At 40.6% G+C, this 127500-nt stretch overlaps 3 protein-coding genes across 7 annotated transcripts in view; 1 reads left to right on the top strand and 2 right to left on the bottom strand.

The window, feature by feature from the left end:
* Positions 1-1311: 1311 nt before the first annotated feature.
* LOC143034386 (uncharacterized) lies at positions 1312-35746 on the bottom strand. Its single transcript, XM_076200355.1, has 7 exons — positions 35592-35746; positions 27821-28071; positions 17857-18071; positions 16703-16824; positions 9480-11157; positions 8365-8565; positions 1312-5565 (listed from the first exon to the last, which is right to left on the bottom strand). The coding sequence occupies exons 1-7, from the start codon at positions 35675-35677 to the stop codon at positions 5473-5475; spliced, it is 2646 nt and encodes an 881-aa protein (XP_076056470.1). The 5' UTR covers positions 35678-35746; the 3' UTR covers positions 1312-5472.
* Positions 35747-35930: 184 nt separating this feature from the next.
* Positions 35931-73375, top strand: RYBP (ring and YY1 binding protein). Its single transcript, XM_076200356.1, has 4 exons — positions 35931-36019; positions 38620-38739; positions 51483-51611; positions 72577-73375. The coding sequence occupies exons 1-4, from the start codon at positions 35994-35996 to the stop codon at positions 72827-72829; spliced, it is 528 nt and encodes a 175-aa protein (XP_076056471.1). The 5' UTR covers positions 35931-35993; the 3' UTR covers positions 72830-73375.
* A 34227-nt stretch (positions 73376-107602) lies between these two features.
* The window catches only part of IP3K1 (inositol-trisphosphate 3-kinase-like protein), a 359562-nt gene continuing 339664 nt past the window's right edge, over positions 107603-127500 (bottom strand). For 3 of the 5 annotated variants that reach the window (XM_076200359.1, XM_076200360.1, XM_076200358.1), the window contains exons 2-9: positions 112955-113327; positions 112529-112698; positions 112149-112380; positions 111677-111807; positions 111346-111480; positions 110687-110860; positions 110342-110515; positions 107603-110126 (exon numbers count right to left, since the gene is read on the bottom strand). In XM_076200359.1, coding sequence (XP_076056474.1) covers positions 110067-110126; positions 110342-110515; positions 110687-110860; positions 111346-111480; positions 111677-111807; positions 112149-112380; positions 112529-112698; positions 112955-113327 — 1449 coding nt within the window. In that variant the 3' untranslated portion in view covers positions 107603-110066. Of the gene's footprint in view, positions 110127-110341; positions 110516-110686; positions 110861-111345; positions 111481-111676; positions 111808-112148; positions 112381-112528; positions 112699-112954; positions 113328-120457; positions 121290-127500 lie in introns of those variants that run through there. The other 2 variants (XM_076200357.1, XM_076200361.1) reach the window with 2 other exon arrangements.

A 127500-nucleotide genomic window follows, 5' to 3' on the forward strand; every position in this document is an offset into this window, starting at 1 on the left:
ATAAAGGGAATTAAGTAAGCAAGCATTTCATGTATAGGTTCTTAATGTTTTCAATAATTTAAGTGAATAACACTTTAATGAGTGTCTTTTAGTTACATACACATAATCTTCAAATTAATGCAATTGATTTGGTTCAACATCACAAACTCTCCCTCTCAGAGGAGGCTAGGATGGTGCCTCTTTGCAGAAGATTTTTTGAAGCAAGGACATGCATTGATAAACATACCAGTTTCAACTCCTCAATTGTTTCAAGTACAGCTAAACCTATACCAGTTCATAATTTGACTTTAATTTTTTATTCTTCTTAATGAGCACCTAATTCCTTACTCCTCCATATTCACATATATATTTAATTAAAAATTTGTGCATACAAGTTCCTGTGGATGTGAATATTACTGATATCATGTTTATTTCATTTCTGGACAGCCTGCACCAGGCCCTTATGACCACAGTGTAGATGACCGGGAGCATACAGTGGATCAGTGGAAAGAACTTATCTACAAGGAGGTCATGGACTATGAGATGGTGCACAACAGTCCTGGGGGGCCTGCATCCCTTCCCCCAGCCCCTCGCTCCTCCTCCATTGCTTCACCCCCAACTCCAAATTCAACAGCAGACGGTGAACCAGAGTTGGATAAACACCGCCCCAATCACAGATAGGGTCATCCTGGGCGCTAGACTCAGCAGCAAAAGAAACTACAATTACTCCTGACCTACCCTACCCCTCACTGCCTCCCTCCCGCCCCCTCCGGCTGTACACCCGCCCACCTCACCCACCTGGCCATGTAGCAAATGTAATAATAATAATTAATAATAATAATAATATTAATAATAATTATATTAATAATGGTCAAGCCAGTATTTCAAGCAGCAAGTGGACAGTGGATCCTTCCATGCGCATACCGGCTCCTCGTGTGATTCTCTTTTAGGGAAATTCACACACACCTTCATCCTTAAGCAATTCTCTAAGTAGTGTGGTGTACATGGGTGGCTACAGAAAATATATACTCTATATCCGTAGCAAAAGGATTTCTCTGTCCTGACTTTGGTGAGGGTAAAAGCGCCCACACAAGTCTTTCATGGGGACTCTACAGGACTTGAGAACCCTCTGATAGGGAGTGGAAAGTGACGGGGGATGCAGATGCCAGCCAGCCAGCCAGCAGGTCCGAATGGTAGATTAAAAAGCCAGGAACCAGTAGAAGTAGACTCATGAGGAAGTAGCTCCTCATCAGGTCTCCAGGTGTCAAGAGGAGATGTCCCTAATTGTAGTCCATGCCATCTTTTGTGTCCATTGTGTGACCGAGTGCAAAGGTACGTGTGACAGATGTTGCTGCTCCAGAGTGAAAAGCTTATGCAAGATTAGGTAAGATTTAGATACATTTTTGCTTTTTAATCCAGTTTACATCCATGAAGACTCGAGTATTTTTCGTGTTACTGATAGTCTATGAAAAACTTCATTGCAAATATGCAATGAAATAAAAGAGGGCAGTGATATGAGCACAGCATTGGTCTGGCTTGCTTATTCAAAGTACATTTAATAGCATTAGAGCCGCAGAAACGTAGCCATCCACCCCACTGTGCCACCAAGCCAATAGTACTCTGTGTTTTTTGAAGAGCTGTGCAGCTGTTGGTGGTAGGTGGGGCACTGCTGTTGGCATCAAGAAAGTGTGGCATATCAATGGTTTATTTAGCTCAGGAAAATGTCGATGGACTCTGATGCTTTGTCTTCATGTGGCAAGAAGAATGGATTGTGTGAAGGTCTTATCATTTATGTGGCACATCATGTTGATTGTAACTTTTTTCAGTAATAGTATTCTAAATTATTATTCAGTGTGATAAAGGGATATATATTTTTTTTTATACCTGTTCTTCCATGATCATCTGAGGCAGAAGAAAACCTGGACAAATGTACAGTGGTGTGGTGATGCATGAATGTTGTTGTGTCACCCTGTATCCTAAAACTAAAGGTACAAGGCAGCTCAACTTATGGATATAATATGGACTCTATATACCATTTTGCCGCAAGACTCTGAATAATGACGTCCCAACAAACACAGCTTACTACTTCACTGTGTACGCTACCTAAGAGACTAGAATGGCACTCTTAGGTGGGGGAGGGGAGAGCAGGGGCTGGTAAGAGGCCGGGCTTCACATTCCCTTTACTTTTAGAAATAATGGGAGGGACTTGGCATTCAGCGTGATGGCGCTCATTTGAATTCATCTGCAGCAAAATGAAAATTAGTATAATAGAATGTTATATGCACTCTATTTTTATAAAGAATTTCATGATGGAGCTCCTCCTCTTGCCGGCCTTGGTCTACTCCGTCCAAACCTCAGCTTATTTTTTTCTTGGACGATATTAGGTTCCCTACACCTATCTGTAATGGAACCGCCCCTTCCCAGGATCATAAACACCTGTTACTCTCATTACCTTAAATGAGAGAGCCTGTCACTGTTGTCAGCCTTCAGTCGTTCTGTTTTTATGAAAATATTTTAGGTACTTTCGTCATTACCATATAGTGGTTTCTATTCACTTTTGTTTGTGTGTCTAAAGGCATATTGAGATGAACCAGCCTTGCCAGACTGACAGTGGTGGCAGCAACTGCTAATATATGTATGATGCATATATATATATACATATATAAATACATATATACATGTATATATAAAAAATGTGTGTATACATATGCATGTATAAATATATATATATATATATGTATATATATATATAAGAATATATTTACATATACATGTATATATATATATATATACGTGTGTGTGTGTGTTTGTGTATGTGTATATATATGTGTGTGTGTGCATGTGTGTTTTCTTTTCTTTTTTTCTTTTGCAAGCTCACACAGACATTTAGCCTTTTCTGGTTTTTCACCTGCTACTGTTACCCAGGAAATTGTGAAGAATAGGAAGAAATAAAAGGGATTTTCCGTTGATCTGTGAACTACTTCATTGTAGTTGAAAAGTGCTGCAGCAGTTGAAATGTATTACAATTACAGCAGCTGATAAAGGAATGAATTGTATCTTTTTTAGTGCTGTAATATCCCACTTAATTTTTTTTTTCCTCATGAGAAAGATAAGTGGCTGGATACTTAAGTTGTGCATCCTAATATGCATATTAAGTTTAGTATTTTCTAAGTATTGAATTATAAATGAAAGGTTGTGCATGTACTTCATATTTAAAGTTCTATGATAGCCTTAAATGGGACACAAAATTGGTATTATTTCACTTTAGAGTTTCCTGAAAATGGTAAAAGTGAAAATAATTTCAACATAATTTAACTATGAAATGTGGATCAGAGAAGGAAAACAGTCATGTGAACTTCCCTTAATTTTCTTTGAGGATGACTGTCCATGAACAAATTGTAGTTGCACAGAAACCCAAGGGAAAATTATTTTTCGAAGTATAGTAGTCTATTGACTAAGCTTGTGTGAAAAATAGGGATGTTTTGAGTTGTTGCTACCATCACTTTCACCGTGACATAAAGCTGTAGTGAATAGTGTAGGGAAGATGGACTTTTCTTGTTAATTTTAATCTCGTGTCTTTCATGTGTTAAATCCTTTACTTTTTAAAGTGTGGATGGAAGGAGCACTTTGGCAGACTTAGGGGCAGGACTGAGGTACTTTGTGGAATAGTATCTACTCAAGTACTGATGGGAGCTTCCCCTAGGATGTACCAAACTAGGTTGTTACAGGCTTTCTCCAATTTTAGACCCTACCCTGTGTCAACTGTATGACTTTTTCTGAAATAGTAGGATGTATGTACAGTGTTGTAGCCTCATGCATCAGTAAAGGCTCTTGCCGGGGGAACTTCCGTGGCATCAGGAACATTCCAAGCTGTGTGTGTAGTGGTGTTTGGAGGGACCTTGCATTTTCTCCCAAACTATGCCACCCCTTACCTAGTGAGATTGCCAACTATGTCCATCTTGACTTGCTTCTTTGTCTTGTTTTTGTTACTGTTAAGCCTAGGTCAATCTGTTTTTGAGCAATTGTGCATTTAGGGGGACACCATGTGTTGACTTCTTTCTGTTGTGATCATAACTTAATACAGAAAATGTATTTCCAAATCTCCTGAATGCCACTAACCACTTAGAATGAGGTAGTGGTCATGGAACAACTCTCGAGGATTTTGGATTGACGAGTTAAATATGTTGACTTGATCAGGTGATTAATTAGCAGATTGCAATTGTTCTGCCTTCCCTGGCCAAGAGTTGACGGTCCAGCTGAACTTTGACTTCCTTCTATTACTATGTGGGTGTTGGTGGGTGGGGTGGTGGTGGAAGAGGCTCAGTCTTGTAAAGAGTAGTTCATAATATTAATGCTACTACTTCTATAACAATAATTTTTTTTTTTTTTTTTTTATAATTTTGACCACAAGAGCACCACTAGGAATACATACATAGTTTGTATTTGCACGTGGTTGTATGCAGTATGTAAATGTGTGCATTCACTACAGAACAGGTGGACCAAGCAGAAAGCTCAGGTTTATTTATTATTGGTGTCATTGTTAATTTGTTCGGTTCAGACTACTTTGAAATAGCTGAGCAAGCTGCTGAGCTGCTTCCTGAACCTTAAATTTTGCATGGCAGGTAAATGTTCCAAGGATTTGTTTACGTTTAGCCATGAACTGCTGTGCTGTCATGTTGCTGTACTGCCATGTAACACATTGCAGCTTGTGCTCAAAATGCCAAGTTGGTGGTCCAGCAAACTTTGTTCTTGTGTGGAGTGTACCACGTGGTGTGTTCAGTGTCCAGGGCAGGAAAGTTAGCGGTGCTCTTGTCAGCCAGTGCCAGTGTTTTGTGCTGGGTTGTAAACACATTGTACAAGGGATACATTCAACCTCAAAGTCACCCTCTGGGTATGTTCAGCTTTTATCCTTTTCCAGAGTAATAAAGTGAAAACGGAAGTTATTCATTTTAGCATCACTGATCCCTTTACAGCCAGTTATGGCTAGGGTTGACTAAGTTGCAAAAGGAAAAAAAAAAATCTAAGTCAAATGGCACTCTTACATTCTTTGGAAAAAAACAATAAGACATTTGAGGCTGACAATATTGCTCATTATGGTAACTTCATTACGATGGTGGATTTAGTGTTAATAAGTAATGTCAGCCTTAAAGTTATTGTGAGTCTACATTGTCTCCATAATGTATGTATGCCACAAACATCGTTGGTTCCAGAAAAAAAACCACCCCACTCGCCACATCATTTTTCTCTTGAACATTGTGCTTGGTCTGGACAAATCATCATAACCTTTTGTATATAAAAGCAACCCCAGTAGTGCAAACAAAATAAAAATTTATCAAAGGTCATTCTTTTATTAACCACATCTGATTCTTGTCTACATATAGATTGTACGAATGAGATTTTCAAGTTGCAATACAGGATATTTTCACAAAATATCACATGATGCGTATGGATGCTAAAAACTGAGAATTTAAAATATTATTACAGCTACCCGCTCTAGACACCTTCAGTCACATTTTCATTATGGGTGTTGCTTTCCCATCCATACAACAGAGCTCTGATAGATCGAAGTCCTTGTAGATTGTTAGCCTGAAAAAGGTAAAAAGTCACAATTAGAAAATGTATCTCCATTTTCTCACATGAAAAAATAAATCTGAAGCATGGAATATTAACTCCTTTACAAATTTTATTTTGGCTAATACCAATTCTGTTCAGATTATAGGATGTGATTGTGGTAACACAGTAAAGACTATCTCAATATCTTTACAATAATGTGCTCTACGCCCTATCTTCTAGCCAACATCACTTCGATTACTTACAGTAAATACAAGAAACCTGGAACATAAGAGAGGAGGATTTTGATTGAGTGAGATGAAATACCTTAGAAGTATGGTAGGGGCTAGGTTGGATAATGAAAAATGAGGCGAGGTCAAAAGCAAGGGTGGAAAGGGAGTTGGGAGACAGTTGAAATAGTATTGGGATGTGTGCAGGAGGAATTTGTGGTAGTAGTGGGAGGCACTAAGAAAATGTCTGATGGGAGAGGAAAATGGAGAAAAAACATTAGTGGGAGCAATTGGTGAGAAACAGTGTGGATTTAGGAAAGGGGTTGCATGGATCAGATTTTTGTAGTAAGGCAGGTATGTGAGAAAACTTTAACAAAAGATAAGGATATTTTTTGGGCCTTTATGGATTTGAAAAAGGCTTAAGACAGGGTGGACAGAAAGGCACTGTGGGAGGTATTGCAAATATATGGGACTGGAGAAAACATGTTATGGGCAGTCAAGACTTTTTATGAGAATAGTAGAGCCTCTGTTAGAATTAGAAATGGACAGGAAGACATTGTGGGAGGTATTGCAAATATATGGGACTGGGGAAAAGCCGTTATGGGCAGTCAAGAATTCTTATGAGAATAGTAGAGCCTGTGTTAGAATTGGAAATGGAGAGAGTGAGAGGTTTAAGGTAAGAGGTGGGACTGTGTCAAGGTTGTGTCATGTCACCATGGCTGTTCAATGTGTATGTGAATGGAATGGTGCAAGGGATGGTTAAAGAAAATGGAGAGAAGTGGGAGATGAACCAGTTGTTTGCTGACAACACTGTTTGTGGCAGGGTCAGAGAGGGGATTAAGGCCATTAGTGATGGAGTTTGGAAGGGTATGCCTTAAGAGAAATTTCAAGGTAAATGTGGGTAAAAGTAGGTGATAAGATGTACAAGGGGAGTGGTTGGCAGAGTTGGAGGTAAGTCTTAAAGGAGAGAGGCTGGAAGAAGTGGATAGTTTTGGTTGCTTGGAGTTGCATGTGGCAGGAAAGAGAAGAGTGGAGGTAAATTGTAAACTGAGAGAAGCAATTAAATGCCTTGGTAAATTAAAAAGTGTCATGAGAAATGGGCATCTAGGAACATGCAGAGAGATTATATGAAGGGATGATTGTAATGTACAAAGCAGACTTGGAATTTAAGAGAGGCAAGAGACAAAAAGTTTAAATGTGTTTGAGATGAAATGTCTATGAAGTATGGTAGGGGTTACAAGATTGGATAAAGAAACGAGGTGAGAACAGACATGGAGGAAGGAAAGAAAGAAAGAAAAAAAAAAAAAGAGAGATACAGAGATAGCTGAAAGGGCTGATGAAAGAGTATTGGGATGGTTTAGACATATGGAAAGAATGAGTGAAGAAAGATTAGTAAAAGAAATGTGGAAGGCAGAGGTGGATAGAGTGAACTTTAGGGGACGATTGAGGATAAAATGGACAGATGGGGATGAAAGGGGCATTGTGCATAAGGGGAATGTCTGTTGAGCAGGGAAAGTAGAAGGCAGGGGATAGGGGTGGCTGGAGAATGGCTGTGTATTTATAATACTGTGATACAAGGAAGGAGGGGGTAGGGGGTGGGGGAGTACGGAGTGGTTATGTCAGAATAATAATTTGATGCAGCCTGAAGGGTTTTCTCCCCATCTTCTCTTTTTCTGCATGAGGGGATGGAGAGGAATGGGATGCCAATTAAGTGAAGCAGCCTTGCTCTGGATGCACTGTGTCTTACTGCACTGCTGACCCAGGGCAGTGGGTGAGATACAAGGATAAGGGGAGGAAAGGGTGGTGGATGGGAGTGGATACATGCCTTTTGACTTGGTTACTTTCCCTGTAATGGGGGAAAAAGCCCTTGGTATATAGATACAGAATTATGATTACAATTACTACTATGAATGGATAGTATAATACCTGTCATAATAACTTGCATTGAGTTTCAGTAACTGGAAATCCACAGCCCTACAATAGTTGGCATTGGTCCCCAAGCTCTCTCACAGACCCTCTATGCAAAGCAACTTTGGACTGACATACAAGTCCCACAGAGAAAAGGCTCCCACAACAGACAAGAATCACACTAACACACCTGCACTCTGGACACCATCTATCATTAAGACAATACCAATAGAGAATAGGCCTGGCCAGATTCAAACTGCCTCAGATCCAACCCACACACAGAATTCCTCACACTACTATGCCCTACACTAACAGTAGATTTATGTGATTTATGGTCCCGACCAGAGGCTATTGCCAGTTTCCTAGAGGCTGTGGGTCTTCTGCAAGTGACACTAAGGGCAACCAACTGACTGACTGATTGTCACTGGCTGAAAGTAGAATGTGGTGGGGGAAAGCTCCCTATTGTTTGCACTCCTTATGTGAAAAGGAGGATATAAAAAGTAGAGAAGGGTTTTGGGCCTAGCCTGGGGACAAAGCATCAGGTTTTTTTAACTGAACCTCCTGATGGAGTTAATGTGTTGAACATGGGCAGCAGGAATACAAGTTTCTGCTGTCCATCTTCCAGGACAACTACTACCAGATACCTGTCACTGGTCCCACAAAAACATACTTATTTCATTATATATAATGTACTCACATATTTCACACTAGAACCCCACTGTACATCTTTTGTCAGCACAGCCTCTTTAAGTTGTTGAATTACAAAGCTGTAGCCAACTATGCCTTCTTTGCTCTTCTGCTCTTCAGTCTCATCTGACAACTCTTCAGGTGAACAGACAGTGACCCAAGAACACCAGTACCGATGCTCCTTCAGAGGTTGCAAGTACACGCACTTCACCTGGAAAAAAGATACATTTGGGGATGGATGCTAAGAGGAAATTGTACGAAGCAGTGATTGTGATGACAGCACTGTGTGGGGCAGAAACATGGAACATGAAGAGATGAAATGCCTGAGAAGTATGGTAGAGGTTACTAGGCTGGAGAGAGCAAGAAACGAGGAAGAGAGTGGGGGTGGAAAGGGAGTTGGGAGAAAGGGTTGATGAAAGAATATTGGGATGGTTTGGACACATGGAAAGAATGAGTGAAGAAAGACTAGTAAAAGAGGTGTGGAAGGCAAAGGTGGAGGGAGTGAACATGAGGGGGCAACCAAGGATGAGAAAAATTTAGTAGTGTTCATAAAAAAAATCACCTGTTCCCTGCCAGACATACCAGATTTACAGAAAATTAAGTCAATTTTCACTATATAGATGAAAAGATTATGAAAAAATTCATTGAAACCCTCCACTCTCCAAGACTAGAATATGCATCAATCATACGGTCCTCACACAGAACTAAGGATATAAGCAAGATCAAGATAAAGGGCAGCAACCAAACTTACCCAGCCTGACAGATAAAACATACAAGGAGAGACTAAAAACACTGGCTCTGCCAAATTTGAAAGAACAAAGAGAAAGAGGTTACATGATTACAATATTCAGGTTGTTAAATGGGATGGAAATTCTACTTTAATGATGTGTGGCTCTAGTCCATATGGGTGCCTAAAAACAGTCCCTAAAGCATTGGCTGGATGCTACGATGCCATTTATACTGCATCATAACATGCAGTCAATACTTTAGTATGGGGGTATTGCAAACCTATTTGTTGATAACACAAAATATCATGAAGAGGATGTGAAGCATATGTGGCCCAATCTGGATACAAGAGGAATTAGAATACACACTTCCTACAGTAAATGAATATCCAGTACTCACCTGCTGCACGTCTGTTGATGGTGAGGATCCTATCAGTAATACTGGACTTTGTGAATTTTTTGCACTAGATTTTTTGTTATCTGACTCTAGGTGGGGAATATTGTCTCCATTCTTGCCTGACTTAGTTCCTGGGGTCTTCAGTTCCTCCACCATGGGTTGAGTTCTGGGTGAATCCTTTTGCATACTACTTGATCTTTCAGCTCCCTTTCCATCAGAGAAAGCCTTAGTCCTACTGTCTTCACCTGATTCAGGTTGATTTGTACCTTCCATTATTCCTGTCATAATTAATTTACCAGTCTCACCACCTTTAAAACCTCCAAAAACTTGATTCTCAAGTTTTTTTATTTGAGAACACTTGCTTCTGTCTACCTCTGTTTCCTCTTTCATATCAATAGTTTTATCTACTTCCATTTTATCACTCTTGTCACTGGATCTTTCCAGCTCAGCCTTGGCTACTACATTTTCATCCTTGGCCAAACCTGGCTTAGGTATGTCTTGCTTATTCTTATGAAACACAGCCTTGTTCCCTTCACAAACCTCAGATTCAGTCCCACTACTTTTCTCACCACATTTTTCATACAAAGTCTTGGCCTGGCACTCAACACTTTGTTTAGATTCTGTCTTGGTCTCCTTTCCTTCATGTTTGTCCAATACTGACATGGATACATTTCGGTCACTCCTGAGCTCTGTCTTAGCCTTAACCCCTCCACTTTTATCACTGGTAACATTTTGTTCCACTTCAGTACCTTCATTTGTCTTAGATTCCTTATTCAATTCATCTTTACATTCTTTACCTGCTGAAATACTTTTATCAGTCTTGTCTTCACTTTTGTCTACCTTTCGTTTATCCACATCTTTTTCATGAATGTTTGAATCATTTAGTTTTTCTTCTGTTTTGGTTAACATCCTCTCCTCTTGATTTTTCTTTTCCATAGATACCTTTTCATCTATCTCCTGATTTTTTTCCTGATCTTTGCTTGATTTACATGTGGGCATATTATGTCTCATCTTATTTGCCTCCTCAGTGTTTGTTATTTGTGGAGTCTCAGTCACATCTTCACCAATTTGAACTTCATGCGATTTGACCCCATCTAATTCACTAATACTTTCATCCACATCTGTCTTAATCCTACTGCTCATGCATGAAGTGGGAATGGTTTCTTGTTCATTCTTCTTAGACTGTGTGTCTGATGATACACAGTTTTCATCTTTCTTGGACTCTTCTGAATGGCCTTTTTTATACAACTCATTTGTTCTTATACTATCACTCTTATCATTTTTTGCTTCTTGAATGGTATTTTCTTTTTCATCGCATTCCACAAGAGTACCCTCATTTTTTCCTGAAGTAGTGTTTAAAGTGTTTTCTTCTGTTCTATATTCAAAGTCTTCAACATCATCAATATCCATCTCCTCATCGCTTTCTTTACCACTTGACTCTGAAGAAAAAGAATATATTCTGTCATCTGTGTCGTCTCTACATAATCTTTTGCAAACTTGAGAATCATCCCCAATAACATTGGTCTTCTCTGGCTCTGGGCTGCTTAAATGATCCTCTTGCAATTTGCGTTTCCCAGAGCAAGGCAAACTGTCTTGTTTCTCTTGTTGTTGAAGATTCCTTGCATGCCCTGCTCTTGTTACAAAAGCCCAAAGACCAAGAGATCTTTGGCATATATTACACCTGCAAGAAAAAAGTAAACAAATAAATGAATAAATAAAATATTTCATTCATATTTTGTTAAAGCTGGATTCACTTACCAATTCTTGCTACATTGTTTCTGACCCACAATAGAGGACAGAATAAAGGGATGATCCACAAGGAGCTAAGATGAAACAGAGGAAAGGTGGTGGATAGGGGTAGAATAGGTGTAAGTAGGTATGTACCTTTTGACTTGCCTACCTCCATGGTAAGGGCAAAATGCCCTTGGCATACAGAATAGAATATAGTACATACATCACATACATATACCAAAGGCTTTTTCCCCCTTACATGGGAGGTAGCCAAAAGACAAAGGCATAGAAACCACTCCCACCCATTCCATTCCCTACATACTCCACTCCCCTCTACCCTCTCTCTTATCTTGGCACCTCCTGGATGATGGGTCATCCATGCATCTTGTCCACTGCCCTAGGTCAGAAGCAGTGTCGCAAGACACAGCACGTCCACAGCAAGGCTGCTTCATTAATTTGGCAACCCCCCTCTCCGTCCCCTCATGCAGAAAAGGAGAAGACGGGGAGAAATCCCTTCAGGCTGCGTCAATTTATTTCTCGTACATACTCCCTCACCCACTCCCCCCAAATGCATCACAGCATCATCCATACACAACCCTTCTCCATTCACTCCTATCTTCTGTCCTCTCCCGTCCTTCCTCAACAGACATTCCCCTCTTTCCCAATGCCCCTTTTACCCCATCCATCCATCTCATTCTAGGACATCCCCTCATGTTCACTCCTTCCACACCTCTTTTACTAATCTTTCTTCACTCATTCTTTCCATGTGTCCAAACCATCCTAATACTCTTTCATCAACCTATCTCCCAACTCCCTTACCACCCACGTTCTCCTCCTCACTTCTCATTCTATCCAGCCTAGTAACCCCTATCATACTTCTCAGGTACTTCATCTCAAACACATTCAAACTCCTTCCCTCTTATGTATCATGTTTCTGCCCCGTACAGTGCTGTCAGCACAATCACTCCTTCATACAATCTCCTCCTAGCATCCATTCCCAAATGTCTATCTTTCATTACACTTTTTAATCCCCCAAGGCATTTACTTGCTTATCTCTATCTACATTCTACCTCCACTCCTCCCTTTCCTGCCACATTCACACCCAAGTATCTAAAACTATTCACTTCCTCCAGTCTCTTTCCCCTAATACTCACTTCCAGCCTGCTGCCACTCTCTCCCCTTGTACATCTCATCACCTTACTTTTGCCCACATATATCTTCAACTTCCTTCTTTCACCCACCTTCCCAAACTCTGTCACTAACTTCCTCAATCCTGCTACAAGTGCTGTGTCATCAGCAAACAACAACTGGCTTATCTCCCACTTTTCTCCATTTTCTTTAACCATCTCCAATCCCCGACCCACTACCCTTTCATTCACCTCTCACACCACCCCATCCATATATAAATTGAACAGCCATGGTGACATAACACATCCCTGATGAAATCCCACCTTTTCCTCAAACCACTCACTCTCTCCATTTCTAATCCTAACATAGGGAGGGTCTACTATTCTCATAAAAACTCTTGACTGCTCTCCCAGCATGCTACTGTACAGTTACTACTGCACAATAACTTGCAGACATTCCAGTTTGGGGTATTCCTAGCAAATATTTCCTGTATTTTCAGAGCCATACATGTTAAAACTATGTATAAGGGACATTTGTATATTTTTCTCCAATTCTATTACTTGAACATTTTTGCTGAATTATTATATTCTTCCCATATATGCGATAGGAGGGAAGAATATAGTAATTCAGCAAAAATGTTCAAGTAATAGAATTGGAGAAAAATATACAAATGTCCCTAAACATACATGGTTTTAACATGTATGGCTCTGAAAATACAGGGATTATAGCTATGAATACCCCATACTGGAGTATTGGCTGCAAGTTATTGTGCAGCAGTAGTTGCACAGTTGCATGCTGGGAGAAGACTGGGGATAGGTGGTTGTGTATGGATGATATTCTGACACAGCCCAAAAGAATTTCTCCCCGTTTTCTCCATTTACCACTTGTGGAGACAAGGAGGGAGCATAGCCATGTAAATGAAGGAATACTGCTGTGGATGTACTATGTTTTGCTGCATTGCTTCTGACCCTGGCAATGGGCAGGAGACCATGATGACCCTTCATATATGAGGAGCTTATATGAGAGGGAAACAATGGATGGTGAATAGGAGTGGAATGGTTGGGAGTGGGTGCCTTGACTTGCTACCTTCTTTATGAGGAGGAGGAGCCCTCAGTATATAGATAAACATGCTGCAGCTTATCTAACGGGGGAGGCTATGACTAACCTCACGTTGAAAATATTCCATGCCACTGAAAATAACAGGGCTGAAGTTGATACACAGGGAAACCAGCTCACTCCTTTTGACACATTTGTGAACAAAGGTTGTATATTGAACATGGTTAATTTTTTCTCCAATTACATCCATATCCCTCTTATGCCTTTACTTTTTTAGTAATGTCCCCTGTGGGGCTACAGGGAGAAGGATGCCTAGTCCTAATCCCCATCCCGTTTTTATCTCCTCTTTACGATTCAAGTGGGAATATTTGGTGGCAGTATTCTATCCCCCCACAACAGGGTAGGTGAAAAAGGGAAATGAATATTCAGAGAAATGGTACAGGACAGTAACAAGGGGTTGGGGTACAGCATAATGGAAGGTGTCGCAGTATAATAAGTGTCATCATTTCTCTGTGAACAGGGTCCTCCTCTATCATAAACAAAATGATGTATGGCTCTGGTCCGTAGGAGCACCCCATATAGACCCTAAAGTATCAACTACATGCTACTTTGTCACAATAACATGCAGCCAATACCCCAGCCGGAGTACCTCCCTTATAAGGGGGAAAAAAGCCTTTGGTATATGTATGTATGTACATCCATATCAGTTTCTTCTTTTGATATGGAATATATGATACTGTGTGTTGCTACATAGCTTCTGACCCAGGGCAGTGGACAAGATATACAGTCATCCAAGAGGAGCTAAGATGAAAGGGAGGAAAGTGTGGTGGATGGAAGTGGAATGGGTAGGAATGAAATAGGTGGGAGTGGGTATGTGCCTTATGATTTGGCTATCTCCCTTGTAAGGGGAAAAGTCATTGGTATATAGATTGATAGGTAGCTTCATATCATTAAATATGTCTAGTAAAACAGACAAGTTTTTTGTGTGTGCATTACCGATACAAATGTGGGTAAAAGTAAGGTGATGAGATGTACAAGGGGAGAGTGGCAGCAGACTGGAAGGGAGTATTAAGGGAGAGGGACTAGAGGAAGTAGATAGTTTTAGATACTTGGGTGCAAATGTGGTGGGAAAGGGAGGAGTGGAGGTGGAGGTAGAATGTAGATTAAGAGAAGCACATAAATGCTTTAGGGGATTAAAAAGTGTAATGAGAAATAGACATTTGGAAATGGATGCTAAAAGGAGATTGTATGAAGGAGTGATTATGCTGACATCACTGTATGGGGCAGAAAGATGGAACATAAGAGAGGAAGAGAGGAGTTTGAACATTTTTGAGATGAGGTGCCTGATAAGTATGATACAAGTTACTAGGCTGGACAGAGAGAGAAACAAGGAGGTGAGGAGAAGAACCAGGGTGGAAAGGGAGCTGGGAAATAGGGTTGATGAAAGAGTATTGGGATGGGATGGACACATGGAAAGAACTAGTGAAGAAAGATTAGTAAAAGAGGTGTGGAAGGCAGAGGTAGAAGGAGTGACATGAGGGGGCAATCAAGGATGAGATGGATGGTTAGGGTAAAAGGGGCATTGGGAAAGAGGGGAATGTTTATTGTGGGAGAAAACAGAAGATAGGGGTGAATGGAGATTAATTGTGTATGGATGATGCTGTGATGCATGAAAGGGAGTGGATGGGGGATGTGGGGTGAGGGAGTATGTGAAGAGTAGAACAGAGGTGGAAAGGGAGTTGGGAGATAGGGTTGATGAAAGAGTATTGGGATGATTTGGACACATGGAAAGAATGAGTGAAGAAAGACTAGTAATAGATATGGAAGACAGAGGTGGAAGGAGTGAACATGAGGGGGCGACCTAGGATGAGATGGATGGGGTAAAAGGGACATTGGGAAGAGGGGAATGTCTGTTGAGGAAGGACAGGAGAGGATGAATGAGGTGAATGAAGAATGGTTGTGTATGGATGATGCTGTGATGCGTGAGGGGGAGTGGGTGGGTAAGGGAGTATGTATGAGAAATATATTGATACAGCCCGAAGGGATTTCTCCCCCATCTTCACCTTTTCTGCATAAAGGGATGGAGAGGGGAGGAGGGGGGGGTCACTGATTTAAAGAAGCGGCCTTACTGTGGATGTGCTGTGTCTTGTGACACTCCTTCTGACCCAGGGCAATGGAAAAGATGCAGGGATGACCTGTCACCCAGGAGGTGCCAAGATAAGAGGGAGGGAAGAGGGTAGTGGAAAGTGGAGTATGATTGGGATGAAATGGGTGGGAGTGGTTTCTATGCCTTTGTTTTTTGGCTACCTCCCTTATGAGGAGAAAAAAAAAAAAAAAAAAAAAACTTTGGCATATGTATGTATGTACTATCTATATACCAAGGACCTTTTCACCCTCACAAGGGAGGCAGACAAGTCAAATATATACATACATAGTCTCTATATACTAAGTTTTTTTCCTCCTTACAAGGGAGGTAGCCAAGTCAAAAGGGAAGTACCCACTCACACCCACCACCCTTTCTTCCTTCTTATCTTAGCTCCTTATGGATGACATGTCATCCCTGTATTCCACAAACTGCCCTGGGTCAGAAGCAATGCAGCAAGATATAGCACATCCACAGCATGGCCACTTCACTTAACTGGTGACCCCCTTCTCTGCCCCCTCATGCAGGAAAAGAGAAGACAGGGTGAAATACTTCAGGCTGTGTCAATATATCATACATAACCACTCCCCCCATCCCCTCCCTTCCTTGCATCACAGTGTCATCTATACACAGTCATTTTCCACTCACCCAATCTCCCTTACTTGCTCAATACCCCTTTCACCCCATCCATCCATCTCATCCTGAGTCATTCCCTCAAGTTCACTCTCCTCACCTTTGCCTTCCCAACATCTTTTAGTAATTTTTCTTCACTCTTGAAGAAGGAACTTCTCCCCATCTTCTTCATTTCTGCATGAGGTGATGGAGAGGGGGGGTGGGGGTTGCTGATTTAATGAAATGACCTTGTTGTGTCTTGTGACACTGCTTCTGATCCACGGCAGTGGGTGAGATGCAGGGATGACCCATCATCCAAGAGGAGCCAAGATAAGAGGGAGGGAGGGGGGTGGATGGGAATGGATTTTATGCCTTTGTTTTTTGGTTACCTCGCTTGTAAGGGGGAAAAGCCTTTGGTATATCTATGTATGCATGTCTTCACTCATTCTTTACAATGTCCAAACCATCCCATGGGATGGGATGAATGTATATACAAATAAATATATACACAACACAGAAAACAAACATGCAGTTTTACTTTAGCTGTTCTGAATACCTTAATGTTGATCCATGCCCTTTACTCCATCCACATAGGGCTAGGAGTGCAGCAGTTATTTTGGTTTCATCCATCACCTGTGATGAGCCAAGAAATTCCAGTATTACCTCATTTCCAATATCCTGAAAAACAATGAAAAAATAACTAAATGAACTTATAACTTATACATAAATATATATATACTATATACACGCACAATTAATCAAATCTAGAAATTGCACTGCTTTGACCTCAGGTCCTGTTGGTCACCACACTGCCATCCAAAGATGGACTTGATTATTTGAAAGACATAGCTACAATTAGTGATTTATTCAATGTGCATATATATATATATATATATATATATATATATATATATATATATATATATTTTATGCCTTTCCTTTTGTGAAAAAGCCTTGGTATATGTATGTATGTATGTATGTATGTATGTATATATATATATATATATATATATATATATATATATATACACACACAATGTATATATACATACATATATACACATACTGTATTCTATTAGAAAAGTTTTTGACCAACAGTGGTACCAGCATGTTTTCAATGCATCAGGCTTGAACAGCTAACAGCTAAATAAGTAAATATTGAGAAACATTGTCTAATAACTTTAAACAATAGTATGATAAATGTATAAGAAAAATTCTACTAGTAAAACAGAAAGAGTGTCTGGATACAAGTCTTGTTGCCAATCAGATTTTATAGTAATACTGTACTAACATCCCTCTGGGGTTAACAAAGATCTACAAAAAACCTAACCTCTATAATCAAGGCAAATACAGTACATTGGTGCGACTAGTGATCTATTCCATAATAGTTACAACACCAAAGTGCATGAAAGCTTCATTGCTGCTACGCTTACCTCTAATCAACCTGTACTTCACATCTTCATAAACCTATCAACTATTTTATATATATATATATATATATATATATATATATATATATATATATAAATTAAATGAAATAAAATAAATAAAAATGTAATGTCTTTGAGTGAATATCTGATCTACATAACCCTTTCCTTTATAAAAACTAGTTGCTCTTCTTTCAACTCCTGCTTCTTTCATCATTCTCAGTATTATAATTCTCTCGTACATCCCTGTGCAAAGCCCACATAAGACAACACAATGACTTACTAATTCCACCATCAATTCTGCATTATTTATGTATGGTAGTGCTGAGTTGAGTGCAGCAATGGAGTGCACTGTGTTGCGTAGATTGTGCAAATCTTCTTTGGTGTCCAGAATAGCTGGCAAGGTATAAGTATGAGGGCTTGGATGCTTCCGCCAACCACAGCAATCACTATGACCTTCATGAATTCTAGATTTCAGAATATTCAGGAATTTTCTGTCTGTAAAATTAATTAATCATTTAAATGTATGAATCTTGGGAAAATAGCAAATACAATATACTTTTTTTTTTAATAAAATTTATACAAAGAAGACAATCTTCATCCTGTTACTTCAGGCTTGCTCTATTGGCACTGGCAATAAAAATAAAAATAAACAAATTGATGTAAAGAAAATATCAAGGATACAAGAGATCTAAAAGATAAACAGAATAAAAAGGAAACCTGAAAATATAAACTTTATATACTACAGAAAATTACAAATGTAGTATCTTTCATCATAATACACTCACTATCCGAGTTACGACCTGTGCGACTTACGTCCACCCATACTTACGACCACATTCAGCAGATGCCTACATGCACATATTATGAGTTTACTGGTTTACTGTACATTTGCACGTGGTGTCCAGCATCCCGTACGACAGTTACAGCAGCACAGCATCTCACCAAGGTTGCGCTGTCTGCCATAATTATGGTATTTCTACCATAATTTAGTGTGTGTCTACCATCTACCATACGATGTCTACCATATACCATAATTCTACTGAAATTTATATTATACCGTATTTCTATTCCCAGTTCCCACCGATAATCAGGGCAGGTGGGAATGGTCAGAAAGAGCAGTTTTGCCAGATCGGTGATACATGCTTCCCCCGAAAGCCAAGACAGAGAGTCGGTTTACAGTAGTCCTGCATTCGTACTTTTCATTCTGGTTCGAGTTCTCTATTGGTCGAAAGTCGAAAGCTGTAGTGTACGAACATGGATACAAATAGCTTTAACCCAAGTCTATGATATTCCTGGAGTTCTGAAGTATAATATCTTATATTCAATAAAACAATATATCTCACTGTACTATTCCATGCATAAAATATTTATTTGATGAAATAACGTTATTCTATGATTATCGTTCTTTTCTTACAAAGAGAGACCGAACATTTTCACATGGGAGGCGATGATTGAGCCCAGTGCATAGAAGCGAATCTTGTACTTGTTTTCATGTACATTTGAGGGAATTATTTTAAATGTTATTAAGCCTTTATTACTTCAACCTCTTTTTATTAATTATGCCTCGACCAGTGGATACCAATGGATCCCCCATGGTGCCTCGCCAGACCTACTGCCTGATCTTTCCCTCGACCGTACACACGAAGAAAGTGTAGATGACGTGCAACCAAAAAGTGGATTTTAATTTTTTTTTTACATGCATATTTTCTATTTTTTATATTTTGTATCTTTGTGTTAATTTGTATTTTCTGTCTCTAATAAGAATCCTGTGTAATATATTTTCTTTCTTTACCCTATCCTATTAATTTGTTATTATTAATTTATTATTTAGTATGACAATCAAAGAGTATTGGATATTTTGCATACACTGAGAATGTTCTACAATGAGGCCACAAACGAAACATTTGAGCTGGATTTACTCTCTACATCATATGTCCTTGAGTATACACCTCGAATGTATACGGTCCGAGTTACGACCGTTTCGACTTACGATCAGTCGGTCAGAACCGATCTAGGTCGTAACTCGGATAGTGAGTGTACCTGAGTGCAAACAGAAAAAGGCATGTGTGTGTGGGGGGGTTGTAACTCCCCACCCTGATTCACAGGATCATATATGAATGAGGCATGCTACTTATACAGGAAAAAATATTAGAAAACTATAATAGCCTTCCTACCAAAGATGAGATGGATGGATGGGGTAAAAGGGGCATTGGGAAAGAGTTGAGGAAGGAAGGTAGAAAACAGAAGATAGGGGTGAATGGAGAATGGTTGTGTATGGATGATGCTGTGATGCATGGATGGGTGTGGGTAGGGGATGGGGGTGAGGGTGTATGTGTGAATGATATTTTGAGGCAGCCCAAAGGGATTTCTCCCCATTTTATCTTTTTCTGCATGAGAAGACAGAGGGGGGTTGCCAATTAAATGAAGCGGCCTTGCTGTGGATGTGCTGTGTCTTGCTATATTGCTTCTGACCCAGGGCAGTGGGCAAGAAGCAAGGATGACCAGTCATCCAGGAGGAGTCAAGAAAAGAGGGAGGGAGGGATGGTGAATTGGTGTGGAGTATGTTAGGGATGGAATGGGCGGGAGTGGATTTATGCCTTTGACTTTGGCTACCTCCCTTGTATGTATAATAGCCTTTCATGCAAGATGAACATCAGAGTCATTTCCTTCCTGCCCATCTTCAACTTTTTCACCTTGATTTGTAGGTGCAGCCTAGAGGGGCTGGTATGCTGTTTTTAGACTGGGTTCAGGAACTCTTTGTCAGTGTCATCTGCATTTCCTTCATCTATAAACACCCTGCACTGGGGTGTTGACTGTATGTTATCCTGCAGTAATGATTGCATAGTAGCACACAACCAATGTGGGACTGTTTTGGGGTGCCCCTAAACACTGGAGCCATAAATAATATTGTTTACATTATAATAAAATCTCTACTCATAGATAAATGATGCTAATTCTTGTACTATGGCAACCCCTCCATCATGCCTTAAAAAAGCCCTTTACCACTTTTTGATTATACATTTTCTTATTATCTACAAAGAATTCTGCCACATGCGAGCCATAAAAGATAACAAAGTAGTAAGACTAGGGATCCTGCTTTCTGTATTTTCATTGCACGAGGGGGTCTGGGAGAACTCCAACCAGAACCCAAAGATATGGGTCATGAAATGAGAGAGGTTAGCACAGATGACAGTAAAGGGGAAGAGATTGGCAGCTTGTGATAAAGAAAATATTATTGCTCCAATCCCTGGCAGCTTGTGATAAAGAAGATATTATTGCTCCAATCCCTCTAAGTGCTAATTTTAATCACCCAAGTGGTTCTGCGTCTATGGTATCTATCCATAATGTGACCCCATGACCTCAGAATCTGACAAACTCTACATTGTACCCAACTCTCCTAAATCACATCAGAATGAATAAAGTTTAAAAATGATGTTCAGTCTTCCTGTGATGATCCCACATCTGCTCCCGTTACCTAGAAATGGTCACCCATGTGTCATGGTCTCCTGACCTTATGGATGGCATCAAATCTGAGCATAAAATATATACAACTGTGTCTATACTGTGTCAGAGTTTGGGAGAGTATGTGATAGAAGAAAGCTAAAGATAAATGTGGGTAAAAGTAAGGTGATGAGATGTACAAGGGGTGAAAGTGGCAGTAGACTGGAAGTGAACATTAAGGGAGAGCGACTGGAGGAAGTGGATAGTTTTAGATACTTGGGTGCAAGTGTAGCAGGAAAAGGTGGAGTGAAGGTGGAGGTAGAATGTAGATTGAGAGAAGCGAGTAAATGCCTTGGTGGATTAAAGAGTGTAATGAGGAATAGACATTTGGGAATGGATGCGAAGAGGAGACTGTATGAAGAAGTGATTGTGCCAACAGCACTGTATGGGGCAGAAACGTGGAACATAAGAGAAGAAGAGAGAAGGAGTTTGAATGTGTTTGAGATGAGGTGTCTGAGAAGTATGGTGGGGGTTACTAGGCTGGATAGAGTGAGAAATGAGGAGGTGAGGAGGAGAACAGGGGTGAAAAAGGATTTGGGAGATAGGGTTGATGAAAGAATATTAGGATGGTTTGGACACATGGAAAGAATGAGTGAAGAAAGACTAGTAAAAGAGGTATGGAAGGCAGATGTGGAGGGAGTGAACATGAGGGGACGTCCTAGGATGAGGTGGATGGATGGGGTGAAGGGGGCTTTGGGGAAGAGGGGAATGTCTGTTGAGGAAGGAAGGGAGAGGACGGAAGACAGAGGTGAGTGGAGAATGGTTGTATATGGATGATATTGTGATTGCATGAGGAGGAATGGGCAGGGGGGTGGGGGGGTAGTATGTGTGAGTAAATTTTGACGCAGCCCGAAGGGATTTCTCCCCGTCCTCTCCTTATATGCAAGGGGGGACGGAGAGGGGGGGTCGCCGATTAAATGAAGCGGCCTTGCTGTGGATGTGCTGTGTCTTGCGACACTGCTTCTGACCCAGGGCGGTGGGCAGGGTGCAGGGATGACCCGTCATCCAGGAGGTGCTCATATGAGAGGGAGGGTGGGAGGGGTGTGGAGTGTATTTAGGGATGAAATGGGTGGGAGTGTTTGTATGCCTTTCCCTTTTTGGCTACCTCCCTTGGAAGGGGGAAAAAGTCTTGGTATATGTATGTATGTATGTATGTGTCTATACTCTTAACTAGATTTATGGGTCATATTACATAAAATATGAGCACTCTTATATGAGCTGTACAATCCAGTTAGAAGGTCACATGAGGGGACGGGTGTCACTGATTAAGTGAAGCGGCTTTGCTGTGGATGTACTGTGTCTGGCTACACTGCCTGTGACTCAGGGCAATGGGAAGGATTGAGGGATGACCTGTCATCCATGAGGAGCTAAGGTATGATGGAGTAAAGGGTAGTGGATGGGAGTAGATATGTGCCTTTTGGCTTTGCTACCTCCCTTTTAAGAGGGAAAAAGACCTTGGTATAAGGATTACAAAGGCGGAGCATGCCGACAGGAGACCTTTTGGTCCATATCTAGGTTGGATGCAAAAAAAAAAAAAAATCATAATAATAATAAAATAATAAATAAAAACTATAATAATGTAAATAACAAATAAAATAAATAAATGCATAGGTAGTTAAATAATAAACAAACAGGTAAATAGTAAATAATAATAAATTGACATATAATAATAAATGAAAATCAAACAGACAAATGATAACAAAACAAAAACAAATAATATAAAATAAATTATAATCATTACAGCATCTTGTTTAGGTGATTCTTAAAACTTCGAACTGAACTACATTGCACTACCTGTGCAGGAAGTTTATTACATTCATTAACTACACAGTTGGCAAAGTTGTTTCTACCTACTTCCAAATTGAATCTATTTCCGGACAGTTTGAGACCATTGTTTCTTGTCTGATTCTCATTCAATGTGAAAATTTGGTCACTTTTGATGTTGTCAATTCCCTTTAAAATCTTAAAGACCTGTATCAAGTCACCTCTGAGTCTACGCTTTTTTAGGGAAAACAGATTCATATGCTTTAGTCGATTTTCGTATGATTTATTTTTGATATTTGGAATCAGTTTTGTGGCTCACCGTTGTACTTTTTCCATACAGAAACAGCATATTCCAAATGTGGACGAACTGATGATTTATACAGCTTGTTAATGAGTGATGGACTTTTGAAATCAAAAGATCGCGCAATCTGTCCTAGAATCTTATTTGCTTTCTCAGAGGCTGAAATACACTGCTTGGATGATTTGAGGTCGTTACTGATAATTACGCCGAGATCTTTTTCACTATCCACTTTGGTTAACGAATTTCCAAATAACTTGTAATCATACTTACCGTTATTTTTACCTATGTGCATTACCTTGCATTTACTTGTGTTAAATTTCATTAGCCACTTTTCAGACCATTGCTGTAATTTATCTAAATCTTCTTGAATATCTAATTGGTTTAAGTGATCATTTGCCATTCCACACAGTTTTGTATCATCAGCAATTTGGAAACAGTAGATTTTAGTCCATGGTCTATATCATTTATATATACTATGAATAGAAGTGGCCTAAGAATGGAACCCTGAGGAACTTCACTTGTAACATTTTTCCATCTAGAAGCTTTTCCATTTAAAACAACTCTCTGTTTTCGACCATTCAACCAATTACTAGTCCAACTTAATAGGCTACCACTTACTCCGTGTAAAGCTAATTTAGTAAGTAGTCTTTCGTGTGGGACGGTATCAAAAGCTTTTGCAAAGTCTAGATATATTAGATCTATATTGTTTCTTTTGTCGTAATTCGAGATAACTGTGTTGTAGAATTTGAGTAAGTTAGTCACGCAAGAACATTTCTGTCTGAAACCATGCTGGCTATCATTTATCAAACGGTTACTTTCTAAATAATGTTCAATAGCATCTCTGATGATAGTTTCCATTATTTTTCCTACGATTGAAGTCAAACTTATAGGCCTATACTAGGGGTGATCAGAAAGTAATGACAGTCGGACTCGTAGCTGAGAGACTATAAGTGTTGGGGGGGGGAGCAAGTGGCAGCAAGTGTTGCCTGTTGTTACATGTTTGAGCTTGTCACTGTTTGTCTAGCTTACATTTTATCGTTGCGCTGTGCGATTGCGTCATTGTTGGTTTGCCTCTCTAACCGGAAACATGGATTTTTCGAAAGAAGGCTGCAGATTCTACACCTTCACAAGGTGGAAACTCGGGAAAAAAGCAACGGAGATCAGAGAGGAATTGTTGCAAGTTTTTCCCGAGTCTACTCCATCACTGGAAACTGTTTCCCGCTGAATTCGAGCTTTCGCAGCCGGAAAATTGCAGCTAGAAGATGATCATCGTCCTGGCCGCCCTCGGACATCCGTGACCAAAGCAACGACAGTCCGTGCGCGGGCCATCATTGACGAAGATCCAACTGTTACTCTTCGATTCTTATCCTTGGAGCTCGGTGTCAGTTATGGGAGTGCACATGACATCATGCATGAACACTTAGGGCTGAGGAAGAAGTGTGCTCGATGGATACCTCATTTGCTTACGGAAGAGCAGAAGAGCGAACGGGTGCGGATTTGTCGTCTATGGCTGGCTGAATTTGAGCCAAATGGTCCGAAACGGTTCTCAGATGTAGCTACTGGAGATGAGTGTTGGATTTCTTTCTTCACCACCAGAGACAAGCAGTCTAACATGGTGTGGTTGAGTGATGAAGAACCTCGACCTCAGATTCTGAAGGAAGGATTTCGCAGCAGGAAGCGCCTTTTCACCATCTTCTTCAATTCACAAGGACCAATGTGTGTGGATGTAATGCCTCAACAGTGTACTATCACAGCCCAGTACTACACTGATCACGTCCTTCCTCGAGTCCTGGAATATCAGGCCAAGACTGCACCAACCCGTCACCGATCGCGCCTTTTGCTGCACCATGACAATGCTGCCCCCCACAAAGCTCGCCTCACTGTGCAGTTCCTGGAGCAGCAGGGGATCACACTTCTCCCCCACCCACCCTACTCGCCTGACCTTGCTCCCTGTGATTTTTGGTTGTTTCCAAAGATCAAGGGTGCGATCGCAGGGAAGCTGTTTCATCGCATCCAAGATCTGGCGCGAGCAGTCAATTCAGAGCTACGAGGTATATCGGCTTCTGAGTACCGTGAGTACTTCATGAAGTGGCGAAAGAGGATGGAACGTTGCATAGAGGCAGGAGGGGAGTACTTTGAAGGAATGTAGGCCACTATTTGGATTTACCTCTGTACCGTGAAAATATATGGTATCACTGTCATTACTTTTTGATCACCCCTCGTAGTTATTTGGCTTCTTTTTGTCACCTTTTTTGAATATGGGAGTAACGTTAGCTAGCTTCCATTCTCTTGGGACATCTCCGGTTATGATGGATTTCTTGAAAATAATTTCTAATGGAACAACAATCTCATTTTTCATTTCCTTTAAGATTCTTGGATGCCAACCGTCAGGCCCTGGTGTTTTATTAACTTTGAGTTTATCTATACACCTTTTAATTTTTTCTTTAGTTATATTTACCGTAGTTAGTTTACCCTAGACTTTTCACAGGTTTCAGTTTGGAGTTCACTTTGAGGTGTTTCGTTTACGAATACCGAGCTAAAATAATTGTTTAAGATATTACACATTCCTTCATTTGAATATTCAAGTTGACCGTCAGCAGATAATAGTGGACCAATGTGATTCCTAACATTAAAAAGTGTGCTTGAACACAAATAATCATGGTACAAATTTGTAATTATTTACAATGATACATAATACAAGTTTCATAGCCACAAAAGTTTTCTATAATACTAAAATGACTTGTGACATCCTTCATTTTTGTGAACAAAATACAAAGATAAATACAGGCACTCCTCGTTTAACGACCTACTCGGTTAACGACAACTCGGGATCGGTGCCATCTGCGTAGAGCTGATGGCCAGGGGTAGATGCTGCTGTTTGGCCCCCAAAGACCTTTATTACACACAGATACTCTCTTCTCTTCCTCCACAACCACCAAATACCAGCCTCCGGAAACATATTCATAATCATATCACTCATCGCTCCATTAACACACTGAAAGACAACACACTGCTGCATGCCAGACCCCCTGATATCCACCCTTCTGAATCCTCTCTCCCACGTAAGGACAGAGTCCACTTGGCCAGACTGCGATGCGGTCACCACCCAGCACTTCTAAGCTACCAGAAGAGGCTGGACGACCGTGTTGTGAACAGCTGCCCAGGATGTAACACTTCACCCCATACCATACAACACATAATGGAAGACTGCATTATACACAATCATGCACGCAAACAACACAACATACACTCTATAAAGGATTTGTGGGAAAACCCAGTTTCGGCTGTGGCCTTCCTTGGGGAGACGGGACTGCTCGGACAGACAGTCTAGGGAACGACAACAACAACAACAACGACAACTCGGAGTAACGACGGGCTTTATGACAGACCAATATTCGTTTAACGTAAATCTCCCGAGGTTACGACGTCGTGTACGATAATTAAGTTGGCTGAGACAAATTTGTATGATGTTATAAATGAACTTGTACGGTGGATATTAGCTGTGAAGTAAAGTGTTCTGAAGCTTAGGTCTACATTACCATCCTGCAAGCTGGAAAAACTACCTGGGGTACAATATATACCGGTAGTGGTAAATTTTTAGTTTCGACCAAGGCCGCAATATAGCAATAGAAAATTAATTATTAATTTTGTAAATTATAATGTATCAACGTAATATGCAATTTTGTGAGCGGAAATAAAAAAAAGGTGCTAAAACAAATTTCGTAAGTAACGAAGTCATGTCGGACGAATGGTACATCATCTTTGTTATGATAGATGCCGATGTCGAGGAAATGAAAGGATGATAAATTCGCCTAGCCTAAACTAACCTAACCTAACCTGCGTTTGATAAATCATTACCTGCAAATTAAATGTCATCCGGCTCGTCGTCGTCGTGAGAGACATTGGCAGATGACAAGATGGCGTCCCGATCCTATGCTACCGACTTCGTTCAATAGCATATTTTCTTGTAGCATGGTATTTTTTGCTTTCATTTCCGCCCACAAAATTGCATATTACGTTGATACATTTTAATTTACAAAATTAATAATTAATTTTCTATTGCTATATTGTGCAGGGATGACCCATCATCCAGGAGGTGCTCAGATGAGAGGGAGGGTGGGAGGGGTGTGGAGTGTATTTAGGGATGAAATGGGTGGGAGTGTTTTTATGCCTTTCCCTTTTTGGCTACCTCCCTTGGAAGGGGGAAAAAGCCTTGGTATATGTATGTATGTATATTGCGCCCATGGTCGAAACTAAAAAAATACCCCGGTATTCAATATGGAATGTCAGCATACACGGATTTGGTCATATACGGTAATTTCGGGTTCACCGTAAATATACAGTAAATAAAGCTTTAATGTACTGTATAAAAGAGGGAAATACACGAAAATAAAGATACATGTATTGCTGGACATTGTACATACAGTACATGTACATATATGTATACACTTTCACTTAACGACCAATTCGGTTAATGACGGCGCGCTGGTCCCAATTGTCGTCGTTAAACAAGGAGTGGTTGTGTGTGTGTGTATATATATATATATATATATACACATATGTATGTATGGTTTTGATCTATTATTATGTGGAGTCTTATAGAGACAGGAGGTACATATGGTTATGTGGCCTGCTGACCAAGAAAATTATAATAGAGAGAGATAATGTATGTACTTACAAGCATCCTGGTCCCGTATGGATGGCAGTGCTGCATAAACAACTCGTTTACAAGTCACACACTGTAAAACATCTTCTTCAACAACCATCCAGCCCCAGCGAGCACACTCCAGGGGTGAGGGATTACTACACCCACTCCATCGTCCTGGGCCATATGTCTTGAGTCGCTCAATATATGCAGTATGGTTCAGTGGTTGTGTCCTTTGAGGAGAGGGCTTTGGAGAAACTCTTGATTCACTCTCAGTACTGTCACTATAAAAAATAAATAAACAACATAAATAAATAAAAACAATATACATACACATACCAAGGCTTTTTCCCCCTTACAAGGGAGGTAGCCAAAAAGAAAAAGGCATAAAAACCATTCCCACCCATTCCATCCCGAAATACACTCCACCCTCCTTCTTATCTTGGCACCTCCTGGATGACGGGTCATCCCTGCACCTTGTCCACTGCCCTGGGTCAGAGGCAGTGTCGTAAGACACAGCACATCCACAGAAAGGCCGCTTCATTGAATTGGCAACCCCCTCTCCGTCTCTGACATGCAGAAAAGGAGATGGGGAGAAATCCCTTCAGGCTGCGTCAAATTTTCCTCACACATACTACCTCACCCCCCCACCCATTCCACCTCATGCATCATAACATCATCCATATACAACTATTCTCCATTCACCCATGTCTTCTGTCCTCTCCCGTCCCTCCTCAACAGACATTCCCCTCTTCCCCAAAGCCCCCTTCACCCCATCCATCCATCTCATCCAAGGATGCCCCCTCATGTTCACTCCCTCCACATCTGCCTTCCATACCTCTTTTACTAGTCTTTCTTCACTCATTCTTTCCATGTGTTCAAACCATCCTAATACTCTTTCATCAACCCTATCTCCCAAATCCCTTACCACCCCTGTTCTCCTCCTCATTTCTCATTCTATCTAGCCTAGTAACCCCCATCATACTTCTCAGACACCTCCTCTCAAACTCCTCTCTTATGTTCCATGTTTCTGCCCCATACAGTGCTGTTGACACAATCACTCCTTCATACAGTCTTCTCTTAGCCTCCATTCCCAAACGTCTATTCCTCATTACACTTTTTAATCCACCAAGGCATTTACTCGCTTCTCTCAATCTACATTCTACCTCCACCTGCACTCCACCCTTTCCTGCCACATTTGCACTCAAGTACCTAAAACTATCCACTTCCTCCAGTCACTCTCCCTAATGCTCACTTCCAGTCTACTGCCACTTTCACCCCTTGTACATCTCATCACTTTACTTTTACCCACACTTATCTTCAACTTTCTTCTTTTACACACTCCCAAACTCCAACTTCCTCAATCCCTTCTCTGATCCTGCTATAAGTGCAGTGTCGTCCGCAAACAACAGCTGGCTCACCTCCCACTTTTCTCAATTTTCTTTAAACATCTCCAATCCCTGTCCCACCACCCTTGCATTTACCTCTCACACCACCCCCTCCATGTACAAGTTGAACAGCCAGGGCAACATAACATTCCTGACAAAGTCCCACCTTTACCTCGAACCACTCACTCTCTCCATTTCTAATCCTGGCACATGCTCTACTACTCTCATAAAAACTCTTGACAGCTCCTAGAAGCTTTCCTCCTATCCCATATATCTGCAAAACCTCACACAGTGCTTCCTGTCTACCCTGGCATAAGCCTTTTCCAGATCCATAAAAGCCCCAAAAAACATCCTTACCTTTTCCTATAGCTTTCTCACATAACTGTCTTACCACAAAAATCTGATCTACACAACCTCTACCTGTTATAAATCCCCACTGTTCCTCTCCTAAACCTTCCCGACTACACCTAACAAGCTAATCCCTCTGAAACTACTACATTCACACTTGTCCCCTTTTCCCTTGTAAAGTGGAACTATAAAGGCACTCCTCCAGTCCTCCGGCACTCTACCCTCTATCCAGCAAACATTAAATAACCTCACCAGCCAGTCCATTATCACTGTACCTCCTTTTTAGACATTCTGCATGGCATCCATCCAACCCAGGTGCCTTACCTGCTCTCATCATCTTAACAACTGCCTTCACTTCATCTTTCCTTATTTTTCCTCACTCATCACGGTCATTTTCTTAGCATTTCCCACTGCAACTACCTTTCCCTCCCTATCCTCCTTCACATTTAGCATACATGCATATACCATACATATACCAAGGCTTTTCCCCTCTTACAAGGCACATTTAGCAACTCCCTAAAATACTCCGCCCACATTCCTCTCACTGCATTCTCTTCCATTATCTCTCCATTTGCACCTTTTACCTTTTCTTCTCTACTTGATTTGCCTCATCTTCCTCTCTTAATTTCTTTCCAAAACATCTTTTTATTACTGTTAAAGTTTTCTATCATACTCTTACCCCATTTCACATCTGCTCTCCTCTTTGCCTCCTTTACCTTGTGCTTTACTTCTCTTTTCTTTGTACCTCTCATATGACTCCCTTGTCCTATTTTGTAACCAATTTGTGAAAGCTCGCTTCTCTTCTACAACCTTCTTTGTTTCCTCATCCCACCATTCACTACCCTTCCTTCTATTTCCTCCTTGTTCCACACACCATATTTGCACACTTTGTGACTCCCTGCTTGAACCATCCCCATTCCTCCTCCACTCCTTCCAACTCTTCTCTCAGCTTCTTTTACCCCTTCTCCTTTTCATTTAAAGAGTTCACTCTATGCACCTCCCTACCTTTTGTCCCTTTCCCCATCTATCCTCAACTCTCAACTTACCTTCCACCAAAAAATTATCTGATATTCCCCCACCCTCTCCCCTTAGAACATGTACATCCTTAACTCTTCCTATTATACTCCTATCTACCACTACATAGTCCATTAATGCTTTATCTACCACCACCCTCTCCCATGTGTACTTATGCTTGACTTTCTTCCAAAACACTGTATTTGCTATCATCAACTCTCTAGACACATCTCCACCATCAACTCTCCTCTACAATTCTTTTCTGGAGCTCCACATTTCCCAACCATTCCTTTAATTGGTTCATTTCCTATCCTAGCATTAAGGTCTCCCAATACTACTACATTGACATTCCTCCCTAATCCCTCTATGCACTCATTCAAATCTATCCAAAAAGCCTCCCTTTCTTCTACACTATTCTCACTACCAGGCCCATATGCACTTACAAAAACCCACATCTTCTTCCCCAGTTTCACCTTCATCCACATTATCCATGAGAAAACCTCCTTCCACTCCACATTTACCTATCTCTTCACTTACTAGTATAGCCACCACTTCTCTCCCTCTCTTCACTCCTGAAAGCCTCCCAATTAAACTCCCAAACTCACACTCGCCCTTCCCTCTCAATTTAGTTTCACTCAAAGCCAACACATCCATCTTTCGTCTCATGAACATACTACCTATCTCTTCCCATTTACTCTCATCTGTACCACATCCACACACATTAACCCTCTAAGGACTGAATTATTTTTTGTTTAGATTTTTATTAAATTCATATTTATTATCTTAAATGTTATAAACGTTTGCTGCGTAAGGTCTTGCAGAATGAATCATACACTAGTTTGTGGCATACTTGATTTTTGCCATCCTGTATTTGTTTTAGTGTTAATGGCATATACAGACGCTCCTCTACTTAAATTCATTCGTTTTACGTTTTTTTTATTTTACGTTTGAACTGACTAAAAAAAATTGTAAAAAAAAAAAATGTTTTTGAGTGAATTTTTTAGTTTAGCGTGCTCTCCTTAGCTCAAACGATACTTATGCATGACGCTGCGTCCATTGTTTACATGACACAAACGACAGAATGAACGTGCCTTGCCTCCTCCTCCACCATCTCAATTTATGTTGCTTGAATTTAATCTATTTGAAATTAATGTTATTATTTTACAATGTTATGTTTATAATTAATGATTTAGGGGTGTTATATAAGATACGGTAATAGAATTTATGGATGTATAGTACAGTAACAACTTACGTTCATTTTTACATTACGTTCGGAACCTAACTAAAACGTACGTTGAGGAGCGTCTGTATACAAAAGCTTTTTTTGTGAGACCATATGGTCATGCTAGTCTTTCAAGGGTTAAAAGACCCAAACCTTAGGGCGCTGGTTGGAAAACTCCTAGACCCTCTTATGCCTTTACTTTTTTTTAGGAATGTCCCCTGTGGGGCTACAGGGAGAAGGATGCCTGGTCCCAATCCCCGTCCCGTTTTTCTTGCCTCTTATGATCCAAGTGGAAGTACTTGGTGGCAGTATTCTTTTCCTCCAACCACAGGGTAGGCAAAACAAGGAAATGAAATTCAGAGAAATGGTCGCATCCAACCTAGATATGGACCAAAAGGTCTCCTGTCAGCATGCTCCGCCTTTGTAATCCTTTGTACAGTACAGCAACAAGGGGTTGGGGGACAGAATAAAGGGACAGTAGCAGTATAATAAAAGTTTCATCATTTCTCTGTGAGCAAAGTCTATCACAGACAAAATGATGTGTGGCTCTGGTCCATAGGGCCGCCCCATATAGACCCTAAAGTATCAACTGCATGCTACTTTGCCATAACAACATGCAGCCAATACCCCAGACAGGGATAATATAAAGACCAAATATAATACATTACCAAAACAAATATAAAAACGAAAAAATAACTCAAAATGACCAATGCTTGTTTGTTTTTTTAAAGAAAAATAGATATTTCTTTAGAAGTGCACATCTATGCAATATAGCATTAGAAAATTAAATATTGATTTTGTAAATTACAATACATCAACATAATATACTTTTTCTTGGCAGAAATCAACAACAGAAACCATTGCTAAAAGCTATACACATACAGATGAAGTTGCATAGACACCTTTAAATGCCATCTTTGTTTTGATAGAGGTTGAAGACAACAATGATCCTGATGACCTCTAGAATTATAGATACTGCATTACTAAATGCAGGTTGGGTTAGGTTAGATTAGATGAATTTATCATGCTTTAATTCCTTTGACCTCCACATTTACCAAAACAAAGATAATGTCTTAAACAGCCAAGGCGGCTAAATTTCTGTATAACTTTTAGCAACATTTTTCTGTTACTGATTTCTGCCAAGAAAAATGTATATTATGTTGGTGTATTATAATTTAGAAAATTAAAATTTAACTTTTTATTGCTATATCGTGTAAGTTTGCATTTCTAAAAATTTACTGAAAATTATTTCTGCTACAATATATATGAAAGTTACTATCACTAAAGAATAAGGGTATCATTTTAGTTGTGCACACATACACGATATATCATTAGAAAATTAAATACTGTATTAATTTTGTAAATTATAATACATGAACATAATGTGATTTTCTTAGTGGAAATAACAAAAAACCTTGCTACAAGCAAATCTACTAATGAATGAAGCCAATAGGATACAGTCCAGACGCCATGTTGTCATCTGTCCAGTCCAGTAACTGAATTAGACGATGGCTTTCACATTGTGGACTGGGTGTTCTACAACTCCAGGTGACGTTAATAAGTGCTGTTACAAAGACAATAGGGTTTCCTTGGTTTTTGAGAACACAAGGTTCTACTGTTGTTTGTTAATTACCCGAGGTATAATAATAATTAGGTTGTCAGCATCCATGATGACAATGACAACCTTGATGATCTTTAAAATTTGAGGTATCAAATTACTAAATATAGGTTAGGTTAGACTAGACTGATTTATCATCCTTTCATTCCTTTGACCTCAGCATCTATCAAAAACATGGTACAGACGCTCCTCTACTTACGTTCATTCGTTTTACGTTTGAACTGACTAAAAAAAAAAATTGTAAAAAAAAAATTTGAGCGAATATTTTAGTTTAGCGCGCTCTCCGTAGTTCAAACGATACTTGCGCACGACGCTGCGTCTATTGTTTACATTGCACAAATGACAAACTGAACATACCTTGCCTCATCCTCCTCCCCCACCATCTCAATTTATGTTGCTTGAATTTAATCTATTTGAAATTAATGTTATTATTTTACAATGTTATGTGTATAATTAATGATTTAGGGGTGTTTTTATAAGATACGGTAATAAAATTTATGGATGTATAGTACAGTAACAACTTGCGTTCATTTTCAACTTGCGTTCGGAACGTAACTAAAATGTAAGTTGAGGAGCGTCTGTATATCATTCAACCGTCGTGACTCCATCCGTTAATAATTTAGTTTTAGCAGCTTTTTTATTTATTGATTTCTGCCAAGAAAATTGCATTACATTCATGTGTACTTCTAAAAATTTACTGAAACAAGTTTCTCTCTGCCAACAAGTAAACCCTATGCGTAAATGCCGACAAGTGACCCATACCACTCAATAACAACACACATAAGTGATTATTTGGTATACTTTAAAATGTTTTGTGGTCCTCTACCAACAATTGTGTATCATCTAAAGTATTTAGAGATTATGTCCTAATCTGTCTAAATTTGGGCCCGAGATTTTTGCTGACAGTTGCTAGCATGTGCCTCTCACATTGAATGTACTATAAAAAAAAGCTATGCACACCTCTGCAATATAGCATTAGAAAATTAAATGTTAATTTTGTCAATTATAATACATACGTATGAGATTTTCTTGGCAGAAATAAAAAAACAAAAAACCTTGCTACAAGCAAATTTACTAACAAATGAAGCCGCTAGGATACGGTCCAGATGTCATGCCTGTCCAGTCACTATCAGATGAATGCTTTCACATTGTGGACTGGGTGTTCTCCAGCTCCAGGTATTGTTAATAAGCAAGTGTTACAAAGACAATAGGGCTTCCTTGGACTTTATGAGAGAACACAGGGTTCTGCCATCGTCTATTAATTGCCTGAGGTAAAACAATAATCAGGCCATGAGAATCCATGATGACGAGAACCCAGATGATCTTTGGAATTTGAGGTACCGAATTACTAAACATTGGATAGGTTATAGAAGTAGGTTAGGTTAGGTTAGAATAGACTAATTTTTCATCTTTTCATTTCTTTGACCTTGGCACCTATCAAAACAAACATGGCATATCATTCAACCGCTGCAACTCCATTCGTTAGAAAATAGGTTTTAGCCACTTTTTGTTATTTTCACCAAAGAAAATCACATATTACATTTATCTATTAATTATAATTTACAAAATTAATAATTAATCTTTTATTGCTATATTGCGTGGGTGTACACAACTATAATTTTACAAAAAAACTAAAAAGCTACGATGAAATAATACAATACATGATCTAAGTAGAGCAGGTAGAAATAATCCAGCAATGACATCTAATGATCTACTACTACTTATTAGTCTATTTAGTACTTAGGCAGGTCAAACAGTTTTCACTGACACTATCTCCCAAATTAGTAACAGACTAGGTCACCTGACAAAGTAATGGATTGTGTTGATGTGATAAATTTATCAGATTAGGTAACCTTTGCACTAACAAAATATGATGATATTAGATATAGACTGTTGATGTACGATACATCATACATGATACACGACTAAGTCACTAACACTTGTCAGATTTAGCAGCTTGAAGGGAAGCGGTGGCCCTTGTCCTGGACAGAATAATGGAATGATGAGGTGTGTTGCTACTTTAAACAGCCCTGGCTAACTAAACCAAGACGTTAAATATAAGATAATGCTCCATGTCAGCGTGATTGTTCACAAGAAGAGTTGCGGTTAAGAAAACACTATTTAACATTGGGCTGATTAAATACATATATTTTACCTACTCTTTCGGCTGCAGTGTGTTTACCCTTTTTCCTACAATTTTCATTTATCACTTACCCGTCAACACTTTTAGGTTTGACTATGAAGGAATCGAGGAAATCACTTATTTGACTCAATGCTTTAGTAGCACCTTCCCCGTCCATGGCGGGAAAGACATTAATGTTTACATCGTGAATTATGGGAGATCACGTGACCAATCAGCATTGGCTTGAATTTTCAATCAACTTCTTAAGTTTTTATAAAAAACATATTCTACTTTTAGCTGGAAAGGAAAAATAATAATCATGTAATTATAATAATAAAATGTAATTTATATTTATTTAGATACCTATATATTGATAAAATACGATAATTTGTGTAATTTTAATGAAAAAAATAGTACAAAATTACTGGAACACTGACTGTTTTGTCTAGCGCTGGGGAGGTGCTGGTCAACTATCTGCTGGTTAACAGCACGATATGGACCATAAGAAGAGTCCTAGCAGGTAAATCCTTCAACTGATTAAGAATGCAGTTAATCACATCACTTTCCATGGTAGTGGAGTGGGGAAATATGGGTGAAAAGCCTAGTATTATGACAAGAAAGGTTAGGTGTCTTCGATGGGATTGACAAAGGGGACTGACCCAGCACTGCTTTTTGTACCTGCTATTGCCGATTGGCAAGGTTGCTGTCGTAATTTGAACCTTTGAATTGGATAAACAGTTTATAGTGATAGCAGGAGCGTAAAGCCAGAAGTGTTTACATGTTCAGACTTCCCTGTAAGACAGCTCGTTTTACATATTAAATTTCACTTTGTCTTCGTACTTTACCTGAATCTGAATGAGACGTAATCCAAACATGGCAAACCGTTCAACACGTCACAAGAAGATCGACAGGATTAAAGCTCTAGTTTTGCTGTTTGTCAGCAAGCGTAACTCGTTTAGCTGAAATGAACGTAGCTGGTACATTTTAACTTAGTTATGATATGCTAGTGGGTTTGAAGATAATTTTGTTGATTATTTGACCCTTGTATACCTACACTAAGTAGAATTCAGAGTAATTTTATTACATACCCATGAAATCAGAAGTGACAAGACAGTACATCTAGCATATAATCCCAGGTCTTTGAATAAAAGATTAGTTCTAATTTTATTTTGAGAACTATGTACTATATATGAAATTTTCTTTGCGTAATATCATATATGCACTTGTTCTTTATTGAGATTAAGAAATTTGTGTATACTCTAGCATAGTGATTTTTTTTTTCCTTTCAATTAGTTGAGCACATATATAGTTTAAACTACAAATGTACCCTGGGAGAAATCCACATGAGCCAATGTTACAAGAGAAGTAAGGAGTTTCTGGAAGAGGTCCTTCTCAATACTTTGGTTAAGTCGTGGTCTATGCTCTGGATTGTTTCCGTTTTCACATTTTGAATTGTATAATCATGTATATCCTTTTAAGAAAATAAAACTGAACATTTTACAGACTGCATTGTCCATCAAAATATAAATAAAGAAATTTTACTTTAGAAAGGTTTACATACCACGCACTACATGAACCCCTCTCTAAGGCTGCATTCTTTAACTCCAACTGTTTAACTTACGTACTGCATAGTGGTAAGTGATCTGAATGCATATCACTGTCTGATTTAATACACAAATAGTATACTAAAGAGGACCCAGAATATTAGAACAACTCCTCAACCTAAACATTACCAACAAGGAACAAAACCATAAAGAACAAGATATACATGCATTGAAATAACCTGTCAGTAAAATTAAATAGTCAAATCCTTCCATTGGAAAAGACCCCTAAAATTCAAGGCCTCACATTTAACACTAGTATGACTTTCAGCAACATATAAGACATGTCAGCAAAAATCAACAAGAAAATAAATAACTTTAATCCATCACAAGCACTAACTTTGGACAATAGAAACTAATAACCATCTACAAGTAATTAATTCATAAGATCCACCCTCAACTATGCCTCCACAGCATGGTTCTCAACAATCGCCAAGGTGAACACAGTTTATGAACACTACAGATTGGAGTACTTGAAAGTAATAATGGGATACACCAAAACCGTCTAAATTGGACACCTGCAGAAACCAAAATCATCCCTATAGAACACCACATGAAAATGAGAGGAACATAATTCTATACCAGAACCATATGCCCCACCAACGTAACAGAGGTGACATATTGATTGGTTGATAATCGACAAGAACAGAGGTGACATTGATTGGTTGATAATCGACAAGAATGGAGGTGACATATTGATTGGTTGATAATCGACAAGCAATGTCCTGTAACATAATGTGCTCACCCTCCCTTAAAACTATAAAAAAAAACCATACATAACCTCCCCATAGACCACTTCCTCATTAAGGTTACCAAAGAACTAGAAGAGACAATGCAGCCTTTACACAAGCAAATATTTATTAACCAAAAAGAGGAAATTGGTGAGACTACATAAATTATTAAAAGAAAATAGACATTTAACATGGGCAAGTTCTAGTGTATAGATCAGTAGATGAAATAGGAGTGACCATTCAGAAGGCCAGCAAAAGACACATTACAAGAGGCTACAAGAAAAATGCAACCCCCGTGTACACACAAGAGATAGAAATTGTAATCAACAATTAATGAATTACTGTTTTATCTTTAGTGTAATGATATGTACATGTAGATAGTAGTCCTACAAGATGAATGTCTTAAGAGAATTGTATCCCAGTCACCCATCTTCAGAATCTTTTAATACTCTCACCAGCATTTGGAAGTACAGCTCCATCAATCTATCTAGTCTTTGGATCAAGCCAAAGATCTATATCAACTTTAGCTATTACTTCCCACACTTTTCACATAGAAAGCACCTACTTACTACTATGACCCAATAACAAAGTGCTCCACACTTTTACAACACACAACAGCCCAAAGTTCTTCCAAGAGAAGTCAGGAGGAGGGGCAAAGGGTGAGTGCCAGCTACAATGGTGCTGCAAGTTTTCACTTGGTGAAACTGGAGGCAACTTTTGTTACTGTATTTTTTTTTTTATCATTTTGGGTTGGTTTAGAGATAAAAAACGAATTTTCTTTTATACAGGCGCCTGAAGCGCTCCAACAAGGAGGACAATACATGGGACTGCAGTGTTTGCACCTATAGGAACAGTGCTGAGGCATTCAAGTGCCTCATGTGTGATGTGCGAAAAGGAACCTCAACAAGGTTTGCTACTTGCTATTTTCCTGTTTCTCATTTAGGAGGTTATCTTGTCATTTTTTCAGTTCAGAAGGATGCTGTATTAATTTTTATCATTGTATTGCATGTTTGCATTATCATATAAAAATAAAATTGAAATGCATTTCATTTTAAGAGGGGCGACCAATCAAGAATCAGCAAAAATGGGAATAATCCTGGAGAAACTCATTATGAATCATGATTGGCATTTGGCTGTCTCTGTTTGGAGTGTTCCATAAAAAAGTGCTTTAATTTTGTAGTTGAGAGTAATTTGTATACCCACCCAGCAATGCTTCTCAGTGAGTGAACCAAAGGGACCTACCCTGAAATTTGAGAACAATCTACAATGTTAACACCAGAGCAACTACCCACAGTTGTCGTTATTTTCACCAGAGACCTTACCAGTCAATAACTACATCAAATTTGAATTTGAAAAGCTGGAAGACTACTTTGCTTACATTATTTGGAACTTCTATATGGACAATTCAACAATGTGTCTAATGTTTGTATAGGTTTAACATGTCTTAGTTCATCATTACAGCTTTACAGTAAATGACTCGTTGGTGATATGACATTTGGAGATTCAAAAGATAGAATATTGTAAAATACGTCGTTGCTATTCAAATGAATTCCCTTGTCGCGTATGTGTGATGGGGTCCAGAGAGAGATTGCATTCCCAAGCCAACACAGCCCAGCCAACCAGTTTGACCCGTACCAAAACAAAGTAGGCCCTGGCATAGAGTATCCAAGATTGTTGGTTCTGAAGTCAACCAATAGTGAAATAATGAAAAAGAAGTGCCCCATGAGTGTATACCATGTATTCGAAGACCAGTGAAAAATATCCTGACTTGTGGTTCCAAGGAGACACTTTGATAAGAATCAAGAGCTCAGAATGAAAATCAAAACATAACCTCTTCAATACGCGTCAATTTCTCGTGCACAGCATCTAATGCCTAATGTACGATGCATCACACTACTTATTTCATAAAATATAAAGTCACTGCTATATTACTTGTTCTCTTTCACTCTTGAGTAATAATTTTAAACACAGAAAACGTGATCAAATCAGTTAACAGAATTCGGGGGTCACTCAGCTACAACTACAAAATAAATATAATCAAGACACAGATGCTGGCATCCTTGTATACCCACTCACGCCTCATGACACCTATGTAGGCGTCATCGTATCAAAAAGGTTAATGATGACAGACACCCAAATTCAAATAATGCCACATAAGACGTTTACCACCAATATGGCGGTAGTCCAAATTCCACCTGTATAGCCACACAGAAGAAGAAATAATGGAAACAGTAGTGAAATGATAAAAAGTAATTAAAGTATAGAGTTCAAAAAACTATAAATGATGTAAGGATGAACACCCCAGTACTAATAGTTACCTCATGTTTTGGGAAACAGCCATTCTGTGATGACTGCTTAGTTCCCTTTACGGTACAACACTTTTAGTAGTATTCCAGTCTGCTGGACCTGGAAGAGTAATACTTCTGTTGTTGTGGTGAGGGTGGAATATTCTGCATCTCACAGATACTTGGAAAGAAGGCACTTTCCCTATGATATCAGGTGCTTGTATTTGTAATGAAGGCTGGCTTTATACATTCAAGTTTCAGGCACTTTTTTTTTGTTTTTACCATACCAATTTATATATATGTGTGTGTGTGCGTGTGTTTACCTAGTTTTACTACACGGGAAGGGAGATATGCTTGTGGTGACGCATCCTTGTATCTTTCAGCATAATTTCTCTCTCTCTCTTCTGTAATTATCTTTTTCGAGTTTCTTTTCATGTCCTCTTGTTTATCCGTTGCCCCATATCAATAAATCATTCTTATCTAAGATTTCCATTCCTTTCATAATTCTATAGATAGTAGGTCTCCTCTTTCCCTTCTTTGTTCCAGAGTTGGTCATTCTAATTTGTGCAGTCTTTGTTCATATGTCATTTTGGAAAGAGTTTGTGCCAGTTTTGTTGTTGCCCTTTGTATTATTTCTAAAAAAAATTATATTATTTTTGGCACTGGGTGTCCATAGTGTTGCTGTGTACTCGAGTTTTGGTCTTATTAGTGTAGTTAAATTTTTTATAATTTCCTCATCCAAATAGACAAATGCCACTTTTATTGACCTCAAAAAATTGTAGGTTTCTCCGACTATTTTATTAATATGTTTGTCCGGTGTCATGTCTTTGCTGATCATCACTCCAAGGTCTTTTTCCGAGTTTACTTTTTTGACCTCTTCTTCACCAATTTTATAATGTCTTGATATTCTGTTTTTACTTTTTTCAAATTCCATTATACAGTAAAAGCCCTCGTATCCGGCACTTCAAATAACCGGCATATTTTTCACGAAAACCGAAAAATTGTGATAAAGGTAGACGTATACATAAAATAGATAGATTTAAAATTCCCGCGTAATAAATAACGCATGGATGGACTCAGAAACATTCATGAATTGGCTCTAGCATGTGTTTGTCCCATCAGTGAAAGGAAATTTGAAAAAGAAAAGACTTCTAGAGGACAGTAAATTTATTCTCCTACTCGACAACAGTAAAGCACATCCACCAGCTGAGGAACTGAGTAGTGGAAACATTTCTGTTGTGTATTTACCGCCGAACGTAACGAGTGTGATCCAGCCCATGGATCAAGGAGTGATTCAAAACTTTAAAATGAATTATCGGAAAAGTTCTATGCGCAAAGTAGTTTATTTTGAGGACGGTAGCATTTCCGAATTCCAACGTGGGCTTAATGTTAAGACGCTATTTTTATGGAATCGCTAGCTTGGGAGGATGAAAAACAACAAACTTTAATGCGATGTTGGAGAAAATCATATCCAAAAATAATGTTTAAAGATCAGGAAGGGAATAAGAAATTTGAGGGTTTTCCATCGCCAAGAGAGAATCGATGGAGAAAGAATTGAAAGATGGGTTGTCGAGCTAAACTTTGCATTAGTGACGAAGTGATACAAGCGTGTGTAGATATGGACAGTGACCGAGCAGCAACATTCTCACTTAGTGATGATGAAATTTTACAATCACTTCCCGATGAACACGCGAAAACGACAGAGGCAGATAGTGAAGAAGACGACCCTGAGATGAAAGTGTCGTGAAATGATGCAGCGAAGGGTCTAGCAGTGTTTATGGAATTTGCAGAACAGTCCACAAACAAAGAGGAAAAAATTCTAAGCAGAGACATTATACATTTTATGAAAGTTGGATTAAAAAGTTTAGTGAAAGAAAATTCGAGTGTAGAGGTGAACGCACCCTCTCAGCCATCAACACTGAACGCGGCCATTCACAACTCTGTCATAAAATTATCAGATGATGAATTAGACAACTGGTGATCCTGTGATGATTATAACTGATGTATATTGATTGGATTTACTCTATACTGATAGAATTTACAATATATAGATATGTGGATGTGTTTATTATTAAAGTGAATTAAGGTATATTAATAAGTAAAAGAACAATGTAAATAAATGTATTTTTCAAATATCCCTTCCCGTATCCGGCATTTTCTCGTATCCGGTACGTCTTCGGTCCCATTGGTGCTGGATACAAGGGCTTTTACTGTACTACATGAGTGCATAGAGGGTTTAGGAAGAAATGTCAATGTAATAGTACTGGGAGACCTTAATGCTAGGGTGGGAAATGGTCCAATCGATGGAGTGGTTGGGAAGTGTGGAGTTCCAGGAAAGAATCGTAGTGGAGAGTTGATGGTGGAAATGTGTCTAGAAAGAGAGTTGATGATAGCAAATACAGTGTTTCAGAAGAAAGTCAAGCATAAGTACACATGGGAGAGGGTGGTGGAGGGAAGGGTGGTAGATAGAGCACTAATGGATTATGTAGTGGTAAATAGGATTATGATAGGAAGAGTTAAGGATGTACATGTGCTAAGGGGAGAGGGTGGGGGAATATCAGATCATTTTTTGGTGGAAGGTAAGCTGAGAGTGGAGGATAGATGGAGAAGGAGGAAAGGGACAAAAGGTAGGGAGGTTCTTAGAGTGAACTCCTTGAATGAAAAGGAAAAGGAGAAGGAGTACGAAAAGAAGCTGAAGGAGGAGTGGGAGGGAGTAAAGGATAGAGCAGAGATGGGTGTGGAGGAGGAATGGGGATGGTTCAAGGAGGGAGTCTTAAAGTGTGCAAGGATGGTGTGTGGAACAAGAAGGACAGGGGGAAATAGAAGAAAGGGTAGTGAATGGTGGGATGAGGAAACAAAGAAGGTTGTAGAAGAGAAGAAGCGAGCATTCACAGATTGGTTACAAAAGATGACAGGGGAGTCATATGAGAGGTACAAAGAAAAGAAAAGAGAAGTAAAGCAAAAGGTAAAGGAGGCAAAGAGGAGAGCAAATGTGAAATGGGGTAGGAGTATGACAGAAAATTTTGAAAGTAATAAAAAGATGTTTTGGAAAGAAATTAAGAGAGGAAGAGGAGGCGAATCAAGTAGGGAAGAAAAGGTAAAAGGTACAGATGGAGAGTTGATAATGGAAGAGATGGCAGTGAGGGGAAGATGGGCAGAATATTTTAGGGAGTTGCTGAATGTGAAGGAGGATAGGGAAGGAAAGATAGCTGCAGTGGGAAATGCAAAGAAAATGAGAGTGATGAGTGAGGAGAATGGAGGAGAAATAAGGATGGATGAGGTGAAGGCAGTTGTAAAGATGATGAAAGCAGGTAAGGCACCTGGTCTGGATGGATGTCATGCAGAATGTCTGAAAAAGGGAGGTTCAGTGATGGTGGACTGGTTGGTGAGGTTATTTAATGTTTGCTGGAGAGAGGGTAGAGTACCGGAGGACTGGAGTAGTGCCTGTATAGTTCCTCTTTACAAGGGAAAAGGGGACAAGTGTGAATGTAGTAATTTCAGAGGGATTAGCCTATTGAGTGTAGTAGGGAAGGCTTATGGGAGGATCTTAATTGAGAGGATTAGGAGAGGAACAGAAGGAGTAATTGGTGAGGAACAGTGTGGATTTAGGACGGGTAGAGGTTGTGTAGATCAGATCTTTGTGGTAAGACAGATATGTGAGAAAGCTATAGGAAAGGGGAAGGATGTTTTTTGGGCTTTTATGGATCTGGAAAAGGCTTATGATAGGGTAGACAGAAAGGCACTGTGGGAGGTTATGCAGATTTATGGGATAGGAGGAAAGCTTTTGGGAGCTGTTAAGAGTTTTTATGAGAGTAGTAGAGCATGTGTTAGGATTAGAAATGGAGAGAGTGAGTGGTTTGAAGTAAAGGTGGGACTTCGTCAAGGATGCGTTATGTCACCCTGGCTGTTCAACTTATACATGGATGGGGTGGTGCGAGAGGTGAATGCTAGGGTAGTGAGTCAGGGATTGGAGATGGTTAAAGAAAATGGAGAAAAGTGGGAGGTGAGCCAGCTGTTGTTTGCGGACGACACTGCGGTTGTGGCAGGGTCAGAGGAGGGATTGAGGAAGCTGGTGGCAGAGTTTGGGAGAGTATGTGATAGAAGAAAGCTAAAGATAAATGTGGGTAAAAGTAAGGTGATGAAATGTACAAGGGGTGAAAGTGGCAGTAGACTGGAAGTGAACATTAAGGGAGAGCGACTGGAGGAAGTGGATAGTTTTAGATACTTGGGTGCAAGTGTAGCAGGAAAAGGTGGAGTGAAGGTGGAGGTAGAATGTAGATTGAGAGAAGCGAGTAAATGCCTTGGTGGTTTAAAGAGTGTAATGAGGAATAGACATTTGGGAATGGATGCGAAGAGGAGACTGTATGAAGGAGTGATTGTGCCAACAGCACTGTATGGGGCAGAAACGTGGAACATAAGAGAAGAAGAGAGAAGGAGTTTGAATGTGTTTGAGATGAGGTGTCTGAGAAGTATGGTGGGGGTTACTAGGCTGGATAGAGTGAGAAATGAGGAGGTGAGGAGGAGAACAGGGGTGAAAAAGGATTTGGGAGATAGGGTTGATGAAAGAATATTAGGATGGTTTGGACACATGGAAAGAATGAGTGAAGAAAGACTAGTAAAAGAGGTATGGAAGGCAGATGTGGAGGGAGTGAACATGAGGGGACGTCCTAGGATGAGGTGGATGGATGGGGTGAGTGGAGAATGGTTGTATATGGATGATGTTGTGACTGCATGAGGAGGAATGGGCGGGGGGGTGGGGTAGTATGTGTGAGTAAATTTTGACGGAGAGGGGGGGTCGCCGATTAAATGAAGCGGCCTTGCTGTGGATGTACTGTGTCTTGCGACACTGCTTCTGACCCAGGGCGGTGGGCAGGGTGCAGGGATGACCCGTCATCCAGGAGGTGCTCAGATGAGAGGAAGGGCGGGAGGGGTGTGGAGTGTATTTAGGGATGAAATGGGTGGGAGTGTTTTTATGCCTTTCCCTTTTTGGCTACCTCCCTTGGAAGGGGGAAAAAGCCTTGGTATATGTATGTATGTACATTTCTTGATATTGAATTTCACTTCCCACTTTTGAGTCCATTTCCAGATCTTGTCCAAGTCTATTTGTGATGAGTTGCAATCCTCTTCCCAATTTGAGAATTTATCCCTAATTACTACTCTCATTTTCCTCCCAGTCAGGAAGTCTTTCATCCATTCCAATGATATTCCTCTGATGCCACCTATTGACTCTATTTTCTTTATTAGTTTCTTGTGTGGTACCTTATCAAATGCCTTTTGTAGGTCCAGAAAGGCACAGTCTACCCAAACATCTCTCTTATATTATATCTATTAATCTCAAGTAGAAGCAGATTAAGTTTGTTGTACATAGTCTTCCTTGTCTGAATCCAAATGTTTAACCTATCTATTTTTGCTGACCTTTTCACAAATTTTTGCTACAGTGCTTGTCAGGGAGACCAGTCTGTAATTTGATGGATCTTTCTTGTTTCCTCCCTTATAAATTGGTACAGTATTTGCATTCTTCCAGTCCTGTGGCACCTTTCCTTCTTGAAGTGAGAATTTAATTATATTGTATATTTTATCTGTTAATTCCTTCATGCATTCTTTCAGTATCCAGTTTGCAATTCTGTCTGGACCATGTGATTTTCTGACATCAAGGGTTTTGATTTGGTTGCTGATTTTCTTCTGTGTTACAATTATTTCTTTCATTGAGGGTGATCTCTATTTCCTCACAGGTGAGTTTTCTATTGTGAATATTAATTTGAAGTGGTTCATAATTTCAGCCATTTCCAGTTCTTTGGTACGTATTTACTGTGCAGCTTTTCTATTTCTTGTTTATTCTTCAGTTTAGGTTCTTCCTTGCATTTTTCTATCATTTATTATTATTTTCGTAGTTTCTCTTTTCGTCTCGATGTATTTTTACGTAGCCATTTGCTTGTTTTCTTGTCTTTTTCCATTTCTTCCAAGCTTTGTCTCTTTTATCCTTAGCCTCGCTACATTTTTGTACCAGCTTTTTATGTATGTTCTTTCCTTTTTTTGTTGTGGTACATATTTATTCACTCCCTCATTATAAATTTCTTTTAGTATATACCATTTCTCTTCCCTGTTTCTTTATTTAGGAATTTTTCCCAGTTCGCATTGCGAAAGAATTTTTTTTTTTTAGTTTCTCAAAATTTGTTATGTACATTAGTCTTCCTATTCAATGTTTTTCATTTCTACTTTGATCCATTTGCTCTTTCAACTCAAATTCTATTAGTACATGGTCACTCTTTCCTATCGGAGTTTGGTAATAAATTTTGTCAACAATTTCAGGCTCTATTGTAAGTATTAAATCCAGCCTTGATGGTTCTTCACTACCTCTGTATCTGGCTTGTATTGTTTTTCTTTAGAGTATCTGCTCATACTGTAAGTCTCCTCAATTTCCCTATCTAAACCCTGTTCTTCCACTTGTAATTCTTTCAGAATTTCCTTAGTGATCACTTTCTCCTTTTCCCTCTGATATTTAGGAACATCATGCTTCTCTTTAATGCCATAGTTTTAAGTCATCTATCTCCCTATTATTCTCCTCATTGGCTTTCCTTAGCATAGCTACTTCTTTGTACATTATTTTATACTCACTTTTGAGCTCTATTAATTCATCCAACATGTCATTAATATCTGTTTCTCATTATATTTCTATACCTGGGCACTATCCATTTCTATCCCTCTATGCATAATATTTCCTTCACTTCAAACCCCCCAAAAATACCTCTTTCAAACCTTTGGTACTCCCTTGGTGTTTGGGAAAGACACGTCTTCTTTCGAATGACGCCAAGTGGAGTCTCTATTCTGCTTTCATCCAAGCATCTTTTTGCTGATTCTTTGTCTTTCAGAGTTTCTTTGCTTCTTTCCACTTTTTAAAAAAATAAATATAAAATTGAGATACAAAGACGGTTACATTCTGGTCACACTGAATACACTCCCTTTGCTGTATCTTTGTAAACAACTAGGCTTGCTTTCAAAATTGTTCGTTTGTGAATCGCTAAATAGAGGATTCAGAGCGTTCATTCTGGCACATCTTGCTTCGACTGTGGTATCTGTGTGTGTTTCAACCAACCATCATATGAGCATGATGTTGCTGCCTGAAAAATAACAAATCAATCTTTATTCCTATTTCTTGCTCCCTCTCCTTCATTCCCTCCCTCCCCTCTCTCTCTCTCTCTCTCTCTTTTGTTTTCTTTCTCTTTCCTGCCCTCCCTCTCGGCCTGCTCCTCCCCTCCTGCAGTTAGCAATAAGAGATGGATTACCCGAGCATCACACAACTACTCCCATTGCAAAGCTTAGGCAAGTAGGACCCCTAACATTAATGGTATTTTGAAGAGACATGCTGGAAAAGAAGCCAACATGCTTGGGGGAGTACTTGTTTGATGATTAAGAGTTGGCTTGATCTAAAGAGCTTTCTTGAAGATCTGGGTGTTTCACTAACTCCAAACCAATGGGAGCAAGTGACTGGGTTAGAAAGGATGCTTTCTCACCCATTTGCCTTCTCCAAGAAGTTGCATTAGGAGGATCCAACACTTGGTGAGTCTTTGTTGGAGTGGAAGAAGTTATGTCAAATAAATATAACTGAAGGATTAATTGCTGATGGCATAATCTTCAATAAAAAAAAAAGTATGTGTGTTTTTTTGGAAATAGAAATCCTGTTAGCTGCTATTTACATCGATCCTGAATTGAATTTTGCTGACCAACAAACAGATTAAGGGCAGAGAGGCTCTTTATGAAATGGCAGCTCAAATGAAAGGGTCTGGGACAGGGTTATAGACAACGCCTGAAATTTATGAACCACACAAAAAAGATGCTAGAACTACGGGCCAGTTAGAAAAATGCAGATTCCGTAACTTGAGAGATTTGGTCCTAGATTCCTTCTTGGACAAATTTGAGGAGGCAGGAACAGTGACTTCAGACTGAAAATGCAGTAGTAGATGTCAACATCATGAAATTTCAGCAACTATTTTATAATGCATTGAAAGAAATAGGAAAATTTGACTGCTCTTTGAAAGTGACCACAGAAGCAGCCATCTCTGTTTATATCTAGGAATTGTCAATGGTGTAGCTAGAACTGTGGCAGCAATGCCACCCAGTCAAGTCAATGTTGAAAGATGACTGCACTGAAAAAAATCACATCAGATTATGAAGGAGGACCTGATTAAAGTAATTCTGTTCCTTAGAATGAAAGTGTGAACTTGTTCCATAAGAGGACTGTGCGGCAGAATATCAGTATCCAAGGGTTCCCACCTGCAATATGTTTTATGGCATGAGCTTTTCCCTCAACCTTTCAGTTCTTGGCCCAAATGGGTAGTCTACCACTTGAGCAGTGTCAGTAAGGTTGAGAACTATCTGTAAAACTTCTCATGGCAAGGACTTCTAAAGTTTCATGAACAGTTACGTGCTCTAACCATTTTTGAAAATTAAACTGTCCAATGTTATAAGGTTCACATTAATGGTGAGAAAAGGGGGAGGGGGCGAGACAGCAAGGGAGGTGATAGAACAAGGAGCAGCAAGCCAGGCTCACATATGATGCTCCAAGGTGATCTGAATCTTTGGTGTCTATTCAGGCTTTATATACATGGGCAGGTCATGACCATGCTCCTAATTGGTGTGAGGTCAAGTGTGTGGGAAGTCTGAGGTAAAATGTTCTGATGCTGGTGACTCAGGAAGACAGGATATGCATTCCTCAATGAATCCAGTATTCCTCATCACGTGGCTGGCTGATGGTGGCACTGCACATGTTTCCTCAAGGAGGCTTTGTCCTACCCATGGGCCTCAAGGCTCTGGGTTGAGTTACATGGCTGGGGGATGCGAATGTGTCCCATGGGACCACTTGCAGGTCACTAAGGTCGTGGGATGGCCAGAGAAGAAGTGAGGGTGGGAGTGAGGACTACTTCTAACATATATATATAATGGTCGAGTACTGAGGTACGACTGTATATATTTAATATTATATAAGCAGTGTCATAGTAATGCCACACTCAAAGTTGCTCCCAAGGATCTGTGTCATCCACAGGAATGGCAAAGGCTTCTTGTGGTGGTTTGGCCTTTGAACTCCTGTGTTGGGAGTTCAGGGGTGGTCCTATGATTTACACGCTGTCCTATCCCTCCCACTCTTTAATCTATACATGTACAATATACCCACACCCCAGAAATACAAATCTCTTCTTATGCAGACGACATAACAATTATATTCACACACCATAACAAGAGACAAAGCCAAAGAAGTACTACAGCCATACCTTAACACACTCAACACCTGGCTCACTACAGATTCAAAATAGCCCCAACCTAATGCTCAGGCAGACTTCTGACCAACTGGACAGCAGAACACAAAAACCTCGTCTCCTTAACAACACCCTTGTAAAACACACACACACACAAACAAGCTTCTTGGCTTAATACATAATACATCCATGTCATTCAAATAGTGCATCAGAAACATAAAAACAAAATGCACACGTAGACTTGAATCACTTGCAGATACAACATTCAGACAAAACAAAGAAATTACCACTACAACATTAAAACAATAAAAACATTGTGACAATTTGTACAAGCTCTGCATGGGCCCCTAATCTCACAAAGACACACCACAACACCCTACAGACTGTACAGAACAAAGCCCTAAAGACAATCACAGGCACTAATACAACACCTACAGACCATCAACACCATGAAAGTCCTCAAAGTCAAGAATCACTTGAACATGAGAGGCACAGAAACACAGCCCACCCAATACACTACATGGCAGAATATCCACACATACCAAGAACCATCAAGATAACACCCAAATATCTATATCACACACAAATATTCTCTTCTCTCCCTCAATACCACCAGACCTGCCTCCAGAAGCATATCCAATATCATATCACTCATTGTACCAATAACAAACTGAAAGACAACACATTGCTGCATGCCAGACCCCATGATATCCATCCCTCTGAATCTTCTCTCCCCCAAGAGGATAGAGCATGCCTGGCTAGCCCTTCTAATTTACCAGAAGAGGCTGGATGACTGCATCATAGATATCTGTCCAGAATGTAACACTTCACCCCATACTATTCAGCATATTATGGAAGGCTGTACTGTACACAGTCATGCATGAAAACAATACAGTATATACTCTAAGGGATTTGCAGGAAAACCCATTCAAACATAGCATTCCTCAGGGAGATGGGACTGCTTGGCTAGACAGTCTAGGGAACGACAACAACTTAAAGTTAAAAGATTTGTTTCAGAAGTAGAAATTACAGATTAAGGATATGAGTTCTATGAGCTTGCAAAATAAAACTAATGCAGTTCTTTTCCTAAGAAAAAATTATAAACATTAAACATAAGCACATTTTGATTTAGATAATATGCTATAAGTTTTATAGTTTATATATTTTTCCTGCAACCCAAAAATTTTGAATTTGTTGATGAATATACAATTTTTTAAAGCTGAAAACCAAGGTGTAGCATCACATTTAGCTTATTTAAACATTAGCATGTAAATCGGACTCTAATTTTGAACATGTCAGAGGTAATATGTGTATAACAAAGTTAATTAGGGTTTCATGGTACAACAGTTATAAATAATTTGTTTTAACACTACAAGATGTTAAAAAATTGGCTGACAAAAGACAATGGTCAAGATTGAAATTGGTTGGTATACATAGAAAGGGTTGATCACAGTGATACTACATAAACAGGAATTAAAGTCAGTATAAGGTTTTAAGTATCAACTCTACAACCCTGGTATTTACATGATTGTAATACACTCAACCCTCGATTTGCCGGACTAAAAGGGGGGAAGGCTTGACCGGGAATAGCAAATGTCCGGCAATGGAAAATGTCTTTTTTATGTCCGAAACTGTCTGTTTTTTCACCCCATACAGCTCGCAGACTTGGGCAACACTCATTCCCCCATCTATTTTATGTAAAAGTTCCAGTTTTTGCGACACAAAGGTGCACAGGTTTAGCTGTACGCTTGGTTACTTTCTTTGGTGGGTTTTTGGGTGGCATTGTTGTGAAGAAGAAGTGTTTATATCCACGACAAGTAAGCACAACACTCGAGTGACGCGGCAGACTGTGTACAGTCCAGTACTACCACGCTGCCATCTAGTGCGCGATTTGCGAACTTTGTCCGGCACGGTAGTTTGAAATCGACTCGTCCCGGACTTTTTTACTTTTTTTGACCCCCCAGACTCTTGTCCGGCAAATCCGAAATCCGGCAAATCAAGGGTTGAGTGTATACAGGAAACTGCAGTATCTACACTCATTGTTCTTTAAGATACATGACATGAATGTAAAGAATTTGTTAATGAAAATAAATTATATTATTTATTCATTTTTAGAAAACCTCGTCTGAATGCTGAGTTAGTAGCTGCACAAGTTGCACAAGTGGTTCCACCAGCAAAAGCCAAGAAGACAGAGCGGAAGGAGCGGGACAAAAAAGGGGATGGCCAACACAACCATAAAGGCAGGTAAGGTCATTGTACTGTCTGATTAGTGTCTCAAACAAAAATTTTTCTACATGGATATATTTTAGCAATAAATTCTGTGATAATGGATTGAAACCTATAACCAGTGAAGTTCATCACACTGTTGAGGCATGGGGGTAATGATAAATACATGGTATTTAAAAGAAAAAGAAAAAAGCAGTAGTAGCCAGTCTGTTAAGTCAAAAAGATAAAATGTACAGTAGTATAAACAGGCTACAGTAATTGGTGGGAGGTTAATCAAGAAAACATTAATGGATGTAGTTGTACCCAAAAGATGGATTGGAAGAATTTTTAATGTAAATGGTCTCAGAGGAAGGGGTGAAGGAATGGATAATTATTTTCTAGAAGGTAAATTGATATTCAAGGTAAAGTGGAGAAAGAAGAAAAGGAAGATATGGAGGTACTGAAAGTTAGAGAAGTCAACGAAGAGGAAGAAAAAGTAACAGATGTAGTTAACCCCTTGAGTACCGGATGTGTGTTTTGTGACGCCTGCGTGTCACAGCTGAGTGCACCCGCCAGGAACCGAGCGTGCTCCCCGTGACACGCACATGTCACAGTTATAAGCTGTGTGTATTGAGGGCTCTCAAGGCCTTGGTTTCTGGGTTATCTCTACCCACGTGGTGGCAAGTGTCTGTGTTTACAAACATAAGGCTCCAGCCATTCGTTGGACGGTTTGAAACGTTTGTTTACGTAAGGTTGACGGGTCAGTAACAAAGGGGTTAAAGATAAAAGAGAAATGGGACTACAGGAAGAATGGATACATTTCAAGGAAGAGGTACTCAAATGTGCAAGATGGAAGGTGAGACTGGGAGGGAACAGGTGAAATGAAAAGATGGTAGTGGTTGCTGAAAAGAGGTGAGGAGATGAATATATAATAGTTGCAAAGAAGAAACAAGGAAACGTGAAAAGTATTAAGGTAAGAGGGTGGAAACAAAATGCAGAGACCAAAAAGAGAACTTATGTGAGGTGGAATAAGTGTTTTGATGGATAATTTTAAAAACAATAAGAAGATGGTTTGGAAAGAAGTGAAAAAAGTAAGGGGAGGCAGATTGGGTAAAGAGAGGGTGAAGGACATATGTTAATGCAAGTGGTGAGTGGAAGATGGGGAGACCAACTCAGGTTGTTGAATATAAGAGGAGAATAGGGAGGCTTTGAATGAGAAAGGGTGAGGGTAAACAAAAAACATCCTTACCTTTTCCTAAAGCATTCTCATATAACTGCCTTACCACAAACATCTGATCCATACAACCCCTACCTGTCTAAAACCCACTCTGTTCTTCACCAATTACTCCCTCTGTTCCTCTCCTAATCCTCTCAAAACCCTCCCATAAGCCTTCCCAATTACATTTGACAAACTGATCCCTCTGAAACTATTACACGCACACTTGTCCTCTGACACTTAATCCTCTTTTAGACAAACATTAAACAACCTCACCAGCCAGTCCACCATCACTGTACCTCCCTTTTTAAGACACTCGACATGACATCCATCTAACCCAGGTGCCTTACCTGCTCTTATCATTTTAATAACTGCTTTCACCTCATCTTTCCATATTTCTTCTCCATTGTCCTCATTCATCACTGTCATTTTCTTAGCGCTTCCCACTGCAATTACCTTTCCTTCCATAACCTCCTTCATATTTATCAACTCCCAAAAATACTCTGCCCATCTTCCTCTTACTGCCATCTCTTCCATTATTATCTCTCTATCTGTACCTTTTACCTTTTCTTCTACTTGATTCATCTCTTCCTCTTAATTTCTTTCCAAAACATATTTTTATTAATTTCAACATTTTCTTTTATACCTTTACCCCATTTCACATCTGCTCTCCTCTTTGCTTCCTTTATATTCCTTCATATTTTATTTCTCTTTTCTTTGTACCTCTTATATGATTCTCTCATTGTATTTTGTAACCAATCTGTGAATGCACATTTCTTCTCTACAACCTTCTTTGCTTCATCATCCCACCACTCATTACCCTTCCTTCTATTTCCTCCCATCCTCCTTGTTCCACACACCATCTTTGCACACCTTGTGACTCCCTCCTTGAAACATCCCCATTCCTCCTCTACTCCTAGTTCAACTCTATCCACCACGCCCTCCCACTCCTCAGCTTCTTGTACTCCATCTCCTTTTCTTTCTCATTTAAGCAGTTTACTTTAAGCACCTCCCTACCGTCTGTCCTCTTTCTCCATCAGTACTCCACTGTCAACTTACCTTCCACCAAAACATTAGATATTCCTCCACTCTCTCCACTTAGAACATGTACATCCTTAAATCTTCCTACTCTTCTCCAGGTTACCACTATATAGTCCATTAAAGTCCTATCTACCACCCTTCCATCCACCACTCTCATGTGTACTTATGCTTGACTTTCTTCCTGAACACTGTATTTGCTATCATTAACTCTCTAGACACATCATTATCATCTCGCCACTACAATTTTTCCTGAAACTCCACACTGCCCAACCACTCCGTCTATTGGTTCATCTCTTACCCTAGCATTTAGATCTCCCAGTACCACTACATTGACATTTCTCCCTAAACCCTCTATGTACTCATTTAAATAAATCCAAAAAGCCTCCCTTTCCTCTACACTTTTCTCACTACGTGGCCCATATGCACTTACAAAGACCAACATCTCCCTTCCCAGTTTCACCTTCATCCACATTAATCTGGAAGAAACCTTCCACTCCACCACACACTTACCTATCTCTTCACTTACTAGTATAGCCAGCCCATCTCTCCCTCATCCTCTCTTCACTCCTGACATCTACCCAACTGCACTCCCAAACTCAAACTCGCCCTTCTCTTTCAATTTAGTTTCATTCAGTGCCAACACAACCATCTTTTGTCTCACAAACATGCTGCCTATCTCTTCCCTTTTACTTTCATGTGTACGACATTCACCAACATTAAAAGACCCAAACCTAAGGGTGCTGGTTGGAAAACTCCCAGACCCTCTTATGCCTTTGCTTTTTTTTAGGGACTACAGAGAGAAGGATGCCTAGTCCTATCCCCATCCTGTTTTTTGTTGCCTTTTATGACTCAAGTGGGAACACTCATTGGCAGTATTCTTTCTCCCCTATCACAGGGTTTGGTGAAAAAGGAAATGAATATTCAAAGAAGTGGTACAGGACAGTATTAAGAGTGGGGGGACAGCATAACAGAGGGACAGTCACAGTATAATAAAGTATAATTTCTCTATGAATAGATATTTCCTCTATCACAGGTAAAATGATGTGTGGCTCTGGTGTGTAGGGGCACCCCATATAGGCCCTAAAGTATCAGCTGCATGCTACTGAGCAGCTTTTAACCCCATAATAACATGCAGCCAATACCCCAAACCTAAAATTCATGTGCAGTTACAATTTAATCTGTACCCTTTATTTCAGTTATCATATTTAGATTTGAATTCATGTATTGTCTGAACTTAGGCTATATCACCGTATGAAATTAAATGGTCGAAGATGTCTCACCCATATCAAACCATTATCTGTGTGGGTTGTGGCGTATGAATTTAGGAAAAACAATCTTTGTGGAATATTGTTTTGCTCTTTATGCTATGTGTTGGGTGCAGTGTTTGAAAAGCCCCATCCTAAAACTGTGTTCCCTTCATACTCATGTCTTCTGTGGGTTGTATTTTGATTTAAATAAGATAATGATAAGTGTTTGGGTTCAGACTCTTGATGTTCACAGAGCTTTGGTTTTTATTACAGCAACTGATACACTGGTTGGACATTGTGTACCAAACTTCCATCTCATAAACTGACCCAAAGTTTGATATGTGCAGAAAATTCTATATAATAAAACCTTCATATATATTGAACATTTGTCTATAATGACCAAGCCTTCCCCCAATTAGTTTGATATATTGAAGGTTTACTGTGCTCATATTTTCTTGTTATTTTTTATTTTGGTGAACCAAGCTGTGGATATATAATTGGATTTGTCTATGTACCAAGGGTTCCCCCTATAAGGGAGATAGCCAAGTTAAAGTCGTGCACCTACTCCCACCTATTACACACCCATCTACCACCCTTGTTTCCCTCTTGTCTTAGCTTTTCATGGATGACAGTTTTAGAACAGATAGCTTTAGTAGAACAGAAATAGAAATTAAGAGAGATCTAAACAGCCTGAAAAACTACAAAGCAGGAATTGATAAAGTGACAGGTGAATTACTCAAGCATGGAGAGAGAAAGCTACATCAGGAGATAGAAGTAGTAAAGAAGGTCTGTAACAATGAAATTTTGAAGAATGGGAAGTAGGCATATACATACCACCACACAAGAATAAGGACAGATTGCAAGATCTTCAGAAGTATATGTATCCTCATTAGATACAAAATGTTTATCAGTGTGCTATATGCATGATTAGTACCATACTACCTGGGTGTGGTAGGTTAGTATCAAATAGGTTTCTGTCCATTAAAATCAACTGTTTACAATGTATTGTGCCAGATCATTGAAAAGTACTAGGAATTTTATAAAGGTACCTTGTATATATTCATAATCTTTAAACAAGTATATGATAGTGTCCATAGAAGATAAGTGTGGAACATCCTGAGGTAGAATCCTAGAGAAGAAAATCCACTTGATACTGGCATGCTACCATAACATCAAACGAAGAGTAAGAGCTGAAGGGGAGCTCACAGAGGTGTTTGAAGTGAAGACAGGACTAAAGCCAGACCCTATCATGCCTATTGTAATCTGGCATTTGAAAGGACAATGAGGCATCTTCTTTGTGAAAATGACACAGTACAAATGAGATGGTGTAAACTGCAATAGATTAGTTTATTCAGATTATGTAGAGCTCATAGGATGAGACTGCTGAGAGACAGGCACTAGGGAAATTTTGTAGAATCGGATAAATGGATAGTGATGAAAATATCAAGAGCTAGCAGAAGTAAAAGCAAGAATAGCGTGTCTCAAGATGCAATTGGTCAATAAATGAGATACTTAATTCAGATTATATATCAAGTTATACTTAGGTCCAAGCCTAAATATCTTATGACCAATTGCAACATATGGCTGTGAAACCTGGGTGCTAATGAAAGAAACTGAAAGAGTACTAACAGTATTTGAAAATGGAAACTAGCAACACATCTTTAGACCAATGAGATGATATTAGTGGTGAATGGAGAATGTGCCACAACAGAATTAAGACTTTTCAGCCCTATCACCCATCATAAGTTTCATCGAATCACAAAGACTGAGATGGTTAGGTCATGTTGCCAGGATGGAGGATGAAAGCATGGTGAAGAGGATAACCCAGGGAGTGCCTGAAGGAAGAAGACCACTTGGCAGACCACATAGAGGTGGATGGACAATATAAACAATTTAGAACTCATGAACATTGAGGGACCAGAGGATTTTTGGGCATTAGCACAGGATAGACAAAAGTGGAAATGTCTGGTAGCAGCAGCCAAGGACCACATGAGTCTACTGCTACAGGAGTGGCATCAGCTGAATGTTGACAATTTCTGTTGTCTAAAGTTGGTGTGTGTGACTTACAAATGTATTGAGTTTTTCCTTTACATTTTTTAGTTTTGTGTAATGTGTGAAGCTTGTTAATAATATTTGAAACTTTCCATTGTGGCCAGTTGCATTATGGATTCCTATCTGGAATGATGAGAGATGGAGTTGCATAGTTATCTTATTTTGTGTTTATTATTTCAGTTGGATAAATTGGAGTTTTTTTTTTAGTGGTAGTTGTGTATTTGTGTTTTTCAAGTCTGGTGACCCCCACCCCCAGTAGGGGTCACATGTCCCTATGACCCCTGCTCTGCCCTACTTTAGGGGAGAGGTCTGTCCATGCTAGCAAGGTCGCCAGTGAGGAACTAAACAAAATTATTCCCAGAGCTAGGCTGCCCACACATGCCAGTGGTGCCATTCACCAGAAGGACCACCTTATGAGGTTGTACTGTGCTGGATGATTGGATGTCTGGGCTGGGATGAGTTGTAGGGGGAGGTCTTAGCTCTGTCATGGACAAACTTTTGAATCATAATGAGTAGTTGCCCTTGGCCCCTGGAGCCATTTAATCATCATGATATCTCTATGGGGACACTTAAAAGCTCATTTGCTCCTTGAGGGCGGTCAACTAGGCCCTCAAGACATCACTTAGTTTGATGGTAATGTAACACATGTGCCTTATCATACCATGCTATCCACTTTGCTTTTAAGCCTTTTGGAAGTGTTTTCCATATATGTCTCAAATATGATGGTGACTGTCTTTCCAGTCAATGCTATGTGACATTTACATATGCTAAAACTGCTTTTGAGCCAGTAAATTCCATATATAGGTCTTGGGAGACAACAATTTACTACTGAGATCATTTGATTATTATTCAACCTCATCAATGATACTGTAAAATTTACTCCCAAAGTTCACCAGGCCCCTACATCTTACTGGTTCATGGCATACTATAAGGAAGACCAAGGTAACTTTATCTATGCTGCTAAGTATCTAGAGAGATTGGAGAGCTCCCTATAAATAACCTCAAGAAGTATGGTAAAGGTGTATTGATCTGAGCTAAGGATTTATGAGTTGGATCCAGGCCATGATCCTTTATCTACCTTGCCCTTCAGATGGAGTTTTTAAATCTGTCAAACCACATTGAACATTTAACAACTGCAAAGGGCATATTTACAACCAAGACCTACATGAACTCTGTTTTCATCTATTTTGATAATGGAGACTTGCTGACATAGTTTTGCTTCACATTCTCTGCCTCATAGGAACTTGTTGTGTATACTTACAGGATTATTTTGGGTAGAATGTGTATTAAGATTGTTGTAGTTTTTCTGTGTTTAGGTACAATTATTACTCTAGGGATATTTTTTGTCGAAGCCACTGAGGGTTTTTTGAGTTAGGTTTGTGAACAAAGTGCTGGTGGAGTGAGAGGTTCTTTGAGATGAAGAGTAAAAGATTGGCATGTATGATACTGGGAGGAGGGGCAGTTTGCTTAATTTGTGACTGTGGAGGATGTATGCTGTTTTCCAGGTTGCTGGGATCCTGAGTGTATAAAAAAAATAAGTTGATGCGTTAGTGGCTTTTGGGCCTACAGTAAGTGTTGGAGGTGATTTCAGATTTTTTCTGGTCCTTCTGCATGTGAGTTCCTGAGGCCCTTAATGAATCTTTCTGTTTCAGCATGAGTGAATGGTGGGTCAGCGGTTGTGACCAGTTTTAGTGTACGTATATTCTTTATTATCATTCTGTTGTCAGGATTAGTGGTTTGTGGCTTATTTTGGAGTAGTAGTTATTTAGATGATAGTACTTCTTATGATTTGGATTGGTCTGCTTCAAGGGGGGTGGGAGACAGATTGTTTAGAGTTATAGATTTTCTTTATTCCACAACTAGGCACTGGTGTTTGGTCTTTCCATATATTTCACCTAGGTTTTTGTTTGTTCTTTTTAGTATTTCTTTTTTATTTCTTTATTATTATTTATATATATATATATATATATACACACACACACACACACATACACAAGGTTTGTCCGGAAAGTATCCAGCTGTTATGAATATTTGGAGAACTGGCCGTGTGATCCTAACAGAACTTAGTGGACACTGACAAAAGACCCTGTTGTGTATGCCTAAGCAGCCATACTCCTATGTGACACCTCATTTACCCACCAGACATAGTTTAGTAAAGATGTGTACTGTTTGACTGTCACATGGCGGAAAAATTTGCCACACATCTCCTGACCTGTGAGCAGAAGGAATTTCATGCTGCAAATTCACAGGACTTGCTTCAAGTTGCTACAAATGACCCAGATTTCCTGAAACAAGTATAACCAGAGATAAATCATAGGTGTACAACTATGATCCAGAAACAAAAGCTAATCAGTTATTGTCAATGTGACGGTCAAAGAGTACATATCTTCACTCAAGTATGTCTGAAGGGTAAATAAAGTGCCACATGGGAATATGGCCACTCATGCAAATGTAGTAGGGTCTTTTGTCAGTGTTAAAGTTCTGTTTGGATCGTACAATCAGTTCTGCAAATATTCATAGTGGCTGGATACTTTCTGGACAGAAGACCTTGTATATGTGTGTGTGTGTGTGTGTGTATATATATAAGGTTCAAGTTTTTCATTAGTGGGATTTTACATTTTTCTGAGTATCTCTGGTAAATTATTGTGTATGGTGGTGATTTTTTTTTTTTTTTTTTTTTTTTAATATTATGTGCTGTGTCAGGAGGGGCCAAGATAAGAGGGAGGGAGGGGGTTGAATGGGAGTGGAGTATATGGGGATGGAATGGGTGGGAGTGGATTTTATGCCTTTGTTTTTTGGCTACTTTCCTTGTAAGGGGGTAAAAGCCATTGGTATATGTATGTATGCATTATGTGCTGCGTCTTGCTGAAAGCAGGGATGACCTATCATCCAGGAGGAGCCAAGAGGGAGGGAGGGGAGTGAATGGGAGTGAAGTATGTGGGAATGGAATTGGGTAGGAGTGGATTTTTTTTTTTTTTTTTTTTTTTCTACTATATGTATATGTCTTGCTGCATTACTTCTGAACAAGGCAATGAGTGACATGCAGGGGATGACCCATCATCCAAGAGGAGCCAAGATGAGAGGGAAGGAGGGAGGGGTGTTGAAATGGGTTGGAGTGGAATTATGCCTTTTGACTACCTCCCTTGTAAGGGGGAAAAATCCATTGGTATATGTATGTATTTATTTAGTTTATCTATTTATTTATTCTTGAATCCTCTGGAGGGTGTTTCTTTCTGTCTGGTGTATATAACATCCCTAGTTGCATTCCCAATAGATTTTTTTTTTTTCCCCAGCCATTCAAAGCAGGATCTAATAGAGGGAAACAAGGGAGTGGGTGTGTGCCTTTGACTTGGCTACTACCTCCCTTATAGGGGGGAAGAAGCCCTTGATATATATAGACCATCCAAATTGTGTCATTTCACCATCTCAGGGCAAATTGTAGGGGTGGGGAGTATCATTGTTTTGATGAGTTGACCTGAATCCATCTTATCTCAGTGCTGATATTCTCAGGGATTTAGACCTTGTGGGTAAAGCCAAATCCCCCGTCTCCAACCCCATCACACTGTATTAGTCATCATGTATATGGTTTATGGTATATCATTTTCTATATGCCTCAGCTGCTATGTGTACCACATCATTGAGACATTCAATGCCCTACAAGTGAGATTTCCAGCTGCAAAGCTTGTTGTATGTGGGATTTCAATCACTTGAACACCTAGCAGTGAACTGATGTCCCTGGCCATGCCCATGAATGAACAGTCTTTGACATTATCATTACTGATATGCCTCCAACCTCCTCCCCCTATCAGTTGCATCTATTCCCAAATGTATATTTCTCCTTACACTTTTTTAATCCCCCAAGGCATTTACTTGTTTCTCTCAATCTACATTCTACCTCCACCTCTACTCCCTTTCCTGCCACATTTGCACACAAGTATCAATAAAGTTATCCACTTCCTCCACTCTCTTAATATTCACTTCCAGTTTGCTGCCATATTCTCCCCTTGTACATCTCATCACCTTTTACCCATATTTATCTTCAACATCCTTCTTTCACACACCCTCCCAAACTCTGTCACCAACTTTCTTAACCCCTTCGATACGATGACGCCTATGTAGGCGTCATGAGGAGCAAGTGGGTACGCGAGGATGCTGATGTCGGCGTCTTGATTATATTTATTGTAGTTGTACCTGCCAAGGCAACATAACAGATCCCTTTACCTCAAACCACTCTCTCTTAACACAGGCTCTACTACTTTCGTAAAAACTCTCAACTGCTCTCTACAATTTTCCTCCTATCCCAAATATCTGCAATACCTTCCACAGTGCCTTCCTAGCTACCCTGTCATAAGCCTTTTCCAAATCCATAAATGCCCCCAAAAAAAAACATCCTTGCTTTTCCTAAAGCTTTCTCACATATCTGTCTTACCACAAAAATCTGATCCACACAACCCGTCTGTCCTAAACCCACACTGTTCCTCACCAATTACTCCCTCTGTTCCTCTCCTAATCATCTCAATCAAAACCCTCCCATAAGCCTTCCCAACTACACTCAACAAACTGGTCCCTCTGAAACTACTACACTGACACTTGTACCCTTTTCCCTTGTAGGGTGGAACTATACAGGCACTCCTCCAGTCCTTTGGTACTCTACCCTCTTTTAGACAAACATTAAACAACCTCACCAGCCAGTCCACCATCACTGTACCTCCCTTTTTTTAGACACTCCGTGTGACACCCATGTAACCCAGGTGCCTTACCTGGTCTTATCATTTTTATAACTGCTTTCATCTCATCTTTCCTTATATCTCCTCTATTTTCCTCATTCATCACTCATCAAGTGATTATTGTTATTATTTATTATTATTATTGTGGAGTGTATTTATTATTATTATTGTGGAGTGTATTCAGGGATGGAATGGGTGGGAATGATTTTATGCATTTTCCTTTTTGGCTACCTCCCTTGTAAGGGGGAAAAAGCCTTGGTATATGTATGTATTATTGTTGCCATTATGGGTGCCATTGGAATGGTTTGGACACATGGAAAGAATGAGTGAAGAAAGAAGTGTGGAAAGCAGAGGTGGATGCAATGAACATGAGGGGACAACTGAGGATGAGATGGATAGGGTAAAAGGGATGTTGAGAAAGAGGGGGATGTCTGTTGAGGAAGGAAGAGAGAAGGCAGAAGACGGGTGAGTGGAGAATGGGTGTGTATGGATGATATTGTGATGCATGGAAGGGAGTGGGCAGGGGATGGGGCTAGGGGTTAGGGAATGGTTATGTCTGAATATTTTGACACAGCCCAAAGGAATTTCACCCCCACCTCAATTAAGGAAGACTTCTAAAGGATATGAAAAAAATACAATTTTCCATGTAGATGCGTAAATACAGACGTTCCTCTACTTACGTTCATTCATTTTACGTTTTTTCGATTTTACATTTGAACTGACGGTAAAAAAAAAAAAAAAAAAAAAAAATTGTAAAAAAAAAATTTTTGAGTGAATTTTTTAGTTTACCGCGCTCTCCGTAGTTCAAACGATACTTGCGCACGACGCTGCGTCCATTGTTTACATTGCGCAGACGACAAACTGAAAATGCCTTGCCTCCTCCTCCTCCACCATCTCAATTTATGTTGCTTGAATTTAATCTATTTGAAATTGATGTTATTATTTTACAATGTTATGTGTTTAATTAATGATTTAGGGTTGTTTTATAAGATACGGTAATAGAATTTACCGATGTATAGTACAGTAACAACTTACGTTCATTTTCAACTTACGTTCGGTCGTTCGGAACGTAACTAAAACGTAAGTTGAGGAGCGTCTGTACTTAGAATAACTTAAACATGATATAGCCCAAACTAGAACAATACATGAATGCAAATCTAGATATGATAATTGAAAATCAAGGATATAGATTAAGTTGGAATTGTATATGTATTTGAAGCTATGTATGATAAGTTGGAGAGTAAGAAATGGGACCCAATGAGCATTGCTCCTTTCCTGTATACTACAATTAGGTAAATACACACACACACAATTATGATAACTGAAAAATAAGGATATAGCTTAGGTTGGAACAGTACATGAATTTGAAGCTATAATCCAAGTGAACTTGAACTCTTAGGCGTGACCAGGGAACCCCCCGCTGTTTCCACATATAATGATGACCTGCACATGGTGATCTGTCTATTAGTTTGTATGATATATATCTATAGAATTAGGGATGTGCCGATTGCTTTTTCTGATGCTGATGCCAATGCCGATTCCTATTCACTCTTAGTTGCCGATGCAGATTCCACTTTATGTAATTACAGCACACTGTATCAGTTTTTAATATAAAGTAATTAAACTGATTTTTACTTGCTTTATAATCTATGTTGATTTATACACATCAGATGTTGAGCTGTTGGATGCTAATGATTGAATGAATTTAATGAAGTGCTTATTGATTGACCACTATGATTATCAATGTACGTTTGTATTATTTTCTGTCAGTTGAAAAAGAGGTTGAAAATTACATATTTCATAGATTTTTATGTAACTACTAACTTCAGGTAACTTGAAGCATTTAATGCATGGTTTTAATGGAACACATGTGCAGAGTAAAATTTATTAATCAATTTCTTAATCCTAACTTAATAGTAAAACCTAAACCTAACTCAGTCTCTATTATCTAATATTTGACACATGGAATGCAGAAAATGCCCCCCCCCTTTTCATGCTGACTCACCTGAGTACTGCCGCTTTCCTTGAGTTAATAGTCAAAGTTAAACATTCGCAAATTGAAGTTCAATAGCATAAATTTCTCCCCTGTTTCTGGAGTCAACTGGTTACAGTGTGGGGTGTAGACATTACCACCAATGCTGAAGAGGCATTCATTCTCCACTGAAGATGGTGGAGAGCACATCATTTTGTTGGCAACTTTTCCAAGTTTAGGATATGAGTTGTGGTTGTCTTTCCACCAACTCAATGAATCTAAGTCACGTGGTTCTAGCAAGAGGGAGCAAAATTTATCACCTTTGCTTTGTAGTGTCAGAACAGATGTTTTCTTTTTTAAGTTTCACTTTGTCCAAATTTGACTCGTGTGATTGTGAATTTGACAGCAAATCATCTAAACATTGTCAAAAAACATAAAGATGTATTGTTATATATTTACTTGTAAAAATACATAAAAAAAATTATGAATGATTCATTTGGTTTTAAATTGCTGTGGAGTAAGTGGAAGTAAATCCATCCGCTGATTTTTTGCACTTATAAACAGGTAAAATCAACCAAGTCCACGGACACCTGGTCAATTTACTCCTGTATTACTTTCACTTAATTTCTGTTGAAGAAACTTTGCTGTTTCAAAAAAGAAAAAAATAATTAGTTTCATATTATATATATATAAGAAATACAAAAATAAAATTAAGAATTAATATAATTTGCTCTAACATTTACTCAGACTTGTGCTGCTATTTTAAAAGTTTCTCCAGTTGTATGTCCTTGTGTCTGCATATTTTCGAAATGTGTGTTATGGCACTAGATGGCATTGTAGGTTTACCACTACCACAGTATATTCCTAGCCCTCTCATTCCCTATGGTTGTGATGCTATGTGAAAATAAGATAAAACAATGATTATATGGTAGTGGTATTTCATATAGCACATAATATGCTGCATGGCCCTATGCAACCACCAGAACAATGAATAATATTTGAATTACTGAATTGGCATAGAAAATATTGCCAATGCTGATGTGGAATCCCCTTCTAAAAAAAAAAAATGCTGATCTACCAGCCGATTCTTGCCGATGCCAATTAATCGACACATCCTTTATAGAATATATATTCATAATATAACTGCATAGTGTATCATTACATGGTGCATGGTGTACATTATCTATGTATGGAATATATATATATTCATAATATGACTGCATAAAGTTATGAATGGCTTGGTATCTGAGTGATAGACAATGACTCTAAACTTTGTTTCACTTGTCAACATGGCTCGTACTATGTTGCCGCCCAAGAGTGGTTGACTGCAGGTGTCCCTGACACAGGCAGCCATTGTATTTTCCATGAGATCCCAAACCATTCCAAACACCATGCTCGTATTATGAATATATATATGACTCGTCATCCAGGAGGTGCCAAGATAAGAAGGAGGGTGGAGGGGAGTGGAATATATAGGAAATGGAATGGGTGGGAGTGGTTTCTATGCTTTTATCTTTTTGGCTACCCCCCGTGTAGGGGGAAAAAGCTTTTGGTATATATATGTATGTATGTATATATATATTCCATAAATAGATAATATACAGACTACTGGTGAGACGGATTGCCATGAGCAGTTCATTGCAAAAGAGGTTATCTATAAATGAATAAGTATTTTTAGAAGAAAAAAGTGGCAAATAAAGGAACTTTACTACCGCCCACACAAGCATTTTCATAGAGAGTAAATGGCAACAGGCTGGAGTCGAGGTGTTTCACCTGGCCATGCCTAAAGGCTCAAGATCAAGCACCTTTGCTATAGGTATGATAAATTTGAGAGTAGGAGATGGGAACCCACAAACATTGCTCCTTTCTTATGTATTATCACTCTTGCTCCTGGTTATTCTTGCAGAAGACTTGTAACATTCAGGTAACTGGCAACAGCCTTTGATTAGGACCATAAATCCCTCAGGGAAAGTATTGTTGTCTTGGGATTGTTAATGTGGTTCTTGTCAGGTATGGGAGGGTTTTTCTCAGGCTTTTGTATGGGGTGGTTTTTGGAGTAATGAATTTGGCAGTCTTTCTTGAAGGGCTTGTTAAGTGATCTGAGTGTATGTGTTTTTGTGTGAATGTCTTGTGTATAGGTGGTATGTTGTGGTGGGTGTTTCGAGTTGTATAATGCTGTTTTTCTTTTTCTTTTTTTCCTCCATTCTGTTGTTGGTGCCTGTGAAATGTGTTAAGGGTGTCTTGTGTTTAAGGTCCTGGCATAGAATTGTGTTCCTCTCATTTTCATGTGGTGTTCTATTGGGAAGTTTAGGATATGAGTTGTGGTTGTCTTTCCACCAACTCAATGAATCTAAGTCACGTGGTTCTAGCAAGAGGGAGCAAAATTTATCAACTCTGCTTTGTAGTGTCAGAACAGAAAAGATCTTCTGTAAGTTTCACTTTGTCCAAATTTGACTCATGTGATTGTGAATTTGACAGCAAATCATCTAAACATTGTCAAAAAACATAAAGATGTATTGTTATATATTTACTTGTAAAAATACATAAAAAAAATCTTTATGAATGATTCATTTGGTTTTAAATTGCTGTGGAGTAAGTGGAAGTAAATCCATCCACTGATTTTTTGCACTTATAAGCAGGTAAAATCAACCAAGTCCACAGACGCCTGGCCGATTTACTCCTGTATTACTTTCACTTAATTTCTGTTGTAGAAACTTTGCTGTTTCAAAAAAGAAAAAATAGTTTCATATTATATATATAAGAAACAAAAATAAGATGAAAAATTAATATAATTTGCTCTAACATTTACTCTGACTTGTGCTGCTATTTTAAAAGTTTCTATGGTTGTACATCCTTGTGTCTGCGGATTTATCACCTCTGCATAATATTTTCAAAACGTGTGTTATGGTATTAGATGGCATTGTAGGCTTACCACTACCATAAAATATTCCTAGCCATCTCATTGCCTATGGTTGTGATGCTATGTGAAAATAACATAAAGCAATGATTATATGGTAGTGGTATTTCATATAGCACATAATATGCTGCATGCCCTATGCAACCACCAGAACAATAAATAATATGTGAATTACTGAATTGGCATCGAAAATATTGCCAATGCTAATGTGGAATCCCTTTCTATAAAAAAAAAAAAAAAATGCTGATCTACCAAAAAAGTGCCGATTTTTGCCGATACCAATTAATCGACACATCCTTTATAGATTATATATTCATAATATAACTGCATAGTGTATCATTACATGGTGCATGGTGTACATTATCTATGTATGGAATATATATATATTCATAATATGACTGCATAAAGTTATGAATGGCTTGGTATCTGAGTGATAGACAATGACTCTAAACTTTGTTTCACTTGTCAACATGGCTCGTACTATGTTGCCGCCCAAGAGTGGTTGACTGCAGGTGTCCTTGACACAGGCAGCCATTGTATTTTCCCTGAGATCCCAAACCATTCCAAACACCATGCTCGTATTATGAATATATATATGACCCGTCATCCAGGAGGTGCCAAGATAAGGAGGAGGGTGGAGGGGAGTGGAATATATAGGAAATGGAATGGGTGGGAGTGGTTTCTATGCCTTTTTCTTTTTGGCTACCCCCCATGTAGGGGGGAAAAGCTTTTGGTATATATATGTATGTATATATATATTCCATAAATAGATAATATACAGACTACTGGTGAGACGGATTGCCATGAGCAGTTCATTGCAAAAGAGGTTATCTATAAATGAATAAGTATTTTTAGAAGAAAAAAGGGGCAAATAAAGGAACTTTACTACTGCCCACACAAGCATTTTCATAGAGAGTAAATGGCAACAGGGTGGAGTCCAGGTGTTTCACCTGGCCATGCCTAAAGGCTCAAGATCAAGCACCTTTGCTATAGGTATGATAAATTTGAGAGTAGGAGATGGGAACCCACAAGCATTGCTCCTTTCTTATGTATTATCACTCTTGCTCCTGGTTATTCTTGCAGAAGACTTGTAACATTCAGGTAACTGGCAACAGCCTTTGATTAGGACCATAAATCCCTCAGGGAAGGTATTGTTGTCATGGGATTGTTAATGTGGTTCTTGTCAGGTATGGGAGGGTTTTTCTCAGGCTTTTGTATGGGGTGGTTTTTGGAGTAATGAATTTGGCAGTCTTTCTTGAAGGGCTTGTTAAGTGATCTGAGTGTATGTGTTTTTGTGTGAATGTCTTGTGTGGTATAGGTGGTATGTTGTGGTAGGTGTTTCGAGTTGTATATTGCTGTTTTTCTTTTTTTTTTCCTCCATTCTGTTGTTGGTGCCTGTGAAATGTGTTAAGGGTGTGTTGTGTTTAAGGTCCTGGCATAGAATTGTGTTCCTCTCATTTTCATGTGGTGTTCTATTGGGAGGATTTTGGTTTTTGTATATAGGTGTCCAGTTTTGGTACATCCTGTCATTACACTCTGCATCATTCTGTTGTTTGTTTTGGGAACCATGCTGTGGAGGTGTAGTCAAGGGTGGTTCTTGTGAAATGTAGATGTTATTTGATTTAATAGTTTCTATCTTGTCCAAAGTCAATGCTAGTGATGGATTTAAGTAGGTTTATTTTCTTGTTGAATTTTGCAGTGATGTGATATATTGGCTGAAAGCTATATGAGTATCAAATATGAGCTCCAGAATTGTATACTATAATTAGGTAAAACACACACACACACAGTGTGTGCAAAAGCCAAACAAGAATTTAAGAACAAACTAGATGCTGAAAGAACAAAGACGGGTCACTACAAGCATAGCTCTCTTTCCTGTATGATACTAGGTAAATATACACACACACTAAATGAAAAATATCAAAGCTCAAATAGGCAAAGGAGAATATGATATATGGAGAAAGTATAGTAGAGAAAAAAATTGGAGGAATGATGATATTGTGAAAAATTGCATTGAAATGGTAAAAGTGCAAATGGGAGATGGTATGGGGATAATAATAAATATAGAAATAAAAATCAAAAGGCTGGAACAAGAGATACAACAGTGGCATACACCCCCCTCCCCCAAAGATTAGATGGTGCAATGAAATGAAATACAGAGATGTATAGAATTATATAATTGTGGAAAAGAAAGGTTTGTAGAGAAAAGTGGAAAGATTACTATTATGAGTGACTTCAACTGTGGAGAGACAACAGAGATATCAGTTGGGTGTGTGTCTGTGCACTTTGCTATAAAATATGGTACTTTAGATGGTTATTAGTCCAAATTGGTGCTTGAGATGGGTTTATTTATTTTTATATTTTTTATTCAGTTATTAATTTATTTGTTTAATATATATATACAGTATATATATTGTTGATTTTTGCTATCAGGTCTTTCATATGTGGGCAAAGTCATGTCATTAAATGTGAGGCCCAGTATTTTAGGGTTCTTTTCCAGTGGAAGGATTTGACTATTGTGTTTTATGATGGTTGTGGGATTCATGGTTGTCTGATGTGAATAATGTCATTGTTGATATCTGGGGTGAAGCTTCTGTTCAGTTTTTATGTAGAACCATTGTCTCAATTTGTTAAAGTAGTCTTGGGTATTCCTTACTGCTGTTTTTTATATCTTGTGCTGGATAATTATTGTTAGGTCATCGTGAAGACAACATTGGTGGTTAGTTGTGGTTCTTAGTTGGGAGATTACTCATGAAGAGAGAGGGAGAGAAGAAAAGTTTTATAAAGGGTTTGAATGGAAGTAATGGTAAGGGGAAGACCGGTAGAATATTTCAGAGTATTGCCAAATGTGGAGAAGTTTAGTAGGTGAGGAGCCACATAGCTGCTGGGAATCTGAAAAGAGTGTGGGGATTTGAACCCTCAACTAAGTGAATGCGGGACCAGTAAGTTTCAATTGTCTGTGTACTACTGGTAGTTATTAATTTACAATTTTATTTTATGCAAATTTGGTGTAATGCAACTGATAAAATTATACATTTGAATGAGTCAACTTCAGACATTATTACAGTATTATGTATACTTTAGATGATAAGGTATGTCTATGTACAATTTGTGCTACTACTACATTACATACATTCATGGATAGAATTTTTATTCTTGTAATAAATAACATTATTGGAGCACCAAAAAAAAATTATTTTATGTAATAGATAACTTGGTATCCTTCTGCCCCCCTATTTAATTTACAGATTTATTTCCACTATGCTTCTTCGTCCCCATATATCACATAGATTAAGAACTACGTGTATTTGTATAACTAAAAGCTTGTTCCACCTTATAAGTGATGTAGCCAGCCAAGGCATGCACCCATTCCATACTCATATGTTTCCCTGGAATCTTAGCTTCTTGTAGATGAAAAGTCATCCTGGCCCCCTACCCTGTGCCTAGGTAAGAAGGAATGCAGCAAGATACAGCACATCCACAGTAGGGTCTGACAGTAGAAGCTGTTTTACCCCCACTGTTTCAGTTACATGGTGACCCTTCCTCCTTGTCCTCTCATTCATTCCATGGTCTGCCTTCTGCATTTTTTTTTTTTCTTCTTCTTCTTCATCTTCATCTTCTTACCTTTGGGCTGCATCAATTTATTGTGCATTCACAACTATTCCTCACCCACACTTATCTCTTGGCTTCTCTATTTCCTCCTCAACAAATATTTCCTTTTTCCAAGGACCCTATGTATCCATTTTATTCTAGGTCTTCCCTTCAAGTTCACTCCATCCTCCTCTGGCTTCCACATTCATTTTGCTAGTCTTTCTTCACTTATTACTTCTATGTGCCCAATCTAACCCAGTATTTTTTCATAAGTCGTATGTGCAGTCTCTCATTACACCCCCCATTCTCTTCCTCACCTGATGTCTACAATGTTGCAGATAATAATGATAGTTACATTGTTATATACCTTGACTTTAGCAAAGCATTTGACAAGGTTCCCATGTGAGACTACTGAATAAAATCAAGGCCCATGGCTTGCAAGGAAAAGTATTTGAATGGATTAGTGACAGAAAACAGTGGGCCACCATGAATGGTGTAAAATCCAGATGGGGTGGTGTTATTAGTGGAGTTCTCTAGGGCTCAGTTTAGGGTCCCTTATTGTTCATTATATATATATATATATATATATATAAATGACTTGGACAATGGATTTTATAGTGAACTAAAGTTTGGATGATCCTAGAATATGACACCATGTGAGGTTGGGGGAGGATTTTAATAAATGGTTTGCATGGTCAGAGAAATGGCAAATGGACTTCAGTATCTCAAAAGTATAATGTATTAAACATAGGATTACACAACACCATATTAAAGAAAACAGAATGTGAAAAGGACTTTGGAGTGTTGGTGAGTCCTGACCTTAAAACCAGGAAATTGTGCATTAGTCCCAGTAATTGGGCAAACAGGGTATTAGGGTTTATTTCAAGCAGTTACAAACAAACGTCCAGAGGTAATCATTAAACTTTATCCAGTGATAGACCCACTTTGACTATGTGGTACAGTTTTTGTTTCTGTCCTATAGAATTCGTACAGAGGATAATGACCAAAATGATACAAGGTCTTTGAAATTTACCATATGAAGACAGCATTAAACACCATAACTTGCATTCTCTGGGAAGATGAAGAGTGGGGGGGGGAGGTGATGTAATAGAGGTATTCATCCATATCCATCCCCAGATACCTATTGTTCATGACACCTCCCCCTCCCCCACTCTCATCACACCCTTCCAAAATTTTTTTTTATTATTTTCAAATTTTTGTCAGACTTCTACCCCATTTTATGTATGGTCTTTTCTTTGCCTCATACACTTTACAATGAACTTCTCTCTTGTACCTCTTTCATGCTTCCCTTGTTATCTTTGCACCCATTCTACATATGCTCGCTTCTTTTCATGTGCCTCTGCCTCTTCATCTCATCCTTCTGTCATTGGGTCATTAGAAAATATACATTACAAAAAATGAATTTAAAAAATCAAGCCATCATTTTAGATATGCTTATCTTCATGGCATGTGGACATTTACACGAAGGGTCAACTTTTCCCAGTGGCTAGGTTCTACATAGCTTGTGCAAAGAGAAACATGTCATGTACTTTATGAGTACAATTTAATGCTGTATGGTGTAAGTTTTTTGTTGCATTTGGTTTTACACATACTTTCTTGTCAATGAATATTTGATTTTTGGAAACGTTTTGTATGGCTATTTCTCCAGTGGGCAAAATATGTATGTATGCTCATGACTTAGACATTTAAAATGACAAATTTTCAACTTTTCTAATTTTTAAGTGCACAGAGTAATAATTACCACAATAAAATTAGAAATGTGTAATTAACTGAAATCACCTTCATATGAGAAGTACTCCTTGGAAAGGGGTGGTCAAGTTGAGGGATACCTCATCTTGGCTCTTCATGGGAGATGAGTACGAAAAAAGGAAAGGTCCCTTGGACCCTCACTGTGTTCCATTTTGTCACTTTTTATGACATTCAAGGGAATGTGGCACTAGTACTGGATGAAAATGAAGAGGTGGAGTTGTAAGAGTGGTGAATGAAAGATTTAATGTGGTACACTAGAAGTCGAAAGTGACTACATTTCTCTTTAAGTGGAGATTTGTGTTTAACCATAAAAAAAATGCTACATGACTTATACATGAGGATGTTGACTACATATCTTTTTATGTCAGTACCCAGTATGGGATTTTTATATGATGTTTGGTTAGATTTGATTACTTGGAAATAATTTTTCTGCCAGAAGGTGATTACAAAGTAAGCACTTTTATTTTTCAGACCAAGATTGAAGAATGTAGACAGAAGCACAGCACAACACAATGCAGTTACTGTCAACAATGTTACAGTCATCATCACAGAATTTCAACCCAAGCAGAGGAAAACTACATCACTTGCCAATGGGAACACCTCAACCAACAGTGCTGATGGTTCTTCTCATGGTGTCATGTCCTCCTCTGAGGCAGGTTCTATCTCAGATGCCTCTACAGATACCCGCAACGGGGACCTGACCACAGAATCGCGGAGTTCGTAGGCTAAGCCTCACTGCCAATCTTGTATAGACTATTGCACATCAGGAATGTTGCCCACAACTAGAATTAAAGACTTGTGACTTATTAGGTATGGACTCCCAGTGTCAAGCAGACACGTCACTAATATGGGATGAAAGAGTGTGTGATTTGCACAAATCTTAGCATCTTTAATAACCTCAAGTGTCTTTGTCATTGGGTGAAAGTTTGAAGTGATCCATGTGGACTTCGGATGTGAAGCCATGTAAGTGTCGTGTCTGGGGCAAGTGTTGAAGGCCAGAGTGTAACACAAAAGAACATGATGCCCATGGGGAATGGAGAAAAGGACTTGACTCAGCATAAGATGAATATTATCAAGTTGTGGTTAACCTGAAAGGTACTCTTGTGCTCATAGGCATCAGTCCATTGCCATGGGTGTGGCAAAGTCTGCCCGGTAAATTGTTTACATGTCTTAATAAACCAAGTGTTGCCAGTGGATTGATACTGTGGTACTTTTTTTTTTTATTATTATTTATTATTATTTTTTATTTATTTATTATTATATATATAATTTTTTTTATTTTTGATTATTATTTTAAGAAAATGGCAGGTTTGTAAATATTGAAGCATTTGACAAATGTAGACATTTGTTACCACTGGACACGATTTGAAAAGTTAAGGACTGAAAGTCCATTTGTAAATTTGTAACAGTGATCCTCTATAGCTTGTATTGATATGTAACATAATAGCAGTTTGATACTTTTTCAAAATGTGCATCTTCAGTATATTTAGAAGTATGAAGTCAGTATGGTGGACTCCATCAGTGGTATTTGATATGAAGTGACTGTACATTCGAAAACCAGTATGTAGTAACTAATGCCCACATGCTTTGCAGTATAATGTAGGAGCGACTGGTTTATCCAACCCAAGTAGGTTCTCTCCAGTGTGTATTTTTCCTTCAACTTTTTCTTCTACCTTTTGCATCAAAAGGGCCTGGGGGCCATCAGTTATCCTAAAGGGTCCTGGATGGACGCCAGAGTGGGCCAAAGAAATATATTGACTACAGGTGTAAATTATCTAGATAGGTGGTTATCAGAAGCACACAACTTTTGAGTTTGTTGAAAGGAAGATTAGGCTTTTAAGAAAAGTAAAAGAAAAAGTCCAAAGATGAATTCTCTTTGAATCATATGGTTAGATTGGGGGAGAATTTCAAGGGACAAAATGGATGAGACTTGATGCAGGGTCTCAGGCTATACAGACCATATTCTCTCTCCTCTCTCTTTCTTCTTTCTTCTCGCTCTCCTGTCTCCCTTTCCCTTCTCTCTCTCTCTCCTCTCTCCTCACATACACACACACACACACTTTTTCTTTCTTTCTTTCCTCCTCCTCTCTTCTACCCCCGCCCCTCCACTCCCACTCCAACTGTCCTCTGTTCTTAAGTTATTGCCTACTATGTTAACTGTTGCTCTGAGTGCTCTGGAATGTGGGGAAGACTTGAGTGCAGATACAGGTAGGTACATGCTACCCAGAAATTGAATCCAAGACGTGATCTTGGATTTTTTGTTTCCTTTTATTTGCAGGAACTAAGAAGGGTTATAAATTTTTTTTCTGAGTTTTATCCGGTGTCCACAGTATGGGTTGTGGTTGTGTACACCCAGTAATGGTCTGCGCACACTCACAGGCCAAATAGGGCTGATACAGAAATACTATTTATTACTTTAGAGCAGCAAGTGTGTTGTACAGCAATTTTTTATTTATTGCCATTAGTTCAGATATGGTAGACAATCCAGGATGATCAGTCTGTGTGCATTAAGAATTATTTATTATGTATAGCCTATGAACATAGTGTGCCAATTTGAAGTACTTCGGACTTTACCAACCTGTTTACCAAATGATAAACTATTCATGCCAGTAAACATACATTGTTTTGAACATGCACTAAGGCTTCATGGGTAAACCAGTTTTCATTTGAATTCTCATTCATACCTGATATGAAAGCCTTTACTGTTGGATTAGTGCTGTTTTGACCAAGTGATGTGATAGTTTATGAAAGTTGTGCAGGGTGGGAAGTACTCAGGCTGGATGTCTTGTTAGTAGGAAAGCTCTAGAGAACTTCAGATGTGATTTTTTTCATATCTCAAGTTTTATAAACAAACTGCTTGACATTCCTTCTGGTATGATAAATCATGCAAAACTTTTAGAATCTTTCATCACCCTTGGAAGTAGGACAGACTTGATATGTATAAGGAAATGTTTTGGGTTGCAGATTGCCTGTCTCCTCCAACTGAACTGTACCTGCTGTTTGAATGCTCATCATCAGCAGTGTTTCTGATGATTCAGCTAGAAGAAATTGGTGTCCTAATTATTTTGACAAAGCTCATGATCTGTGTAAATGGAAGTGGCGATTCTCTTTGTTACTGTACATTGAATGGGTTTTTCTTTTATCTGTAGAAGAAGGAATCTTTTTTATTTTTTCATGTAGATATGATGTTTATGATAGTCATGGAACAATAACATTATTGTTAATTTTCTCTTTCCCTCTTTCATGTGTGTGTGTGGTGTGTTCATGTGTGTGGGTATATGTGTGAATATTTATCTACATGTATTTACTTAGCTGTAGTGTATGTGGTCGGAGGAATGTTCATGGGATCCTGTGCCATGTGTGTGTTTGTGTGCATGTATTTACCTTAGTTAAAATACAGGAAAGAAGCAACAGTTTTGTGTGTGTAACATACACACACATATATATATATATATATATATGTGTGTGTGTGTGTGTATATATACATATATGTATGTGTATATATATATATGTGTGTGTGTGCATATGCAATAGTGACCACTAGGAAAGAAAACTAAACAAAACAAATTGCTTTTGGGTATCACATCTTCACTGCAAAGTATCTTGCACTGAAGATGTAATATATGAAAACAATTTACTTAATTTAGTTTACCAGTGTTTCTTATTAGCATATACCCATATATGAATGTGTGTATGAGTGTGTGTATTTATATATTGTCAGAAGCCTTCCGACAGCTTGAATATATATATTTTGTTGGAAGCCTTCTGACACTTTGAATATATATGTGTGTGTGTGTGTATATATACATTGTGTGTATGTATGTATATATGTGTGTGTGTGTGCTCATAAATGATTATGTATTATTAATTTCTTTTCATATATATAGAATTACATGTATGTAAATATGTAATTCTGTTGTTTTATTTCATGTTTATTTACGTAGATTTATTATTATTATATTGATTATTTTTTTAATCTATATAATTTTATTTATTTTGCTTTTTATTCTTCCATTCAGCTGATTTCTTGGCCCCCTTGTAAGTGGGAAAGGGTTCTTTGATATGGATGTATGATTTCTGAAAGGATGAAAGAAGGCAGTGATACTTGTGATTCGCTGCCTAACTGCGTGCATCATTGTTAAATATTTGGACCAGTCATACCTTTTGCATGTGTCTTATTCCACCTACCCATTTAATTTTGTTTTTTATTTATTTTTAATGTTTTTAATGTATTATTCTATTTTTATCATATATATATATGTATATATATATATATGTGTGTATATATATATTTATATGTATGTGTATATATATATATATATATATATATATATATATATATATATATATATATTTTTTTTTTTTTTTTTTTTTTTTTTTTTTTTTTTTCTTACACAGTCCCAACCCTATTCTTCCCATGAAGCTCCTGTTCTTGTCTCACCAATGAATCATTCAAAACCACACACCAGTGGATCATAAGAATTGCTAGTACATGAATAATAAAGTGCTATTATTTTGTCCCATTGTATCACTTATTAATATTTCTTTCTGGTCATACATCTGTTATGTTAAGAAAAAACTGGGATCATAAGGGTACAGAACAAGTCTTCACAGTGACCATTTTAATGTGATCATTTTAATGAATGAAGTTTGCTCCCAGGGGTTGTGTGGAGCCTTAATACCGATTTCTTGTTTTGGTAATGAAATTCGTCTTTGGGAAAACTATTCACCACACAGGAGGAAAAGTCCTTGTGTGTTGTATTAACCCATTATTATATAAAGTTGGAGCAATGCTCATGGGTTACGGATCTTTGTCTCTACTCCGCAGACTTCGCCTTAAATTTGCTTTTGGTGGCTTGGATTGCATTTTCATCCAACTTTTTCCTTAACTCCATGGATCTTTGTGGAAAGCTATACTTCCTAACAACTTTGAAACAAGCTTATTTTTTCAACTCGTTATGTTGGCATCTTGTTTATCTTTTGTCCCCATCCCAGAAGATCACTGTCCAATTTTTCTTAAAAATTTTCTGATCTAAATATCATTGCAGTATCTTGTCACCTCAGTCTTTGTTCCTCCATTGTAGGAAGTCCCAATTTTCTGTATTTTCTCATATGTAGTCATTTGGGGTTGGGATCATCTTGGCGCTGCAATATCCAACATTCAAGCAGAGGCAATGAGTCACATGATGCCACAGAGAGGATGGCACCACCCCATAAAGACTGGCATTTGTCCATGCTCTGCTGCCAGCATTAAATGGACTCAACCCCATCTTTTCAAAGAGGCAAAATTTTGAGGGACCAGCATCTGGTCTCCAGATTAGGCCAGGGGGTCATTCATTACTTTCTTCAACACAGTGCCCAACTGTGTCCCTCTCTAGCCAAGGGGCTGGCATCTGATCTCTAGATGTATACATATTTTTTTACACAAGTAGGTCAGTACACTGGAATCTGCCCTATCAGTTCTCCTCCTGTTAGCTAGTAACATAGGAGAAGACTACACAAGACACAAAAGCTTAAAACTAGCACACAAGAGCATACCCTTCCACAAAAAATGAGACAACATAAGACACAAAGGCTCAAAACTAGCACACAGGACCATACCCCTCTTCAAAAAATGAGACAACGTACAATCAATCACAGACACCAGTATATAAGATCAAAACCATGTAAATCCTTCCACCTATCATATTTTCTGGGATATAACATTCTCTCTCCTCAGTCTCTAAAAAATATCCAAAACCTCACCCTGTGTCTTGTATAACTAAACTGAATATGCGTAGGGCAAGCTATGACCATATTCTTACAGTGGACTTAGTGATCCTTAGCATTAGGTAGTAAATATTGATGAGATTTCCATAATTTCTCTATTGGGTTCTGATGTGTCTCAGACATGAATGTTTGCAAATCAGACAAGCATGGGGTGTGTGACATGCAGATGTTGTCATTCTATTTGTATTTCTAAATTTTGTACACCATGTGAGTACATACTAATTTGCCACTAGAGCAACACACATTACACTGTGCTCATCTACAAAGGCACAATAATCACAATATAACTACACCATACCCCTGCAGACCTGGCCTCATCACAATAACACAAAATAATAGTTCAAATGAGGGGAGGCAATCCTTTCTCTAGCTATTGTGATGGTTGACTACCCACGTCTGCTGGGCACCCAAATATGTAAAAACAATACATGCCTGCATAACAGAATACCACCTTTGTAACACTATCTCCCCCATTTTGAGACTGAACGTAACTGTTTACAAACATAGGAACTTACAAAGGTAATCTGTAAAGCTAATATAACAAATACATGAAACAATCTTTACTATAAAAAATATATACAAAACAAAAGAAAACATAAAAAAAAAACATTATGGAAAACACTAAGTATTGCTAACAGCCATCTTGGTCCACTACATAATCAACCAACCATTTGGGCCTTATCTTTGGCTGCCTAGGTCACACTGACACTAGTTCTAATGCGACTGCACCTTCTACATCCACATCACTGATCTCGCTTTCTCCTGTTCACTTTCACAAACAACTGCTTCATCCTCACTACCACTGTCACAGTCACTTGCAAGAATGGTTACTTCCGCATTCAACATGAAGGTACCTGGCCAGTGTACTTTCACAGGCAGTCCACATGAACCACCTTCACTTCCCTGCTTCTGGGGAAATGTGATATGTGACGGGAAAGGGTTTTCTCGATGCCCAGGTGACCGCTTGTGTCTCCTTTATGCAGCTCTGCTCTGAAGGCACGTGGCGCGCGCCACTATCGGCCACAGGTCCTCCCCGGTGTTTACCTCCACCCACCGTTTCAACAACACGTCATCCTCCAACCATAAGGCGATCCACTGACCCACGAGGCATTTAGTGTCAGTACTCTCTGGCGCCACTTTCATGGTCAGCCTCCAACCATTGAACCACAAGAGCGAGGTCAGGGTCTTCTCGTTGCTTCCTCCATCTTTCTTGACTGTCGGCATTTTCCATCACCCGTAGCCTTCTGCACGTCATATCAGCCTCAGTCTCCTGTAGTCGGGCGTGTGGAATTCCTCTGCCAGATCCCTCGGGTGCTCAGGCAGTTCCTTCCCGGTTGTTCCTGCTTTGCCCGGCTGTCCAGCACATCACTTGTTGGCTGTGGCTGCTCTCCTCGTCCACCGTGGACTCCTCTCTTGCTCGCTCTTGACAGCATGCACTGAACTCCATCTTCGGGGTCTGGTAGCTGTGGCTCACTTACCTGCGCCACAGCAACCGGGAAGATCAAGGCCACCTCTTCACCGTGCACCTTCAGCTTCCTACTCCCAAAAGCCGACGACCGCCTCACCTTCCATCAGGTGATCCAGGCCCAGCAGGCAAGGCTTCTCCGTACTGGCTACATACACCGGCAGCTCCTCTACGCTGCCCGTGCCAACACGGGCCTGCATCTATAGCCCTTCAAGCAGTAGGCAGTACCCAGTAACATCAGAGATCCTGTTGAGCAGCTGGAATCGTCCTGGTGTACACAAAGTTCGTCTTGACGATGGTCGTCTCTGCTCCCGCGTCTGTAACCATCCTGTTTGGTTTCCTGTTCACGGTACCCTCCACCTGAGCAGCAGATGTGGTGGTGGTGGTGGTGGTGCGACAGCCTGGAACCCTGGGGACAATAGCTTGGACTTGGGCCCAGCCCGGTAGGGTTTCCCGCCTGATCCACCGTCTTGATTTGCAGGCAAGCAGTCTGTAATCATACTGCCCATAGTTCCAACACCACGGCAGGATCAAAGGCGGGTCCATTTTGTCTATGGAACGCGTCCTTCGTACCCTTCTGTAACGGAACCTCTTTGTGGCCTACCAGGTGAAGCCATGAGGGCAAGGTCTTCGTGCCAGTAGTTTTCTTCACCTGTGCCTGGCGAGCCTTGACTTCTCGATGAGGGGGCACGGGCGCCTCAACGTACTGGCGGAACTCCATGGTCCTCGCCAGTGTTATCTGGACGTCCGGTGGGTGTGCTTCCTTCATATAAATTTGGAAAAATTGCTCCAGCAGGGCAATTGTCTCCGAGTCAAGTGACCCAACACCTCTACGGCAGATCCACGAGGGCACGATACGAGTTGCACCGCTCGCTCATCGTCGCCCCGGGCCTGGGCATCAGCCAGCAGCTCAAGCTGAGAATGGCAGGCTTCCCAGGTCCACCTTGCCCTCAAAGCAGGTCTACTTTTCGCAAGACGAGGAGACCGGTGGTGACGCCAGCGGCGGCGCCAGGAATTTTTTTTTGGGGGGGCTGAGCAAATTTTTTTGGGGCTAATAAATATGATAATACACATATATTATCCCCATTTCAGAAGGGGAGGGGGTTAATGGTAGGGCTAGCACTGATGGCTGACGAATCTTTAGCCCTGGCAATTAAAAATTCCACTTAATAAAATTATTTCAATGAGTGTTTTAAATTTTCAATTTGCTCATTTCAGTTGGGGGGGGCTGGCCACTTTTGTGGGGGGGCTAAAGCCCCCCCTGGCGCCGCCACTGGGTGACGCTAGTGGGTTACCCGCGTGTTGTGTTGGTACGTCACAGAGAAGGAGAAGTCGAGGCGTTCCCGAGAACTTCAGGTGCTGGAACCACAGAACCAACTGGGCTGTAAGGGCGGTGATCGATCCAATCCTCGGACGATCCCGTCACCTCGGCTCTCTGTGGCTCTCAGCCCCGTTCTTGCACGCCGCCACTTCCCGCCAAATGTTTTCGACCTCCCGCTTAACGAGCTGCAGTTCTCGTATTTCGTCTCGTACACGAGTGACGTTCTCGTCTGTGTGCGATTTGGCGTCATCCCGCGATATCCAGTCTAAACTCTTGTATTTGTTCTTCCATTTTGCTCAAACACCCACGAGCATTTCGTCGTTATGGTTACCGTCAACCATCAGTGTCTTTCGTAACGACCGGCGAATGAAACGCGTCACTATACAAATCCCATTAATCCCACTCCTGACACCAGTGACACACAAGGGAAAAGAATTTCCAAATTTCTCTAAGAAATTGTGCAGGTTTCTGACTCGAGTAGATGCGAATAAGATATGGGGTATATGACACTTTTTTCTTTCTTTCTAAGCATATCGTAGACCATGTGAACACCTATTTCTAATTCGCCACTAGACCAACTTAAGTGCTCACATACAAAATATCCACAAATGCACGATAACCACAATATCCCGCTTTTTTCCCTAACAAGGAAGGTAGCCAAAGTCAAAGGCATAAATCCACTCCCATAAACCACCCCTCCCTCTTGGCTCCTGGATGACGAGTCATCCCTGCATCTCGCCCACTACCCTGGGTCAGAAGCAATGTAGCAAGACGCAGCATACCCACAACAATGCCGCTTCATTTAATCGGCGACCTCCCTCTCCGTCCCCTCATGCAGAAAAAGAGAAGACGGGGAGAAATCCCTCCGGGCTGCGTCAAAATATCATTCCCTTGTACTTCCTCACCCACCCCCTTCTATGCATCACAGCATCATCTATACACCATTCTCCACCCACCCCTATCTTCTGTCTTCTCCCTTCCTCAACAGATATTCCCCTCTTTCCCAATGTCCCTTTTACTCCATCCATCTCGCCCTTGGTCGCACCCTCATGTTCACTCTTTCCACCATAGCCTTCCACACTTCTTTTTACTAATCATCTTTGCATGTGTCCAAACCATCCCATTACTCTTTCATCAACCCTGTCTCCCAACTCCCTTTCCACCCCTGTTCTCCTCACCTCGTTTCTCACTCCATCCACATAGTAACCCCTACCAGGCATTTCGTCTCAAACACATTTAAACTCCTCTTATGTTTCATGTTTCCCATACAGTTCTGTCGGCACAATCACTCCTTCATACAATCTCCTCTTTGGATCCCTTCCCAAATGTCTATTTCTCAATGCACTTTTTAATCCCCAAGGCATTTACTTGTCACTCCTCCCTTTCCTGCCACATTCGCACCCAAGTATTTAAAGCTACACGCTTGCACCAATCTCCCATAATACTCACTTCCAATTTGCTGCCATCCTCTCCCCTTGTATGTCTCATCACCTTACTTTTACCCACATTTATCTTCAACTTCCTTCGTACACCTTCCCAAACTCCGTCACTAACTTTCTTAATCCCTCTGATTCTGCCACAAACGCAGTGTCGTCAGCAAACAACTGGCTTATCACCCACTTTCCTCCATTTTCTTTAACAATCTCCAAGCCCTGGCCTCTTACCCTTGTGTTTATCTCTCGCTCCACCCAATCTATGTATAAATTGAACAACCAAGGCGACATAACACACCCCTGGCAAAGTCCTAATCTTACCTCAAACTACTATCCATTTCTAATTCTAACACAGGCTCTACTACTCTCGTAAAAAATCTTGACAGCTCTTCCTCCTATCCCATATATCTGCAATATCTCCCAAAGTGCCTCCCTGTCTACCCTGTCATAAGCCTTTTCCAAATCCATAAAGGCCCAAAAAATATCTTTACATTTTCGTATAGCTCTTTGACATATCTGCTTTACCACAAAAATCTGATCCACGCAACCCCTACCTGTTCTAACTACACTCGACGAACTGTTCCCTCTGAAACTACCACACTTACACTTGTCCCCTTTTCCCTTGTAAAACGGAACTGTACAGGCATTCCTCCAGTCCTCTGGCACTCTACCCTCTTTTAAACAAACATTAACTTCAGCAGCCAGTCCACACTGCTTTCACCTCATCTTTATTTCTCCTCCATTTTCCTCATTAATCACTGGCATTTTCTTAGTTTCCCACTGCAACTACCTTTCCTTTCCTATCCACCTTCACATTTAGCAACAGCCTAAAATACCCTGCCCATCTTCCTCTTACTGCTGTCTCTTCCATTATCATCTCTCTATCTGAACCTTTTAACTTTTCTTCTCTACTTGATTCGTCTCCTCTTCCTCTCTTAATTTCCTTCCAAAAAATCTTTATTGCTTTCAAAAAAATTCTGTAATGCTCGTACCCCATTTTACATCTCTCCTCTTTGTCTCCTTTATCTTAAGTTTTATTTTTTGTACCTCTCATATGATTCGTCCTATTTTGTAACCAATTTGTGGATGCTCGTTTCTTCTCTTTTACAACCTTCTTTGCTTCCTCATCCCACCCTTCTATTTTCTCCCATCCTCCTTGTTGCACACACCATCTCTGCACACCTTGAAACTCCCTCCTTGAAACATTCCCATTCCTCCTCCGCTCCTAGTTTTACTATATCCTTCACTTCTTTCCACTATTCTCTCAGCTTTTTTTTTTTACTCCTTTTCGTTCTCTTTTAAGCAGTTTACTCAAAGTACCTTCCTACCTTCTGTCCTTTTCCTCTCTCTCCATATATCCTCTACTCTCAACTTATCTTCCAAAAATTATCTAATATTCACGCACTATCTCAGTTTAGAATATGTACAACCAAAACTCTTCTTACTTTTCTCCATCAGGTTACCACTATATAGTCCATTAAATCCCTATCTACCACCCTTCCATCCACCACCCTCTCCCATGTGTACTTATGCTTGACTTTTTTCCTAAATACTGTATTTGCCATCATTTCTCTCGACACATCTCTCCACTACGATTTTTACCTGGAACCCCACACTTCCCAACCACTCCGTTTATTTTATCCCTTACCTTAGAATTGAGATCTCCCAGTACCGCTACATTGACATTTCTCCCTAAACCCTCTATGAACTCGTATCTATCCAAAAAGCCTCCCTTTCCTCTACACTCTTCTCGTTACCAAATACAATAGGTCTTGCGAGAAGTAGCAATCCTCAAGCTATCGCGATGGGGGACAACCTTCGTCTGCAGGGTACCCGACCTCATACACGGGTCCACTGTGAAATGTTGCCTTTTTTGTACTGATGTATCAAATTTAGTACTTTTATATGCACCAAGTACGTTTGGCAAAATTTGATATCAAATACGCACTGTCGACAATTGAGATGTTTTCAAGATAAATCTAGAGGTTTTGTTTGAAATTAACGGATAAATTTTTGGCTTAGTGATTAACGGGATTTCTAGCAAGCTGTTCTGAAAACAAAAACTTCCTTTTCAAATTGCTGAGGGTTGTGTGTGTGCCACTATGCGCCAATGTGTCTGTAATGCATGTGCACTTCCACCTAAGAGTAAAAAGATAATGGAGTATAATATAGACTCAGAAATTCACATAATCAGCCTCGTAAAGTTTTGCATATAACTATCACACGCTGGCACTCGTTAGAAGAGTGGTTAGGCGTATTTTGGAGCAGTGGTCTACAGTCACAATATTACATTAGTTATATTGGAAGATGGTGTGGTTGTTGCCTCTTCAGTTTTGTAAGAATCGGATAGTCCAATTACTAAAATGTTCCTTTTTGGCCTTCATTTTACCAGCTGTGAATAAAGTGTAGAATTTCAAACCTCGTTCATGGTCCACAATCTTCACAACAGTAATGTGAAGATTCTCAGTAATTTCATGTGGGGAAATGTGTGAAAGATAAGAATCTAAGTAAATTCAACCCCAATGGCCCATTAAGCTACCTTGAGCTCAATCTGTATACCAAGGGCTTCTTCCCCCTGACAAGGGTAGTAGCCTAGTCAAAAGGCACCAATTCCACTCCCATCCACCACTCTTACCTCTCTCTCGTTTTAGTTCCTCGTGGCTGACGGGTCATCCCTGTATCCCACTCACTGCCATGAGTCTAAAGCAGTGTAGCAAGACTCAGTACATCCACAGCAAAGCAGCTTTACTAAATCGGCCACCCCCTCCGTCCCTTTATGCGTCAAAATAAAATTCACACATAACCACTCTACACCTTGCATGATTGTATCATCTTTACACAGCAATTTTCCACTCACCCTTATTTCCTGCCTTCTCCCTTCCTTGCTCAACAGACATTCCCCTTTTGTTCAGTGCCCCTCTCACCCCATGTATCCATCTCATCCTCGGTTGTCCCCTCAAGTTTACTCCATCCACTTCTGCTTTCCACACCTCTTTTATTAATCTTTCTTTACTCATTCTTTCCATGTGTCCAAACCAGCTCTCCTCACCTCGTTTCTCTAAAGTGTATGTGCGCACGTTTTACAACTAGTGCACACAAAGAAAAAATGTGCACACACAAGGTTTTCAAATATTATAATCCATTCAATAAAGAAGCTCCACTCGAACATTAAATTGTAATTTTTCATATATATATATATATATATATATATATATATATATATATATATATAATATTCAACCACATTAACTATTTGCTTTTAATTCCATGTCATCACGAACGCGACTGACAATGCGCTCGACGGAGACATATGCGGAAACTGATACGAAGTGAACCCAAGGGCTCGAACCTCAGCTCAGACGTATCAAAGTAACAGTGACTAACCACTGCGCCATCAAGAGAGATTAAGTTGAGCACAATTTCTTATATTTGTATGCTCGAGCTACATACATATACACGAGCATACAAATATAAGAAATTGTGCTCAACTTATATCTCTCTTGATGGCGCAGTGATTAGTAACTGTTAATTTGATACGTCTGAGCTGAGGTTCGAGCCCTTGGGTTCACTTCGTATCAGTTTCCGCATATGTCTCCGTCGAGCGCATTGTCAGTCTCGTTCGTGATGACATGGAATTAAAAGTAAAAAGTTAATGTGGTTGAAAAAATATTAATATCTGCACTGTGTGTGTGTGTATATATATATATATATATATATATATATATATATATATATATATATATATATATATATATCCATCCATATACCAAGGCTTTTTCCACCTTACTAGGGAGGTAGCCAAAAAGGAAAAGGCATAAAATCATTCCCACCCATTCCATCCCTGAATACACTCCACACCCCTCCACCCTCCCTCCCATCTCAGCACCCCCTAGATGACGGGTCATCCCTGCACCTTGTCCACTGCCCTGGGTCAGAAGCAGTGTCGCAAGACACAGCACATCCACAACAAGGCCGCTTCATTAAATCGGCGACCCCCCCTCTCCGTCCCCCCATATCTATATACATATATATATATATATATATAATGTATATATAATATTATATATATATAAATAATATATATATGTATATATCATATATATATATATATAATATATATATATATATAATATATATATATATATATATATATATATATATATATATATATATATATATATATATATATATATAACGAGCGCTTCCGTTGCAAACGAAATGACTGTCGCCATGGGTGTGCACATACTTTTCAGAGAAGGCAAAATTTGCACACAAGCAAAATTTAGCGCACACTCACAGCAGAAAAAAAAAATAGAGGGAACATTGCTTGTAAGGCCAACCATATTTCTCAGACATTTCATCTCAAAAATTTCCTTTCTATGTCTCTTAAATTCCAACCCTCTACCCCATACAGTGCCGTTGGAGCAAGAGTGGAGAGCTCGGCAAATATCTTGAAGAAAGATCTAAAGGAATTTCGTGTAAAAATGCTGAGCTTTTATGTAACCTTGTCAGCAAATGTTCTAACGTTTCCTGTCATCTGGGATGTTTGGAAATTTGGGATTGCTAGAGGCCATAGTGCGGCAAGGAACACCTAATCTATCATACTTTTGGCGGTTAAGTTCCCTGACACAATTGTAGAGGGTGAAAATGAAGACCTTAAAAAGGAATTGGAATTCCTGCTTCAAGAGGCATCTGTGGAACCAGAAGAGTTTTGGTGTGTCGTGCCGAAGGAGAAATGTGATGTACGATTCCCAAAAATGTCTCCCGAAGGAGTCTTCAAAGTTTCCCGAAGGAGTCTTCAAAGTTTCCCGAGGGAGTCTTCAAAGTTTCCCGAGGGAGTCATCAAAGTTTCCCGAAGGAGTCTTCAATTTCCCGAGGGAGTCATCAAAGTTTCCCGAAGGAGTATTCAAAGCCTCTCGAAAGAGTCTTTAAAATTTCCCGAAGGAGTCTTTCAAGTTTCCCGGAGTCTGCAAATTTTCGTGAAGGAGTCTTCAAATTTTCTTGAAGGAGTCTTCAAAGTTTCCCGAAGGAGTCTTCAAAAGTCTGCTAAAGGAGTCTTCAAGAGTACCAATTGACATGGAAAGCGTGATGCACAGGACCCATGGAAATTCCACTGTTATTCAACTTTTGCAACCACTTGGACTGTATATTTCATAATTTTTAGTTAGTCCATATAATCAACCATAGTAATTACTTTGTCTCCAATAGATTCATTAGTTTTTGTATTTGCGAGTAATCATTCCTATCTTCTGCATTAATAGTACAGTAATGCAGCATGGAATATTGCGGTTCCACTGGAGATGTCGGGGAGTTTAGTTGGCGAGTTTCGTCGGTGAATTGATTCGCCAGTGCATCTAGTATTGTGTGTGCATATGGTTGCCGAAGTGTAATATACTCTCTCTTCCCCGCTCTTTCCGTCTCCCTCTGTTTCCTTCTCTCTCTCCCCCTCTCTCTCTCCCCCCTCTCTTTACCTCCCTCTCTCTCTCTCTTTCTCTCTTTCTCTGGGCATTTCACTCAGCTATTATTAACCTGACACAGGCTTCTTTATGACCCGGCCCTCCCCTGACGCCGAGTAAATTCGCTAGGCTGACAACCAGAATAAAAATAAAACGGCGAAAGGTACAGTATATGGGATCCCAACTTCCATTTTTTCATGTATGCTCGCTTAATCAGTTACCTCGTTATCTACCAGTAACAATGTGTAACTACCCAATTTGTCTGTGCACCAACTCTTCACATCAGCTAAGTTAATCTAATCTGGTAGTTACAGTTCCCCCAATCCTCTTACTATCACAGCCAGTTAACTACCCACGTACCACCTACGCCCATTTGAACCTCTTGTTTAGGAAATTGATAAACTGTAGGGGTCTAATGGGACCTTTCGCAGTCAGGCTCGTAGTTTCCTATTAGCGCTAGAATTTTCAATTGTCTCAGATTTCATGAGGCAAAGGGGTGACTTAGCTAATTTGGAAACCGATATTTAAAAAAAAAATAGGCCATAGATTGCTGCATAAGTGTATTTAGAATTAAAAACATGACTCTTAATGTTATAGATTTTACTTACTGGTGTGTGATAAGGCTTTGTTAATTTAATTACAAGATAAAACTAAAAATAGGTAATTATTTTTACTGAAGTATAAGCAGTAAAAATTAGAGGATGTTGATTTCGGTTTTGCATTTCATCTGAGTGTTGAAAAATAATGGATATCACTGTCACGTCCTGTATATGAAGATAATCAGCGAGATAAAATATAACAACAGTGGTGGCGGACGTACGAGTATTTGATGCGCGATGAGTTGAAAAACGTGACTTTCAATTCGTCGCAGCATCATGAAAGCAGTCATGGGGCGTACCGATTTCTAATTGCTGCGCAGTGTGTCAATAACAGTCGAAGGGAGAGAATGTACGCGCTCTGCTTCGCTCTTCTAGTTTCATACAATGGCACAAGCAACTTCCGCAAAGCCTTTCGAGTGGACGAAGACTATTGTATTACATTACATTTAGCTACTAAAGCAGTACCCAGCCATTTGGAATATAAGATGAGAAATATAAAAAGTACAAACATCGAAAGCTGACTTATTTTCTTTAACAAAATGTAATGTGCGGAATGAAGACATTACCAAAAAACTTCATACACTGAAAACACAGTTTCGCAACAGGGAAATGACTGCCATCAATGCATCAAAGAAGTCTGGTGCTGGCACGAAGAATATATACACTCCAAAAGCTGTGGTGGTTTAATGATTAAATGAGTAAAGCGTCGGTAGACATCCTCATTCCGTGAAAGCCAAATGATGACTGAGATCTGGTTGCTCGCGCAAGGTATTCGCAGTGATGTAGCCCGACCGTACGTTAGTGTTAAGTTAACACGACTACTGCATCAAGTCGCTGATGCGTCATGGTACGTGTGGACGGGGCTTTAGTAATCGTACCGGAACAATTAGGTCTTCGATGCAAAATTATATTTTCTATACATTACATAGATTTGCCTATTGCTTGGTGCATTCAATTGAAAGTTACATCAGTATAAGTCCATTGAAATCGGTAGAAAATGACAAATTGCTCGGCTTGATACAATTATAGGCTGTTTTACGAATATCATCTGTAATTATAAATAGAGGCTCAAACAATGCTATATGCCGTTTGCAATCATGAAATTAATTTACTTAAATTTCAGACACAATAATGTACAACGATACACCTCTGTAAGTTTATCATACTTGCCCAAAAAAATATTTATTTTCCGGCAAGAATTTCAAAATCTGGCGGTGTCTGGTATCAAAACGCTCACTGCGAAAGGTCCCATTACCGTCGAGTGAAATTAACCTCGTTAAGATCTGAATAGTTAAAGAAACCACTTCTCCCCTCCCCCCTTCTTCTGCTTGACCACCAACCAATCGGTGAAGAATGAGCCAGGAAAGGGGGCGGGGGTGGAGAGTTGACAGTTCGTTCAATAAACAATAATTCGACTCATTCCAGGAAGTGGACGTGCGCAAGAACGAGAAGAACTGTGATGATTCTGTAATCGACGTCTTCTATACATGGGAAATTATATTACCGTGATTTTCATTGAGCGTTCTAAGGTGAAAGTGAAGCAGCCTATAAAGCGGATCATACGAGCAATGATTCATCACGAAACTGTGTTCCGACAACACTTTGTAAACGAGTTTCGTGTTCCGGTAAAGACGGTGCTCCCGTAGTAGGAAACTATTGTGGTCTCGTGTCTATATATATATATAATCTGGCGAGTTGGTGCGGCCAAAAAGTGACAAAAACCCTGTGAATTGGCAAAAATCAAGATTTAGTACCTAAGAATGAGCACTTTGACTGAAGGTAAGGCTTCTTTCACAATGTTTCTTTAGTAAATATACGACGTGTTACCTGTGCAGCCAATTATACTTAATGGCAAACCAGTAAAAGTAGACATGTATGCAGCCAAGTGGTTGATTAATTGTAGGTAAATTACATCATTGATGCAGACAGAACTACTGATCAGACGGGCATCTTCCTCTGTGTGGTTTAGGTTGAAGTACTTTTCCGTTCTTCTGTTCTTTCTGTGATTGACAATAACGAACACTATCTGCTTGTATAAAAAGTTATTTTCGCCTAAATTTCATGAATATGTACTGTACGTGGTGAGGATACGCCAAGAGGCGCTGAGTAGCTACGGCCGAAGCAGTCACCTTTTCCCTATGTGTATGCGTTTTAGGGACTGTTGGAGCAAGTAAGACAGTCACTGCTGGGAACTGAGAGGTGTGAATCAAGACTTCATATGTATTCCTAATGCCATGTCTTACGGTACATTTAGTGTTTTAAGATGTTACAGTGATTTGAAGTGGTAATGATTATTATTATTATTATTATTACTATTACTATTATTATTACTATTATTATTATTGCAGTTATCATTCTATAATTAATAATTGCTTCGAGTTGAACTATAACCCGAGTCTCTCAGTGTCTGGCAGTGTATTTAGTGTATGTGTCATCGGATCGTAGTTTGTAGGAGCAGTAGTTAGTTCTGTGAAAATATGGAGTAAATTAGTATGAGATCCGAGGCCTGCTCAGGATATGATTGTCTCCGATTGCATTCTCTGGTCCTCAAGTAGAGAAAAAACCTGGATATGACAGGTCATGTATAAGCTAAATAAAACAGTGTGGCGACAGTTGGAATAAAATAAAGTATCATAGGGCACGAAAGGGATTGAAGGTCTGCCACGGAGGCGAATAAAATCACATGGCGTAAGACTCAGTGGTTCTTAACCCCTGGGTCGCGACCCAAATTTGGGTCGCCAAGCCATTTTATTGGGTCGCTCAGGGTTTGCAGAAAATAATTCTTTTCCCACTATAAATTTATTATAATTATATACTGAATAATTAAACTACATGATGCCTAGTTTTAGGATTCTAAGCCGACCATGATTAAATAAAAAATAAATAAAACCCGATTTTAAAAGCATAACCATATTACTTATAAAGACAATTCGTATATCTATGTAGGCTTGGGTCGCGATGCTTGATTTGTGCATAATTTTGGGTCGCTGCCAAAAAAGGTTAAGAACCACTGGCGTAAGTAAATATTTTGAAGGGAAAGAGCAATTTAGATGACTGAAGTGAGAATATATTAGACAGCAGCTGAAATTTAGATATATTGTCTAGAATAATGCTAAAACATTTGTTCATTTTTACTACTACTACTAGGCATGATAGGTAAGGGGGGAGGGGGTTTAGTGTAAAGAGTGAAATGGAAGGAAGTTGATGTAGGTGTGGGGGCAGACCCACTTGCTTGATTGTCTTGTTACTGTTCATTTTTTGCTACTACAACTGGGCATGATAGGTAAGGTGAGGGAGGGGGGGTTTAGTGTTGAGAAAGTTTGAAATGTAAGGAAGTAGGTGTGGGGCAAACTCGTGTACTAATATATTCTTATTATAGTATTTATAGAGATAATATGCAGCGGCGGAGCAAAGGAATTTTTAGTTGGGGAGGCTAAGGGGCGGCTGAGCAAATTTTTTGGGGGGCTAATAGTAATAAGATAATACACATATATTATCCTCATTTCAGAAGGGAAGGGGGTTAATGGTTGGGCTAGCACTGATGGCTGACAAATCTTTAGCCTTGGCAATTAAAAATTCCACTTAATAAAATTATTTCAATGAGTGTTTTAAATGTTCAATTTGCTCATTTCAGTTGGGGGGGCTGCCCCCCCCCCCTGGCGCCGCCACTGATAATATGCTAAAGCTGATCACCTTGCCTGTGCTAAGGAACAGGAGAGAATCACAGGTCTATAACAACCCAATTGGTGGCAGTTTGCTAAGGAATGACTTAATTTATTCCAAGCAATTCAGGGTGACAATAATATATTTACTTCCTGTTTTCCTTCTTGAGCGTTCAGGGGTGACTAGATAATATATTTAGGTTACTTAATTTGTTCAACCATCCTTTTCCAAACATCTATATAAAAAGGCAGAATGAGCACAAAAGAGTTCATTAAAATATCAGAACCATATGTTATATGGAGAGCAGTCTGCAATTATATTTTTCTACAGGAAAAGCGAAACACACAATACAATTTTTTTCACAAATTAGGTACATTTTTCCTGACACTCGTCATTCTTTGAAAGTGAAATTTAAATGTACCCATTTTCTTTCTTAACTAACCTAACAACTCGTTAGTTTTGAAAATCACCCATTTGGCGGATGCAGGGATGACCCGTCATCCATGAGGAGCTGGGACGGGAGGGGTGGAAAGGTACGTAGGTGGAGGGAAGTGAAATGGGTGGGAATTACATGCCTCTGACTTAGCTACCTCCCTTATTAGGGGAAAAGGCTCTTGGTATTATAGATATATAGGTATTCACTAGTTTACCCGCAATGTCCTCCAGCCTACTCCAACAGTCTGGTGAACCACGTTAGAGAATGGTATTTGGGAAGAGGTGGAAGGGTTGGGTGGAGGAGTGAGGAACGACCAAAATTACATTTCTGATATGCAGTGTTTGGTACCTACCTGAGAGGGCCTCCCAGTGGGAAAAACACCTAGTAAGGGTTACCCCCCCCCTTTTTTTTTTACCCGTAGCTGATTGAAGATTACCTAGCATCCCACTCCCCATCCTAAAGGAAAATGGGGTTTGTAAAACCAAGTCAAAAGGCTTCTCTCCCAGGAACTTCTGTGGTGTATTGCCTTACCGGGGAGGGAGGGGGGGGGATTAGAAGCGTTGGGAGAATGTTAGCCAAGAGGGATCACGTCTCCAACCCCATCCCCCAATTTGGGTGCGTGTTACCCGGTCGTGGGTTTCGGGCATTCTTTAACCCCCTCCTCCCCATTTTGATCACCCCCCTCACGACTCTACCCCCACCCCCCTTTTATCACCCTTTCCGTCTCCTTCCCCCTCCCTAATCCATTTCATCTCTCCTCACGTATCCTTCCCCCCCACCACCCTTTGAACACTGATTCTCCTCCCCCCCCCCGACCAGAGTTACGCAGCTTGAAGAAAAGCCAAAGCATTGCCTTTTAACTCACCGTGCTGCTATGTTATAGAAGCTTAGCTTATATGGTCCTATTCACACTAGCGGTTTGAACCGCGCGGAAACGGCTGCGGTACTACATACAGTAGTCAAGGAAAAATGCGCGGTTGTGTGTGAACACCTCCAATGACTTGCGTTGTAATTGAACCGCCGCGGTTGAAACCGCTAGTGTGAACACAGGGCAGCTTGACGGACGCCAGAGAAACCCTCACTGTCATTCAGTGGCTGAATAAATCCGTCCAACAGAAGAAAACATTCAAAGTGTGTCTTTGTATGGATAATTATATTCCACTGAAATAGCTTCCAGTCCCATTCTTGCCAGATGAAAACAGGAGACGTTTTGATCCATAACTAGGTCGGAGGCTAAGAATAGATAGTTTAACGAAGATAGGCGAGCTAAAAAATTGGCAGGGATGTCAGAATATTGCTGAAGTGTTTAAACGAATCTTGATTCTTCGAACCGAACGACATTGCACTGCCTGGTTGGTAGGGAATGGATTAGTCCCTGTTCACACTAGCGGTTTCAACCGCGGATGTTCAATTACAATGTAAGTCAGTGAAGCCGTACTATGCGGTACAGCCGCGGTTTCCACGCGGTTCAAACCGCTTGTGTGAACAGGGCCTTAATCGAAGACCAGATACAAATCTTTCAGGAATAGCTTCTGTAGCATCTGTGATACAGTGCAGTATTTTATATATTTTGTTCTGTGACGCCAGAGGATTTTATTCAGAATATACATGGACGTGGTCACGCTAGGAGTCGCTCAGCTGCGATTGAAGTCACCTTTGCCCTAAATGCTTAGAACAAGTGGTACACTCCTAGTGGGTAGGGTTCGAACTTGGGTCCTGGCAGTTCCGAGGAGGGTGTGAAACTAAATGCTCCATGACAACACAGCGTGGTATAAAAATAAAATAAGTTACGCCATTTTGAAGCCGCCATTTTGAAAGCTGAAGAAACGTGGGAACTCTTGCAGGTGGTTGTACAGTCAAAATGGAGTGAATGAATTAATACATAAATAAATGGAAATAGGTAATATCAGTAAAAATAAAATAGGATCTACTGAAAATAAATTAATATAAATGAGATAGATGAAAATTTATAAACAAATTAAAAAAGAATAAATGTGTAAATTGATAAATAAATTAAATATCCCCTACGGGAGATTGTAAAGATTGATTGCTATTGAACAACTATTGTACTCGTATACGAGTTTTGTGTTCGTGATTGTAAGAATTGATCAAATCAATTAGACTCGTTCTAGTAAAACTCGATTCTAAAAACAAAGGATTACAAAGGCGGAGTATGCCGACAAGAGACCTTTTGGTCCATATCTAGGTCGGATGCGAAAAAAATCATAATGATAAATAAAAAATGAATATACAAAAACTATAATAATGCAAATAATGAATAAAATGCGTAAGTATAGTTAAATAAACAAACTGGTAAATATTAGATAATAATAAATTGACATATAACTTATAATAAATGAGAATCAAACAATAATAAACAAACAGACAAATGATAACAAAACAAATAAATAACATAAAATAAATAATAGCCATACCAGCATCTTGCTTAGGTGTTTATCTAAATGATTCTTAAAGCTTCGAACTGAACTGCATTGCACTGCCTCTGCAGGAAGTTTATTCCATTCATTAACCACACGGCTGGCGAAGTTGTTTCTACGTACCTCCAAATGAAATATATTTCCTTACAGTTTGAGACCATTGTTTCTTGTCTGATTCTCATTCAGTGTGAAAATTTTGTCACTTTTGATGTCTTCCCTTTGGAATCTTAAAGACCTATATCAAATCACCTCTGAGTCTACGCTTTTTTAGGGAAAATAGATTCATATGTTTTAGTCGATTTTGGTATGATTTATTTTTTATATTTGGAATCCGTTTTGTGGCTCGCCGTTGTACTTTTTCCAATCTGTCAATGTCTTTAATGAGATTCGGTGACCATACGGCAACAGTATATTCCAAATGTGGACGAACTAACGATTTATATAGCTTGTTAATGAGTTATGGACTTTTGAAGTCAAAAGATCGTGCAATCAGTCCTAGGCACACTATCTATACGTATAATGAATTAGTTTTAATGAACAATCTCAATAATTTCGTTTACAATAGAATCCAGTCAGTGATTTCATATCTGAATTCCTTAACCCTCTTATCTGACTTGGCTGTAGCAAACGTACTAGAAGACACGCTTGCTTATCTCGTTATCTTTGCGGGTTATCTGTGGTTAGGTTGGGAGAGAGTCCACATTGTCTAGAAGAATGACATCCATGAGATACAGGGTTCTTCAAAAGTATGAGTCGCGACTCGGCGAGGACTTTTTGCTCTGCCAGTTGCCACGTCGTGTAGAAATCTGTGAATAATTGAGCCATATTAATCATAATTAATTTGTCATCATTACTTATCAGATTTCATGTTTATCATCTTTGTCATCATCATTTATCATTACTTATCGTTATAATTTATATTTATCATTATTTATCATAATTATTCATCATTTATCACCATTTATCAGTTATCATTCATCGTTCATCATCATCATAGTGTGCAAGACTGTTGAGCCAATACACAGACCTTCATCCTTAATTTGGCTAATCATCTATGGTGCCATAGACTCTGAATCATCTATGGTTAACCTAATTAATAATTCCCGATACTACGGCACACTACCACCGCAATCCGTTAAGTTACTTCTGAAATCCTCCTCGCTTCCACAGTGTGGTACCTCAACCCCCCCCCCCACAAAAAAAAAAAAAAAAAAAAGACAAGAAAAAATCACACCCGCAAACCAAAATCCTCCCCGTAGCTTAGCATATGAGAATGGTTGGCACACAGTTCTATTGGAAGTCCCTCAAACCCACTCATCCCTTACATCACATCGGACAAACATAGCCCACAAGACGCATCCAGGAATAATTCCCAACATAATACTAAACCATTTACTCCATTCTTCCCCCAATACCTTACAAATAATTACAGACACACATACACACACACACACACACACACACACACACACACACACACACACACACACACACACACCGATCACAATCTCAAAACAGCCACTTTAACTATATAAACAAAACCAAGATTTCGTAATTTTTTCTTCGTAAATTAAGCCAGAAGATAAAGCGCCCCGGAACAAACAAGATCGACAGGAGCATGTTTACGATCAGGTCACCAACCAGCACTCCAAGGGTGCCAATACAAGGCTGGCCTGACACCAGGGACAAAGTGCCCCAGATGGGCTCACCACCACCACCACAACAGCAACAATAAATCAATCGAGAAACGACTTTTAAGAGTGAAGGTTACCTAAGAGACGGACGCCCCAAATAAACAAACCTGTTCATGAATGCTGGTGTCCCTTCCCATCATCATCATCTCGGGCACATGTCGTGAGGTCTTATCTGCTGCGCGCTAGACACTACGTCACCTCATGACAACAACAGCGATGACCTAGATGTCAGCGAACTGGTTAAGGACTGAATGACTGACTGACGGACTGCGTCGTTAAGAATAATGGTGATCACAGGCTGCGTGGCATGTTCATAGTTAACGCCTGAGTGTGTTATTCGGCTCAGTATTATGATTTGGAATCTGTGGGACAAGGTATTGATGTCTAAATAGGGGATGACCTCGCCAATCCTTGAGTTTAAGGAAACGGTTTAGTTTCCCCCCTCTCTCTCTCTCTCTCTCTCTCTCTCTCTCTCTCTCTCTCTCTCTCTCTCTCTCTCTCTCTCACTCACTCACTCACTCACTCACTCACTCACTCACACACACACACACACACACACACACACACACACACACACACACACACACACACACACACACACACGTTGGCTAACGGAGTTTCATCTACTGACAATCACAAAGAGGAAATCACAAAATAACAACCTAACGTGGCAACACTAGTGACGAAATTCCACGCCAGTTCAAGACTATTCTTTGCTTTGGGAGCTTGAGGTTTGAAAATCTCCAATATTAGGAACACCCACCTCAATTTCGAAAATGTACCGTAATAATATAAGATACTTTTGACTTCTTGTACAATCACGAGCAAAATTGTTTTCCCACACCCCAGTTCTCACAAAATATGACATTTTTGTCAAGTATGTGGTACATTTTCCTATGTGGTATTTGACTTGACAGCTACAAGAGAAGACAAGTTAGGTAATTTTCTTGAATAGATAAAGTTGTCAGACAAATAATTTGAATATTGTATCATGAAAAACTCTTGATGGATAATTTTTCTCGCTCGTGACTGTAGTCTGATTGTATCAATCCATTCAGTTTTTGTCGATGAAGTGTAGACGATGATTTCCCATTGAGAATGTTGCGACATGACAACTCTGCAGCTCTTGTCTATGCCGCCTCCCTCGCAACAAGGACCAGACCATTGCTCCTTCGAGTTATCTTGAAAGAGCTAAGTTCAAGGTGATAGATGAATTAGTACGAGTCGCAGTTGTAGCATCAGATGTAGTTGAAACAACACTTTAGGTGGTGGTTATAGCAGGAGAAGTGTAGTAGTAACAGTTGTAGCGGTAGGAAGTAGAGGAGGAGGGGCAGAGCCAGTAACAGCAATGGCAAAAGTAGCAGGAGCAGTAATATGAGGGGGAGGGGGAAGAGTAGGAGTAACAGTATCAGCAGGAACGATAGTAGTAGGAACAATATCAGTAGTAATAGTAGTAGAAGTAGTAATAGTAGGAGCAGCAGCATTAGCCGTAGTAACAGTAGGAACAGTAGTAGCAGAAGCAGCAGGAGCAGTAGTAGTATCAGCAGAAGTGATAGTAGTAGCAGTAGTAGCATTTTGTATTCCACATGAGGTGCCTGACGTCACACACTGATTGATAGCGATAACCGCCTCGCTTTATCCCTGGTGCAGCTAACATAATTCTAATCACCATGTCTACCCCTATCCAGATGTTGTCAGGGGCATCAATGAAATAGTTCGGCGGCACTAGTGGCGTCAACGGAAGCGTGCTGGCCTCGCATTCGCTTAGTTGCGCGTTCGAATCCCGCATTCCTCTCATATTCCCTGCTGTAACTGTTACCTGTCCCATTAGTTCCCAAAGTGCATAATAGTGCAATTGTAACTACTTCGGCCACAGCTACTCGATGCCTCCTGGCGTAGGCTCCCCCCCCCCACACACCTACTCCCTTGTTATGGAAAAAGGTGGTCAAGATGGGCTTAAGCGCTCCTATTGAAAATGGGTGGCAAGGACATCAACTGGAATAGCATAGCGGCAGTCTGAAAAAAATGGTTAGGTTAGATTTGGTTAGGGAAGGTTAAGTTTGGTTAGGGTAGGTTAAGTTAGGTCGGGTTGTTATAGGGCGGCTAAATAAAAGCACATGGATCACTACAAACGAACATGTATTGCATCAAAATGTGCCAAAACACCACAATAACAAATATGTGTGTCTAGTAAGGAGGCGGAGTAACAACTGGGACGCCAAGCCTTGAATTGGTGCAGGAAACATACACGATTCGCTTGGTTATCCTTACAAAGGCACACGGAATTGCAATTAAATAATACAGTGACACTAATTAAATTAACATACAAAATCTATGCTAATTATGCAATGGAAAAACACAAACACAATTGAACAATTCGCAAGTATAATATACAATAACGGTACGATGCTACAACGCAGTACGTAACTATAATATACACAATGGTACGGTACCATCACATCGCTCGGCCACCACCACTCGGTAACCCCTCCGAGCAAACGAGAAAAATGAATGACCGAGGTAAAACAAAATCAAAAGGATGATCTCCACACACACCATAGTGTACATAAGAAAGTGGGGGAGAAAAAAATGTATACATGAAATCACCCTAGACAATACAACATACACAGATATCTATACTAAATAATAACATAATTAAGTATATACATATAAATAAGTACTGGCGCCAGTAAAAACAAGAGACAAAAGATAACAATTGCCAGACGTCTGGGACATTACACTTAGCTAAACAATAATTGCACATTATACCTAAGAAATAGACACAAAAATGGTAAACATGACAGGGAATACAACACAAGAAATTCATAAGAAATGGACACAAAAATGGTAAGCATTACAAAGAATACAGTTGAAGACACCATGGATAATAACATAAGCAATGCATAAATTAAGATTTTAAGGCATGGGACCCCTTGAAAGGAAAATATATTTGTGAGGGGTAGATACAGAAGGCATAGTTTACAGTGGGCCTTGGGGGAGTCCGGGCAATTGGAGTGATAGGCACTAAACCTAGCAGCGTGCAACTCTTCACTCAGTCCCTGGGAAGGATCAAAGACCCTGAACTTGTTGGGAAGCAACTTTTCAGTAACCAAAAGGGGACCTGTAAACCTACAATTGAGTTTAGATTGGCGGTCAGGCATGCTTTTATAAACACGATCGCCAATACTTATGTTAACAGGCGTAGCCCGGGTATGCTGGTGTTTCAACAGTTTGGACTTTGAGTTAAGTTTTTCTCTTACAGATTCATAAATCCTATGATATGTGTGACATTGGAGTTGACTATAATCATCAAAATTGTAGAGGGGACGAGTAGGACTGTCCAACACATCATGTGGGGACCGTTTTTCCACTCCCTAGATAACGTAATGAGGCGTCTTGCCTGTGGAAACATTAATTGTGCTATTAATTCAAGCACTGGCATGAGGAAGCTAATCCTCCCAAGATTCATGGAGGCTACTGCCAATGTGCCTGAGAATATCCAAAAGCTTCCTATTCATCCGCTCTACTAGACCATCAGATGCAGGATGGTGAGCAGTCACAGAGGTTTGAGTGATGCCGTAACGTTCACAAATGTTAGCTAAAATCTCATTCCTAAATTCAATTCTATTGTCACTAAGGAACACTGAAAGAGTAGTGTATGGACAAAAACCATGTGAAACTAAATTTTGAGCAACTACTGGAGCAAGCTTGCTAAGGGAGCAAATGTGACTGTTAGGAGTAGTCATCACGACTGGTCCTCACTCCTTCGCCTCGGCACTTCTCGGCGTCTCACGACCTTGTTGACCCCCAAGTGGCCCCATGGGACACACTCGCGTCTGCCCGGCTGCGATGCGACCCAGAGCTTTCTTGAGGCCCACGGTTGGGACATAGTCTCCTTCAGGAAATCGCTCGTGGGCCCCAGGATGACTAACCAGCGCTAGGGTCTGCCGCATGACTACACAAAGCCTCCTGCAGGAAGCACACGTGCAATGCCAGCATCGGCCCGCAATGGCTGGCCTGCACCTCTGCCGGCCACGTGACACATAACACTGGATTCATTGAGGAACGCCTACCCTCTGCCTTCGTGAGTCACCGGAGTCAGAACGTTTTGCCTCCGACTTCCTTCGCCTCATTCTTGACCTCACGGCAATTAGGAGCACGGGTCATGACCTGCCCATGTATATAAGGAGCTGAACGGATGTCGAAGGTGCAGATAATCTCGGAGAAGCATACATGAGCCTGGCTCGCCGCTTCTTGCTTTCTCGCCTCCTACTCCCCTTTTTGCTCCCTCGCAAGCAGATCGCCTCGGAGCAGCATACATGAGCCTGCTTGCTGCTCATTGCTTTCTCGCCTCCCCGACCCCCACTGGCACCCAACATTTCATTGTAATAAAACCAACTCTATCTCCACCAGAGTTTGCCTTTAATCAGCCTAACTGGCTGCCCAACGTGGGGCAGACTACCAGCCTAACATTTGACGGCCCAACGTCGGACCTAAACCACTGGCCTAACATTTGGCTGCCCAACGTGGGCCAAGACCAACTTAACAATGATAAAACGACTAAAGTGGTTCACACACACAAAAATATACACAGAACCTAGAGTACTACGAGGCAGCTGTAAAAGGACGAGGAGTAGGGTACTCTAGGATAGGGGCAGTGTGCGTAGAACCTTTGTTCTGTGCTCAAGAGCTACACTGGGCTACATGAGTGTTAATGTCCAGACGCATTTTAGGACAGTGATATTACTTGCGAGCCATAGCCAGAGTTTTGTTATGATCTGAGTGACCAGCCTGAGAGGCATCATAAGCAAGAGACTGAACAACAGGGACTAGAGTGTCAGGGATCACTAACTGCGCCACATCCTGCTCATACATTTCCACATTACGAATGAGAACATATAGAGAAAATTGGGACAGGGGGACAGGTAAATTTAGTAAGGTGGTATCATCTCCAGATTCCAAAGCATAAATGACAGCAGACCAAATATCGTCCTCACGCTGAGCTTTGACCAGATCCTTCAGGGAGAGGTTGTCAATCACTGTAACTGCAGCTACAGTTATATTACGTGAAAATGCATCAGCAACATTGTTTGCGCGTTCTGGAATATGCTTAAGGTGTCAAAGTGCAATTGACAAAAGACCCGGTGGCCCTCTACCTGTGGGTGAGATGGTGGCCCAATTGGAGCAGGTGACCAACATGACCCCAGAACGAATATATATATATATATATATATATATATATATATATATATATATATATATATATATATATATATATATATATATATATATCAAAGGGGGTAACCCCACAGCCCACTCACTATACTACATGGTAGAAGATCTACAAATGCCAAGAAACGTCAAAACACCTATATCACACCCTAATACTCTCTTTTCTTCCACAACCAACTGACACCAGCCTCCTGTATCACATCTGTAATCATAGTCACTGTTCCATCAACAAACTGAAAGATTTGGGTTGGTTGTTTTGGGTAATGTCTGAAAGTATTAGTAGTAGTTATTGTGGAATGGGTGGGGATATTGTTTGTTTCAAGGAAGGAAATGTAACAGTTCATTAGAGGAATGCATGTATATTTCCATTATACAAGGAAAAGGGGACATGAATGAATAATTTTGTAGGGAACAAACTATTCAATGTAGTGGATAGGGTGTTACTTAGAGGAAAAGGATGGGGCGGAGTAATTGGGTAGGAGCAGTATGGATTTAGGAGAGGAAGAAGTTGCATAGATAATTTAGCAGTATGACGGATATGTACATTTTCATGGATCTGGAAAGGTATTACAGACTTGACAAGAAGTATTGAGGGAGTGTTTTCCTGATGTATAAAGTAAGGGAAAGTCTGTTAAGGGTGTTAAAAATAGTCAAGCTTGCATGGAGGTCAGGAATGTCCTTATAAATATACGTGTATATGGATGGGGTAGTGAGGGAGTTAATGTGAAAGTGTTAGGCAAAGGGGTTAGAGTTGGAAAGTGAGACTGGAGGGAAGTGGAAGGTGAACCAGTTGTTCACAAATGTCAGAGGATAAACTGAAGCAGTTGGTGGCAGAGTTTGCGAAGGTGTGTGGTAGTAAGTTGAAAGTAAATTTGGGCAGAAGTGATGATATGTTTAAGTGATGGTGATTGCAAATTGCAGGAGAGGTTAAAAGGTGAAAGGTTAGAGAATGTAGAGGGCTTTAAATGTTTAGGTTCACATGTAACAGCAAATGGAGGAACAGGTGCAGGTGAATTATACCTTAGGACAAATAAATGATTGGAACGATTGAAAAGTGAAAGTGATATGAAAAATAGGTAGGGGATCAATGCAAAAAGAAGGTTGTGCAAGGGAGTAATTGTCCCCATAGAACTGTATAGAGCAGATTCGGAATTTGAGGGGCTTTCGAAAGTCTAAATAATGTTTAAGATAGTGTTTCAGAATTATGGTATGTGTTACAATGCCCCTCTGGGGCAAGACTGGTGTTGTGGTGTACGTGCAGGTTAAGGGCATTGTACGATTGTTTTGTATTGTACTTGTGAGTAGATTGGGAAATACATGCTTCTCCCGTTTGTATGTAAGCACTAAGAAATTTATTTACATAAATTTATTAAAATTATTGTATTATTTCAACTTCCCTGTGGTCGTGTATGTTTTTCTCGCCAACCCAAAGTAGCGTCAGTTGTTATTATGCCTTTGAAGTGTATATATGTTTTGTTGTAGTGCTTTACATTATAAAATTAATACGCTATTTTCCATTGTAATATACTTTTATTAGCCACCCTCGTACACATGGTGGCAACGCGTTAAACAATATTGTGAACATTTTATTTTGTGCATTCTTGTTTCGGAACGATATTTTGAACTCTGAACAGTTCGTGGCATCGTGTGTTTGTGTTTTCTCTTCCTTTTTTCTTTTTTCAGCCAGGTGATTTTATTCAGTGCCATTGAAACAATTTATACCAGTGACTTGAAAAAAAGTTTGCGTATTTAAGCACTGTAACAGTTTTTGGACACACCAAGTGATTTTTTTTTATGGATCGGCTCTATGAACTTTTCTATTATAGTCATCTCCGTTCGTCACTGGATCGCCTCTCGTTCCTGATTGCGTCGACTGTAAATCTGGAGCCCGGATTTCGGAATAGGATTTGTGAACAATATTATCTCTACGTAATCCTATCGGACATTGAATTGCGTTCGATACCTTCTCCAGTGACTAGCCTTTTTTAGTGTTTTTCATTGTACTCAGGCTTGTACTTTTTTATGCATGCAATGCCGTATTGTTTTTTCTGGTTTCATAGTGAATTAATTTCTATATAATTACTTTTCTGGCCAGGCGTATTGCCTTGGCGGCCATGTTTGTTTCCGTCGTGATATCATTTCATGACGGTCACGTTTTCTTTGTTTATTAGAGATTTGAATTCCTGCAATTCTTTCAGTGTGATTCATAGAGAAGTGTACTTACGTGCCTTAATTTTGAATAGCTTGTATTAGTAACGTTCTTGCTTTGTGAATCAGAGCGAATATTATTGTTTGCATTCAGGTCATTCTTCTGATTCGAGGAGTATATTCATTGCGTTCCCTATTATCATATTTTCTTTGTTTTGACTTTGATATTACTACGAAGTGGGTTGTTATATTATTTCTCTTTTAATATGTCTAAACAAAAGGTACCGTCCATTAACTCCCCAAATCCATCTGACACAATGGCTCATACATTATTACATCAGGATCCTTCTGTTCTTAAATTTTTTGGTGATGATCCCCAATATAAAGCTAGTGATTTTATTCGCCAGTGCAAAGATTGTATTGTAAATACTAATGTTTCAATGGGGTCTGACCGTGAGGTCACAGTTTGTGCCTAATTCATTGGCTTCTGAGATGTTATCTGCTTCGTATCTTGACTCCAAGTCTTTGGATCACAATTATGAACTGTTTAGGTCTAATTTCCTTGCAATTTTTTCTATAGGCGGGCTCAGGCCCAGGCCAGCAAAGTTGCAGTTGAAGTGTTAGATTCTCCCTTCAGAGTGAGTAGATAAGGGTACTATCACTTTAGATAGGTTCCGCCTTATTTTGGAGTTTCTTTTATACCTAATTTTCTTAGTGCCTTTTGAGAGGAGAGCTGCATCTTCTCTCGGTTATAAGACAGATGAGACCCTACTATCTTTTGCAACAAGGCTTTCATGTAAACTTAGGGAAGTGCCTTCTGGTTCCTTGTGTATTAGCAATGCTCAGCATCATGCCAATGTTCCTAGTTCTCCTCCACCCACTCAGTCTTCATTTTCTACTTACAGCTCCCCTTCGTCTAGATTTTCCCCTCCTGTACTCACATGTACCCATTGTAAAAAGTCCGGTCATTCGAGTGCTTTTTGTTTTCGCCGTAAGCGTCATGTACAGAAGTCAAGGCAGTTTCCTGTCCATAGGAATTTATCAGATATTTCTTCTGATATGACACATGACCTCTCTGGAGTAGAGACGCAGGATAAGCTTAGCTATTGTCATATCCATGGTCATTGTAAAGACTCAACTGATCAATGTTTCAAGGTTTTGAAACTTAGAGCTGAGACTTCTCATCAGCCTAGACAATCTCCGTCCCGTTTCACAACCCAAATATTTGACCAAAAATAGTCGGTCCCAGATAATCCCCTTCGTGGCTGGCGAGTCTTCCATTCCTACTTCAGAGAGAATCGTCCACAGAACACCGTGAGGTACATATAAGAAACCTGGTCCCATGGGCGTGTGCATGGAGCCCAGCCAAATTTGAGGTTCTGGCTACATTTTGCCTCTCAGCCTCTAGCACCCAAACCTTTGGACTGAGTGGTCCCCAAGTCATATCCGCAGAAGACCTTGTAGCCCTCTACCTATGGGCAAGATAGTGGCCCAATCAGAGCCAGTGGCTAAAATGACCCCAGGAATTTTCACGGAAATCGTCAGGTGTACCAATTTGTCCCATTCTTACTTTAAAGGGGGAGAGTCATCCACAGACCACCGTGAAGTACATATAAGAAACCTTGTCCCATGGGCATGTGCATGGAGCCTAGCCAAAGTTGAGGTTCTGGGTACAAGTTTGCCTCTCAGCCTCCAGCACCCAAACCTTTGGCCTGAATGGTCCCCAAGTCATGTTCGCAAGAGACCTCGTAGCCCTCTATCTATGAGCGAGATAGTGGCCCAAGCGGAGACAGTGGCTAAAATTACCCCAAAATCGTCAGGCATGCCAATTTGGCCCATTCTTACTTTAGAGGGAGAGAGTCATCCACAGAACACTGTGAGGTACATATAAGAAAGCTAGTCCCATGGGAGTGTGCGTGAAGCCAGTGGCCAAAATAACCCCAAAATCTCACAAGGTCATTTTGGCCACTGGCTCCGATTGGGCCACTATCTTGCCCTCAATTTTGGCTGGGCTCCATGCACACGCCCATGGGATCAGCTTTCTTATATGTACCCCACGGTGGTCTGTGGATGACTCTCTCCCTCTAAAGTAAGAATGGGCAAAATCGGCATGCCTGACAATTTCCGTGAAAATTCCTGGGTGAGATTTTGGGGTCAATTTGGCCACTGGCTCCGATTGGGCCACTATCTTGCCTATAGGTAGAGGGCTACGAGGTCTCCTGCGGATATGATTTGGGGATCACTCAGGCCAAAGGCTTGGGTGCTAGAGGCTGAGAGGCAAACTTGCAGCCAGAACCTCAACTTTGGCTGGACTCCACCCACACGCCCATGGGACCAGGTTTCTTATATGTACCTCACGGTGGTCTGTGGATGACTCTCTCTGAAGTAAGAATGGGCCAAATCGGCAGGCCTGACTTTTTCCATGAAAATTCCTTGGTAAACCTTTGGGTCCAGCTTCCTCATATGTACCTCACTGTGCTCTGTGGGGGACTCTCCCTCTTGAGCAAGACTCGATCAAGTCAATACAGTTGAAACTACATTTGACTTTTATTATATATATATTTCTATAATTCATTACTATTATTATTATTTTTTGTTTAGGCATAATATTGGTCACTTGCTCTGATAGGGTCACCATCTCGCCCAAAGATCAAGTACCACCAGGTTTCTTGTGGATTGAACTTGAACACCACTCAGGCCAAAGGTAGGGGCACCATAGGTGGAAATGTAAAAAATCAGAAAATAGGGTCAGATTTGGATGGTCACCATGCCCCACATTTTGTGTCCAGGATCCTTACATTTAGCTTTTATTTATCCATTTACTTTTGTATATTAATTTATTTTATTTATTTATCTGTTAATTTATTTATTTGCCTTTCAGGAGCCAAGATGAGAGGGAGGGAGGGTGGTGAATGAGAGTGGAGTATGTTGGGATGGAATGGGTGGGAGTGGATTTTGTGTCTGTTTTTTGGCTACCTCCCTTGTTAGGGGGAAAGAGTATTTGGTATATGTATGCATTTATTTATTTTATATTTTATTTATTTATTTATCTATTTATTGATGGAATGAACATGAGGGGGCAACCAAGGACGAAATGGATGGATGGGGTAAAGGGGGCATTGGGAAAGGGGGATGTATGTTGAAGGAAGGGAGAAGGCAAGATAGAGGTGAGTGGAGAATGGTAGTGTACAGATGATGCCGTGATGCATGAAATGAAGTTGGTGGGGGATGTGTGAATGATATTTTGACCCAGCCTGAGGGGATTTCTCCCCATCTTCTCTTTTCCTGAATGAGGGAACAGAGGTGGGGGGTGGGGAGGTGGGGTTTGCTGATTAAATGAAGCAGCCTTGTTGTGGATGTGCTGCATTGCTTCTGCCCCAGGGTAGTGGGTGAGGTGCAGGGATGACCTGTCATCCAGGAGGAGCCAAGAAAAGAATGGTAGTGTATGAATAATGCTGTGACACATGGAAGGGAGTGGGTAGGGGATGGCAGGTGAGGGAGTATGTGTGAATGATATTTTGATGCAGCCCAAAGGGATTCTCCCAATATCTTTCTGCATGAGGAGACAGAGAGGCGGGAGGTTGCTGATTAAATGAAGTGGCCTTGCTCTGGGTGTGCTGTGTCTTGTTGCATTGCTTCTGACCTAGGGCAGTGGGCGACATGCAGGAATGACCCATCATCCAGGGGCCAAGAAAAGAGGGAAGGAGGGATGGTGAATGGGAGTGGATTTATGCCTTTGATTTTGGCTACCTCCCTTGCAAAGGGGAAAAAGCCCTTGGAATGTTTTTTTTTTTTTTCATGTCATTGTAGTTCAGTGTGACCAGAAAAGGTTAAAGAAATATCTTCTGTAACAAATTAATATATTCAGTATTTATTCAATACAGCAACAAGATGTGTGGACTAGAGTCAAAAAAGTAAAAAGTGATGCAAGGGGCCACATGACACTACTGTGGCACAACAATGCTTTCCAACAGTTCCTTTCTCAGAAAAAAAAATTCATGCATAACAGGAATAAGGCATTGCATGATTTCTCCATATATACAGTACTACATTACCATTCAAACTTAATATAGTACTGATGCACAATATGCATAGTGCATTGTAAAGAACAACTCACAACTGGACAAAGTGTTGTCCTTCAGGGGGAAAAAAAAAGAAAAAGAAAAAAAAAAAGTACCTCTGCCTAGGCTTTCTAATATGAAATTATGTACACATTCTCTGATCTTGATCGAGTTTCACATAGGTACAGAATACTTATATGGTGGACTGTTATACCTGATGTACACTATAATGTATGAATCATTTACGACACCTCACACTCTAGCCCAAGTCACAAATCATGTACTGTTCCATGCAAATGGAACAACTAAGAGGCAAATTGGTGCAAAAAATTCAGGTATAACATTCCCACTTCTGTTCAGTGACAATAGCAACATCAGCTGCAGAGATCTCGGAGGTTTGGTCATCCCTTTTTTTCAAACTTTACATTTGTGGTCTACTTTTCACCAACATAAGTGTTCTGTACATTAATGTTGAATGAGGTCTGAACTGTTGTAGCAATTGGGATGGGCAGTTCTGTATGAACAAGATTATACTATACAAGGGAATCACCACCAAAGTTGTGTCATTCATATGATATGTTGTATATGTACATGTAGTGCATGATATAATGAAGTATGTGCAATAATATAGTATGAAAAGACAGCACTGTCATCTGGAAACCAATATGTCATTAAAATATAACCATAAATAATGGTCCGTTTTTCTTGTTCATTTTAGAATAAAGCATCATATAGCATTGTGATGCAACATTTAGATTCATGAAGTAGTTTGAGAAGTATTTAGACTTCATCTGAGCACAGGCATGGCTTTTAACAAGCAGCATTATAGTCCTGTGAGCTTTGAGAGCATATGTAGGGAAATTTCATAAAGTTCTATCAACAAAAGTGGTTAATAAGCAGACAGCTTATGAAGTGGATTCTTATTAAACTCTTAAATAAATAAATAATTTCAATACAACATTTGGACAAAAGTAAGAACACAAAGTATAAATAATTCTCTGAAGTGCACACTTGATACCTAGACTTAAAAGGTATTTGTGTGGCCTTTTTTCATAAATGTTCTTCCCTCAGCGGTTCTTTCAACAAACTAGTTTCATTTTCACATCCTTTTGAGTGCTATTTTTTTCCTATTCATTCTAGATCAGGTTCTAATTAATGTTCTGTCCTTCTTCTGTAAGCATCCAGTGATGTACCAGCTTGAAGAATGAGCAGCATTTTCAAATGTTTCCTTCTTGGTTACCAGATGAAAGTGGAGTTCACAAGTAATGTTTTCAGCAAGAAGCCTCGTAGGTTCCTCTTCACTACAGTTATTCACAACACGAACCTTTGAAAGGATTCCAATGTCTTTCTAAATGAGAATTTGGCACAACTGTCACAAAGGATGCTTTTGTTTACAGTGTCCATTGTCACTATACCAGTGTCACTGGCCATTTCACACATAACATCTCGTTACTTTTTAACCGCAATGAATGGTGTGAAAAATGTCCAACATGATGATTAACTACATTCTGGCTTCCTGTGTGATGTATTCTGAATGAGTGGTAAATGCACAACTTGTGGCAAATATCTATTCCTACATTTCTCCTTTGCACGTCAAACACGTTAACTACCTTTTCATCTACTTGATAGCATTACATATAACTTGTCACTCACAGACATCCTGCGAAGGTTTACGAACATGATTTCTTTGGTCACCATAGGAATACAGACTACTTTCAAGTCTGTATTGGTTTGGCAGATTGGTCATAGTTAAGAACTGAGGAATGGAGATGATATGAGCAGGTATGTGGAATGTTTTACAATGTAAGAAAAGTGAACCAGATACTGAACAATTCTCATAAAGACAGCTGCAAGGAGGCTTCACTTGCACTGTGATTACCCAACAATAATTTTATAACAAAATAAAAACTAATACTTTTAAAGATACACTTTTGAGAGAGATGGTTGACACGCTGATGATACAAACTATCGACAATTGTGGAAGTGAAGGAAGCAAGATTGTAGGATATTGACAGAGAGATGCACTGAGCATGAATGGGAACTACCTGTATTTTAAACTTTGGGTGGTGGTGTGCATATACACATTTCTGTATATACATTACTGAACAGTTTTGTATACACACATATGTACATCTATTTACACTTGTTTTTTCTTCATTTGGAGCAGGCTTAACTTGTGTAGTTAAGCTGACATGGCCCATCATTTGTCTTGAGAGAGAAAAATGAGCTGCACTGTCTGTGCTCACTTAGGATTTGCTGAAGAAGCTTAGTCTTTTGGATTTATGTACTGGAACATCCTCGATGACCTGAAAATGTAACGAAAACCCATGAGAGGTTGGAACTGTGGAATTATATGCAATATAACAAACAGATCAGGAAACTTTTTTGATGGCGACTTGGTTGTGTTATGAGAAATGGCAACTGTGGAACTGTATCAAATATAACAAACTAATCAGAAAACACTGTTGATGATGATTTGCTTATGTGACTGATTACAAGGACTGATTGATTATGAACTCACCTTAATGAGATTGTCAATGCCAGTGAGATAGCCCTCCTCATGGTTGCCAAGTTTCCAATTACTGCGATGGCTGACTTTGTTACCACCAGGTACAGGAAGGGTCTTGGCAAAGTCGATCATCCACACTCCTGCCTTCTCATCATCGTGGATTATCAAGATACTGCTGCCAATTACCTGAAATTGGAAAAAGGACATTTTCAATTTATCTGAATTAAAAATATTAAGCTGGTTTCAACTGGTTCAGCAAAAAAGTTCACAATTTATGATTCTTGATTCAAAGCATTCTACAAGCTATTTACCCAACCCTGAAAAATCTACCAATAATTTGTCAAACTTTTGGCTTACCTCATGACACTGGAAGAAATCAGACGACTCAAATCTATTCCTGATATGCCTAAGACGACTCAATATTTGCTTCTTGGTTGACTCCCGTCCTCCAACAAATCCAGTCATGGTGTGGACAACGTCGTCTCTACACTGAACTGTCTTGAGGTCAGTTACAGGCTCACTTTTGGACATCTGAAGAAAGCAAAAATTGATAAGCATCAATTGAAAATGATTGTACTATATTTGTAAGAATATATATCCTGATTTTTTTTTATTCATTTATCGATTTATTTTTAATGAATGAGCACAGCCAACTGTGTATGCCTAAATCTCTAAATCCAACACCTGCCAACTACTACTCGTGCAGCCAGGACATGAATCCATTTCAGGAATTGACCCAGGACAGAAACCCATTTCAGAAATTGGTCCAAGGCATAAAACGCCACCAATTCCCAAAGTGGGTTTATGTCCTGGGCCCAAACGTCAGCACAAGTGGTGGTTGGCGAGTGCTGGATTAAGAGACCTCTGTGTACAAGTAAATTTGGCATCAAATTATTTATTTCCTATTAAGCTAACTGGTGATCATATAAAAATTCATATATTATTGTTTTGTATAGTAAAATTAGGGATTAGCTTGTTTCACAATATTTCAGACAAGGAAAAAATCAATAAAGTACCTTAAGAGCTTCAATCCTGAAGCCAAGTGAACGTGATGAACTTGTAACATCCCTGAAGTTCATATAGCGCAGTTTAGTGACTGCCTTTGCTGTATGCTCCTCCTGAGAGGGTCCGTTGGGGTCAACTTTCATCATCTGAATGAGTGAACAAAATTCCAAGTTAAAAAGATGAAATAAAATAAAACAGAAATAGATAAATATATAAATAAGACAAAAAACTCACTACATTCTGTGAAACAAGTCTAACAGGATAATTTGATCTATATTTAATTCTCTTGTATAATGAATTATTATTAACAAACACTAAATCACAGTCTACTGCAATTCTTACCTTGTAGTACAGATCTTCTCTGGCTTTGGTGTTGGAAACTTCTGATTCAAGAAAGGTTCTTGTTCCCATTTTGATGTCCATGACAGATGGGTTATGGAAGTCGTACAGTAAGTCAGCCATTTCAATAAAGTCTAAAGAATGTGGTTAAGGAAAAAACAGCTTGCGAGCAGATGGATGGACAAATAATAATGTTTAAAAGTAGATCTTTGAGGAAAGTGAGGGCTAAATATGAAGTATTTTTAATCCAAATATCTCTCTCTCTATTTACCCTATCTCAATATATATACAATCCAAATGTCTATATCTATTTACCTATCTATGTCATGCAAAACTAAAATGTATACATTCAGTTTCCTAAAGTTCTAATTTCATGAATGTGATAATATGAATCTTTCTTTACTTAAACAATTATTGGGGACCACGAGTTCAATATACATAAAACACACAATTATAATTTTGATAAAAAGGATACATTCTCCTTGATAGGAAATTTCTCTGAAGAAGGTGGGGACGATGTCCCTTGCACTGTCATGCATGAGAGACTGGTAAGCTGCCGTCTCAAAGGCGTCTGCGTTGCGCTTTTTCCAGATGGTGCCCGGACCAGCTGGTGCCAGGGACCCAGGATGACCCGAGAGCTGAACCCAGTTGTTCCTTCGGTTGTGGAGGAGGACAGAGGAGGCTGGGGCTGTCAAGTTGAGTGCAGTCTGTAAAGTAAAACACCCACTTAGTCACTTCAATGGTATCAACATCGCAGTGAGTACAGGTAGGAATGTCTAAGTATTCATGTATGTATATGCACACAATACTGACAAAGAACCCAGTTGAAGAATCAGAGTGGAAAACTATACTTACTAGTGCTAGTTTCTGCAACATTGACATGTTGCACGGGGGTTCCTCTGCACCCAACTCATCCTCTTCCTTCCCCTCTTCTTTCTCCTCGGGGGTAAGGGTGGGGACTTCGCTCGCCTCTGGTGGCATAGTGGTGGTTGTAGTGGTTGTGGTGGTGGCAGCTGTGGTGGTGCCTGAAGTAAACAAAAGAAAAGTTGTTTATAATTTGTGTGTATATTCCATATACATGTCCACACACAATCCCCCTTACAATAATGTAACTAGAAAGACTACAATTGGCTTGTTAACCCCCAAGAGTTTTTTTTAAATCGACACCCACCGCAGCACTTTAGTTGGATCAAAGTCATGACCGTGGTCGCTGGACTATATCTTATTTCCATCATCATCATCATCATTATTATTATTATTTTAACGAGATGATTTTATTACCTGCAGTTGTGGTGGCAACTTCCAGGTACTGAGTAGGATGGAGGTGGTTAGGGCTCTGGTCTACTGCCTTCGCAGGCTCAGTGGTGGCTGTGGTTGTGGAGGAGGAGCAGGAGCTGGTCGAGGAGGAGGAAGAGCGGATCGAGGAGGAGTCAGCCTTCTCCTCGACCGTCTTGCTCGACCTGAGCTTCGGTTTCGCCCATTTTCTCTTGAGCGAGGGTCGCTTACTGGAGGAGGAGGACGAGGAGGAGCTTGTGGTGGTGGTGGTGCCGTTGGAGGAGGGCTTGAGGGAGGTTGTCGAGGAGGAGGGTGAGGTCGAGTTGGGAACTCGTCCTCGAAGTAGTTCCTCGATCTCTGCCTTCCTGTCCCCTGCTACCTGTAACGTGGAAAAAAAATAACCGTTAATTTCAAATTTCCCAGTGTAACGGTAATTTTCATTTCAAATATGAAATTAGGTGGTATACATAGGCACCACTAGAAGGCCTGGAATAAGGTTTTCCTCGAGCCTTTGTCACAACCCACGGTGGGCCATCCGAAATGAAGTCCGTTAAAACCGTTACAAAAAGAAAGAAAGAAAAAATAGAATCGTGTTTGTAATAGAGACGTCACCATACGTGACGTCAAGTCGTCTCAGGTAACGTATATGATATCCCTGGAATCACGTCCTTCCTTGAGATACGTAGAGACACACAATGCAGGATACGACGCTGTCTTATGCAAGTCCTTGTCCACCTAGTCTTCCTCGGCGTGATCTTGCATAATGTCAGTCGACTAGGAAGAGGGGGGGGGGGCGGATTCCCTGTTTCATACTTACATAGTCAAGCCCTTCCTTCATACTATTGCAAGATTTTTTTTTTACATATAACCACTGGGAAAGGGAGAGGATTATCTTATCCTAATAATCTACTTTTTAACTAAAATAGTCATCAAGTTGAGGGATTTCTTTTTTACCAACAAATCGTGTTGATCGCTGGAACGTAACATAGGATAATACTTAGGGCAGTTATCTGTTTTTGCACCCTCCCCCGTTATGTATGTAAAGTATTCAGTTACCACCATCATCACTTTTATACTGAATAAAATCGCCACTACATATTTTTTAGCCACCCCCCTTGTTCGGGAACCTTCGAAGACCCCCAGTAGAGAACGGATGACTGGCATGATGCACCTCACTTGCGCAATACAGGTTTAGCTTTTGAAATGCTGAGGAGGACACAAGAGAACATATAAATTCCACTTATCTGATCGACAGAGGACCCTATACGCAGACTGCTTTCGCTTAGCAGAATGTCGGGGGTGCCAACTTTTATTTATTACTATCTCGGAGTGCCACGGGGGAGGACCAAAACCCGCGGGCCAATTCGGGGAGCTCTTGTTCCCTTCGAACGACGAGAGCCCCTCTACGAAACTGGCCACAAGTTCCTTGGAAAACGAAAACGAATTGGACTCGCTGGAGGCTCGAGGCAACTGTGTAATGACGTCAATGGCGGCAGGTGTGGGAAGGTGAAACGTCGACCTCAATGTCGTGCGCACGCGCACACATAACACAAGTCGTCAACCGCATCTTGCGTGTAACTGTACTTGTTTCGATGCTTCCATACAAGCTATAATTAGTTACACGATTACTCTTAATTAGTCCCGGGCGGGGTGGTAACTTAAACCACACCACCAGGTTGCCCACAAACAGATTGCACCTCGACGTTCTCAGCCTTGTGGATGTGCCAAGGCCCAAATGGTACCTTCAGGAATGCATTTTGACTCTTGGAAAGAAGAAAAAAATCGCGACAAAGCCTTTGTCTGGAGCACGACGCCAAAATGCACTTGCAGCGTTTTGGGTTTGGGTGGGGACTGGGCGAGTTTTGAACAGCATCTTGGATCAATCCCCCCTCCACACACACACTTAGGAGGGGAGGAGGGGGTGTACGGGGCGTCGCAGAGGAGACTGGGAAGATCATTGTCAGCTCGAGTCGAGTAACAGCCCGAAAACCTGGCGATGCAGAGAGAAGACCGTAAGCTCTTCCTCGTCACTGCAACCACGTCTGCGCAGACTTCGGTAGTCTGGATGCCGAAAATGGGAGGAATGCGGGGATTATTATTATTAAGAGTTAATACCATTTCGGGGGGGGGGGTGTGGGTTGAGTTCTTCCTTGAAACAAAAGAGAAACGATTTTTCATCTCGTAAAAAATACATACTCGTTTACATTTCGTTAACTGTCAGGAGAGAGAGAAAGAGAGAGAAACACACACACACACACTGAGAGCCATATTGTAGCAAGGATATGAACCTTACATAAGTAGGTCCTTCAGAACTCTCCATCCGTGACGTCAAGAAACTTGTAAACAAGGAGTTGTCCAGACACCGCCGCATACACCCACGCAGGGCCCTCAGGAGCCACATACGACCAAGGAAGGCCCCATGGGGGTGGGGCCCCCCAGGGCGCGGGCCCCGTGGCTTCGGAGAAGGGGGCTACGATATCCCCCCAAATATTCGTTTCCGGGTGATGGGAAAGTTGGTAACCGTCGCCCCGGGGGGAGTGGAGATCTGAATTAGTTCCGCTTTTACCTGGTTGTGGTAGCAGCAGGGGAGGAGGGGAAACAGCCCCCTCCCAACCCTCCACCACCTGCAATTGTCATATTAGGGAATGGAAGGCTGGGTGTGGGGGCCGTGAAATTGGGGAAGGATCTTAACCCATAAACAGACGAAGAAAGTGATACTAATTTTGTCCTCCTCTTCCTCCTCCTCCTGGTCGTCGCCTTCATGATCTGAATCCACGCCTCCCCTTCCCCTTCCCCCTCCGCCTTCAATGCCAGGGCCAAGGTCCTTCGACATTTTTTTCCCTTCTTCGTTCCAAAATGCTTTCCAGCAGGTTTTGCCATTTAATGGGACTTCTTCTGAGATTAAGCTGCTTTCGTTTTCTTGCTCTTTGATAGCACACGCACGCTTCTTCATCCCCAAGGGCGGGGGGAGATGCCACGAAGATGAATGAAATCGCCCGGCGGCAGCCAAAACAAGAAGAAACGTGCCGTCCAGTAAGGTAGGGGGGCAATCGAAACAGATTTTCATCGAAGTGGATTTGTATGAATAATACATGAATGTGTATTCTCAAGTACGAATGTGTATAAATCGTAGGGGGAAATATGTACATGCGTGCGTTTGTACGCGCGCGCAAATACACACACACGCACGCAAACACACACACACGCGCGCTGGTTCCGTATACAAAACCACGGGCAGCTCTCGATGTTGGTGATTATATTACCGTGTAGATGTTGCAACCGATAGACCTTGGTTGCAACACAATGCAAGTTGCTTTTAGCACGAGTGGTCTCTATCGGGGAGAGAGGAGGAAGAGGAGAGGGAGAAGAGGAGGGGAACGAGTACAAGGCCCAGTTTTATATGTACGGTTAGAACTAAAAGATATGCTCAGAAGGCTTAAGAGAAAGCATAGGGGATATAACATGGAATTGTAGGTTGAGGCTTAGCTGAAAGTTACAAGTGACACACATACACGTGTATATATATATATATATATATACACACACGTGTGTATGTGTCCCCGGCCTTTGTCACCAACACAGAGGTCCTTGGCACTGTCCTCGTTACTTACGACCCCCCACCCCCCCCCCGACACAATCCGGATACTCCCCCCCCCCCCACCGGTGCACTACTCACTAAGGAACTTCGCTTCCGTCCATGTGTTTCTGTTAGTCACTTCACACCTGCGAATGAGTGTTCTCTACCCTCAGTCCATTCTCCTCTTGCCTTACTCACGCCTAGTTTCCGGAAATATATCCTGACACACACACACACACACACACACACACACACGTGGCAGTCAAACAGACAACGTGCGGTGTCACTATTTATTTTTAACTTTTGTCATCTTTAGTGTTGCATGCAATTGCAAAGAGGCAATCACGATTTGGACCCACCGCCACACACAAGACTAAAAACCCATGTATCCGATATACGGCACAACCCACATTAACCAGACATTGTCCGCTTGTTACCCCCAGAATCCAAACACATCCCCAGAACAAAGACCCACCCTAAACAGAGCATGTGCCGGGAGAGAGAAGGGGGGGTACCCCAAGTCCCGTTTTCTTAAAGAGATTGAGGTATTTACTTTTCTTTTTCTTTTCTTTCTTTTGGATAAGAACCAGTTGCTTGTCGCGCCGTCGTTTCGGTCTGCCGAGGACATGGAACAGACTTTTGTCCTCATGAGTCAGTGGCACTACTCGCTGAGTCAACAGACGCCTCCCCCCCTCAACGCCCCTTTCTTTTCATGGCCCCCTTCCCCTCATGTCACCCCTCCCCTCGCACCCATATCCCCTTTCCTACAGCTCTGAAACCCTATCCCATGACTCAGTAATTCCCATACCCCATACTCCCAAAGACCCTGGATTACATGCTTGTTATGCCATACACCCGTAACACGTATGCTGACACTACACGAGAGTCCCATTAGTTGTGCCCAGTGCCACACAATGCCAGCCTGGCTGCCCTCTGTTTGTGTTCAATTTGAAGGTTACTACCTGATATCCTTGCCTCTAGGAGGTTGCATACCAACACGTTACTACTTAAGGCTTCCTCTAAGCTTAATGCAATTGTCTGACGGTAGCCAGAATAAAGTACTTAAGAGGTGCCCAGGTCGTCTCCGTAGGTAGTGGAGGGTTTAGGACAACCTCGCTGGCACCTCCCCCCCCCTCCCCCTCTGCCTTCTTTGGACGCTACACAGGGCAGATGAGAGGGGGGAGAGTGAGGGGGAAGAGAGGAGAGGAGAAGGAGGGAAGGAAGGAAGGAAGGAAGGAAGGAAGAAGATTATGACACTGACGACGCCCTTGACAACGGGACCTGGCGCCACGGGAATGCATTGAACCGCCTGGCGACAACCGGAACAAGTGCCACACGGAGTGCCACTGGAGATAAGATCAAATGGGCCAAACAAGGTTACCGCATTTGACCTCTCTTTACGAGGTAACTACGTAGACAAACGCGGGTTGCGCACTATCCCTCCTACCCCGGTACCCTCGCCCACATACCCCAACTCCACCCCGTCATTTATCCTCTTGATATTTAAGGAGCGATCGCCTTCTTGGGACTGTTCGGTCTGCGTGATCGGATAGCTGGGCAATCAACATCTGCAGGCCCACTCGACAGAGCACCCCACTTCAAGGACCACCTCGAAGCTGGAGGGGGACCTCGTCTCGAGGTGGACATTTCCGCACGTCCTCGACCAAGCAAGGAGGTATAGACCGAAAAGGAACAACGAGAGGAAGATGTAACGAAAATTGACGAGGTGATAAATATTATAAATCTATATAGAAAACGGGATGTTGGTAGTCCTGGGGGAACAGAGTAGGAGGCGAAAGGGGGAGGGAGGGAGTTGTGCAAGGGGGCGATAACAGTGGGGAAGGATCAGACCGGGTGAGGTGAGGCAGGAGACGAAATCCTACGGTAGAGAGGGGGAGGAGGGTTATGTAAACGGGTCGTGTGTGTGTGTGTGTGTGTGTGTGTGTGTGTGTGTGTGTGTGTGTGTGTGTGTGTGTGTGTGCGTGCGCGCGCCCAGCTCGGCAACACCGGCATCACCATGGTAATCAACATATCGTCTTCGTCGCCGTCTGGAGGAGGAGGAGGAGGAAGAAGTGGTGGGTGTCAGTAACTAAGTTGTCGTCGTCGCCATTTACCTAACGACTCTTCCAGACAATGAGATCTCCCACTTTGGAGCTACGATTGCCAAAAAAAAAAAAAAAAAAAATCTGCCAAGCGGATGCCACTATCGACACACACGCAAGATACAAGCGACACGTGTAACAGACACAGTGACGAGAAGTGTTCAACCACATGTGGCACCCGTGTGACGTCAAGTAGCCCTCCGCTTGTCCCACCGGTTAGGAGGGGCAAGGAGGAAGAGGGGAAAGAGGGAAGGGGAAGGAAAAGGGGAAAGGGAAGCTGTTGGGAAGCTGTTAGGCATGTTGACCTCTTCAACTTTACATTTGTTATGACTAGTGCCGTCAAGTGATTTTAATCATTTGAAGAGCTTGGCACACCATAGGTCAGGTCAACGAAAGCCTCGTTTTATTGCATTCTTTTCCATTATTTCAAAGTAATAAATACATTGATATATTCTTTACCATCGTTGTTGCTGGAGTGGCATTCCAACCGACTCCGGGGAACGGTTAAATCAGTTAAATTAAAAAATTCGGTGGGTAGGAGCGGGGGTGGGGAGGGGGGAAAGGGAGGAACAGACCACAAGGACCATCCAGAGGGAAGATCAGGCCCAGAGGATCGAACTCGGACTTGTGAAACGTGAAAGGGCCGACCGGCCTTCCAGAGGCCGCGGTGTTCCTCGAGCCGCCTAGTGGAGGTGGAGGAGGAGGAGGAGGAGGAGGAGGAGGAGGAGGAGGAGGAGGAGGAGGAGGAGGTGGAGTACGAGAGGAGTTGTGGGTGCCAGCCATGGTTTCAGACTGTCGAAGTAAGAGAAGACTATCACACAGACTGAATACAGGTGTGTTATAGAGGCTTCGCCTCTGTGTGTGTGTGTGTGTAAGCGCTGTAATTTCAAATTCGGGTGATGCGTCCCCAAACCAGGTGCCCAAAATTCACATCCCCTTTGCTGAATAAAATCACCTCGCGACAGCCAAAATAAATAGTCAGTGTCCACTTTACTGGCAACCCTTGCGTACCTGTTGGCACTCTTTCCCTCTATTGTGGATCCCGCCAAGGGATTTATTATTCATCCACGTGGCACTACTCCCTTCGGCAGCAAGGACGCTTGTACCATGTTAATATGTGCAGCTGTATAGCAAACGCGAAGTCCACAAGGACAAGCTGATAAGAGTTGCCAGACTTGGAAGACATTTCTGTGTAGATATTGTGATGTGGTTACCCCCTTTAAAGCGTAAACCAAGGGTGGTAGACGAGAAATGTCCCCCCCAGAGCATTAGCAAGTTAAAAACAAACTTTAGATTGTTAAAAAATAATAATAATAATGGATATTGCGGGTCTTTGACTGGTTTCTGCAAAATATGTTTTACGTACACACACAGACACGCACATGTAAACATACTTATACACACACATGTATACACACATACACATGACACACTCATACACACAAACACACATATATCCTTGACCAGGTGACGTATTGATGTAGTTGCTGCTAATCCCAGGCATGTATGTTCAGTGAACGGGACTTAGTCTATGTTTCCCCAAGACATGTTCCGTTTTTGTCCAGAGTTTGGTCTCAAATTAAGTTATCCAAATTTCCGAGACAAACAAGTTAATAAACATACAAGCTTGGATTAAAATGAAACTGAAAATATAGCAAACGCCCGTCACTGTTCTCCCTGTGTATCCACGACAGTGGACAACCACTGGGAATGTGACAGAGGCACATGCCTAAAACGAGCCTCGTCCAGCCAGACCCGCGAATAAGACGGACTTCGGCAAGCAAGGCTTTCAGCGCGGGCCTTGGAGGGGGGCTAAGAAACGGAACTCACTTGGAGCAAGAGCAGCAGCCTCAGGGCGAGATCGTTCACTTTGTCCGAGCTGTACGGCGTCTGTGGTGGCTGTGGTGGCTTTTCCGGGTATGATGTGGATGTCTTCATCATGGGGGCCAGTGACAGCGTCGGTATCGGGTACGGCGGGCTTGGGGGGCCGTCAAGGCGCGCTGTGGTGGGGTACTGGGCCAGCTTGCTGGTTTTCATTTATGATGATTTCATTCGTCTTTGGGTAAGGTCAGTTGGGTTAGGTTGTGCGGCGCGAGCGAACTTGGGACCTTTTCACACAAGAAGAAGCAGACAAGGGCGACTTGCGGGGAACAAGGTCAATTGCCTGACCTCGATTCAAAATTTCGCGAAGAAGGCAAAATCAAACTCGACAAATAGAGTTTCTCTTTCTGTGTTTCTGTTGTCACTATAAACTTTAGATCCGCGCCAACGGTGGATACAGTTCACTGCAGAAAGTGGGAAATACTTCGTTATTACGGAATAACTGTATATCCTTGTTATTGTATAATTATGCAGTCATAACGTAATGTCACTGAGCAAGTCCACTTCCCGCTGATCAAGTCGATGGGGCAAATGCCACGTCTTGCACAAAAATTCCACAAAAATTCGGTTTAAAGTCACACAAATCAAGATTCCTTTTGTCACACTAAGTTATATCGTACACTAAAGATCGATAAGGCTTTCGTCTAAAGAAAGGCAAAGCTGAAGCTTGCTTCCTTCAGTTAAGTTAAGAGGAGTGTAGCCTTGTACTACAACAACAACTCTGTCAGTGGAGTACCGTGGTTACCTCCTTCTCGGTCTGGTGCCAGCTAGAGACTGACGCTTGCAGCCCCAACACAGACTATACCCTCTACCACCTCCTCCACCTCTACCACCACCACGACCGCACTACCACCTCCACTCCCTCCACTATCGTCACTACCACCACCACCACCTACTCCTCCCCCTCCTCGACATTCTCCCACTCCCTCCTTTTCAAGTCAGTCCCGCAGTATAGATCTTTTCAGTCTTGACTCTCGTACTATCATGACCTACTATCCACGATTATGTTGTCAAAATACTATTAATGACTATCTTGAGAGATGGGCTTACTATTATTGGCAATGGTAACCGCTTACTTACTATCAATGCCTATCACTCACCCGTTACTAGGGGGGAAGGGGGGATGAAAATGAATTGAATAGCCTGTTCTCTTCCATTGCGTTAACGCTCACTGTGGCGCTGTCTGGCATCCTTAACGTCTGACTAGAATCCTGTGGGTAACTTGAACACAACACAAGAGATTACACCATGAGACACCTAGCAAAGTCGCCTGGGCCCAAACTAAGTGGCATACTTTAGAAACTTGGTTATGGGTAGCGCAAGGAAATTCTTATATATGTATATATATATATATATATAATATATATATATATATATATATATATATATCACCACCAAACTCCGTCAGTGACGTCATTCATTTGCCTAAGATTTACGTCTAAAAATTATGTTGAAAATTATAACGAAAAGACAAAGAAAAAAAAAATTGCGTGAACCGTGCTGTGACGTCATCCTGATGGTAATCCCTAATCTCTGTTAGACAGGTTTCAATCCCCTTTCAATGCACTTTAATGGTTTTGGACAGAAAGCTAGTTAGTGAAGGTGTTTTCAATTGATCGGGACCCCTTAAAATAAGAGAGAGAGAGAGAGAGAGAGAGAGAGAGACTTTTCCGCCTCGTTAGCTGTGTGTGCGAGTCCCAAATACTAGATATGGGGAAGATAGACCCTTCGGGAACTACGTCGTTCACGTTACCGGAACCTGGCTGTTTCACCATGACACGCTGCACTGCGTCATCACCGAAACACGTCAATGCCCCGCCGTCCCTCCCACCACCCTTCCCTGCGGTGACTAAGATTTTTTCGCCAAACTCTCATTTCGCTAAATTTTTGTTTGACAAATTCCCATTTCGCCAAATTTGTGTTTGCCAAATTCCCATTTTGCCAAATTCCTAATATCCCTAACGTACACTCCCCGTATAGGATACTGACCGCATACTTTAGTAACACCCCTACGGACCAGAGTAGACCAGAGTACCCACGCATCATTATTCAGTTTTAGCCATAGTTAGGCGACTTTTAGCTCAGGAGGATCCTGGGGACTGCAACGAAGGACAGGAGGAGAGGAGAGTGGATGGACTTTAGGGCACGACTGTACGCCGCTTGTGGTAACTATCTTTGACGTAAGGGACTTGCAGTATTTGTGCAACGTCACGCAACCACGGTAAACATATTACTTTGCCCACTGTGACCCTTCAGTACGGTGGTGGGAAAGGAGGGGAGGCTTTAGTCCTGAACGGGAGGTCGTCAGGGCGAGACCCCCCACCCCCTTAGCCCAACCCCGGCGGACCGAAGTCCGCTCCCCTAAAAAAAAAAATAAAAAAAAAATAATAATAATAATAAGAATAAGAATAATAATAATATATATATATACATACTCACACACACACGGTGGGATAAAAAGTTTGATTTACTAATGTGCTACGACATTACTGTGATATATATATATATATATATATATATATATATATATACATATATAATAGAATAGAATAAATAAACGTCATCGTGTTGAAATGGGTTAACCTCTTCTTTGGCGCCAATAAAGGCCTCACAATGTTGAATAAAATCGCCTGGCGCCAGCTACACACTAAACAAAGTAAATGTGTTGATGGGGATTTGTAGTAGTAGTCAGCATGAAGGGCATGGTGCGATGCAGTTGGGCCAACAAAACGAACCTTGGGTTGTCCCGGATTTTTAATCACGATATCTTCTCGAGCCCATTTTCCCTTCTCCCCCTCTCACTCTCTCCCAACCGCATTCACTCCACAACACTCACTCTTTCACCACCACCATCACCACTACCACCACCATCACAACCCCTTATACAACTACAGCAATTACTAGGCCGAAACGAGTTGGCAATGGGGACGAGAGCAAGAAGACCGACAAAGCGACAAAAGATAAAAATGGGAGCCCGACGGCAGGAATGGAATGCTGGGCACGCCACGGCGCGCCACGGCGGCACGGCCTTGGGCATCTTCCTAACGTCGTAAGAAGTCAGCAGCCTAATGGTGACAAGCAAAGCATCGAAGACGACGACGACGACGAAGAAGTGACGAGAATGCCAGAGCCTTTGGCGTCGCCGATGTGTGTCATTTTTGTATTCGTCTTACGCAAGGGTTGTTAGGCGTATATAGGAAAATCATACATGTGATATATATAATACACACAAATACACACGCAATTATATATATATATATATATATATATATATATATATACACATCACGTGTGTTTATATATAGCGCGGTCCTTGTCCCTTTCACAATCTGCCCAATGATAGCATATCCACATGTTTGTGTTACGCCAGGAGGACACCAAAGCAAACACCACCTGTGGCATCACCGGCCCGGCCAGGTATTGGCTGGCACTGTGCCGCCGATGCTATCGCTGCCATTGTAGTAGCGTGGCCAACGTGCTTTCATGTAAACATTATGCCTAGACTGGGAGGTGGGGGGTTCTCCTCTCCGACGTCTATTTCTTAAGGTTATAAGCAGGTAATGCTGCTGCTGCTGCTGATATTATTATTATTATCATCATTATTTTCCAACAGTATAAGAGTCTAATCGTGAGAGTCATGACATGGTATAAAAGAGGCATTTGATAAACAGTCGACTCGAAATGGCTGATTGATCGATTGATATAAACTGATGCACAAACCAAGTACAAATCCTGGACCACCATATCCACCCCTCCCCCCAAACCACCACCACCACCAACCACCGATTCCCTCCCCCCTCCCTCACTACTCCACCATCACGGATCCATTAACGCAATCTTCGGTTGAGTTCTCGACATCCCGGTGAAGACAATTGCGGGGAATTAACTTTTCAAGGAACAAGTCCCAAGGAGGACATGGACGAGGGCGATGTGGGAGAAGTCTGTCCACATAGCAATGACGTCGCGTGACGTCACTCTGATCGGGTACGGTGAAGTCTGAGGACTGCAATACGTCACGTCATTAAAAAGAAGTTCTAAACGATTATTTTTCCTGTTCTTAGTCATCATCGCTTCGGTCTTGGTGAAGCAAGCTATATCCCTATGCATGCCTCGACCAATCACGTTCACTTTCGAATGGCTGCTCCCGTTCCCAGGGAGGTTGCGATTGGCCGAGTAATGAAAAGGGGCGTGTCTTATTTCGCCCAAGCTGATGAGCGACCATACCAGTGTTTTTTTTTTTTTAAGTCATTATTTTTGGCACTGTTCCACTCCCCTTCGTTCAAACTAAACTTGTGTAAATATCCCTTTCCATCTTCCATTCTAAAAATAAATATCGTTCAATATGTGTATTTAGACTATCACTAATATTCTGTGCAGAATCTGACATCAGATTTAATGCGGTCGTGAGGTAATCGCCAATTTCCAAAAGAGAAATAAGAATTTCAGGTATATGATTTCACTATGGCATCTAGCACCTTAAGCCCTCCATTGCAATTCTCCTACTCCCTTCTCCACATCGCCTTCAGGGGACGGGAGGGGGTGGAGGAGGAGGAGGAAAGGAGAGACTCTTGGGGCACTGTCTCCTGACGAGAAGAGACGGTGATCCAGGCACTCGGGCCGAAAGGAGATAGACAGGAGGAGGCTAATCAATTAAAGGGTCCTCTTTCATGCCCTGAAAGGACGGGGGGGGGGAAGCTCAAGCTCTCACACCTCCTCCTTCTCCTTCTCACGAGTGAATGTTTCTGAAACGATCGTGCGTGTATTTACCCAGTATAAGTATACTCGCTTCGAGTTGTGCTCGTGGGATCCCGTTCCTTTGGCTCCACTGACCAACATTCCCCTTAAATTCGTTAATGGTGATGGCTTGGATAAAATAATATTTTCGTCTAACTTCCAAAAGTCTACGTTTCTATGTGGAAAGCTATACTTCGTCATATCTTCCAAATAAGTTTTGCTTTTTCATATTTTTACTAAGACTATTTGTTGATACCCACACCAGGAACACTGATCAGTCATACTTCCACGCTCCTCCTCCTCCCCTTCCTCCTCCGACCAGCATCGGGGCACGTTGCTCCGTCCCCGCCACACATACACACACGGACACACACACACACAAACGCGCATACACACACGACTCGGTGGCGCGGTTGGTAGAGGCCCAGACTGTTAGTATGGCAGTACCGGCGGTACCTGGTTCGAATCCTGCCCAGGGCTGAAATTATTTCAGTATCACTGCGCTTCGAGTCGTTACTCCAACTCTCTTGGGCGGGGAGTTGGGTGTGTGTGTCCGTGTAAGGTCATGGCATTACCCGTAGATCGGTCATACGAGCTCTGAGCTCTCTTCCGGAAGGGAAATAGCTGTCGATCACGGGTCCAACACGTGATCCAAAGACCAAGGTGAATCAGGTGAATCTCACACACACACATACACACACACGAACACGCACACACACGTACACACACGGACACACGTACACACACACACACACACACACACACACACACATACACACGCGGACACAGACCTCACAAAGGAAGGACAGCGCTCAACCCGACAGACGGAACAAAAAACTCCCGATCTGACGGTTGACCACTTCCGTAACCTGACGCAGCCAACTCCTGAAAGAAGGCTGCTGCTCGCAAGGAACTTCATGCCCCTTCAGGAGAGATCATTAGCCCTGTCTTGGGCACTTCATGAAGTGTTCATCTACCTGGAGGTCAACACTTTGCATGACTAAGCTCAAGACTTGGGGTGTCCCGCCTTGTTGCTGAGCAGTGCTTTATTTCGGGCAGAGTATAGTGATGTGAGCGTGGATTAAGCGTTCTCTCTCTCTCTCTCTCTCTCTCTCTCTCTCTCTCTCACACACACACCACTAATAATCACGTACAAAACTAATAACGTACAACGCAACCCAGATACTGCCGAATCTAGTAATACAACCGCTACAACCACCACCACCAAATAATCATTCACGTCATTGCCGATACGCTAATCCCCTTCGCCCTGACCTTCCCCATTAATTTAAAGTTATCTATTGCACCCAAGTGCTCCTGAGGCCAGGCAGCTTAAGCTAGTTAGATTAAGGGCTCTGTGTAATCCACAAATAATAAAGAGTGCCACAATGCCCAAGCCTCCATAAGCACTCACTCGATAGGGGTTAATATCTTGGTTACCGAGATTGGCACGAAAAGAGTGGCACTGAGGGAGTGTCACGGAGAAGGTGGCGTAGTGAGAATGGCACGAAGATTGCACATAGGGTGGCACTGAGAGATTGGCATGGAGATGGTGGTACTGAGGGAGTGGCACGGAGAGATTGGCACGGAGTGGTGGTACTGAGAGATTGGCACGGAGTAGTGGTACTGAAAGAGTGGCACTGAGAGGATAGTACGGAGAAGGTGGCACAGAGAGATTGGCATGGAGATGGTGGCACTGAGGGAGTGGCACGGAGGTGGTACTGAGAGATTGGCACGGAGTGGTGGTACTGAAAGAGTGGCACAGAGAAGGTGACACTGAGAGGATAGCACGGAGAAGGTGGCACAGAGATGATGGTACGAAGGGTGGCACGAACATGAAGAATAAAAACAGCCTTGGGAATGGGAAGGGAGGGAGTGAGTTGGGGTTCGTTGATTTAATCTTTAATCTTGATCGATGAAAAGCCCTATGGGGGGTAAGGTTAAATCCCAAAGGTAAACCCCTCAGGGATTGTCACCCTAACCATGTCTGGTACCCGGATTTTTTTTTCTTTTAAATGTAAACAAAGACTTATGGTACTGAGCCCTTTTGGCCTTGTGCGTCACAGGATATACGAGGATTACGCCTGTGGCGTACGTAACAGATACGCAGATGCTGTTTGATAATAATGGGGTCCCAAGGAAACGAGCCGATACTTCGGTGCGAATAGTGCAGGAGCATTGTTTGCTTAAAATGTGAGTCTCGACAGTAGGTACTAGGAAGGAAACAGATAAGAACCAAGGCTTCCGACGATAAAGAA

The sequence above is a fragment of the Oratosquilla oratoria genome, chromosome 17 (genome assembly GCF_046742065.1).
Source record: "Oratosquilla oratoria isolate Oo_2021 chromosome 17, ASM4674206v1, whole genome shotgun sequence".
In the NCBI taxonomy this organism is placed as follows: Eukaryota; Metazoa; Arthropoda; class Malacostraca; order Stomatopoda; family Squillidae; genus Oratosquilla; species Oratosquilla oratoria.

What these genes read in the sequence shown, in the direction of transcription:
- RYBP (XM_076200356.1), top strand. Translation starts at nt 35,994, where the DNA reads ATGGACCATAAGAAGAGTCCTAGCAG. An exon ending in CGAAAAGGAACCTCAACAAG is followed by an intron (nt 38,740 to 51,482) that starts GTTTGCTACTTG and finishes ATTCATTTTTAG; the next exon opens with AAAACCTCGTCTGAATGCTG. An exon ending in CAACACAACCATAAAGGCAG is followed by an intron (nt 51,612 to 72,576) that starts GTAAGGTCATTG and finishes TTTATTTTTCAG; the next exon opens with ACCAAGATTGAAGAATGTAG.
- LOC143034386 (XM_076200355.1), bottom strand. Translation starts at nt 35,677, where the DNA reads ATGGACGGGGAAGGTGCTACTAAAGCATTGAGTCAAATAAGTGATTTC. An exon ending in CATCAACAGACGTGCAGCAG is followed by an intron (nt 8,566 to 9,479) that starts GTGAGTACTGGA and finishes TCTTTTTTCCAG; the next exon opens with GTGAAGTGCGTGTACTTGCA. An exon ending in GGGGTTCTAGTGTGAAATAT is followed by an intron (nt 5,566 to 8,364) that starts GTGAGTACATTA and finishes TACCTTTTTCAG; the next exon opens with GCTAACAATCTACAAGGACT.